Consider the following 144,179-nt stretch of genomic DNA (forward strand, 5'->3'; position numbering starts at 1 on the left):
ATCTTTGCTGCTTCTGTTCATCTGTTTTTCAGGTTCATGCATAGAAGATCTGTTTCAGATCATAGAATACGCCATAAGGGAACAGGAAAATAGCAGAAAATGGTATTCCCACAAACAACACACACAGCTATGAAGTGACTGATTTGGTCATGTAATAAAGTTTACGATCATTCTTTGAGAGGATGTATCAATAAAGTTAACGATCATTCTTTGAGAGGATGTATCAATAAAGTTAACGATCATTCTTTGAGAGGATGTATCAAAATAATGACATGGATTTTGTTAGATTATTGCTATGAGAACTACTTTAGAAATGAAATGGAATACCCATACGGTCAGGCACTTTAGTGTTAGTGCTGTTAGTAAATGTTGTTCGTAAATGTTCTGTTGAACACCAGAAACTCAAACTGATAGATGTATAAATATATATGTTAACGTTATTATTTGTCGCGGCTTTATAACGTTTTCATAGAATATTGATTCTAATTTGAAAATGCACTGTGGGAGTAGAAGAGTACCAAAGCCATATGCATTAATTTTGATTAAAGTAATCGTATAACTCGGAAGTTATATTTTATTTCAGAATGGTATGAAGTAAATTGAATAGTCATGTTTTTGTTAGTGTTCTGTGTAGTGAAGGAAATAGTTTATTAGCCTTGGTTAATGGTACGCCACTTTGAAAAGCTGTCGACAACCGACCATGTTTTTATATTTGTTCGAGGAAAATGTCATGAGTCTTACCAGTGTTAGCAGAAACCTTGTCATAGTTTATCGGCGTGTAAGTCTCAATTGTAGGTCTGCACCTGTGTTTTAATGAATGCGTAGTACAGTCTCTCGGCTGAAATTGGCTAGAAGCCACTAAATAATTCGGCCGAGGACTGAGGGCCAAGGCATTGTAGAATACTGTTTAAAAATGAGTTCATTATAACTAATTAAAACCAAAAAGGCATTCCAGCATAGTCAGGTCTGCTGTCTAAGTCACTGTGTCATTACCTGACGTCGAATGTGGATCTCAAGTTGTGTTATTACATGACGTCATAGGTTGAAGGCAGAAGGATTAGGTAGTCTGGAGACTCGACGTGATCAGTTTTCAGTTACTTTGCTCAATGGCTGGCCTGCTATCGACATTTGGGTCGCATGCTTTGCTCGCCCCCCCCCCCCCCCTCACCCACACGATACGTGAAATTTTCATTTGACTGTACATGCCTTCATTTCACAGTGCAGACCTATCTTCGGGACCTTAATTAGGTGCATAAATGGTCAGTGACATGAGTAACGTTTTTCTTCATATACGGGACATTTAATTATGATGAACACCGTTATTTCAAATTAATTCATAACACTTTTATATAAAGTGTATATATAATGCACTTACATGTACTTTCGTGTTCTTCTGCTCCCACAGGTTTGTGAAGTTAGGCATGGCAATCATACGAAATTGTACACAGAAAAATGATAGTCGTAGAGTATTGATATATATTTTAGCATGCTTGAATTCGTTCCGTTTTTCAGTATTTCGAGGAATAGTCTGAGCATTTCAATGTGTTATACATTGGCTACGGAAACACGTTTCCTCCTGTCCTAGTTAAAATCGGGGAGGGGGTTTTTCGTAGGCGGCTCGTATTCCGTTTGAGAAATATACAATCGAATTTGTTCAACGTAAAAAAAAATATAGCGGCTTTAATTGTATTAATTGATATACAGATTCGATTGTGGCATGCATATCAATTGATATGATGGCATCTTGTATAGCATTTGTACATATTTTAATAACAGTTACATTTTGATGCCGTATGTTTGTTTTTCTATTATATGAATGTAAAATTATTGATTACTGTTTTCTGTTAGAAGAAAGATACTTATGTTCTCTATTAACTTCTATGTACAGTTAGTATTTTCCCCCTTTTGCAGCCATCGCTGGGGATGATTGTTCTTTCGATTGGTTCAAATTTTATCTTATTTATTCAATGTATTTTGTTTGTACCTTTGCAGTGTCGCTGGGGCAAATGAAATTAGGTTATTTTCAATATACATCTTTAGCTGTTTGTATAGTATGTGCATTTTAAACATTATCTCACCTTGCCAGTTGCCATGAGAAACCTTTAAATAAAGTCGCGGCCTTTTCCCACTAAACTGTGCTGTAGTTTTCATTTATACTGATATTTTAGTTGTAGTGGGTGTGACAGACGTATGTGGTCGGACGCTAACTCATCTGCCAACAAAATGATGATATTATCAGTCATTAATAATTGTTTTCTTGTTTTCTTTTAAAATGGCTGATGATTTTGCGTCTTGCTAATGGCTGCTGTCATTCCCTGTTATATACGGTCCAGTGATAAAATAAATGTTAGTTAATTAAAAAATTACTAAATAGTTGAATATGGGTAATGAGATATTGTAGTTATGAATGTCGACATAAATTGATATTTCTACTGGTGCCTAATCTGTCTTGAAAAGAGGTGTCAGTATCTCGCATACACTATATCTAGACAGACCAAATTCGTTTTCTTATATATACTTCAGTTGCATTTCAATTCCTATGAAACCTATTTGTCCAAACCGCAGATTTTATTCCTGACTGTACTGGGATGCGAAGCGCTTTTCCAAGCAACTACGAGTGATATGCAACTGTAAAAGTGTATAGAATATTTGAGCCGCGCCATGAGAACACCAACATAGTACGTTTGCGACCAGCATGGATACAGACCAGCCTACGCATCCGCGCAGTCTGATCAGGATCCATGCTGTTCGCTAACGGTTTCTCTAATTGCAATAGGCTTTCAAAGCGAACAGGATGCGCAGGCTAGTCTGGATCCATGCTGGTCGCAAACGCACTATGTTGGTTTTCTCATGGCGCGGCTCATTTAACAATAGCCATAACGCTACAGTTTGATCGAACTGCATCAGGATTTAACTGATAAATTTGATGAATAACATATTGGAGATAACGGATGCAGCCTAGTGAAAAATGACAATATTTTTATTCACCTTGTACGCTCATTAACACAAATAGAATTTCCTCCTGCGGTCGGGGGTTCTAATTTCATTAATTATGAATCAAATTAACACATGATCTGGCTTTTTCTGCTGTCGACCTTAATTCCATAAATTATGCAAAAAATTAACAAAGTTTTGCTATCACTGTCAACAAAATCACCCTGAAACTTTCTTCAAGTAGTTAAGCAAAAAAAAAACAACAACAACAAAAAAGAAACAGAGGAAATATAGAGAAAAAAACATGATTAAAAACATACGAATAAGAAGATCTGAAGTATAGGTGGACGGATAGCTCAGTGGTTTGCACACTGGCCTTCCAATCCTGAGGTCGGGGGTTCGATCCCCGGCAGCTACTCGGGAATTTTCAGAAACGCTTTTCAGTGTTTCCCACCTAACTAGAGGTGTACTGGTCAGGAACCCAGGCAATCCTTGCGTGTATCAGTGCTATACACTGGGCACGTTAAAGAACCAGGCTGTCTATTCGCAACGAGCTAGGCTAAGTTAGCCGGACAAGCCTGTATCTGATTTCTGATCTCTCTGTCGTGGGGGCTTTGTCTCACTCTGTCCCTCTGGTCAGATCGCTCTGTGTCTGTACTAGTAGAGGATGAATTATGCGCCCTGTGTGGCTGCATTTGAACTATGTAAAGCGCCTTTGAACGTGAAATTGATCATGAAAAGGGCGCTATATAAATCTGGTATAATAATAATAATAATAATAATAATAATAAGTATGAATGAAGTTACATACTTGTTTAGATTATGACTGTATTGGGAGATGATGAGAAATGAAGCACCTTTCATGTTACCATAGAGGCTATTTCAGAATCTTTTTGTTGAAGTCCATTGTCTTGATTCATCAGAATCAGAAATAATAAAAATACTGAGTCCAGACAAGGCGGGATATTTCAACTATTTCAACAGAACCAACTGCCTGTAGCAAATATACATGAAACTAACTTCACCATTGTACCAGTTAACCTAAAATTTAATCATAACTATGTATGTGTAATTATTTTGGAAAGCTTTGAAATCTATTTATCTAACCTGTGCATGCAATTAAGATGCATCAATATAATGATAAAAAATAAATAAAGAAACTCCAGAACATGTTCTTTTATATAACAACAAAACCAAATTTAATATCAAGACAATCTTTGAAAACAACCATTACGAATGCACTCATTTCGTAACAATACAAGTAAACAAAATAGTCAGATATTGCAAATCCTTGTGATTGATTGATCAGCGAAAAGAGCAATAAGATTTTGCAAGAAAAACAAATTCTGACCGCAAATGAACTCTTACAGCAAATACACAAGAAAAGAAAAAGAAAACACGGTATAAGAAAGTACGGAACAAACCACGCTGTCAACAATACAAGAAAATGAACTGCAAAGGTAACCGCGTACAGTGTTGTTATAAAGTAACTTAATGAAAATGCCAGAATCGAACTGCAAACAAATATGTAAATGTTAGGACGTCTTGTATAATGAAACTGCTGTTCTTCATATTTTTATGACAATTATTTTTATATTCAGCGGTATTATGTTGCTCTTCTTGTAAATATCAAATGTTAATTAGTTAATGAAATGAAATATGATTTTGTGAATTGCAAAATGCTAGATAATATTAGAAAGTTAACTCAAAACAAGTTAGTGGGGTTTCAGCTAGTAAATACACGAAATAAATGTCTTGATATCGAAGAGAATGATATTCACATATCTGTCATTCAATAACGAAAATGTATTTCAGGGTAGATTTTTAAACATGCATTATATCAATTGATACATTAACAAGTCATAACGAATTCAAAAGGGCACAGTTGATAAATAAACTATTTAACTGCATCACTAACTTAAGGCGATCTGGTTCTGGCTTCTTAAAGATAAAGTTTCTATATACATATAATACTCATTTCTGTCTTTAAGAATACTTTGTACAATGATGCTATTTATTTCTCAATTCCACTTAAACTCATTAAGGACAAACTCATTTCAATATTCGTGTTCGTATCATTTATTATATGATCTCAAATTATGATAGTTAGGTCAAGTTAGATTACACAATTCTTCTTTAGGTGTTCTCAGCAGTTTGACTTGTTATTGTTGACGCCAAGTTACCAAGTGTTTATGATCAACAGGACCTTGACGAGTAATGTTTCCTAGCAATTCCTTAACAGTGACTGTGACTATTGTTAAGATTTCGGTATATATAAAAATATTTTAATTAAGGTAGTGGACCCGCAATGACAATCGGATTACGTATTTTCATTTTTAGCTCATCTGATTTTTTGAAAAAAAATGATGAGTTATTGTCATCACTTGAGCGGTTGTCGGCGTCGGCGTCGGCGTCGGTGTCGGCGTCGGCGTCTGCGTCGGCGTTGCCTGGTTAAGTTTTATGTTTAGGTCAGCTTTTCTCCTAAACTATCAAAGCTATTGCTTTGAAACTTGGAATACTTGTTCACCATCATAAGCTGACCCTGTATAGCAAGAAACATAACTCCATCTTGCTTTTTGCAAGATTTATGGCCCCTTTTGTACTTAGAAAATATCAGATTTCTTGGTTAAGTTTTATGTTTAGGTCAACTTTTCTCCTAAACTATCAAAGCTATTGCTTTGAAACTTGGAATACTTGTTCACCATCATAAGCAGACCCTGTACGTCAAGAATCATAACTCCATCTTGCTTTTTGCAAGATTTATTGCCCCTTTTGGACTTAGAAAATCAGTTTTCTTGGTTAAGTTTTATGTTTAGGTCAGCTTTTATCCTAAACTATCAAAGCTATTGCTTTAAAACTTGCAACACTTGTTTACCATCATAAGTTGACCCTGTATAGCAAGAAACATAACTCCGTCCTGCTTTTTGCAAGATTTATGGCCCCTTTTTGACTTAGAAAATAACAGATTTCTTGGTTAAGTTTTATGTTTAGGTCAACTTTTTCTCTTAAACTATCAAAGCTATTGCTTTGAAACTTGCAACACTTGTTCACCATCATAAGCTGACCCTGTACAGCAAGAACATAACTCCATCCTGCTTTTTGCAATAATTATTGCCCCTTTTGGACTTAGAAAATCATTTTCTTGGTTGAGTATTATGTTTAAGTCAACTTTTCTCATAAACTATTAAAGCTATTGCTTTAAAACTTGCAACAGTTTTTCACCATCATAAGTGGACACTGTACATCAAGAAACATAACTCTGTCCTGCTTTTTGCAAGAATGATGGCCCTTTTTAGACTTAGAAAATCATGGGTAGGACAATATTTCTATTACACAAAAAAAATCAGATGAGCGTCAGCACCCGCAAGGCGGTGCTCTTGTCTATTCGGCATCCTTTGGCCATAAAAGAAAATTGCTGGATAATACGTATTCGATTAGACACGTCGATTGTTTAGGTAGTAATGAAAACCGTCATGAGATCTAAACATAATTAACACCCCCTTATTATTTGTATACTCAAGTTATAATTGAACTTATGCTAATTGACTGGATATTTTAGCTCACCTGTGCCAAAGGTTCATGATGAGTTTTTGTGACCGTTCGATGTCCGTCGTCAGTCGTCCGTCGTCCGTCGTGCGTCCGTCAACAATTTCTAAAAAAAAATCTTCTTCTTCAAAAGCACTGGACAGATTTACACCAAACTTCACAGGAATGTTTCTTGCATGGTCCCCTTTCAAAATTATTCAAAGAATTGAATTCCACTCAGACCTGTGGTTGCCATGGCAACGAAAAGGAAAAACTTAAAACATCTTCTTGTCCAAAACCGCTTATTTTCCCTATATGACAATATTGTAAATTTCAAAAAATCTTCACTGAAACCTGAAAACCTAGAGCTTAGATATTTGGTATGTTTCATTGTCTAGTGGACTTTTACCAAGTTTGTTCAAATTATGATCCCAGAGTCAATATTGGTCCCGCTCTGTGGTCCCTTGAATTTACATAGAGTTCTATAGGAAAACATAAAAAAATGTTATAGGCACAGAGCTTAGATATTTTACATGAGGCATTGTCTAGTAGTCCTTTACTAACATTGTTTAAATCATGACACAGGGTCCATTTAAAACCCCTCCCGATGTCACTTAGTTTTTATATGAGTTATATAGGAAATGTACTTTAAAAATAATCTGATCATATTTCTTGTTTAATTATAATTACCTGATGACCCCAAGTAATTAGGGGTCACTTGACTGTGACCTTGACCTACTGGCCTATTTTTTTGTTTTTTAAAATACAGCCTTGAAATTTGGATGACATGCAGTTTTGTACACCGACCTTAAAACTGACTCAGTGACCATGAATGCGACCTACCGGTCTACGTTCTAAATACTTTAGCATCAGTTTGACATTTGAAACATGTAGTTCATGTAACTAAGGTGAGAGATCCAGGGGCATCATGACCATATTGTTTAATTATGTGAGCTATTTTCATTTCCATAGACTATGTTTTGTTGTATGATATTACATTTATTCAAATTTTGAGAAATGTTGTACGCATGGTGATGATATCGAAACTCATTATTTTGGTTGAAATAATTTAAAATGATGTGGGTAGAAAGTAATATTAGTATGTTTGCATTTGTTCGGAAATTTCCTTTGAATAAGATTATTATTATTCAAACTAAAAGAATGAAGGAGAAGGAAATAAGTAAATTGAAGGAACAGAAAACAATATAAACACGTTGAAACTTTCACAACGAATACTGTTTAAAGAAACAGGAATATTTACTAATTTATTAATATATTACAATGACATGTTATTGACCAGTTACTTGTGCAACTTCATTGTTTACAACCATTTGATTGTATCAAATAGCAACCTAAATTGATACACTTTCGTCGAAACCGAGAAAGAATGATGTTAAATACATTTGTGTAGATGTACTATTCATTAATATCGTTGCATGTATAATAAAAAGTAAAAAAGTAGAATCTTAGGTACAAGAAACCCTCCTGTTGTTCCTGTGTTCAGCAGAGCTCACAGTAAAATATAATTCCTTACCTTTCACTTTCAGTTAAGAAGAAAAATCTAGGTAAATTGGTGATTTTTCTCCTTTTTATATTGAAAAATGACAATAGCATTAGAATTAGAAAATGTGTAAGTTGATTTTATTTACAAATTTCTTATAGTATCAAATGCAGTTTTATCTTGCATATAATCAACTGAAATTATTCTTTAAAAAAATCTGTATTAAATTGTTTGAGAAAAGTAAACAAGAGTCTCGCTATTTCTGGACACTTTGAAATATTCGAGTCTACGTTTGTCCGAAATATTCTATAGTTTCTGATACGTATTTGTTAATTTTTGGTAAAATGATTCTTGTTTGTTTTGCAGATACTTTAATTTAAAAGCTGAATTTCGATGTAAGCACTAAACTGTCTCGTATCAATCAAGTGTCTGTAATCCGATTTATTTCCCGACAATTACAGGCCTCAAATCTCCGTAGACTATCCCACATAGACATGCTAGAATGGCGACCTACACTATTACGTCCATTTCTGAACAGGTATTTTACATTTAACTAAACACCACCATGAAACCGCCAACAAAACCTTACAACCTAAAAATATATTACTTACTTTAGGAGTTGCTGTTTGGAAAATGAGTATGTACAATAATGCTTATATTTTGACCGCAGTCATTACTGATATCTTTAGATGCGATATGACATTGTTTACTTAAGCATGAATATCAGAAAATATATCATATAGAGGAATGGAAGCGTCATGGAGAAAATGGTTAATCCCTGGATACTTTTGGCTTACATCAAACTTCTTTCATGCAACAGAAGTAATTGATATTTCGGGTTTTGTTACATGTGAAATGTTTGAGAAGAGTTTATTTTGGCTGTATATTTAGATGTTTTTGTAAATTTTGAAGTTTTTAGGTAATATGTAGACTTTAAATTCATTTTTATACAATTGCTTACTAGTATATTTGAACTCATGAGACGAAAAGTGTTATTTACGAGGGTCAGCCAATAAAAAGCGATCATTTATTTATAACTTCCTTGTTTATCGACCAAGTGTATTCATAACTAAATTTTACTGTACGTAGCAAATTAGCAAATAAAAAGAGGCCGACGTCACGTGAAAATAAGCTGACATCATTCATCATAACGTCACGTTGCGGACAGTCATTAAGTCATGGTAACGTTCCAATAGTTGAGAAGCGCGCTTACATAAAGAATATTTCAAAGGGACATCTAGTGCATATATATTTAAAACGCTTCAGAATTTTTGTGGAAAAGATGCACTTTCAGAAGGTGCAGTGTATACTATATAAGACGGGTTGCGTTTTAATACGATTGGCGAAACGCCGTACAAACAAAGCACAAACCGGGGCGGCCAGTGAAGGAAATGTTAGGAAATGAAAGACATTTTGGACTCTAATAGACGATTAACATGCAAGGAAATATCACATGATATTGAAATCAGCCATATGTTCGTACATCCTATTGTTACGAGTAAATTAGGCATGAGAAGGATGCCACTATATGGGAACCCCTCACTACAAAACGTATAATAAAAAATAAGGCCGCGCATCACAGTTGTAAAATTCTTGCAAGTGAAAATGAGAACGTTTTAAATCACATAGCTGAATTGATGAAACATGTGTAAGGTGTTATGAGCTACATATGAAACGCTAGTCATCGGAATGACATATGCCAACTTACCAAATGACTGTCAACTTTAGAAGAACTCAAGGTCAGTTGAAAATGGTGATGATTTTCGCGTATGATTTCTTTGGGGTGTTAGTAACACATAGAGTTAAATTAGGGCAAACAGTTAACCAAGAGTGTTATCGTGAGTTTCTTAAGCATAGATTATGCACAGAATCTTACTTAATACGTCACCGCTACTCCTCTCGATGATAAAGTTGCAGGCCATAAAGCGACGGGAATGGCGTGACTTATTTCATTGTATCAGTGGGAAGTTTTGCCACATCCTATTCTATCCTATGACTTCTTTCCCAAACTTAAACCGCTTCATGGAGTTAGATACTACGACCTACATGTTTTTATTCAGACCTGCTGTTCATTTTCGTCATATTTTTTTGTATGCTATTTGAGAATTGCATGTTGAAATTGATTAAACACTTTTAAATATAAATCTAAGTAAACGTATCTCCAAAAGAGATTGAAAGTTGGTCCGGAGTCCAATTTAACTCCAAACTGAAATACCCATAAGAGCTATTCTCGCCTCTTAGTGTCTCCTTTTCCTAGTTAAGCATTACAACTTATTATCAAAACTAAATTTGCTGTAAGCAGCTGGAGCAAACTATACTTAAACACAATTTTGAAACAGTTGATGAAATGTCTGAATAATTGCCTGCTGAATCAGTAAATGTGCACTAACATTGTCTGAAAGTGTTTTATAACTGGGCAACAAATGAAAATATATGTAAATAAAATATGTTCATTGCAATCCCATATGGATGAGGATTTTGCTTTTTTTTCTATCTAATAACGGCGACAGTGTTTACTTGTAGCTGTTAGCACACAAGGCAGTTTTATAATGTTTCCTCCCCAAATATAACATCGTAGTCACACATTGTTTGATACCACCACTGTTATATTAAACAAGTCGTAAAACTATCATTTATACGACTGGCACCAATGGCGAAGCCATTGGTACACGTTTTATAACTAAACTTGTATTTGGTCTGCGGCCGCCAGATTCTGTTCTGAGTGGTTTCACTATATTAACTACATTATGGAAGTCATTTGACATAATTATTCTGATAATTGGTATTATCTTAAGGCACAGAGAGGCAATTCATATTTCAAATCCACTTATTCGTCTTTTTTGTAAAGCATTTCGCTGCAAAGAACCCGCTTCCAGAAGAGACGCCTAGTATAAATAAACATCGTCTTTTTTCCGTTTATTTTGGGAGAACATTTTCATTTATTCATTATTTTACAGGCAGTCCTAAATTTGTAACAAAGGTATATATCTTAACACATAGTATTTTGCATTCTAGGAATATATTAAAAAATGAAAAACAAAAATGATGATAAAAGTAAGATGTCCCCATTATCAAGAGGAACTCACCTGCAACCAAAGCAGGGTACCAATAACATATAAGAAGTCTATCCTTGCAGTGGGTTTATTTGAATATAACACAAAACATCATAACTGTCATAACAATAAATGAGTGTTAGAAGACATTTAACAATATGTTATATTAATGAAAGTTATTTGGTAACACAAGTTTCATACCATCATAAAATATTTGTGCAATATTTTCATTAACATTACAAATAATAACAGAAACAAAAATAATTAACTATATCACAATTGGAATAAAAGGAGGATCCATCAAAATGTACATTCTAACACTACGAACATTATTTTCTATTAAGGTATTAGGTCACTAATAGTAATGTTTAGAAAATGGCCTTTGCTTGGTATATTCTGAAAGGTGACCGTGTTTTGCACTATTTTGCAAATTTTAAACAACTTTTACCGTGCCGTTTTTTATAAATTTTGAATAACTTATGGTATCTCCTCAAGCTGAAGTAGAGACAAATTTCAAAGTGATAGCCACTATCCAAAACGTTTGCAGAGAACTCATTTTACCATTAATTTCAATAGAAGAAACATCAAGCTATTGGTAAACAATTATAAAACACAAAATAAAAATGTCGATATCATTTTTTCTATGGTGCCTCAAGTAAACGGATTTAATGAGACAGTATTCATACTTCAACATTGAAAAAATAAGGTCGAATGATGTGTTTCTGTTTTGGATTTCGCTTACTCCATTTAAAAATAACCTTAGGGAAGATGTAAAACCTACCTTAATTTCTTCCAATATATATAATCTAAGAGTGAAAGCAAAATAGAGAACTTTCACCGTGTGTAACTCAATATTTTTAAAGATGTGTAACTCTATCCCTTCTGTTTAAGTAGTAAATTCACTTTGAACACCAAGAAATCGCTTATAAGATTCATCTTTTTCCATTTTTGTACAAAAAATCAATAATAAGTCATGAAAGAAGTAAAAACTTACTATTAAAAAAGGAAAATAAGGAAAAAAAATTTGGTCCCAGTAGGGCTTGAACCTACGCACCCATAAGAACTGCAGTAAAAGTAGGTTTATGGTAGGAATTGAATACTATTCAAAAAGGAGGTTCTCTATTAGTGATCTAATACCTTAAATGAAAAGTGTGATGATATTATGCAATAAAATCAATGTGTGTACGTCATAATAAGTACGTCATAATAATTGCGTCATTGGATCAAACATCATAGCGGTACGCTAAGAATGATTACGATATGAAACAGACACATTTAGGGGAAGCTGTGTAAGGATCGAAACCCTATATCCAAGGCAGTGTTTTGTCCTTTTGAGTATATAATCGGTACCTGACCCAGCTCTCTTTAAAATTATTTAATTAGTGACCTATATCCTTAAAATAAATAGCAACGCCCATAATATCCAAACTCATAAAGAAATAACTATCACATATACTAATGGCTAATTGCCAAATTCCGTCAATTTTCAGTCAAATGTTGACTACATAACTATTTTATAGAAAGGAGGGAAATGGGCGATACATTGTAATGACTGGTGTTTTAATGAGTTTTCTTTCAAACCATATGATATAGATACCAAGAATGTTTCATGAATAAATTGTGCTTATAATGCACTGAAAGCTTTTCCATTTTTATTTCAATAAAGACAACTTCTGAATTTCGAAATTATATGAATATATAAGCGCATCCCTTTACAGAAGAAAAACCAACTGATCCGAAAAATGCGAAATTGGTGCTTTAATTTGCAAGATTCGGATCATTCCGTATCATTCTATATTTTGATACTTTTAATAATATCAATTTTTATGGCAAAAATATATTTGACCCTATGTAAAATCGAAATTGTACAAATGCTCTTTACACTAAATCGTTGCTTTTTTGATAACTAAGATGGCCTGAATGATGACCTGAACAATTTAGATCAGAGCTAAATTGCTAAATCATTCTTTTATCCGTGATGGCTGAAATTTAAATCTTAAAATTTAAATCTTAAAATACTGTATTAAGATATTTTGAAAAACAAATAACACATTTCCAGCCATGCACATCTTAATAGTAATGTATAATATGCATAGCAATATTTCATATCCAAAAATGTAGGTACATGTTCACATATATACCAGAGAACACAACTAGAAAGAACCTTTTACCGTAACATGATGCAAATGCCAGGTTTTTTTTTAAATTTCTGTGAAAGTAAAAAAAAACAAGTTCTAATATTCATAACAGCATGCTAACAAATTAACATTTACAAACCGAATAAATCAAAGTCATTTTTATTGAATCACTGAGTAAACAATAAGTAGTTGTTGTGCTGACCTGAAACAATTAGAAACATCTGATCACATTTTGTTACTCTGGACACAATAAATTGTTTGTCATATACTAGTATAGTCTTATCTCATACGTAAATATAATACTAAAACTCATTAGAAGAAGAGAAAAAAACTGTCACTGATAAATTGAAATATATATGAAATAGATGAAATTGTCCATTGCAATTTTTGCATTAATCGTTCCTTAGACTAAACAGCGTTTAAGAACTAATAACTTTTGAGTAAATTTGTACTAGCAATAAGATTGAAACGTATCTGACATATGTCGCAAAACATGAGTTATTAAATAATAGTTTGTAAATTGCAGCTGTGGAACAGTACTTTGTTCTAAAACTTAAAAGCAGATTTCTAGGGTGACCAAACGATGTGACATTTTGGTATCGTATACATATACACGGAAAAATAGCTCGATTCAAGTAATATTTTTTGCTTATATTTTCATAATTTCTTCATTGATTTTATTAACTGAGATCAAAAGCGCCGAAGACGGTTAATCGGGTGCTTTTCTAGGCAAAAAGTGTCAGCCATACTTTCTCCATACTTTCTTCGAACACTTCTTCCAAATTCCAGCGTGCATGCTACCTACACATTTGGACCATGAAAAAGTGTTTGAGAAAAGTACTTAAAACGTCTCGCCGACGTTTTGCGTTGAGACAAGCACTCGTTTTCCCGTCTTCGGCGCTTTTTATTTCACTAAAATCAGTCAAGTTATAAGGAAATATTGAGTGAAAATGTTAACATCACCGTGTGTACGATACCGAAATGTCGCGTGGGTTGCCCATCCTGATTTCTATATCGGTTTAAATCATTTAATTAAGGAAGTTGTAGCTTTCGATAAATTGAGAACCTATAAAATCCTAAACCTAAGCAGTTGTGTAATGGTACAAAATCTAAAAAACTAAGTCTGTATGTAATCAAATATATGTTAAACTCTGCATGACATCTTCTGTCATTCTTACATCTACACACACTTAAGTCTGTAATATTAATCGAGTCATTAGGAAATTCAAAACAGTTGCTGACTTTTATTATTACATGTGAGGTGAAGAACATATTCATCGGAAAACACACACGCACGCACATACATACATACATACATACATACATGGGCATGAGAAACTGATATGCCAGAACCAAAATGGAAATGTTTTTAATCTGTTTGAGACATTTTAGTGTCATAATGAGCGTAACACTGGAAAATGGAATGTACAAATTTTAAGGAACGGTGTCCATTGAAGGTATCGGGAAAGGGGTATCTAACATTCAATACAAAATATTACTGACTCACAATCAAGTGGTATAAACCCGTCTTATCACGGGAATACATTTAATGACATGAAATAGTTCTATATTACCTGACGTGTTCTTGTGAAATAAACAAATCAAACGCCATTTTGCATATGATACCATAAAAAACCAGCACACTAAAATCCAAAACTGGTTATCTTTCTCCCACTTAATACATTCTTATGAGATAAATGTTATGTAAAATGTTGGTAATATATTTGTTTATTTTACCTTTACCAGTAAAGTCAAACTATCATTTGTGTGCACTGACATTGGTGACGTTATTAAAACTGCCGAGTAGTTTCAATATTTTAAGGCCACGTGGCACACATACTTACACCATGACTTGGAAATCGAACTCTGTATGCTGTTTTAATACAAAAATGTCAAGTTGTTAAAGAACTTTCTAAAATTTGTAACTTACGATTTAGGTGAATAAGTTTTAACACAATGTTAATACCTGGTGTAAGAAGAAAGACAACCAGCTGGATTTTTTTGCGTGTGTTTACATTGTGTTATATATGCACAATACATCTTTATAAAACATATTTTGAAATAATTTCTCACAATTATTATCATCTAAGGAACAAATGTTTGTCAAATTTCTTCAAATCGTTTTGTTAAAGGTACACTTCTCTAAAAGAACATCAGTTTTTAACACAGATAGCAACATCAGTAAAATATAATAAAAAAAACTCAATAAGAAATACTTCACTTCTTATGAGCAACATATATTATCTGCATCTAAATTTCTGCACTTTCTATCACATGTTTACTCTGTGATAAACATAGTTATTACGTTTTCTAGATTATAAAACCGATTTCAAGGATGTCTATTCAGGATAAATACTGTAGAAACTCTCTGGATTACTAAATGTTTAATTCGGACTTTTCAATTAAAAGTGCACTACAGAGTATAAAAATGCTCTAAGTGTGGCAAATAAGACACAATTCTGAATACATCTCTCTTTAAAAAGATTTTCAAGATAAAGAGAAAACACATGTTTATAATACGAAATAAACTTAAATCATCCAGTACAGTGAGCTAAACAAATTACGGACCATAACCTTGTAACCAACCTTTTCACAAGTATATTATTGAAATCGTCGTCTTTAACAGCTATTATGTAAAAGTACTATCACCGTAAGTTTAAAGTTCAAAAATTAAAGTATCATTAGGAACAATTAAAAAAGTATGTTATATATTATATATCTACCTTGGTTATTTTGTAACATTTTTTTTAACAGTGGAGCTCAAACAATCAAACAGCTACAAGGAGTTTGCAATTCAAGGCTCTGGACTCAAATGAGCAGCCCCATGAAAAGACAAACATAGTGCATTTGCGACCGGCATGGATTAAGACCAGCCCCGCATCTGCGCAGTTTGATCAGGATCCAAAACATATGGAAATTAGAGACACTGTTAGCGAACAGAATTGATCGTGAATGCGCAGGCTGGTCTGGATCCAAGCTGGTCGCAATGCACTATGTTGGTTTTCTCATGGCATGGCTCAAATGATATTCAGCAAGGTACTTATTCTCCTTAAGCAATTTCGACATCATTTTCTTTGTACTGAAAATCTTCATCGGCAATATTTGCGTCCAAGGAATATCGAACGAACTGCATAGGAAGAATTCGCATTCACACGGAAATTGCCGAGCGTCATTACGGGCCAACATAAGAAGAATTCGCATTCACACGGAAATTGCCGAGCAGCATTATGCATTCACTCGGAAATTGCCGAGCGTCATTACGCATTCACACGGAAACTGCCGAGCGTCATTACGGGCCAACTACCTTTAAGTTGCGTACGCATCATCTTATTGTATTCGCAGTCTAAACATATTTTCAAAGAGTGATATCATTTGCTATCAAATAGTATGTTCAGTTTTCCGAATTTAGATGTATCTGCCTGATCTGATGTATGTTTAGGCATGGAGTTGAATTATGCAGAATTTCTAATATTAATTTAAAGAGTTCTGTATTTTCTCGATGATATTTTATTCCTATTGAATACTGAACTAAAATAAAAAATTCTTACACTGGTAATAAATGCTTCCTATGAGAAAACTATATATTAGTATCTGACGAAGTTAAAAAACTTAAAGGTTTACACTCAATTCAAATATTGAAAACAGTTATCTTTTATTGCATAGAAAACATTACTTGAAACTCAGCTTGGAACAGCCTGCTAATAGTTTCAAAACTTCACCTCCATCGCGTAAAATCACAATGGATCTTTATACCTTTGTGTATTCATTCGGACGGACCTTCCGACCACTTTTTGTACCAAACGTGTTATCGAACGCCCGTAAGTCTTTCATTCTTGGCCTGGACATACTTTATTTTTCTATTTATATATCAAGTGCAGTAGTTGTAGTAATAATAGTAATTTGCACTAACTTTTAGATTCTTCAGATGACAACACCACTGAGGTCCTGGGCGAACTCAAAGGCGTTGTGAACTTACTCGACGACGCTTGTGCACTTTTTGTCATTATTGATTTCAATTCTCTTAACTGTTCGCTCATAGAACACATTAGATCTTCCATACCTGTAATACGAGATTTTAATGTATCCTGGTCGTCCCTTACAGTTTCAACCATATCATATATCTCGTTCACATTTTTATTTATCTCCACTGGTCCTGTTAGTGATTCACCTACTTGCATACGCAAGTATCTAGCCTGGTTCATAGCTCTGACAGCGTGTATTAGACGACGTTTGTGTATCACATATCTGTCGTCTGCTGAATCTATATTCCTTCTCCGGAGGCGACAAATGGTCAAAAACTGGGTCACTACTTTCGCGGCCGCATTTTTATACTTTTTGTCCATTTTGATTTGTTCGACAAAGGTGTGCACATATTTTTCTCCTCTCGTTTGCTCAAGCTTTCTTGTTAAAACAGCGACACAGAGTGCCATTAGTCCAACTCCCATCATACCTGTGAAGATTGCTAGCACGCGCCCACACGTGGTTCTCGGAACAACGTCGCCATAACCAAGAGTCAAAAACGTGACACATGTCATCCACAGTGCTTGCATAAAGAAAGTTTCTGCATTATCTTCTAAAGTGTAGTGTTCACACATGCGGACAGAATAACTATTCACTAAAAGAACTATGCACATTATCGACACTAAACAGGTACCAGGGTACATGCTCATTAAAGCCTTAAATACAAACTGGGCGTTGATATTTACATTACTCATAGCGCCTAAACTTTGTACAGTCGTATCACAAAATAACGCGCTATGTACTACTAGAAATCTCATCAGCAAGTAAACCCTCATGAACATTAAAATGGTGAAAATAGAATTTAAGGGGAGCATCTCAACAGTGAAAGCATGTAAGTTCGTCTACACTAGATACGTACATCGGCAGCGCAGCAGCAGTAGTAAATGGCATAGGATGGATGACACAAACAGTCAGCTCTGTTATGAGTTTCACCAAGTCTTTCCAGTCAGTAACAAGTTTCCAGTTGTTCAATCCCTGACTAACAAGCCTGAGTTTTATACCAATCACGTGGTACATAACTATAGTAACAAGAAGCCCTATAGTGGTTATAGTCGTTATCACCCGGAGATAAACCGAAATTGGTTTGAATGAATTGTATGCTTGTGCAAACTGACACTCTGTGTCTATAATAGTTATAATTATCCCCAATATGGCCAATACAAACGCCATATCCGATACTCTTGTCCGTCGTCCGATCAGCTCTTTGCGCATGCGCAGGCGATAACCAAGGTTCTTTGTGTCCAAGACGCTTTCTCGTTTTCCCCCAGGCATGATGAGGTTTTGTGTGCTCACGTTGTCAGTGCTAACGTATGAAGGGTACTGCCAATGTCCGTTTACTAGAGGTAGATCCGGGGATTCCATAGTCGGTGCTGAACACACGGGTAAATTCTGAAAATAGATAATTGACTTACATTTCATTTTACATTCTCAAAGACAACTCACATCTTGTACACCAAGCGTTTTCTATTATTGTAAGAGGAAAAGCGTACATAATTAATTTTAGTTTCTTTACTGCAAAATAACGGAAACGGCTGACTACATGTTTTATGTTTTTAAATTCAGTAGTGTAGTGTATCTATTACTGTAAATATTCTAGCTTTTGAACCCTTGCCTTGTGACCATACAGTGTATTATTTCATTATCAAAAAATTATCAGAAAAAAGTGTTTCAGAATGTATGATATCTTGACAAATGAGTGTTCACACAAGCCAAAACAAATACTCTTGGTAACTGGAATAACCCAAACAAGTCGGCGGATGAAAGCTATTACACGCTCCATGTATTTGTCTGTCTTCTAATTATCCAATATATTATTTGTTGATACTCAACAGCAAACACAACTCGGAGGCTGTCAAACAATACTATTGTTTGGTCTACCTTTTCCGTTAAAGGCTCTTCCTTGTTTTCTTCTTAAATATATGGACGTACTTTTTGTCATTTTAAAATACAATGTACTCTAAAGGTGGCAATTCATAGGACCATTTATAAAATGTTTCAATTTAACACCAAAACGACTTTGATGTGTATAGTTTGCATAGAAACAATAAAAACTCAACTTTGACTTGATCTGAGTACCGATTGTTATATAAACTAGTCAGTATCATGCATCCTTTCCATAAAAAATTGTAAACATTCGAAAACTGTTTAATAATTTCTGAACTTCTGGTTGTGCCCTATTTTTAAAAACTCACATTATTAAAAAGATATTTTTCAACAAATCAAAACGGTCGTATTACGGCTATCGGAGACATTTAGAATGATGCACCTTGCAAAATAAAGTCACAATTCAAGGGAAACCATGTTGTAGATTAGATAGATGAAACTATAGATGTCTTCTGATAATTAGTAAATACTTGTAAGTCAAGAAAGAAGAAAAATAACAGGACTGTCTAAAGAGTCTTTATACATTTTCTTCCAGCGGAATTAGAAACATTACGAAATGCAATGATATTTTTTGCTTAAAAACTGGTTTTGAAAAAAATAAGTCATGTCTTGGCTATGAACTGGTGTTTAAATCAGTAAGGATAATGAGATGAAATGATTATTAAACTTTCGCAGTCTTTCTGACTTTCATATTCTACACACTTATTTCCTATTTAACTTCAACCGAAAAAAACACGATCTCATGATGTCTTATATGTTGTATAAGAGAAGTCTAAAATTTGACAGACGCTTCTGCGATGAATGCTTACATTATTATCTTAAGTGTCAACAGGTAATGGGACACTGAGAGTGCTGAAAATGCAATTAGCATTTATTTGTTAGACTGGCTTGGGCTTATTTTGTTGCTATGTCTTCTACACAAAGGCATCAAGCATATGCTTATATAGTTCCTTTGGATATATTGCATTATTGTCAACACAAACGTTTTGTGTCTTACATATCGTGTCTTTTGTTACTATAGCGTGTTAGGAATTCACATGCCGGGGCAACTGTTATTTATGTTGTCCTGTGATCTTTGCACATGTTGAGGTTTAAGAGTGAAGTGATGAGAGTACATCATAAACCGGTTTAAAACTCCTCGTGGGGTTTGTGACGCTGACCATTCCAAGGCTGTGTCCCACAGTGTTCCCGTCTTATTCTTTATTTTGCATATGTATTTTTGTAAATGTTATACATCTATACACACATACTGCTGTATGGCTTTGTTTCGGGAAGGCTGTGTTCTTTAAACGTGGCTTATCTTACTGGATCTTTATCCATGTTTTTGCGAAAATATTTTAACAGATTTTTATTCTAGTACTGGAAGTGTTTAGAAATGTGGTCAATACCTTTCAGAGACTATTATTTACATTTGTGATTATGAGCAAGGATATATATTATTTACAGCGATGTCAAAATTATTTAATATGCAATAAAGTTGTGAAAGATAAAAGGTAAGGGTATATTTCCCGGAAGCACAGAACACCCCAAACACCCCAAACATAGCTACGGAGTCATGCATCGCAAAGGAGGCCCGCAAAAAAAAGAATTGTTACAGAAAAATATAGCAGACGAGTTGCTTAAAAAATCCAAGTCTTAAAGTACTTCGGTCACAGGGTCTGGCTTGCCCCACGGCAGTACAGAATCTTGACCCGCTTTCTATATGTATTCATTGGCCCTTATTTAATAAATCTAATCATGTGATGTATAATTCGAAAATCTATTGGTTAACTTAGTTTTAAGGAAGGATTGTGAACGGAAATTAAGTTTTTGGATCACCAGCCCAAAAATAATGTTCTATAAGTTACATGTTTTAATACAATAGATTTTACCGAAGGAGAATTTATTTACTGTTATAATTAATTGCTATATTTGTGAATTATGAGTTCTTTCATATCTGGAAACCTGATGAAATGAAAATGTGTTCTTATCAATATATAAAAAATAACACAAAACTTAATTTGTGCAAGAAATCCTCCGCACAATATTTGTTTTGTTTTGTGTAAATTTCTCTTTAATTGTAAAGTATATGAAAGAGGAAGATTTCAGAATTGATTTTACAATAATATGTTCTTCTAGTTGTTGTTGTTTTTGTACTATTTACTTAAAGTAACATTTAGTTATATCTTCTATTCGTCATAATTATTTTACTCAAGTCATTTGAGTTCTATCCTACTACAAATAAAATGATGTTATATTTAACACCATATCATTTTACACTTGCAAAAAATGTGCTATACAATCTTCATAACCTATATTGCTGATAAAAATCAATTACTAAGGAAAAGAAAATGAGCAAAATATATTTGTACTGTATTTGCAATGTACAAAACAGTAACGAAAATATCTCTGCATTCAAGTTTTCACGTTAACTTCACATTTGTATTTTTACATTACTGTTGATCTCAAATATATCGGAAGTAATTGTTTTGTGTAAAAAAGCAGCTCTAAACCCGCTTGGATACGTAATTTTCAAATAAGAAATATACCTTATATCAAAATATCTTTATCATCCTTCATGCTGATCCTTGATTGAAAGGATTTAGCAAGGATATGCCACTTATCTCTATACTGACAGGTAAGAATGAGAATGGTCAAAACTATGTGCAACTGATAATCTTATGATTATTGTAGTAAGCTATAGCTATATCAGGGGTACTAAACTGTGCCTGCGGTACCATCTGTGCCGACGAGGAATGAAGGTACTTCGCTTGCGGTACCGCAGGTACTTCGCCAATGTTTACAAAATAAGCGAGAGCATACATTTTTGTCATTTTGTTACTGCATGGAGCTTTTTTTTTTCAAAGACCGGAGAATGTAGCGGGACGTAGTTATATCTTATGTACATATCCGTGCTAAATTTAGTGGCAAATGATCACTTTCCTAGAAATGCAAGGACAAATAAGTTGGGAATGAAACGAGAATTTTTTTCACATCAGCGACTGTTTAGACTCATTTCTTTTCGCTGACCCTAACCGTATTGTCAGTGCCGACAAATTATATCTATAGATGACATGTGATCTGCCAAAACATAAAATGTGTCCTGAAAATTCAGAATTTGAAAGTTATGCCAATTTTGGAAAAGTGCCGATGCCACAGCCCCTTCGAGGTTCCGCAGGTACTCCTTAAAGTATCGGGGCATAAATTTGGCCCAAAACTAACGAAATCTCCAGTAACTCGCTATTGTACGATCACGCCAAAATGATGTTATTTTCGTCAGATGTAGCGCTTCTATTTCAAGAAAACGAAATAAGAATATTTTTAGTTTTTGTCCATCACCCGCTTTTTGAGATTTTGCAACAGCACAAAAAATCAAAATATTTTTGTAACAACTTCGTTGTCGTTTTTTTAACAGATTATGTTCTAAAATCATTATCAAAGGATATAGTTACCTCCCCTACATGTTATACAGTGAAAGTTAGAGCTACACTGGCACTTGAAGTACGAAAAATGAAATTATTTGTGTGAAATCTGCCTTATGAAAAATTACTGAGCAGAAGAATCTCCTGTTTTGATGAGCCAAAATTTGCATTTTCTACACTAAAAGGGCGAGTTATTGGAGATTTGGTTAGTTTTGGGCCAAATTTATGCCCCAATACTTTTAAGAAGTACCTGCGGAATCTCGAAAGGGGCTGCGGCATCGTCGAAGTGCCAGCGGCACTTTACCAAAATTGGCATAACTTTCAAATTCTGAATTTTCTGGACACATTTTATGTTTTTGCAGATCACATGTCATCTACAGATATAATTTGTCGGCACTGACGATACGGTTTGGGTCAGCGAAAAGAAATGAGTCTAAACAGTCGCTGATGTGAAAATAAATCACGTTTCATTCCCAAATTATTTGTCCTTGCATTTCTAGGAAAGTGATCATTTGCCGCTAAATTTAGCATGGATATGTACATAAGATACATCTACGTCCCGCTACATTACCCGATTTTTGAAAAAATGCTCAACGCAGTAAGAAAATGAAGAAAATTGAAAACCTCGCTTGTTTTGTAAACATTGGCGAAGTACCTGCGGTACCGGAAGCGAAGTACCTTCATTCCTCGTTGGCACAAGCCGTACCGCAGGCACAGTGCATTAAAATCAACGTAATGGTTGTCTGCCACCTTGAAACCAATTATTTCTTAATTTATTGGGAGATACTAGTTTACTTATATCTTATTTTATCTGACTTATGCCATAGTGCAAAAATAAATTCCTTTCATTTGCTTAGTTGTGTTGATGCATTGCAGCAGCAAGAAAGAAGTTAAGTCAAACCAATGGCGTATATAAACAAATGAAATTCCGAAATAAGTTTAAAGGATGTTAAGTTTCACAAACCAGATGTCGTCATCATTAAAACGGACAAAAGGACAGAATATAAGTATGTGAGATTGCAGCTTTGATTGACATATCTATTTAAATCTTTTGTCACATTGACACAATTCAGGTCATTTGGAGTCTCTTAAGTTTTAACAACGAAGGAAGGCCCTAGCTTCCATGTATATAATTTCACGTACTGTTCGAAATAAAAGTTCACACCGTCCAAACTTTACTATTGTTTTAATTCTCTTTTCCTCGTCATACTAGTAAGTGTGCAAACACTTGTAGTTATATACTGGATTAACACTATATCCAACTATTTTTACTTAACGGAACTGTGGAAAAATCGATTGTCTTGTTGTTTAGATCAATTTAGTACAATTTCGAAATAAATCGGGGCCATAAATCATACACAGTGTCAGTATATAATTTGCAATTGTAGATTATGAAGCTGTTTACTAACTGACTGATTGCTTCCTTTGATTATGTTTCAGCCAAATTAAGACTACATCAATATATGAAATTCAGGAAAAATACATGAACAAAAAAAAAACAAACAAGTAAAGCAAGGACTTTTCATACAAAGACATTCAATATTAATTGATACTCTGTCAATAACTGAAGCAAATATGTTGCAGTGGATTGGCAAAATGAAGGTCCTAAAACGTCCAGTTTCTCCGATTTTCGTGATTTGCGCAATATATTAACAAAAATGAACCTAAATTTTGTCCAGAATTAGACCTTTACTACTTGACCTCAATATGGGAAACAAGGGTGGTAACTTCCAAAGTTAAATTGGTAATTGAAAGCATAAACTTACACCATTTTGAATTAAATTATCATTTAGAGGAAAGATTTAAACTAATTTTTTGCCACCAAAGCAAAGTCGACATCTTAAACTGGAAAGTTTAAAAGACATACAAGTAAGTCGAATTTATACTTCTTTATATAATGCGTGAAAATATCGAACGGAATATTTCACGATAATGTTTATTATATAAGCTGTATGCGACATTACGGATAATATTATCATGAGCCTGTTATTGAAAGTTGTTTTTCGGCGATGTGCGTAATTTTTTTTGAATAGGGTTTGACATTTCAAACCTTCGAACCCTACTCAAAATAAAACACTACAAAAAATTACACTTGTAATAAGAAAATTTAAAGTGTTGTTCGAAGTGTATTTCCTTTCATATCGATTTAAGGAATACAATGTTTAATGCATATCCACCATGATGTATAAACTACTAAAGCTAGATCGAATTCTTAAAATTCGTAAATCTATACAGAGAAATCATAAACTTTACAAAGGATGTGGATATTTACATAAATAATATTGAGATTTAAAATAAACATAAATACTCGCTGTTTATCATGACAACATTGACATCCAACATTCATCTTAAACAGAAATTGTATATAATACAATCAATCAATCAACCATTCTGCTTTATAGACACCAATTGTATGACGTCTAACAGTTAGAGGAGTCTAAAATCACGTAACACGCAGTTCAAATAAGGGTTATGTATTTTTCCACATATCACGTCAGTTTTAATTGAAGACTTCTGACAAGCGAAAGGCCAAAACAAGTGGAGAACATAATTAAAGAAGTGATTCTTTAAATGTCCTAACAGGATAGCAGACACAATGCCTGAACACTTTACAGCCAAATTAATCATAATGAAACGAACATTCGCTAGTTTACACTAAATGAAGCGTTAGTTTCCAAGATTCTCAATGCACATCTTTTATTACAATTAAAGTATGAATAGAATTCTGAAATTTAAACTGAAAAGATTTAGAGCTAAAGTACAGGAGAACATTGCAACTGTACTTTTGCTTTAAACATGGTCATGATGTAGAAGTCATTTATGATGCTCTAAGGCATTACCCTTCTTTGTATAATTTTTACACAAAATAATTTCCGAAAGTCTCGCTTTTTAAAAAATATTAAAAAAAAAATTCTGATACTTCTACTTCATTTTTTTTAGGCATGTTACCGAAACAAATAATTTTTTTTGGCTTATCTTTTTTCATAGCTAGGCTTATAATTTGACGCTGCCATCGGTTGAAACAAACCTCTTCCAGAGTCATATAAGATCCTTATATCGGTAGGAAACACTTTTATCTGTCTGGGACACAGTATATTGAGGTCAAAATTTAATGTCACATTATGACGTCATCGTATGATTTCGTGTAAAGAAATTCTATTATCAATGTTATTTTTGTCTCTTATGTACCATAAATATAAACCAGTAAGCCTTATAATTTGGAAAAGAACGCGTTGAGAATAACATAATTATTCACACTGAAATAGGATAAAAATGTATTGTCAGTGATTCGGCATTAGGACTATACATATGTTGGTTATATGGTTATGTTTGTTATATCAAAACGACAGTTTCCCGACGTCTAGCTCAAACACATGATTTTACTATTGTACATATTAATAACCGTCTAGCACTGATGCAACATTGATGTCTATCATTTCGGTAAAGACTTTTAATTGAAAAATATTCATCGTTGAGCTTTCATGTCTTTGGTGAGTCGCTTGCAAATTTTTTTTCTTGACTTACGCAGTTATTATAAAACCCAGACAAGTGACATAAGAATCTATGTTAAGAATCTGTAACATGAAAAAATGTGTTTGAATAAGTAAAGGATGTTACAACACCAAGTATGTTTTATAGTTTTATTATACTTTTATATGACAAATCAGTCATTTACTGATAAATATTATTTTTTTCTGCTGTATATCACATCATATTTATATTACACTGGTGATAACTCCATTAAAGTGTAGCATGGTAGTATATAATGTTAACAGTCCTGTTGCAATTTCCTACAACACTTGTCATTTATAATAACCAAACAATTATATATAGTGCTGAGAACGCATATTATTTGACTCGAACGTGTAATTATCGGCATTAATTAAACACGACTACGTATTGAACCTTTGACATAGTGTTTATCATAATCAATATTCATGTCAAGTTATCTCATTCTGTACAGGTGTACACATAACATGTATTTAAATTGTAACTTTGCATACTATGCCACCCATACTATGCTTCTCGTTTTATTTTAATATTTAACAGTAACTTTTATGGACATAGATTTCTCGGTTTTATAAACATCATTATTTCTGTAATAATTGAGTCTAGATTTTCACTGCTAGAAAAATAATGTTGTGTGATAATTATGTGATATGTTATTGATACTGATTATATGTAATGTGATGGAATTCTCTGTGATATTGGATAGAATAGATAATTTTATGATAATTAGGTCATTCTTAATCTTATTTTCATAACTCAGTATTTTATTCATTTAAATGCAATGGACTTTTAATACTTGATGATCTCTTATAATATTTTAGTCTGTTTGTATTGATGCATGTTATATAATGTATGTCTTGCATAATACTTTACAATGTCAGTTATTTATTGTGTGCTATGTTAAGTCGGTTTCAAAAGCTCATTAGAGCTTATGTTATTTTTTACATTTGCACCGACTTTGTTAACAAATTTACTTGACTTGACTTGATTCTTTACAGAGACATATGTGATAGTTTACAATATCTTCTCTTGCCCTAATGCCATGAGAAGTTCCGATGCGCAAATCAAGTCGATGTTACTCACCTACTAGAAAAGTATTTGCAACGAATTTTAAGCATTTAATAGAAAAACCAAAGGTTCTTTGACCAAAGTTTCAAAATCAGTAAAAGCTTTCTGGAAAATTAAAATAAAATCGAAAATGTTACAACCTTAACAGCCAAATTAATCAACAAACCGACCTTAGTGACACTTTGTTACATATGTCCAAACCAAATTTTTTTTTTTCGAAGTACTTCTTTTAGAAACTCGGTCTACGTCTGTAGAAATAAAGGAATCCAAACGACCCAACACATGTTTTGAAATGTTAAAGTTTTACCGGAATATATTAAATTGGTAAAATAACAACGTCTCTAACAAGAGAAACAGAAAATATACAATTGTAGTTAAACTGCTTCTTTAATCAACTGATATGTAACACATGTAAAAATGGCTATTCGTGTCAAACTAAAAGGGAAATTCGGCATTTCATTTTGCCATTATTTTAACAGGATCAATTGTGAAATCATTACCTTGTGTAATCCCCCATTAAATATTAAACTATTCTCCAGGTATAAAATTGTAAACCATAAACGTATAAACTGAAACGCTGCAAAGCTAAAACAATGTATGCTAGTCTTTGAAACTAACAAATATTGAATATCAGATTGTATTTCAATGACAATGCAGTTAAGATTCATTAAGCTATTTAACCAGGTTTCATGTTTTAAAGGAAATTACGTTCGAAGAAACAAGGTTCAATTTACCAAACACTTCTTTAAATGATAAAGCTCCATGACAAAGCTTTTCTATCATCATAATCATTTCTTTGCCCAGCAATCAGATTCCTAAGGTGTATAACTTTAATGAAAGTGCTCAAATCGGAGATAATTAATATTACATCGGTTTCTTACTACTTATAAGTTGCTGTAATTTTACAGTGAATCATCACAATCTTCACAACTACTATGATTTTTTTTTAAATCTAAGGCATATCAATTCTATTTTGTATTCCAAAATTATCGAGTATTAGTGGTGTTACACATATGTATGTTTTAAATATGATTTCAGCTTAATAACATGACACTAAATTTTAATTCTTAATTGCCACTATTATCATAGCTGTTGGCCTGATGAAGAACCTAATATCGCAGAGAAAAGGAATTTTATTCTTATCCTTTGTCACATATAAAACTATTTAGCGAATCTCAACTTAATTAGCATTTAATTGCTTTTACCACATTCGATTCAAAAGTCATTCTAGTATTTATTATTTTATCTGTCTAAGAATAACCAAAAATTTAAAATAAATGTATAACACATAATACAATCTAACATTCTGTTTCATTCATTTCAATTACCTTACTTACCTTACTAGGCAAGAATGGATATCTTACTTACCGGTTAGATGCAAAAATACATAAGTTAAGGTTTAATCTTGAGACAGATACGGTCATCCTTTCATTTGAGGCTGTTCACACATTGTCTGCAAATAGACAAAATATTTTCATTAGAGGCTTTCATTCATGATTGTATAATATTTTCAGTATAAAATAAACAGTGCTTTGTCACAAATAATCCGTGAATAGCAAGAAATCGCTAGCACGCATCGTCTGCTTATAGAAAGTATATACTGAGGTATTTTATGCCTTGCTTGCAAATAGAAGGCTTTTCACAGTCTCAGCATAGAATCAGCAATTGTGGAATACAAAGCTGCTACACGCTAATAGAAAGTATATACAGAGGCATTTTATTCCTTGCCTGCAAACAGAAGTTGTTTTTTTTCTGCAGCTTTTTCACAGTGTCAACATATTGTAGAATACACATCTGTTGCACATCGTCTGCAGTAAGACAGTCTTTTCAGTTCTTTGAGGATATTCGCTTGTTGTTTTATCAGCAAAATGAAGATTAGATGAATATGCGATATATAAGAAAAATACATGATCAGTTCTATAAGCATTCTCTAAACGAAAAAAGCAAATGTATTGCAAAGGCATTTCTAAGTAAAAATGACAAATATTGCAGATACTCTTTAAATTGAAAAGGCTAATAAAAATACTGCGACTGAATGACAAATTTCTCAAATATATAACACAACTGCATGATTTCTAGTCAGTTTATAAAAGTAGCAAAAATATATGTTAAATTTATCTGCATTTTTTCTGATTAAAATCATCTCAAATTAACGCTACGCATTGGATCTGAAGACAGGCTATAGAGGGTTACATTCAGACCACCTTTCCGCTAGCCAATCAGAGCTTTGCTTTCAACATTTTGAAACTGAAAGTAGAAGTTTAAAAAGCTATATTTCCAGTTTTATCACGGGATAATGATTCTTATGGCTGCGCCCAACGTGCTTTTTCTTTGTGGGGGAATAAAACAATAACGCTTATGGAAACACATGCGAGTTAGTTGTTGTTCTAACATTTTTGCATTCAAAACTGAAAAGCGTTTGCAACGGGATACCGGAGGTAATCTGCCTTAATTATAAAGCTTCATATCACACCATCGTAAGTACGTGTTCCTCTTTGCTGTATTGGTCAAGAACACGGAAATGTTTTCCCGACTCGTGCGTATTTTTTCTTGATTTCGCACTTTTTGCCTTTTTTACATTTACCATTTTCCTTTTAACGGCACGTTAACTGTATATAAATAAGTCCATAGGTTATAAAGATCTTAAGGCCTTGCTATGGTTAATGATTAGCCGTGTTATTGATCATAATATGAAATCATGCTGAGAAAAATAATTTGTAAACTTTTAAGATCTTTATAACCTATGGCCTTATTTATATACTGTTAAAACGTGCCGTTGAAAGGGAAATGGTAAATGTAAAAAATCAAAAAGTGCGAAATCAAGACCGTCTGCTATCAGCCATTAAATAAGCGTTTCACAGTTTTATTACTGTGTAACATGGCATTAAAATACATTTTCATATTTTTATATTTTAGCCCGGCAAACTTTAGTGATGAACTTTAGACCGGTCAGTAGTACAAATGATAAGAAACATTTAAAAATTAAGGTTCTAGAATATTTTTGTACATGTTTGCCTTATCGTATATTGTTCTGGAAACACTATTTTTCAGTTTTTGAAACAACAAATTACTTTGCTATGTTCTACCTTTCATATCTTTCAACATGTTGCAGTATATATTGGATACACTACACGCAGTATGCCTACGATTTCAATTAATAACTTACATAACATTATCCGGATGGTCTTTCTAATATAATAGGAATATTGGATATCATAATGCTGTCTAATGATATATAAAATGTATATATTTCTTTTTCTATAAGACTGTTCACTGCCAAATATGTTTAAAAGTGGACAGTCACATTAGAGCAACATTTTATTTTTATTTTTCACATTTCGTATATTCTGACAATCATTTAATGAACAAACAAAAGCACTCATCACACAGTTAGATATCTTTCATTGATCTTTAGTAATTTTGCAATTACCCCATCCTCCCCCTTCTCATTCTTTAATATGGAAGTTTTTATTAGACTGAGTATATTTTCTAGTTTTACATTTCCATTTTGCAGATATCGAGATAATTCTACAATCTGCAAGTTATAATCTGCACCAAAAGGAGTTTAAAACTGCGTGTGGCTTCTGAATTCATGCATTTTTACCTTAACCTATCTTGGCTGCGCGTCTAAAAGGGAAGAGGGGTAATTATAATTTCACAAACTTGCTTTCTGTAGAATTTCAGCTAAATACATAATTGTTAATGCAAATCTTTAACAAGTATAATACAATAAGTCCTGTATTAATATCCTTCCCTAGGCAAATTATGTTTATCAAATTTATAGCTATGCTTAAATAACTCTTTTATTTGGCAGCCAGGGCAGGATAGTGCCAATTAAAACTTAACTTCCATTAACCGCTTCATGAACAAAAGAAATTGTGAAAGCAGATGTAAAAGTTTCAAATAAATCCTTTGCGTGACAATATTCTGTTTAACAACCTGTAATGTCTTTTCGAACATTGACATCATGGAGTAAGTTCAATATTTATTCGTAATCGAGTTCCGATTGAAAATTTTCTTGAGTCGATTTCTAGGATTCCAAAGGACCTTCGTATGGAATTATTTGCTAGGGCGAGTGAGGGGTGTTGCATTTTCATTAACTCTCATAAAACAGATACAGTACAACCAAATCTTCTATTATTTCTCTTGGTTATATTCTATGCTGCAAAAGACTCTTATCATAAATGTTATTATTTATTACATGGGTCAGTACTTATGGACTAAGCTGAAAGGTTCGCTGAAGTTGTTCCTTTAATTAGAATTAAATAGTCCAAGTGTTTGCCATGTTCTAGTATTATAAAGACCCTAGTGTTTTGTTGTGTCTGTGTGTGTGTTGTTTTTTTCTTCTTTTTTTGCTTTTTTGTTGTTGTTGTTGTTATTTTTTTCAAAAGTATAATTTCCTTTGCACATTTCGGTGAATCAGTTGCGTTTCGTTGAAAGAAGGAAAATATACGCATTTACAAATATTTAGGTTTGAAAGAACCAAAATGGACGGACAATTTATTAATATATAAATATTCTGCAAATGTCCTGGTAACTTTATTTTGAAAAGAATGATATTACAATGGTAAATATGATTGCTATTCATATCTCAATAAATTCCCTTCGGAGAATGAATGTCATGAAAACAATTCCATAATCCAAAATATGTACGCTGTATTTTCTGCCTCATGGCCTTGCCAAGGATATAATACACTAGAAATAGCTACATTACAATACCACAATCGATGTCCGCAACATTAGAATAGAAAATTATGAATAAATGTCCAAATACCAGAAACCGTTATTTTGCAGAAAACAAAGAGCTTTTGCACATGCTGCACATAGTCCTTACCTTATATTTTCTGTGTAAAGTTCAGATAGTGAAGAAACAGCGTGATTTACTTTTCACAAATGATCGACGAACAAGACAATTTTCCCCTTACATTAGCAGCTCAAGAATCATGAATTCATGTATCTGCTGGGAAGGAATACAAAACTTCGAAGTTTGGCGGAAACAGGTTTTGATGCCAAGTATTAGCCTGGCTCCCTGCCTGCATGGTTATCTTTTATATTAATACTGGAAACATTTTATAAGAAACTTTGAAACCTTTAAAATAGCACAGTTTTATCTGATGGCTGAACCTATGTTCGGAGTCAGGGGCAATAAAAAGGTCAATGTAGAAACAACCTTCTGGAGTTACTTCCCTCTTAATGAAGAAAACTGATATACGTAAATAAGAACAAACATAGGGACGGGAGCCAGTCTAGCCAAGTATATACAGCACTGAATCTATTTCACAGAACAGGCTAAGGATTCACTTAATACCTGGAAGCGGTCGGAAATACTGTGGGAGGTATTTAAGTTACTGCCCAGAAATGTTTACCTATCCTGTTTGCGTATATTGTTTAACTGATATATATTATATGGGTGTTGAGTTTATATGTTGTCATCGGATGTCCAAGGGTGTTTCATCATATATAGCATCATTTGTTGACCAGACAAATGAGGCAAATGTCTGATATAAGTTACCAGCCTCCAGCCATTCTATTCAGAACGAAGACATTATTAATTAACTATAAATTGCCCTAACAATTAATATCATCTAACTTAAATGTCCTTTAACCACTATATTTCTTCTAAACAGCTCGTTCTTTGAGTAATTAACAAGGTTATTAATTTACATGCCTGTAGAGAATACATTCGAATGCAAGTTCTATATATGTTTGATATTCGTCAGCATATGTCTACAAAGCCACCACTATATCAAAGCCACCACATTCATACGTTAGTAGGAATAGATAACATACATTTGACAGTACTATGAAATGCATGAGTAGCTTAGAAAATGAGAAGAAGAAAACGGAAGACAATAATGGTGTGATTTGGCTATGATAATTAATAACGTAGAATTTACGCTACAAAGACCTGTATAACTTCATTTATTATATTTTTGATTTTATGGTTAAGTGTTATAGATATAGTGGAATACAGATGTAACTCTGGTGTTCAACGTTGACGCCACTGAATAAATATCAGCACAGATGTAAAATAGAAAAAGCTGTAAGAACACTGGACTAGTAATTCAAGTCGTCTGAGAAGTTTCATAAATGGTTTTGTAAGTGTTTGAAAATCATTCATTAAATATATTCATTCATTGTGTCTTCCACGAATGCCAGTGCTTAATGTTATTCATAATGCCGTATGCATTTGAACAGCTTACGAAACTGAACATTGCTATAACATTGCTATAGGTGATTACAGCAGAACTGGTGGCAGTATTTATGTACACGTGAACTGGTGGCAGTATTCATGAACACGTACCTGCACTGGTATATTTCTAAAATATAGTAAGTGTCTGAATGTATAGACAATAGTAATTGGCTATTTACATTTACATAATATAGAAAAGGTTTTAGACGTCAATGTGATGAATGTGCTTCCGTGGTGCAGTCGAAAGAAGTCCATAGTAAATAGATTCTAATTTCCCATTTGTAGCGCAATTCGTGTAGAATGAGTGCTTTAATCCCACTTTTTCACTGCTAGAATACATTCTGCATGAAATGAGACGGTGTTCATGTTTATATACACCCGACAAATGAAAGTTTTGCAGATCGGAACCGAAAGTAGGGATTTATTGTGAAGACAAGAGCAAATATGCACCATTTTATAGTAGAAGACCACAAATGACTGCCTTTTCACTAGGAACTATTCAACCCCCTATTTTCTTTTCATTTTTTTCCCGTTAATTTATGATAGAACTTTCATGAAAAATAGGTGTAGGAAAAAGTGATATTATATAAAGATACCCAAAGACTACCTGAAGTTGTCGTTTTTTATATGGAACAAAGAAGGATTTGAATTACTGACCTTCAACCTTGTACATAGTTAATACTTTTCTATAACGTTTTAATACGTATTGAGTATGCTTGAATACGTTTCACAATGTTTTATTAGGTATATGATACGTATATCAAAACACTAAAACTTGTTTTGAACAGTCAAAAACAGACGTCAATGGAGAAATCATCGTTACGTTTTACTTCTTTATGCCCCCGAAGGGAGGCATTTAGTTTTTGAATCGTCTGTCTGTCGGTCTGTCAGTCTGTCGGTCTGTCCGCAAATTTCGTGTCCGGTCCATATCTTTGTCATCGATGGATGGATTTTCAAATAACTTGGCACGAATGTGTACCACAGTAAGACGACGTGTCGCGCGCAAGACCCAGGTCCGTAGCTCAAAGGTCAAGGTCACACTTAGACGTTAAAGGATAGTGCATTGATGGGTGTGTCCGGTCCATATCTTTGTCATCCACGGATGGATTTTCAAATAACTTGGCATGAATGTGTACCACAGTAAGACGACGTGTCGCACGCAAGACCCAGGTCCGTAGCTCAAAGGTCAAGGTCACACTTAGACGTTAAAAGATAGTGCATTGATGGGCGTGACCGGTCCATATCTTTGTTATCCATGGATGGATTTTCAAATAACTTGGCATGAATATGCACCACAGTAAGACGACGTGTCGTGCGCAAGACCCAGGTCCGTAGCTCAAAGGTCAAGGTCACACTTAGACGTTAAAGGATAGTGCATTGATGGGCATATCCGGTCCATATCTTTGTCATCCATGAATGGATTTTCAAGTAACTACGCATAAATGTGTGGCACAGTAAGACGACGTGTCGTGCGCAAGACCCAGGTCTGTAGCTCAAAGGTCAAGGCCACACTTAGACGTTAAAGGTCATATTTCATGATAGTGCATTGATTGGCGTGTCCGGTCCATATCTTTGTCATTCATGCATGGATTTTAAAATAACTACGCATGAATGTGTGGCACAGTAAGAAGACGTGTCGCGCGCAAGACCCAGCTCCGTAGGTCAAAGGTCCTAAACTCTAACATCGGCCATAACTATTCATTCATAGTGCCATCGGGGGCATGTGTCATCATATGGAGACAGCTCTTGTTAAATATGTCTGACAATCTGACTTGGGCTCCACAAACGTTTGCAATGACTATCTGACAATCTGACTTGGGCTCAACAAACATTTGCAATGACAATCTGACTTGGGCTCAACAAACGTTTGCAGACTATCTGACAATCTGACTTGGGCTCAACAAACGTTTGAAATGACTATCTGTTATTAATCGTTTGAAATCATAACTAATGATCATGTCAGAATGTGTATCATTATTTAACAACACCGGTCGACCTTTAACCTCAGATCCTTTGGTAAAACGTTTGTAAACTACAGAGAACATGAGCTATAGTGTTACAAAAATGACTGTTAAACAGAGTGTTAACTAGTTATAAGTTAATTAAGTTTTCAAGAAATAACCATTGACTCAATATATGCAATATCCACAACCGCAACATTTTACCTGACAATAAAATTATGAAAAAAAAATATGTCACGTAGCAATTCATTTCAATCAAGATGACCATAGCTTAAATGACTTCGGCTTTATGTCTACTGATGTTATCCATGAGATATGAAGAGGTTTCTTAAAGAAATTTACTGGATTCATACACTAGACACCATTTCGTCCAAAGGGATGAATTCAAAAATAATGTATAATTTTTCTTAAGTCTCTTCATTTCACAGTGTATTTTTGTAATGTTACACCATACTGTGGTTTTCTTAATGTCAATAAGTACAGTTATTACTAGTATTTTCTATTTTGCCTATAACACAATTGATCCAGTGATTTTGTATCTTTGTGATCCTGTACTTATTGTTATTATTATTATTATTAACATTATTATTTTTATTAATATTTAAAATCTTATTATGTATTAATTAAAACCATTAGTAATGTTTTGTCATGATATACTTCATTACTTTAGATATATACATTATGTAGCTTACTGTACATTGTAATTTTTACGCCAAAACGTTTTAACGTAACGTCATCTTTTATGACGTCAGATATTCATGACGTTGTTTATTTAGAGGTTAATACACGATAGAGCCGGTCCGGGAGGTGATAATCGGCCCGGAAAATGAATAATGGCCCGAGGGCTTTAGCCTGAGGGACATTATGAATTCTGGGCCGATTATCAACTCCCGGCCTGGCTCTGGCGTGTTTTAATGTCTTTAATACATATGTTTGGTTGCACTAGGGGAGTAATTACAATTCCTGACGTTTATACTTTCTTGACGGTAAGGAGTGAAATGTACATAAATTCGTATTTATGTATCTATCAAGCTCATTAAATGGTTCGCATCTCTAATAATTCAATAAAACCATATGTGTCCTTTTCCGACACGCTTATAGCAGCATTCAAGTTTTACAAACGGTTTGCTAACGACCCAAACGTCCGCTCGCCCGTCATGTTGAAAGCGCACAGACCATTATGACGTTATTTGTGGCCTTTGGTTTCACGCGCATGTGTTCACCGGGCCAATTATGATTATGAGTTTTCGGCCGCGACCGCTAAGTGAAAATCAGTGTGTGAAAGAAATAATCTGCTAAAACGCATTCATTTTTGTTACTAAAATTGTCGAAACGCTGAAAAAAATTTTGCATTGTAGTTCTCCCATTCTTTAAAATTATGAAAGTAATACTATTTTTCTACAAAGCACACCACAGCCTGTTGTCAACAACCCTTCTTTTTAAGGTTCAGCACTTACATCTACACGACTTAATTGTGTTATGTTCAAAGTTAGGCGATAACCATTCCATTTCAATAATTCTTTCGAATGGAAACCTCACCATAACTGTGCATTAACTGGAAAAATGGTTTATTAGGCAAACACGTTTTTTTTTTTTTTTTTGTTGGGTTTAACGACACACCAACACATCAAATGACGACGTCCTGTTTTTTAACGGTGGAAGAAGACCCAAGGTGCTCCTCCGTGCATTATTTTATCATGGGCGAGCAACTTGGTTGCACCACAGGCCTTCCATTAGCCAGCTGTATGGCTTCCTCAAACAAAGAATTCAATGGTCTGAGTGAGTCTCGAACCCACATCGTTGAACGGCAAATGATTCAAAATCGACCTAAACCACTCGGCCACGGAGACCCACGCAGACGTGGTTTACAAACTTCATTGATCGAATCATTTACAATGTCAATTTATGTACAATCCTGAGCAGTTACATATTCATAAGAGCTGTGCGTTTTAACAATTTTTTAAAATTTATCAAAATATTCATTCAAAAGAAAGTAAATTAAAGCAACAAGGTAATTCAATGATTCAAATTAAGTACAACAAAAGAGAACTGTATCAGTGCCAAATCTGATAAAAGAAGAAGAAACAAGTTAAAGCGCCTACACCTGACATCACAATTGACTTATCTGCCTCGAGCTGTTTAATCTAATGAACCATATGTCGGAAATAACATATTCACCTTTGCAAAATCTATCTATTTGCTACTGAAACTTGCATGAAATTACCGCAAATGACCGACCCTGTCTTCCTGTGTTATTAATTATTAAATTTAACAAACTCTCTTATTTCATTATGTAATGAGATAAAGTGATTGCCCTATCAAAGTGGTGTTTTGTCAAAAAATCTAAATTCAGTGTTTCTCAATCTTGACTCAAATGATTTGGAAGAACTTCTTATAATAATGCAATATCACTATTGTATCTGTCATATACCAAAATGAAACATATATAGAAAATAACGTACATAATTGTTCACGTTTTTGCAACGCACAAGATATTTAAAAAATCCAAAAATTGTATATTGGTAAGTTCAATATCTATGTTTTAACGTCTAAACTGTGTTTTAAACAATAAACACATATATATTTTAAGAGATTATTAAGTTTTGAAATTTTCTTTGTTTCCATATTGGTTGGTCCATCTGTTACTACTTATGTCAGCGAAGTAAAAGTGTAATTTGAATTGGCCAATCAACTGAAGGTAAACAAAACATAAAAATCAAATGTCATGCCAGCAACAGCATGCTAAATGATACACTTTCACAAAGTAATTACAAAGTAATTAATCATTTCCGTATGTATATTTGATTAAAAGATGACGTAAGATAACAGTGTTGTAAAATCAATCAACGATCAAACCATACAAACCCAGTTGGCGTAGTCTTTTGAATAAATATTGACAGAACATAACACATGTTTAAGACACCACTTACTACAATTTAAAATTGCAGAAATATCAGCTAACCACATAAAACATACCTTGAATCTAGAAAATCACTGTAATGATAAAACAAACTAGTTACAAATACAACAAGAAACAGCGAGGAAAGGTTTCTCGATATTCAAATAACATTTTAAGCCTTCAAGACATTGCATTTATAGTACCTACAGTTATGCATGCAAAACTATTAGATATACACATTCATACCATTAACAATTGAAATAAATAAGTAAAGATGTAGTTAATATCTAAACTGATAAAAACACGGATAAAGATGCAAAGTAATAGGCACTTTCAAAGAACGCAGCCTCCCTAAAATAATATCCCTCGTTATCAAAATACGAAAGTACTAAATGTATTCAAACAACAATAAATTATAAAATTATATATGTAAATACAACAAGAAATTAAATCACAGTGACAATGATATTATACTAGATTATAAAGCACCCTTTTTGTAATAAACACGTTCAAAGATGCTTTACATAGAAAGACAGCCACACATAACGCTGAATTCATCCTCTTTCTTTCTGTACAGACACAGAGCGAGCTGACCAGTGGAACAGAGAGAGAAAAAACATCAGAACACAGAGACAGACAGTTTTAGATGCAGGCATGCCCATCTAATCTACCCCAGCTTTTTGCAAACATGCAGTCTGTTTCTTTATCTCGCATGGTGTATAGCAACTTTACTCGCGAAGCCCTTTACCTGGAAAGAACGAGTGTTGGTCTTCTCGTTTTGTTAGAAACAACCAATAGCATATCAGAGATTCGAACCTAAGACCTCTGTATTGACAGTCAAACGGGTCAAAATGAAACCTTTACAAGTAAATAGCGCAAACGGAAAGAGTAGTATGACATTTTGAGAAGAACTGTCCAGTCGGATTCTGAACTTTATCGCTAAAAACAACAGAACAATTAGACGAGTTAAACACTGCCAAAACAAATGAATCTAAAGCAACAGTAGCAAATATATAATATGCGAATACAAATACACGAACTTTGAAAGATAAAGAAACAATGTCAATAGCAACACTATTTCACACTGCAAAAACTACCTGAACCTGTACAGATACTTACAATAGAAGTAGTAAACTAACGATACAACTCTAGACACTCTAGAACATCTACAAAATACCTAAGTTCTCGCTTTTCCCTAATGAATTCATTTAGTAACAACAATAAAGATAAATTGATACTGGAAATTAATCTTTGTGATTGTATAGTGATCTAAAAGAGCATAAATAAAGTATGCACTCGAACGAACTCTCGTAGTTAATATATCGGACAAAAGGGAAAAAAAACATTGCATGGAAAACTAGAGGACAATAATTACCCTAGATCGCGTAGATCTACTTGAATTTCATAGCTATACGGTTAATCCAAGAAACATTTCTGCCAAATTACTTTAAAAGCAGGACTACAGAGGAGGAGACTTTCAAAGTTTTTCACAGTGACATGCTGGGGAAGCTAGTTCCATCCCTAGTAGTCATGTTTTGGCTTTTTACATCAGTAGAGAGGTTCTAACAATGAACTTTCCTACGAAATTATTTGAAAAATCAATAAGATATTAAGGAGGAAAAAGAATTTCAAAAGCTGTGTGCAAAAAGTCTGGCGAGCAGTCTCAAGAAGAGTTTCCAAAGGCTACTCTAAAATGATATGGAATAATGACTATTCTTTTTGCCGGCTATTCTTCTCAAGAATCAACATAATTTAAGCAACCTTGGTAGTGGGTCACCCATAAACGTTTGCAATTTCAGATAAGAAGAAGTTTTAAGATTCTACAGTAACACTATACATATAGAGATCAGTGACCATCCCCTCTGGCAGCCATGTCTTTGCCAAATCAGAGTAATTTGAACATCCTTGGTAGAATGACAGCCAAAACAGTTAGATGGAATTATTTGAAATTTGGACTAATCGTGTAGAAAGAAGATTGTTGCTTGAAGGTATTTCTATTTTTAGCTCTTGTGTCCTTTATGTGCATTCAAGTCGACTGGAAACAGGACTTTGGAAGAATAATTCATGCCAAGTTTTATCAACTTCGGTCACGTGAGTAAAGAGAATAGTTCACTGCCGGACGGATGACGGACGGTGAGTGATCACAGTAGCTGACCAAAGGCATTTTAAATAACTGGAGGTAAAGCAAGATTTGGTGCTTAATCTTTCCCATATTGTTTCATGATATCGTCTCATAATTTCACTGCGTATGAATTAGTATTCAAGACATGAATTTATACTTACACTGTACCCTAATTTCTTTGTATAATTTCCATCGAACAAGCTAATGTCAGATTTTTTGGATAACAAATGTACCTTGTTTGATAGATATGATAATTTGAATGTACAGCTGAAATGTTCTTCAAGGCGTAACTTCATTTAAATAGCCTAGGTACTGTTTAAAATCCAAATCCGATCCTTACTTTGTAAGTGAATCAGCTGTGCTTTGTGTTTATGAAAATCCAATTGCCTATTTTAAGCCAGTCTTAATAACTATTGCACTTGTATCTGAAATTCCAGTAAATCTAGATAAGAGCAATATTATTGTATCCGAAAATTTAAATTCGCACAAACATTTCTGAAAATATAACAGTATTACTAAACATTAATGAATATAATGAATAAGCACACTTCAAATCAACAAAAAAACAATATGTCTATGAACTTAACTATTCCCCGCATATCCATAAAATACGGACAATGCGTTAAAACATGTGACATATTGTAAGAAATTTATATATATATATCGATATACTAGTACATAAATATGGGCTTACCACTAAAAAACATGGCAACAGTTGGCAGTTGTTTGCAAGCTTATTAGACTGCGCGCTACATGCATTCTTGTTGTAATAATGTATGGTTCATTACATATTTTATCATATATTTGACGACGTGGGAGAGAAATTATAATATTCAGTATGAAAAGGCACTTCTTTATATGTAATAGTCTGTTCCTTTGTGATAGCTAAATGTATACATAAAACTGTTTGCATGAATAAATAGGAGAAAATCTTGCCTAGATAATCAAATAAGAAGTCTATGTACGCCTGTGAATTATACATTTGAAACTGTGATAGAATGGTGTTTTTGTTGGTGACGCCAATGTTTTTGTTGCGACAAAGAAAGAGCGCTACTATATTTTATCTACTGTTTTAGATTAAGGGCATATTAGAATCGAAATAATGTATAGTAAAATCGTGTTTTACCTAAATTAATACACTCAAAATCGGTTATACGTCGCCAGAATATTCCACGGACGTATAACCTCTTTCCGTGTATTAATAACGTTAAAACACTGTTTTTTCTATATTTTAAACTGATCACTTCTGATACATTGAAAACATTTTGTATGCTAATTTACGTACATTTTATATTTTGACATAAAATGTTTGTCTAATCATTTTAAAGAACTGAATTGAATATACGTAAAACTTTTTTTACATGGTGTAATATTATTCATTTGTTCCGAAGACACACATGGAAAGATATCATATCTGTATTTCGAAATTAAGTATATATTTTAGTTTGATTGAATCTAGATGGAGTACCAGTCTTGAAATATACACATACATACTCCTTCACTTCAAATCATATTGGATTAAAATGTATATTTGAACTTTATTCAGACCGTGTAAGTTGTTTCTGTTTCGGCTCACAATGTTTTGTTAATAAAGAACAATTGTATTTCATGCAAAATGATCATCACTGTGAAGATAAATCAAATATTTAACAAACCAGTACGACAGATCTTTAGCAACAGGTAAACGGAAATAGGCTGACGATATTTCTGTAATCTGAAGTGGTTTCCCTGCTCTAATTACTTATATATTGTAACGAATATCGCCTGCATCTTTCGGCAGCTTATTCCGAATCTTGTCAAGAATATCACCTGCATCTATTGGTAGTGTGTTGCTATTCTGTTAATTTATTGATAAAGTTTCTAAATTTCTGTGAGGCTAGTTTGCGACAAGTTTTCATTTTCACATTTTGTCCTAACAGATGTCCTTATGGGACAAATAACAAGCCATATAACCGTCATTTGACATCTCGTACCACAGTCTGTGGATAAGCAATAAAACACGGAAAAATTAAACAGCTATTAAATGTAACGGCTAAAACTAAATTCTGAGAGGAAAACAAAAATTCTGTACACATACACATATCTTTAAAGAAAGATTTAGATAAAAATAGTAAGCGAAAAATGAAATTCATCTATTTGTTAGAAACGTTCTTTTTCAGATTTCTATAACAAACATAACTTAGATAAATACCTTATCTCAACGTTGTAATTACGCTAACCTGACATATGCTATATTATTACATACTCGTTTCTATTCCCAGTTTAGTTACAGTAGAACCGGAAACGTCAATATTTTTCCATACACTGACGCCTGCATTTCATATCGGGTGCGTGACGTTATTTGATGTGTGTCGGTGCATTAATTCTTTTAATTAGTTCAATATTGTCAATCTTATTCAGGATATTGAACAAAATCGTAATACGATTTACATTACATTTATACGTGTAGATACGTATGTAATAAAAAGGTTATTATCTTTGCATCGGGAAATATGCACTCGTTCTTTAGCGAAAGAATATTGCGCTCCTAAAGTCGCGCAATATTTCAACTGCAGAACTCGTGCATATTTACCGATACGATGCTAATAACCTATAGTTATGATATTATATAACATTTTACTTGTTTGAAAACTTTTGTTTTTATCACCGACGTAGTGAAGTTTGCCACTTGTTTTCGGACTACTTCTGTTTTCAGACGGAAGATTAAAAGAACATTTTCTTTCTATAAAGTGGCTTCTTTTTTTAAAAAAAAGACGGACACATAAGATAATAATATACCTGGATAATTCTTCAATTGCTTAAGATACATCATGAAAATGATTAAACCATTAATTAAAAGAGTAGCATAATTAGATAGTCTATACAAAGTAAGTTTATAAGCATTCAACATCTGTGTTCTCACTCACTATATACCAGATGAAAATAAAAACAATTAAAAACACATTTATTACTTAGAGAAGACTACATTGCCTTAGTATATTCCCATGCTAATTCACTGTCATACATGTATGCCATGTCCCGAGAAAATAATTAATTGTGAAATGAAAATGACTGTTATTTTTCCTCAACTTTTGAACTTGATCTAGATATATGACTACAAGGCCACTGGATTTAAAAAAAAAGTATAATAAATAACTTTATTTTTAGCCTTGTTGGAGCATTCTTTCAATTTCATCTGTGAATCATTGTCTTAGAAAACAAATTGTGAAAGATCCCGTACTTACAAACAGGTACAATGAATGAGGTTTAATAAATAAAATGTGCAAATGAAACAGGTCTCAGCATATACGTTACTCATAAAGAAATCAAAGTAGAAGTTTATGTAAGACATTCAAAATTCGTATTTTTCATACGTTTTGTGAGGAGTAGCTCGTTTATTTCGGATTTCCTTTTTTGCAAAGATCTTGCTAATTCAATACTCCAAATGACGTTTGACCTATAACATTTCTTTCAACTACCTGAGAGAGTTAAATGAAGATGTTTGGAGCGCTGGTCGATACTAAAGTACATTAAAAGACAAGAAATTGCTTTTAGTAATAAAGGAGAAGTAATTATGCCTATCTGATCCTGAAAGATGTGACTGGCCTTGAACTCGAGGTAACCTTAATACATATTGTGTTTTTGTCTTCTCACAATTTTTTTCTGTACCAAATATACTTATGATTTCTCTTAAAGTCTTAAGAAAGCATAAATTGCAGAACTGTACCCGTACCAATGAACTGACAAACCTTTTAGATATTTAAAACGCAAAGTTAATTATCTCTCAATATAGCTGTAAAATAATTTTCAGATATTTAACTTGTATTGTATTGACACAGTTGATATTACACAACACATAAACTAGCTGATTCTGGTAGACTTAAGGTCTGCAGAATGCTCCCATATGGGTTATCCGTTGTGACTTAAATGGCCAGGCGTTGCGGTGAACTGAATTAGGAAACCCTTACAATCCAAATGTGATTCATTTTTGCAAAAGGTTAAATTACGTTTATCAAAGAGACGAAATATTTTTCAGGTCATATTTACTGTTTTGTCTCACAAACAGAAGTAAATACAATTAATCATACGAGTTGTTTTTGATGTGCCAAAGGCTAAACTAGTGAGCAAATGTATTAATGGACATAACATTGGCATTACAAAATTATGACTTTATTGTTTGACACTGAATAGGAAATGCTTTTTCAGTATGAAAGATACATGAAAACCCCATTATATTAGAGACCACAGATATGTCAATTAATAATATATTTAACTGCTTTGAAGCATAACATTATCGTATTGCTAGTTCAAAACGAGAGAAAAATATTGATTAAACAGCAATAAATCAATGGAAAGATTTTCTGTTGATCAATTACTATTAATCATTTATTGAGTACTAACTCTGTTCGAGCAATTATATTTTTCTCTTTAGAATTAGACTTCTGGAAAGGTTCATATATCAAGTTAAGTTCATTTTGTTTTTTTCCTATGAACTCATTTATATTGACAATTTATACACACATCGAAGATAAACTTGAGTTTTATTATCAATACAAGGTACTGACTCCCAACATTATATACCGGTATTGATGCAAACGATAGTAACTATAGTTTAAGCGAACTGATTTCAAATATTTCATACATATGCTATATGGAATATCTAAAAAAAAATAACACAGCGATAAAGTCCAAGCCCGTGCATTATAGCCCTAATATTGTCTAAAATCGCCTATAACTAAATGATTTCTTATCACTTTCTCTCAAAATAGGTCATTTAAGGCATAACCTATGGCAAATTTGTAAAAGTTTAATTTGTAAACGATGAAGCGTGAATAATGTTTTACTTAAATCTTCTTCGGAAGTATTATATTCTTTAAATTTCCTGCAGAGATCTGTTATTTTAATGTGTTGCACTCTCATAAAAATCTATTTAATTTCAATGATTAATTTTGCATTATTCATTGTATGATCACAATTTTTAATGCAGAGGACAAGTTAGATTGTATCATTCTACAAAGGGTTTCCTCAGAAGTTCGAGATATAGCTTGTTTGAAGTTCCCAAATGATTATTCGTGACCTATAAGACCACGGTTGTTAGAATTACTTAACATTTTCTTAACAGTCACTGTGACTATTGCTTCGGTGCAGTTCTTCTTTAATAGAGCCTGTAATAATTTTCATGTTCGTAAGTATTGAATATGACGCATGCATATGTTTACTTCATTATATATACAAAACATAGACTATGGAAATGAAAATAGCACACTCAACTACAAATGTCTAGTCAATTATTTTAAGTACCTTTGTGTATACAAACAATGCGTGGGAAAAGTATGACTATAAGTCATGAACTTGAAGAGCTCATGCAGTTCACATTATCTCTTGATGCACCAATTTCACTTGTTTACTAGATTCTAATATTAAGGGAAATGCTTAACTTCGTGTCAGTCATACAAATATTAAATTGGAAATAATGTGACATTAAGTTTGAGCTCTTTCCGACAATTTCTATATTATAAAATCACATTGACTCATCCCAAACGAAAGAATAAAGTATAATACAATGGTACATACAATGTCCTAAGTATATTAGGTTATTTAAAAAAGCAATGCATTTAAGCATCGACCCTCATAACGAATATTGTTATAGAAAGGATCTAGGGATCAAATATTAGAAATTAATTAAGAGTAGATTATCTGGAAACACAAGCCACAGTCCCGTATTGCAGAATCGGCCATCTACATATAGAAACTCTAGTGGAAAGATATACAACACTGTTTGCTTCCAATATCCCTCAACAAGTACAATTAAATATATACTGACACAAAGTAAGTCGAAATAGGGTTACCGCCTTTGAATGAAAACTAATTAACTGATGAAAGTAACAATCGATGAAACAATTCTCGCCTAAATATCATCTCCTACGAAAGAATCTAATTTGTACGTTTTAACTTTTTACTTGATCTAAATTTAGCTTCTCAGATGACGTTAATCCAAATGTAGTATTCCACAGGCAATAAATTAAACTAAAAACTTTTTAATATACTTCAAGACTTAATTAAGTCTATCGCACGAGAAAGAATTTCTGTTCCCAATATGGAAAACATTAACAGACAAATTATTACAACCCACCACTGTGCAATCGTTTATTTTAGATATTTTATGATCATAATTATTTTGATTTACTTGAATTTAATTCAGACAGAAAGTAAGTTTAAACTGGAAATATGGAAATAGTGGTTAATTCTTAATGTTTAGATAACATGCTCTTGTACAAATTTATATTATATAATGATGTCGTCTTTGTAGCCTTATAATTCAAACGGTATCAGAAACACGAGTATTTTACGTATTTTATCTGTGTGTTTAATAAGGATAATATCATAAACATATAAACACAATGTTTCTGTTTCACATAATTTAACTTCAACTGTATTTTACAATCTGCTAACGGCTAAAAGATGATCTTGCTTCCATAGCAAAACAAACGTCAAACGGATCAGAAAAAAACACTATCTGACACAATCATATGTAAATAAATTGTTCTACCACACCAACAACGCCCTAACAATGAGGCTTATAAAGTCTCGTCCAGTCATGCTCACAGCTTCACATCCACAGGTTATGAAGATGACTATAGATGTAATTATATATTAGAATGTTGTGAGATCGAACATTCCAATGACTTACTTTTCTTCATCATTGCGATTTTTTCTTCGTTGGTTAAAGGTTAACGCAATTTTCTCATCTGTTGTAAATATTTAATAGCAAAAGCTACAAAACACTGAAGCGTCATTGAACAGAATATCTACTTTCCAAGGACATTATATTAAGTTCACCTTTGTTGTCAAACATTATGTTGGAAAGGTTGAGAATAGGCGGTTCTGTGAGATCTGCTGACAAGGCGTTGTGCTAATTGATAGCCATTTTGCATTTAAAACGCATAACAAATTTCTGATAGTCATTTCGATCAAATTATACGAACCATGATAGCTTTCTTGCAGTACAGAATTGTCTACTTTTTTCTCTGTGCTACAGCTGGTTTTAAATTTCAAAAAAAAAAAGAGAGCAACATTATGATCCCAGTGAACAATATATCTTAATAACTTTTAATACTCTCATTACAGTCATAGTGTTTTTGTTTATTCACGCAAACAACCAAATGTGCAAAGGGTTTTAGTAAGCCCTTCTGTATCTTTTCCAAAATGTATGTTTATTTCTTTATATAGAATTTTAAATAACGGGAATACAAGTTGCGTACAAGATATCAATTAAATTATCTTATAACTAATAATGCAAGAGAGACATGTGAATTTCTAAACGTACAGAACACATCGCTGTTACTAAATAACGAACCTACTAGAAGTACTCTACTGATTTTTTGATAATTTAAAACTTTCTGAGCTATTTATAAGAAACGTTTTACGCATTGATGATGAATCAAATACAAGGTTATTATTCATTTTAGTCAAGTAAACTGCCGATGGGATGTTAATTTTGGACTTAACTTCCCTACTAGTTCCATATTAAAAATAATCTTGGAGAAGACCTGGCATTATTTTATTTTTGATAAAAACACTAAAGAATAATGAAGTATTTAAATTAGAAACATAGATGCACGCGCCAACTCCTAAATACTGTATTAAAATGAGGACATGATTTGATCTCTAGGTGTTAGTAACTAGGTATGTGATGAAAGTAACGACTAATTAAACAATTATCTTTTAAATATCATCTCCTACAAAACCATCATCTAAAAAAGCTTACGATCCAGTAATGGTATTTAACAGTTTCATACTGGTATTCCGTAATCCAATAGTGGTTTTCTACAGGCGACAGAGTAAACTTAAGCAAATGTTAACGCCTACACTTCATTGATTTAATTCAATAATTGTCTAAAATGTGTGCATGAGAAAGACGCTTCGTAACTAAAACTTGAAAAGCTATTAGCAGTAACTTACATTGTCATGTACACATTAACGGTTTACCTGTAACTTTATTCCCTATCTAAGGATACATATGAGCCGTGCCATGAGATAACCAACATAGTGGGCTCTGCGACCAGCATGGATCCAGACCAACCTGCGCATCCGCGCAGTCTGGTCAGGCTCCATGCTGTTCGCTTTTAAAGCCTATTGGAATTGGAGAAACTATTAGCGAACAGCATGGATCCTGACCAGACTGCGCGGATGCGCAGGCTGGTCTGGATCCATGCTGGTCGCATACCCACTATGTTGGTTTTCCCATGGCACGGCTCATATATCAGTCTATCATTATAATGCTAATGTAACCGATCTTTTATCAAATCATGTGTACTGTATAACCTTTTTAATCACTATACATTTAAACAATCGGATAGTATTTCACTTAAATGGAAATATTTAGGTTATTTTTCTCCGCCACTTTCACAGTTAAGCACACTCAACCTTGAGTTAAATGAATAAGGACATTAATGTAACTTTATAAAAACACAATCAGAAATATGATTTTTGTATCTGTCTTCAAAGAATATGACGTCCTCAAACATAATGTTTTCAAAACTTTTTAAACATATGAAGAATTATTATATTACTGTACATTTTTCCTCATTGCATTATATCAGTAAACGTCTGCTTTCTGCGGGCAACTTACTAAATAATACATATGCAGTATATATCCCCATGTTTATACCTTTCGAAGAAAATGTAGAGGTCAGTGGTTACCGAAAAACGCATAAACAGACACTTCCCTTTCATGAATATAGTAATGGGTAATATCGCTTCTTTAGATGCCCGGATATTTCATAACTTTGCAGCAATAGACATTTCAAGCTGCCTTTTTGTCATAGCTAGTGAAATGACGAGGTAGAAGCCAATCGTCTTTGAATATTGTATGCCAAAAAAGAGGAAAACCAATTCAACCATTCGACATATTTTCTGATAAAGCCGAAGCCTTGTCAGTAATAGGATGTAAATTAAATTGTGAATACTAGTGATATGATACCTTATGAAGGTTATTTTCTTTGTTTTGTTTTTGAAATTCAACTTGTTGAAAGCTGAATATGTACTTTTCTTCAATAGAAAGAATAAATGCTAACCGAATCTTGAAAAGAAGACAAAAATAATTGGCACTGTTATAAAAATGTTATTTACCTCATATAAAACGTGCCTGCCATAACAAAAGATGTAAATATAATCTAAAGACATACTTATTACACTACGATGTTTCTACACTATTGTCCAGTCTTCTGAAATAGGATTATTCTTTATAATCTGAACTATAAGTTTTCGAAACAAATAGCGAGTGATAACACCATTCCAAGCTAATAGTTTAATTTTGTTCATTAAAGTCTTTGATCATTGCGTTTATTTTTGCTTGAGTGGAGTTAGTCTCAAGTTTCTCATCTGACGTAAATAATTTATGGTAAAACGCTAGTAGACCTAGGTAGCTCAAAGTACTGAATATTTACCGTTTAAAGTCAATAATTCATGCTATTTAGTCTTCTTTGCCAGTAAGGAAAAATCATAGAAGTCGTGAAAGAGCAGTTCTGTGGTCCGCTGATAAGGAAAGGTCGTGAAATAGCGGTTCTGTGGTCCGCTGATAAGGAAAGATCGTGAAAGAGCGGTTCTGTGTTCCGCTGATAAGGAAAGATCGTGAAGGTCCGCTGATAAGAAAAGGTCATGAAAGAGCGGTTCTGTGGTCCGCTGTAAAGGAAAGATCGTGAAGATCCGCTGATAAGAAAATATCGTGAAAGAGCGGTTCTGTGGTCCGCTATTAAGGAAAGATCGTGAAAGAGCAGTTCTGAGGTCCGCTAATAAGGAAAGATTGTGAAGAGCGGTTCTGTGGTCCGCTGATAAGGAAAGATCGTGACGAACGGTTCTGTGGACCGCTGATAAGGCAAGATCATGAAGGTCCGCTGATAAGGAAAGATCGTGAAGGTCCGCTGATAAGGAAAGATCGTGAAAGAGCAGTTCTGTGGTTCGCTAATAAGGAAAGATCGTGAAGAGCGGTTATGTGGTCCGCTGATAAGGTCGGATCAAGAATCTCGAAAGGACAATTCTCTGGTCGATTGATAATGAACTATCTTGAAAGAGCAGTTCTGTGATCCACTGATAAAGGATGATCCAGGAATGGCGGTTTTGTGGTCTACTGATAAGACGCTGGATTAAATGATCGCGATTTCGAGCAACACATCTACTTTAGATAATATGTTACATGCAATTTACATGTTTTATACCTATCAGATAAAGGTACCCATAGAAGACTCTGGGTTGTGCGTTTGTTCAATGAACTATTCTACTTAACACGAAACACTCTAGATATTTTTCCAGGGAAACTGCACATTATTAATCAATCCAGGAATAAACACACACGAGTTATGATAGTGTATACATATAGTCCTATCAAACGACATGTCTTTAGTTGTCTATAAAGACAACATAATAGGTAAACTTATTGAGGAAAAATACGAACGTAATATTTTGAGCCTGAATCTATCACATGAAAGAAAACATAAATACTTGCATTTAGTAAAGGTAAAGGCAGTCTAGTTAAGCTTCCATACACTTTCATTCCATTGTTTTAGATTTTGTATGTTCCTTCTGTGACGATGCACTATTCATTAAAACTCCCCCGAACACAATTAGTTAAGATCGTGGCTATTCGGTACGCACTTATCATATATGTATGTATAGAATAGTCAAATTAATAGTATTTTTTTCACTCAAAATTCTCAGTAACCCACACCCGGGCTCACAACTAGGATATCATTAAGCTAATATACATTTTGCTTACGTACAAATTATAGATTCTGTAACAAGATTCCTTAGCAAATACGTTAGATGAAAAACAAAGTCTGAGTTATATTTAGTCTATCACTACCGTGAGTATTTTATGTAATATTTATGAAATCATTTTACTTGGCGAAAATGTTTGCCAAACTAAACCTGTTATGAATTAGGAAGTGATAACGACAATATAAATATTTGGACTATATATATGTGTATATGGAACATGAGCTATAAACTATGACAGAACAAGAAATATCTTTAAAAATGATGGTCGGCGAATTGTGATAAGGAAAGAAGTTTATGAATTTTTCATCTAACATTCATCTCTCATCTAACATTTTTCAAATTGCAAAACTAAACACCGCACTTTCACAATTTAAATGGTTCTCTTTTAATTTTTCGCAAAGGTTTCGTAGGGTTGCAATTTTGTTTCGTTTATCCTTAGACGAATAATTACAGCAGTAGTTTGATGAAGATTCATGAAGCGGTTCATGAGAAGAGGTCATTAAACGTGTTTATATTTTTAGCTAAATTGGTCCCTATCCCCATTTGTAACAAAATAGCAGGAGACCTTACGATATTGTTACACATCGAATTTGATAAAATTCCATTATATTTTAGTGGTTAATGCGAAGAAAGGCATATCTACTTTTAGCTATAGTGGTCCCTAATAGGGCCCAAGTTCCTATATAAATAAATTTGGAAGAGGACCTTATAATGATGCTCCAGACCAAGTATGACAAAGATCCACCAAGCTGTTCATGAGACGCTGTACAAAGGCATTTCTAGTTTTAGTTCTAGCAGCCCCTAAAAGGGGTTAAATGTCCCAGCTGAACAAAGTCGGCTGTGGGCCTAATAAAGATGCTACAAATCAAGTTTGATTAGAATACATGAAAAAAAAATCAATTAAAGGATTTTTTTATTTATTATTTTTATTTATTTCTAAAATAGGCCAACTGATCCCGCTTTAACAAATGCATATTCGCTATTCATGAATCTTTGGACAATGACGTCACACCTATAAAAAAGTGATGGTCAAGCAGAACATACAATTGTAATTACTTCAATATTTCTGTTTCATAAGCAAAGTTTGACCGTAGTCATATCACATAGATAAACTGTATGCAGCGTACCTTCATTTCAGTGTAATGAGATTCAGTCATTATATAGCATATATATAGTAAAACAGATTTCAACTGAGTTCAATATTTGCATATCATACTAATAAAGAAAAATATTCGGATATAATAAATCAGTTAAATAATTTATAACAAATATATCAAAGCAAACAAGTATTCATTTTAATATGCAATCTGAATAAGTCACAAAAGCAAGAAACCTTTTCATATACAGACGACAATTGTAACAAGAAAATCTTTTAAAAAGCACTTCTCTACATAAAAGACTCTTATCACACCCTTATTCATGTGATACGCAGACCGTATTCAGCTCTTTCTTTAATTTGATATATGTTGGTATTTGAACAGGTTTTTATCGTATTTATTAAACTTACTTATCATTTTGAGATATATCAATATTCTTGCTAAATATACTGAGCCAAAGTTAGCTTTAAAACTGTGAACAGCGTCGTTTAGGATAAACGCTTTGTCTACATTTCACTCAGCGTAGCACAATCAACAGAGTGAAAGAAATTGAAACTCTCGTCCAATCAGGCAGAGTGTTGCATAAATCTTCCATTTTGATAAATTATCTATAATGCGTTATCAAGTAGTTTGATTTGCAAACTGAAGTCACGTGGCATAGGTAACGAAAACGAATTTAGACAGCGTCGCCGAAAAAAAGCACAGTTACTCTCACGGAATCTACTGTGATTTATTCAAACCGATATTTCAATAATAATCAAAGAACAGCTGTCAATCACAATATGCCAATGGAGTTTCCCTAAATCTTATTGGATAAAGGAAACATTCCTTGTAATGAATACTGCTGGCTTTACAAGTCATTCAATATATGTGATGAAATAAATACGGTTAAATTAGCAAATTTATTATAAAAAGTCATGGGATAAAGCAATCCAAACCTACTTGACATGACCTGGTTATGTTTTAAATATCATAATATTGCATTAAAAAGACAAAACTAAAATAGCAAGACCGCTATATTTTCAAGACGCCTGAAATAAAACCGAAATTATACATACGAATAAGTTAAATTCTCAAATATTCCTTGTAGCACTTATAATCATCTGTAATAATTCTTCGACTTGATTTGGTTAATAATGAACGTTTTAATGACATAAATAGCTAATATTTGGACAACTTTACAATTTATGTCTTACTGCTGACGGACATTTTAAAAATGGCGGCCATTTTAATGGGGAGAAATATTTTTGGGCCCACCTCACTTTTGAAATACTTTCTGGAAGTTTAATGCTTGTATCACCATTTGCACAAGTTTCTTTACTTATGTCCCACTAACAATAAGTAGTGTTTTTTAAGTTTGGTTATAATTTCAACTCAAGTATTAAATTAATCTCGAAAAATATCGTTTGCTTCCAGGATCTTTTGAACTGCACTTTATTGTCTATTAAAATGGCTTAAAGGGTATTGTTACGAAACTTCAATCTTGAAGGAATTCCTAAATCAAATCAAGAAGAGTAGGCGTTTGAAAACTTCTTAAACTTAAATTTTCGCCTTCGGAGTACCACTTCTAGACAATCGCTACATTAGATTATGTAGAAGGTTTTAAATCACAAATTAGCTTTATTTACAGGCGATAATTTAAGCGAGAAATGTCCCACCGATCGTTACTTCCATCAGGTAATTTGTATCTAATCCCTAAGGATCAAAATACATGTCTGTATTTCTTGAACGGTATTCATAGTGAAAAGTGGAGGCCATGTAAATGAATTGCATTCTATATCCAATTTACTTTACTTCTTGCAATACCGATTTCATTCGATTAAAGCAGTCAGAAACAGTTCAAGCATAACAGTTGAAATCAACGTATGGATTTATATATTATTTCTCTCTTTTTATATTATATTCAAAAACATTTGAGTAAAATATAGGAAAGAGTATAAGAGATGTAAGTGCAACAATTTATAATATAAACTACACAATATTTGTAAGTTCATTATATTCAATCTTCAAATTACACACCTAAAAGGCTGTTTAAATGCAATGCATATAGCTTTAAAAAGGAAATATTCCCTTTTATTGACAATTTATTGATCTATTAGTTCGAAAGTATACCACATCCTGAATGCCATTCGGTTTGATAACTAGGCGTCATTATGTCAGACAGTGGAAATATAACGACAAACTTTTTACACTGGCATTGTTTGGTAGCTGAAATATGTACCCTAAGAAAATATGTACGAGCTGTTCTAGCAGGAGTACACTAGGGCTTATTATCTGAACTAAAGTCTTGGTGTTGTTAAAGCCAATATAGTGTAGTAAAATTTGGAATTATTCATGTTTTGTTCATGTTAGGGTCGCATCGGCACAGTTTAGGTCAAATGGCGTATGCAAAAAGAGAAATTGGGTAAAATCAAATTGCAATTACTACCTGATAAATGCGATATCTTGGCATGACTTATTGTGTCCTTGAAAATGCCTCAAAACCTCGAAAACTGACCTAAACAACTCGACCTAAAACAAAACAATGTTTGTTTGTTTGTTTGTTTCTTTCAAACAGAATTAACACACTCATAGAATACTCGTTTAATAGGTATACAGATACTGAAGTAATGTAGCGAAAACAAATTAGGCTACAGATAGTTCTACGGTGTGTTTGGCTTTTAACAACATGCTCTTCCAATAACGTGCTAAAATCATATGGCAGGTGTATGCTTGCCATTTTGATAGCCTTTCATTTTGACATATTAAAGTAAAGAATTGACATGGAAAAATAGGTTACTTTATATGATAATACATGTACTACAATTCAGTGTCATTATTGAATTAATTTAAGTGTATCTGCCTGTTTGACTGCGAGTATTTGTTTTTGTATGAGACACATCACCCTCTTTTATATAAATATTTTTTCAAGTCAACGGAGGAGACAGGCGATTTGAAAAGGGTCAACGTCTGAAACTGCTGGCTAACCATAGTTTGTTAAACAGAACAAAGATGCCAGCTATTTAGTGTGTTGATGCCTAAAGTTACATTGAAAATATATGAGAAACAAAATGCATAAATTGAATGAACAATCAAATGGCTGATTTAAAATGACAAACTTTTTTTACACAGAATAATTGGACTTCCTTCCTTCATTCCTGTCCAGTAGTGACGCATGTTCAGGATTTTGTTTTGCTACAAATTAAATATCATATACACATTACGGTCCGGTATATTTTTGTACTCTATTGAATTCTTCTTTAATAAAACATTCAAAATTGGAGATGCACAGATTTTTTCAATGTTTCTCTTTGTTCATCTGATATGAAACATGTATACAGCATAAACACGTGTGTTTTATTCATTACATACGCCAAAGCATAGACTATGAGAATGTAAATAGCGCACACAGTTATAATAGATCTAGTCTATTATCGTACAAAGTATTCGTGTGCAAAACACAATAAAGCGGGGGAGATTTACAAATCTTTTGACATGACTACTTGATGCACTTAAGCCTCGTGGATCTGCTTCCATGTCAATGAGAACTGTTCGCAAGAAATAGGAGGAATTAAACACAGCATGTTTGCTTCAGGTTATTTCTTGCTGTTGAATTTTTTGTAGCGACTGCAGTTTTAGTGGAGTTCTTTTTTTAACTGTTTACGTACAATGTACATATTCATGGCAATATATATAATAATAATATACAGATAACAATGAACAAATATGCATGTTAAATAAAGCCATGTCATATACATTACAACACAAAGAATGACACAAAAAAAGAGATAGAAATCATCTCTTATTTCCATTGTGGTCCTTAAAGGATTGTGCTACAGTATCATATGCCTTTGCACATTTACAGAGAAACTTAAACACCTGCTTTTTGCAGTTAAGTACATGGTATAATACATAGTGTAGTATATTTTCGAGTGTTTAACCTTATCGCAGAAAATGCAGACACATAATAGTTAAGAGTTTTCTTAATGTAAAAACAGAAACATTTTATGCGGCACAACTTTGTGATTTTTGAGTTGAACTACTTCTGCAAAAGGGTTTAATTACACATCAGGAAATATTTTGTTTATTTTTTATTCCAGAACGTGTTTCCACTACACAAGACTTCAGACTGAAGAAAGAAAAAGTTTTTAGTACATCGAATAAATGCAGTATGATGTCAATTTGTGAAATTATGTAAAATAAAACTTCACTACAAGTTTTCTACGAAAAGCGGCATCAAATTACATGATCTCTTCTAGGGGATAGTCGCTAATTCGCGAAAAACATATAACATAAACATTATATCTTTACAAAAGAACCTACATTTTATAATCGTAATGTAATAAAGTGTTCCAGTCAAGAACATTTATATGTTTACAAGTCAGTTTGTAGGTCTTGCCACGTGGTTATGAACTACATCGGGTCATTAATGTGGGCTATAGACAATCTGGCGCGTACGGACGAACGGGCAAGCGGACGAAATGTTAAATCGCTATTTGCTCGGGGGCATAAAACATTTCGACATATATGTGTATATATATATATATATATATTAGAATCATCTATTTCCTGTATTTATACAACACATGTGGATTGCGCTGTTGCCTTTGCACATTTACAGAGAAACTTAAACACCTGCTTTTTGCAGGCAGGTTCATTGTATAATACAGTGTAGTATATGTTCGAGTGTTTAACCTTATCGCAGAAAATGCAGACTATTTTGTCAGTGCTCATCAACAACACTCCTATCTAACTAACTTATACTCTTGATGTAGTCATGTTTTTGGTAATTTCTCAATAGAAACTGAAATTTATTTGGAAAATACAAACAATAAACAGTTTTTTCTTAAATTACAGATATAAAAATTCAGCTGTGAATTTGTAATTCTTATAGGAAGTATTTACGTTTCATCTATATGTTCCTGTTAAATGCAAAGTATACCTTCTTCGAAGCCAGTCGTATGTCTAAATATAAATATCTTTGATTTACCCGAAACCATACTGTATTGAAATGTACTGCTTGTGGGCTTAGAAATACACTTTGTCAATGCAATAAACTTTTAAACATTAGAAACATAAAAATTGTACTTTACCTCATCTGCCCACCATACCAACATGTACAATGACGAGAAGAAATATTATTTCACCTGCAGAATTTTAGAGTGCAGTCTTGTAAGCAACTTTATGTCAACTGATTTCCTAAATATCAATGTCTGTTGTGATAGCTTGTTGATTTTGCATATCAAAATATTAAAGGTCCGTTTACGTTTCCGAATAATATACTTCCTGTATAGGTGAGTGATTAAGTAACTTTTAGAAACATTTAATAACATTTTTACTCTTTTATATTCTGTTATGGATCTAACAAAAATGACCTATGTATGTTACAAAATTTGTAATTACACCTCGCCACTTCTAGGTTTTTTAAAACGCGGAGTACTGTATACATTAAATATCATTTCTAGTTCTTCATTTTACATTTGGTAGATCTTGGAAAGTTCAACAACCTTAACCAAGAGGCAAGTTTAGCCTCCGAATTTATTTATTTCCATTATGCAACGTGAGGTAAAAATGCAATAATGCTTTTACAAATTAGCATTTAATATATAAATTTCAACTTAATTTTCATTTTCAAATGCAAATATATGACAAGTACAAAACAACAATTAATGTATTCAATTTTTTCACTTGCGCCAAGATTACTTTTTTTTTTTGGTTAGGAAATTATTACAAATACCTCTGGGAATATGTGACATATCTAATATTCAACGAACAAATATATGTGTAAATGATTACTTTTAATTTTCTAACAAGTCAATCACGCTTGAGCGGTACTAGGTGCATCGCTGACTGTGTGCGGATGCACAATTCATATCCTCTAAGGGACAGAGTCTGCAATTATTTTGCTCGGTTACATTTTATACTCAAAGAGGTCATCTCATAGGTATATTTACTCAACCCCTCAATCCCTTAAATGCTAACACTCGTCTGAATGTGTCGCATATATTGGTAAAACTGGTGTACTTAAACATTGTGAGACACCAATATGCTTGTACAGGGTGATTTCAAAGCGAATATATTGCAGCATATTACTGTATATCAAATGCGATGTGTAATTCTTATTAAACAGAATGTCTCATTTGACAGCTTCTTGTATTAGGCTTAAAATGGATATATCATACTGATATATAATTTATTCGCTGACTCTTACTGTATATCAGAAGCGGTGGGTTACCCTTATTAAAACAGAAAGTCACATCTGGCAGCTTGTTACATTACTCTTAACATTGATATTTTGCATTGATATAGGATATATTCGCTAAATCTTACTATGGTTTGTTCTTATTAAAACAGAATGTCTTATTTGGGGCCGTATTGCATCACACTTAACATGGATATTTTACCCTGATATAGTATATACCCGCTAAAATCTTACTGTATATCACAAGTCATGGGTTGGTCATATAAACAGAATGTCTCATTTGGCAGCTTATATCATTACACTTAACAGATATATCGCCTTGATACAGGCATTACAACAGTTATATTTCTGCACACGTTATTTACGATGGTGTAAACATGTATTTCCCATTAGTAATAAAGAAGATATAAAATGAACCTATATAAGAAACAATATGCTATTTTCTCCTGTTAGCAAAGGCGTAATCAAACAAGTTAAAGCCCCAGCTAATCATTCCCAGTCGGAATAAAGGTATACAAAGCCAATCGATCTGAGTGCTAAAATATTCATGAACTCTTTCTTACTCCCAAACACGTTCATCATACTCATCATTTTGATTTTTTTTAAATCTGCCAGTATTTTTCAAGCTGACAATTGAATTGAAAAGTAAATGCTATAAATAAAGAAAAAAAGAAGTGAAAGATAAATGTGAATTTTGTAGTACAGTCGAACACTTTTAACATTTTTGTGATTATGATAGAGTATTCTGTTATTGTGCTACAAATGTTTTTATTTACTAAACTATTGACTTAAAAGCTTGTATTAACAGTACAAGTTTCAGGAAAAAAATACACGTTACGTGTGCACATAAAACAAATTCTGTGATAAACGATCATTTAATAGAAAGGATATGTAGCAAATATCGTTATTTATTCTGTTTAATCCAACAGGCCGATGACAATCTAAGTACGTGTGTCTATCACACAGTCACTGGATCAGAAGTCTGACATAAATCATGTGATAAAACAAGTAATTCTAAACTTACCTAATTAGAATAAAGGAAATATTCCCTTTAACTGATAATTACTTGAACTATTAGTTCCAAAGCACATCACATATTGAACACCCTTTGCTCTAGATTTACATCTCTGCTAATTACAAAGCATCATGCTGTCAGAAAGAAGAAAAAATATCGACAACCGACGTATATCCAGAATTGTGAAAGACATTTTGGCACTGTGAACAGTAAGTAATAAGTAAGGATGTATATCGGTACATGTACGCGCTGTTCTTACGGCAGTGATATAGCGGAATGTATTGTAGAAACATAGAATCTTGCAGAGTTAATGCTGTTAAGAGCTGTGATGATTTCTACCTGTGATAACAAGTTAAACACCAGCTGATCTTTCTCTTTGAGCTTAAGTTCGTCATTTACATAGCAGTATGACAAGATGTTGAGCATTAGTTCGCATTATTTAAATACATACACAGTTTCTCAATATCTCTTTTGTAAAAGGTAACATAGAGTTAGATCCCTATTAGAAGTGTAGGATTTATTTGATACATTAACATTTGTAATCATCCGCCACTGTTACAAAAATATTTTAAAAAACTTATTTCTAATGATTTCAATAACATTTTCATTATATAAATACTGATATATTGCCACAATCTAATCCAAGAGGCAAGATATTAAACTGATTGTAGCTTCAGAATTCAATAATTTCCAATTTTTCTTTGTCTCTCATGTGCAAATGAGATAGGCAAAGGGAAGAAGAAAAATAATTTTACAAATTTGCACCACTAAACGCACATCTTTAACAAATATTACATCTGTTGCAATCAATGTGATACATGTGTTAGAGCACATCTGAAATAGAGAACTAGTGAATTTCCGTAAAAGTTCCTAGCAGGAAGTAAAGAATTATTCAGTAGCTCTGCGTATTGTTATAACGTGCAACACGTAATCGCATTATTTTGTCAATGCAACCGCATGACAACCTTGCATGTTCCCTAATGTCAACCTGCGTAAATTTCAATCGTAACGAATGCCATAAAAAGATTGTAGAGACCAAAGTTACATCATCTGGAAATTGGTATTAATGATATTACCACGTATATCATGAATATTTTATGAGTGCTGAAACATGAAATATATCTGATTAAAAGGAAACAAAACAACACAATGTAAGATGTAACGTTATATCTATCATAAAGCTGAGTGTGTTCAACAGGAGAAAATGCCGAAGGCTATGGTTGCATTACTCTGTCAGGAGGGGAAATGCACGGAGGTGTTGCTTGTCAGTTTTGACAGGTATAACTAGAAGGATCCCTATTATACTTTTTTTTTCAAATTAACATTGAAGATTAAGAAGCAATCTCTCAGACAGAAAACTGCGGCCACAAACGCAGGTTAAATTTTATCATGATTCATACTTTATGTAAGTAATTGTTACATATACTCTCTTACAAGGTATTCACCAATTCAGATATACAATGAACTGTTTTGCACAACGAACAAAGCAAATATTTGACAATAAAATTATTTCTTTACATTCTGAACCTGTGTACCTATGAGACAAGACTAGATGATACAGGTAATTTTGCTCTAATTGATATATTTATAAATGACTTAATAATCAAAATTTAATGCTTTTATGTAGAAGATATACCATTGTTTTTAGACTGGTATGATAATGAACATAAATAAATTCTTAAACCTGATACCATCGTAATTATGAAATGGTTTTCACCAACAAAAGGCTTGCCAATTTTGGTTAAAGTCTGCTTAACAGTATCAACCAGATACATAAATGTTCATTTTATTTTATATTATCTTTTGCTTACATACTTACTGGCATAATTGATGATTTTATCTATGTATTAAAGATATATAACTACAAACACTCTACTCTATTTTTGACATTATTTCTTACACCGCAAGTGTTCTTCTTCAGGATTGCATTTACTGAAGTAATTTTATTTCTAAAAACAGTCATTTAAAAACCAGTTTTTGTTTTTCTAAGGCCCTTTATTGTCATACAGTCACTCTGTGTAAAAAAGTTCCTCTTAACCTGTTGCGAGGAGGTGTGAGAGGTAATACATAAATCATTATCTCTCATATCAGACTCAGTCAAAAAGAAGGTAATATTAATTTTCTAATCAATATGCTTTCAATGGATCAAAACATGATAAACAGATAAATTTAAGTGATAAACTGTTAAGTGTTGATGACCTGTAAAGTGAAGGCATTCTGTATATTGCAACAGCAGTAAACATGGATGCGTCGTATAAAAAAAACTTCTAATTCGGTGCATGGTTATGTTGGAATATCATTGTTCTATTCGTTTTATAGATATATTTTATCAATATATCAAGTGAATAATTTACATTATACTATTTTTGTGTACGTATACACTGACAAATAAAACAAAAAAAGCTAGAGACAATATTCTGGGGGTGAGGGTTATATCAGTAACTGAAAAAGACAAACTGATCATCAAATAATGTTTCACTGTTGCGTCATTACCAGCCCACGTGTATCATTGTGCCAATCATGAAAATAATGCTCACCAAGGAATAACTGTAATAAGGAAAGCGCACATTGGGCAACGATCATAAAGGAACATTGATATAAGACATGGCCAAATCTAAAGAATGAACATGGTTAAGTCATAACACAGGAGGAAATGAGAGTTTAAGAAATTGCACCAGGTATACTGGCAAACGTTCAGAAAGGCATGGAATAAACTGGCTCACTTAGTGCACTTGCGGGGGTGTAGCAATGCTACGCATAAACTACTGTACAATACGTCTACATTTGACAGTAGAGCTATGTAGTACAAAACTGTGTATTGTGTAAATGCATATTAAAAATAATCGGCTGATTAACGGTGACATTTAATATAATTATCAGAGGGATGAGTTACTAGCTGTTCTCTTTCTCAGTCGCCCTTTTCAGTAATATTACCAGATTACATCCTCAAATGCTACATAATGTCAAACTGCTTGAATTTCGATCGTAACAAATGTCATTAGTAGACAGAAGAAACCAAGGTTACATAATCTGGAAATTGTTATTAATCACATTACCATGTATGTCATGAATAATTTATGTATACGAGAACATTAGCTCTATCTGATTAAAACGGAACAAAACAATACAATATAAAATGTAACGCAAATTCTATCATAACATTGGGGAAATGCTTGCAACTCTGATAAAGACCGTCAAGTAATTTTGTCAAATAGGAGAAACACCTTACGGTCATGAAAGTTAGTTAAGGCATGTATAATTAAAACATGCCCGTTTTATATATTCTATTATTTTAATTCGATGTCTGTTTAAATACGTTTTTAATTATTCAATGTACACTTCTCTTTTCGTTTTTGTTTTTGTACCATTGTATGAATATCAATTTTCTGTTTATTCAAATCTATATTATATAGGAGAGCTCCTATCCATTTTTAGTAAACTGTCTACTAATTAAGACCGTCGAAACTAAGTCTTTCTGTGACAAATCGCACAACATACATCAGATGTCATCATATGTTATATTTTATGGTGCATGTACGTACTTCATCTCTGATTCATCCTTGATAATAGTCTATGAAACCACTATAGCAGCGCAGAACGCAGCCAAACAAAATAATAGCAGACTCTGTTTGATTGAGTCTGTTCATGAGAGTTAACGAAATGTATACCCTCTCGTCCCACTAGCTCCGGCTACTGTACCTCATCATCCCAAAGGACCAGAAAGTATACAAACACCGGGTCTTAGTACGATGAGTCTTTTAACAACCGCCACACGGGTCAGTTAAGTCTTTCCATAAAGAAGTGTGGGACGCAGATCGACGTCAACGACAGTTAGTCAATTCATTTAGCCAAGCACTAAGTCAATACAAGCTTGCATATGGAAATGCTGCAATTTACAAAGAAATTTTAAATCTACTTTCTAATTGCAGGTATAGCAAGTTTCCATAAAAAACATTCGATAACTAAAAAAACCAATTCAAATATTACAATATTGAAATAACATCAAAGTCCATCCGCCCATAGTATTATGATTCATGTAGGCATAGATAGTTCAAAAACATGATCGAAGATAAATGACAACAAAGAGAATTACAAATAAAATCAATGTAAGTATTGGTAGAAAAATTATCTACAGAAAGGGCCAACACACACGCTCCAACAGCTTACACTTTCGGTGACCTTAAACGAAGATCTAAGTCATTTTGGAAGTTTTTTTTTTTCTCAATGGTAATTTATCTTTCATAAAGCATTGATGTTTTTATGGGCTGGTACTTTCAAATGTAGTGATACATGTAGTGAAGACCGCTTAAAACTAACGTATTTGTTTTTAAATTGCGGTATTTAGTTTCCTGGAAATACATGTGACCACAAATTATGTCTGCTTTATTTTTACAATTAAGCACTGATGTAAGTATTGGAAATTTCTCAAGGACTCAAACAAAATCATCACAAAAATAAAATAACTATGTTGTCATATATTGCAAAGAATTCTTTGCTTTAGTTTTGTATTTGGCGAGATATCAGTTAAGATTTAATATATACACATCTGTATCTTAATAAATGACACTTGCTTCTTGAGTCAATCGCTCATATTATCTCTAAAGTTTGTTCATCGACACAAAGACAGCTGCCAATCAAGTTAGGAATTTCTCTCAAATCATTTAACCGTAATTAGGGAGCAAGCTCTGGAAAAATGCAAGGTTCATCAGCATAGAACATCAAACAATGGGCAAGTTCCTTTGCAATGTATAAGAAAATTTACAATCGGTTATGGGAAAGCTTTATTATTTATGTTGAGGATAAATTCTGCTTCGGTAAAACATACAGGCATATGCGCGTTTGAGCTGTATCAGAGCAGGTGACAGGAGTTACTGCTTGCACTGGAGTATCGTTGTAAATGATGAAATGGAAAGGAGAAAGTAAAAATAAATGTATGTACAGATGTATTCCATATTTCCACTAATAAAAGAAGTACATTATTATTTCTTAAAAGGCGTACGCTAGAATTCGAAGAAATTCTTGTATTGGGAAAATTTAGCCCATCTCATATACAGGGAATTCTAGCGTATGCCTTTAAAATGAAAAAGGTTTTATTCATGAACTTGAATTCCTGAGGTAGATTTATAATCCTTTTACAAATAACAATTTGATCTACAGTATTAACCGTACCAATAGCATTTACATAAGTGTCTTGCTATGGTTGATATTGTTTGAACCAAAAGCCACATCTATTAAATAATGAACCACTTATCAGCGTATTGAAGAAAGCATTTGCTTTTCAAATAACTCTCTTTGCAAATTCATTATTTGAACAGTATTCATTCATCCAGAAATGCAAACCAAAAATAGTTGACAACTGAATTATTCACGTATAGAGATATGTTGCGATGTCTGAATATTTCCTCTCTCTTTTGAAACATATATAAGCTTTAGCATTCTGTTGGCATATGCCCATTATTTTATAACATTTCATTAGGCAATGGAACATTGCCGACAGAATACTTTATCATAACGTAACTATTACTTACTCATCTAACAGAATAATATATTATTTACTAGACCGTTTCCTGGTTTCGCAGTTAACCTCTAGTCTGCCGGTGGCTAACGATTCTGCCTTTGCGACCAGAGAAGATCATGATCAGTCTGCACATCCGTGCAGTCTGATCATGATCTGTACTGTTCGCCATTCAGTCAGTATATGTTGGTAAGCGCCCCTTTTAGCAGTTAATTGTATTATCCAAATTGAAAGATGGACAAGTTCATTATAGAAATTTAGCAGGGTAAGGGTTAAGTCGTATTTAGTATGTCAGTCTGTGAGACATCATTGACAACACAGATAATGGAAAGAATAAGTGTTCATCGAAATTTGAAATATTGTTAACTCGATAAAGTACCAAAAGACTAGTATTTCTATGACAACAGATTCAAACTTTTCTTTGGTATATACTTAAATCATTTTACCCCAGTAAATAAGAAAGTTTTAAAATAAACTGAGTTAGTCTACTGTCCTCTTTTACTAGAACAACCATTACTTATGTCGTTATAACACGGCTACTAAACGCTAGCGCCACCAACAAATTGTGGTGATAAGGAAATGAGCTATCGACATTTCCGTGGTGCAGCTATCACCCGATTCTATTTGTTAACACGTGAGTAAAATTTATATTTTATCTTATGTTTTTATTGATAGAACTTTTTTCGAAAATCGGAGAATGTAGTTCCGTGTAACAACACTTTTACTACAGGTTGGCTGTTATTTCATTAAAATATTATGCAAATTGTGGTGTCAGGAGCTTTTCTCCCGAATCTGACTGTGGCACATTTTCATATCGGCCAGTATTCGAACACCATTCCGATGAATAGAAACACTGTAAGAACATACCTGCGCATGCAAATGGTGCAGAAATGATAAATAATCATATACGCACACACCATGAATAATAGAATCTCGGGTTAGAAGAAATATACCAGGATTTTTAAAAGTGGTGGCGCTATAACTCTAGTGATGGCGCTATACAGTAGTGGTGGCGCTGTTACGACATTCAATAATACGAACTGCTGACGCGTCCGGAACAAAACAAAAACAATATTTTTTCTAACTGATAGTTTTCCTGCAAATAATTATGTTATTAAAGAAAGAAAAACACGATCATAGTTTATTTACCTTTATGAAACATTCTCTATCCAAGAAAAAAATGAACAAAATACTCACAGACCCTTTGGACTCGTGTAGTCAAAGTAAATATTTTCCTTTGTTTAAAATGTTAATGTAGAATTATTTCTAACCTTTAAATATTGTACTTAAATACAAACGTAAGTGTACTTTAAATTCGGGTAAAGAAAAATAGTAGCAATACCTTTATTTCAAACGAAGATTTGTGTCCAGGCAATAATTCGAGGATAGTGTAGAATTTATTTTTATCTTAATATTCTGAAAGTTACTTCCCTTTGTTTTTATACGTCTTTTGCATGTCAAAAAGACCTTACTTTCACAATTTTTTTCTGAAAAGTGAATACAGTACATTTTCAATTCCAATCGGTTAAATATGATTATCAATAGAGCTTAGTTGTACAATCTGAATCCATATATATGTAGATTATTTTATGTATGTATTTTGTTGAGTAACGTAATTTTATTATAGTGTGGGATAGGTTGATATCATCGATTATTGTAGAAATTTCCGTGGATTGCAGACAGACATTTTCATATATTAAAATTGAATATATTAGCCACTAATCATATACAACAGCGCCACCACTACAGTATAGCGCCACCACTTGAGTGATAACGCCACCACTTTCGAAAATAGTCGTGTTTTAACTTTTTACTGTGTTTTTCATAATTCTTTGATGTATGGGAATACGTGTAATTCATTTCTACACCATTTGCATGCGCAGGTATGTTCTTACAGTGTGTCTAGTCATCGGAATGGTGTTCGAAGACTGACCGATATGAAAAAATGCCACTGTCAGATTCAGGAGAAAAGCTCCTGGCACCACAATTTGCATAATATTTTAATGAAATAACAGCCAACTTGTAGTAAAAGTGTTGTTACACGGAACTACATTCTCCGATTTTCGAAAAAAGTTCTATCAATAAAAATATAAGATAAAATATAAATTTTACTCACGTGTTTACAAATAGAAACGGGCGATAGCTGCACCACGGAAATGTCGATAGCTCATTTCCTTATCACCACAATTTGGTGGTGGCGCTAGCGTTTAGTAGCCGTGTATAAGTGGAATTGGTGGGACACAAGGTGTCTGAAATCGCAGCGTTGCGCTTAGCTCCCTATAGTCTATCCAAAAGAACCCCGATTGAAAGTTACCAAGCCATACCTGAACGGCATCTGTCTTTACGACGGTTCTCGAATGCGAGCAATGTTATTTTATTGCATTTTATCCCAAATTATGATGAATATTTGGTAAACAGCTTAACGAAATATTATATCTAAGCTCATTTACAACTTTCTCATGTCTCTACATAAATAAGAGAAAAAATGGAAACCACATGTCGCCCTACACGACATAACTGAAAACGTTGCAGGATCGGTTTGATTGAGCCTGTTCATGAACGGTAGCGGATGCAAGATTTCCTTCATAGTCTTTAGCCCCAGGTTAAGCAGAACTCAACATGTACACATGTTACAAGTATCAAAATGTAATTTAAAGACACCGGCAGATGTGCCCATACGCCATGTATATTGAAACTTCAGTGGTAAACAGAGTGCAGCTCCCTAAAAAGCGACGTTTGATAAAATGATGGATTTGTCCTTTTAAGGGAAAACATGGAAAAGCTAAATACACTGACTTTTAGAGTGGGGATCTCAGGTTATGGAGCATTCAAAACCTGAAGCATTATGCATCTTTTTTTTCACATGTACAACCTTTTCGAAACAAGGTACCTGTATCTCTGGGATATTGTAATTAATTCAGTTCTAATAAAATCTATGAGAAGATCCGGTCTCCAAAGGACCAGAAACATAACAACATTAAATCTAAGTAAAGCCGGCATGCGGTACTTAAACATTGCTATTGTGATAGCTGATAAAATATATAAGAATATCTTACGAATGCATCGGCTCGATTGAGTCTGTTTATGACAGGTAATGAAATGTTTGACACCTTTCGCACGTCGTAGCACCGGCTTAAGTGGAATTTTATTAAAGAGATATTATAGGGACTCCAAGATCTCAAAGACCTCAATAACACTGATCCAAGCACGTAGAGGCTCTTACGTCTGCCGCATGGCACAAAAGACTGCTGCTGCGATTGGTTATAAACAATAGTTATAAAGCTATATATTTAGTAATATTAAAACTGTCATGAATTGAATATTTTTGTCTAAGTGTGACGCAATAACAATGCGTTTTTGTAAAACTTGTCTGGTGAATGATTGATGATCAACCATTTTTGTGATGAAAATGTGTTTTAAGCATATTAACGATTCTCATACTTTGGTCTCTTGTGCACTTATGTCAAATCATCAAGTTTCAAGCACAGGTTTCACAAAAGCTAGACATATTATCAATCAGCTCTCTACTTGTCCATATATAAGTTGTTATCAAATAGCATTATCCATCGTAGGAGGTTAGAACATATACCTTTTATATCTAAGCAGGAATCAATAATGGCAGGAAGAACACAATAGGACAGAGCAGAAGTGTAGCGTGCAGACAAGATAATTTCAATAGTGACGCTACCATTTAGTAGCCAGTTCTAGCTTACCAAAAACTATTGCAGAGAGAAATCTAAATTCTGCATTCATTTAAGTTAAAAATATTATTTTAGAAGTAGTTAAATTGAAGAAAATGTTTGGACAGTCTTCGAAAACGGCTGAAGTTTTTGTGTTGATAATAAAAAAATTTGTTTTAACAGTGTTAATAACACAGTACATAATCAAAAACATGTCTTCACAATCTTTATGAAAATAGTTAATTGAAGCAGGAAAAGAGACATCTGTGAGCGTAAAAATATGCTACATCAATTTGTTTAAACGTATAGTGTTGTTTCCTTCTGTAAGATCGAAAATTCTTTCTGATGAAGCACAAGATCTTGTTAGACTTTGTGTTTACATGACAACAGTGGCTTTAAAGGTGTTTACGGATAGCTACCGTAAGCCTAAAACAGGGAGTGTAAATAAAATAATTTCTCACTTAAATATGTTCCTATCCTAATTATATAACACCCGGCTGTATAAACAAAACATACAGATAGATTCAGTCCGAGGTATTATGAAACCAGATTTCATAAATGGCAAACTTCTATGGGAACGACTAGGCAAAACGTATGACAAATATCAACTCCCAGCGTTTTTGCAACTTCGCGAAAATTCTTCATTGAGTCGAACATTTGCGTAAGCATCGTTCCATATAGTTATTTAGAAAGTTGTAGAGGGGCCAGTCACCAAACATATCCTCTGCTTTTCAATGTTTGAATTCTATCATCTTTTTACATTTAACTTTTTTTACATTAAATGTGTACTATAGTATATCATTTTCATCTCATACATTTTCCGGACTGATATTCTAAGTTAATACTGCATAAGACAACATGTAACGTCTGGTGCAGACATTTTATAGATTTCGTAGCCGCAACCTTGGAATTTTAGTATCACAATTATACTATTGCGATGCAGTTTTTATGTTTGAAAAATTATAGTTCTACAAGATTAACTGGCTTTTGACATGATGCGCATTGGTACAGTTCATTCAGTATACCTGTAAAATATAGTTCTGTTCAAGCCGATGCTAGATCACTGGCACTAAACTAGAAAGAAAAAGCCACTTTACATGTTATACACTATCCCTTGGTAAACTATAAGAACCATGGTCATAATGGGAAAATGCACTAGCCTATTGCAATTGCACATTTCTCACCTAAAACGCACAGTTCAGTAAATGGACACATTGGATATTAAAGAAGACTTAGTGTTAAATTATCCTCCATCGTGCACCGGTCATATTTATTAAGTATGTTTTCCCGTTCATGACCATGGTTCTTATAGTATACCTAGGGGTAGGGTATTACATGCAAAGTGGCATTTGCTTTCTAGTCTGGTGCCAGTGTGCTAGATTAAGGATGAGAGGGTGTGTACTTTAGAGGTGTTGCACATTTCGTAACCTTTCACATGCAGATTCAATCAAACCGCTATTATTTAGCTTGGGTGCGTTCCTTTCTTGGCTTGAACATCTTATAATAGATTCGATTTATATATAAACAAATTGATATCCAGAAATGTACTACGATGTCGCGTCACATCGAAGCAGCTACTTATGAGTATTTATTGCAGCAATAAGTTAATAGTACTTAATTGGCGAGGACGTTAAAGTTTAAAGACAGAATTTTTATTAAGTGTATCGAGCAACAATAAACTACCTACAGATTAAGAATCATTAAGAACTACCTACAGATTATTTATCGTCAAATAAAAAAAACAGAATACTCTTTAAAATTTTAGAATTCGTTCAGGTGTACGCAAAATGCATGACATGAGCGATAAAAGACTCCTCCCACTGACGCGATAGTACACACTGTATCAATAGATAAACACACATTACGATATTGTACAATACGTGATTATTTGCCAGTACATCTTTATTGTATAAACGATAAGCCGGTAAATATGAAAACAGTGAGTTTTTATGCTTGTCTCCTTAAAGGGGGTTGGGGGAGGAGTTAAAAAAGTTAGTAGCTTTGCTCTTGACTGACATGCCGTGCTAAATCGCATAAATCGTTAATGTCATCAAGTGATATTCTCAAATGCTACCTAATGACAACCTGCTAAATGTCGATCGTAACAAATGCCGTTAGTAGGCAGTAGAGACCAAGGTTACATAGCCTAGCAATCGTTATTAATCATATTACCCTGTGTATCATGAATAATTTATATATACGAGGATATGAAATATATCTGATAAAAAAGGAAAACAAAACATCACAATGCAAGATGTATAGCAATATGTATCAATAAAAGTGACTGTGTTCCTGTGGGAAAAGTGCAGGCGACTCTGCTGCATTCTATTACGTAAGTTTGTCCATTTGGAAAAAATGTATCAGAATATCAATTTTGGGAAGATAAATTAGAGAAACATGAACAAAATGTATTTGTTGGTTTTATATTCTACCGTTTTTATTTAATTTGTTTCAACCATTTGCAAGTTTTTAATTTTCGTATTTGATTTTTTTTCTTTTTTGATCGCCCGAAGGTATTCAAAATTATATCTGATTATATAAGCGCTCGAAAATAAGGATGGGTACACAAGTTCAAAGAAATATATAAGAAAAATAAATATATAAAACCGAAAGAAGCTTTGGAATTGCCAATAGTTAATTGTCCGCTGGAGAGTTTAAACGAGTTTCGACTGTGCATTCCAGTCTTGATCCAATACGTTTTCTAAAGTTACGGGACAGTGTAAATAAAAGATTCTTTCCCCGCCAGGCAAACCCCTAGCGACTTGACTGGAAATAACAGAAATGTAGTGTAAACGTCAAAAATATCAAAATATTATCTATATACACTAACCGCATGTAAACGTAAATTAAATTTAGTAATTTAGTGTACTTTAAAAATCACACTTAATGCGTTTAGATCTTTCATATTTTCATATTTTGGCACAGAAGGTCCAGAAATAAAGATTTTAAAGCATTATTTCGCGTATGAAATGAGGCTCTCTCTTACATGTATAAAATAAATGAGTTAGGATGGAATTTGTAACAAGTAAATTTGAAATAGAGTATAAATTGTATGTTCTAAAAGTCGATTAACTTTATCTAAATGACGAAGTTTCAGTATAATATTATTTGGAAACATCTTACAAGTACACTGTTCAAATGCTGTACTCGCGGATGGACGGTACGATAACATCTGACAAGTACACTGTTCAAATGCTGTACTCGCGGATGGACGGTACGATAACATCTGACAAGTACACTGTTCAAATGCTGTACTCGCGGATGGACGGTACGATAACATCTTACAAGTACACTGTTCAAATGCTGTACTCGCGGATGGACGGTACGATAACATCTTACAAATATACTGTTCAAATGCCGATGAATGGTTTCATTGCATATATAACTGACAGTATTTGCTTACAAAACTGTTAGATATTACCTTTACAGACAAAAAGTACCGTATTTGAAAGCCACGTCGAGAGCTTCTTAATGTATGACAAACTTTTCAAATCTTTGTTCCAATCTAAGGCAGTCCGAGTTGTGCTGATTAAGACAATATTCCATGGTGCTTGGTTTAGTAGTTTCTAGGTCCAGATTTCACATTGCAAAATGATGTATTTTAATTGCAATATCGTCCTTGCCTCTGTACACGGGGGAAAGAGTATTAATAATCATGAATCATGAAATAAGTACCGGTATTTAAATGGTATGAAACTCCACGAATGATTTAGATTTTATTATCTGAAATATACATTTATGCTTTGCCTATATGGCTCATATAAAATTATGCAATTAATTTTGTTTTGTTTTTGTTGGGTTTAACATCGCACCGACACGAGTATAGGTCATATGGCGACTTTCTAGCTGTGAGGATTGAAGAAGACCCCAGTTGCCCCTCCGTGCATTATTTCATCAAGGGCGGGGACCTCGGTAGAAATACCAATCTTCCGTATGTCAGCTGGATGGCCTCTTCACATGAAGAATTCAACACTGGAACCAACATCGGTGAGGGACAAGTGATTCAAAGTCAGCGACCTTAACCACTCGGCCACGGAGGCCCTAAATACAACTGAATATGTATGGTCTAATGGTATATAGTATTTTATTTTAATCAACGTTGCAATTTCATGGAACATGTCGCTAGCAGAAATTTCAGGAAGACTTTACGCGCTAAGCATCGTGGTACAAACATTTACACTCTACAGTTGATGTAATTTACCAAAGTAATGTAAAATCGCAGGTTGATCAAACACCACATGCTATTACAATACTAAATGAAATAAACATAAAATTATTGTTAATATGCGGAATGCATATCTATTTTAAGAGACGCATTTTTTCGAACATTATAATAATAATGAACACAGGTAAATATTATGTACATAACAGGTGGAAAATCAAATTCTCCTATCAAAAGGGCCACATGTAGTAGTTTGTAACACACAATACAATGCATCAATTGATAGAAAATATGTAAACAAAAATTAGCTGAAAACTTAACAATCTAGTATAGAGAAATATTCAGATTTTGAAATTCTTTTTTTATTACATATTTTTCGAAAAATATGTTAAATTAAATACGTTGTAATACACGCCAACCATTACTCTTTGACAATTTATTATGTTAATTAAAATTGTCGACATACTCTTTACTTATTTAAGTAACATCTCTGGCAAATTTCTTAAAAATAATATGCCATCTACCAGTCCTCTTCAGGGGCTGACGTCTTCAAATAGTGTTTAGCATGTCAGGCTGTGGCATGGACCGTTGTATTAACAGAGCCACTAATCATATTTATCTATCACGGAGAGCAGTGTATATGAATGCGATCACGGAAAGCCGTGTGTATGAATGCGATAGCGGAAAGTAGTGTATATGAATGTCATTATCGAGGACTGTGTGTATGAATGCGATCACGGAGAGCATTGTGTATGAATGCGATAGCGGAAAGTAGTGTATATGAATGTCATTACCGAGGACTGTGTGTATGAATACGATCACGGAGAGCAATTGTGTATGAATGCGATCATGGAGAGCAGTGTTCATGAATGCAATCACAGAGAGAATTGTGTAATGATAAATTATATTACTAAAGTAAGTAAAGTCACTCTTTTGACCGAGGTAATTGATTAATCAAAAATGTATTGAAATGTTCTGTTCAGTTTTAAATAAGTGAATTCAAGCTTTAATTTGATGTAATTAAATATTCAGATATGTAATTAAATATTTTGTTCTGTTTTAGTTAAGTAAACTCATTCTATTATTCAGATATATAACTAAATGATCTGTTTTGTTTTTAGTTTTGTTAATTCACTCTTTAATCTGAGGTAATCAATTAATTAGACATGTAATAAAAATGTTATGTTCTGTTTCAGCTAAGTAAATTCATTCTTTTATCTGGGATTATCAATTATTCATACATGTAATTAAATGTTCTTCTCTGTTTTACGAACAAAGTGATTAACTCACTTAACTGATTTGATCACAGTCTGAACATGAGCACCTGGGAGTTCTGACAATATTGTACAGGTATTTTTTTTTGGTATGATTACTAAACTTAACTGAATTATTGTTAACGGACTAAGAAAGCAATTTTGTAATATTTCTTCCGTTAAGAGCTATGTATGACATTGACTTTAGCATAGTTAAATATATTCAGACAAAGACTAAACGATTGAAAAAAACAGTGGATCTAAGAAACATTTTGAATCAATATATTAGTGTTCCATTGTTTTACTTTAGACTTAAATACAATTACTATCATGACGTGATTACATAGTAACAAAGATATAAAATAGATTACTCACATACACAATAGACAAATTGCTATAGAAACGGTAAGTGTTCTAATATGAACTCTTTTTATAATGATATGTGGTGATATCTACAAAATTTTAATTGCATTATCTAAAATAATTTATGTTAAAATTTCTCAACACAGCCACTTATAATTCCTAACTTTAAACTTCTTGGCCTCTCTACAAAAGATGTTTTTGCCGATATTAAACTGATCAAAATTAAATCCGTTAAAATGCAATTATCCTTTACAAGAAAAATGGACGGACGAATTCCTAAATGGTACCGAATTTCATATTCTGTCATACTTAAACTATCGGAGATAGGACGTTGAAATTACAGTTTCATTTTTGCAAACATTTCTATTTTAATATAACAAAGACAATATTGAAGGTCGTCAATTGATGATCACAGGTATTTTTGTAACGGATTAATGTTGTGAGCTCATTACTGATTACTCAGACTTTGTTTTGTCGTGCATTTTATGTCAAACCATCAAGTTTCAAGCACGGGATTCGCATAAGCTATACATGTTATCAATCAACTCTCTACTTGTCCATGAATGAGCGCCATCAAATTCCACTCTTCGTCGTGGGAGGTTAGGACTCTCACTGTTTTTTGATTTAAGTATGAATCAATAATGTTAGGAAAAACATAATAGAACAGAAACTTTGCAACCTGCAACTTGCGTGCAGACAAGAAAAATTGCAAAATTGGCACCTTTGCAGCAGTCAAGCCTAACAAACCACATATAACTGCGGGTAGGAGGACTTTTTGTAGTGTTCCATTATCAGTGTTGAGCCAGTTTATTTGTTCTTTAATTTCTCTCATAAGTTGTTAATAAAATGTTCTTATTGACTGATTATTGTTATTGTATTTATAGTTATTTCTGTTTTTTTCTTCAAATTTCCCATTTTGTTTCGTACACCATCGTGTTAATAAATTTATCAGCCTATCTGTCATCATAATATCCGAGAAATGCAGCAAAAAAGCAGAATCACTGATTTGATATATTTAAAAAATTCGTTCAAATTCCTATTTAATGGAGTCCAAATTCTTTTTCAAAGCAAACTGTCCCATACCAAGTGAACAAAGCTCTTTATTTTTGCATAGAACACAAACAGGTGGGTGGGGGAGCTCTTTAAACCTTTGAACAAGAACAGAAAAACAGGAAAAATCACATTCAAAGAACGCTTTTGATTTGACAAGAAAACACAAATATTGCTTATAAAGCTAAGATATTGTACCAAGTAGGAAATATTTAAACTACCTTTTTTAAAAAGTCTTTACATTTACTAACATTTTGTCTTTGAAATATACAAAATATTTCATATTCATACTCTTTTATACTATTCATTTATCTCATCAAATTATACGTATGAGATATTTTTGTTTCAGTTTAAGATCGAACCAGCAGCCGATTGAACACCAGATACAATATTATGCAAAATCTTGTATTCCACAGTGGGCTAAGGAGTTAAATTTGTTCGTGGTTAGGCAACCTCCCAATTACCGTAAAAATCAAATTTGTTAGACAACACAACTCCCCATCGTGTTAAGGTCGTATACTGCGCAACACATTGTATAAAGAATAACTCATATCGAGGTATGATGTGTCAAATTTTGTCAAATTCAGTAAGAATGTTTGATGATATATATTGCTGTATTATTTTTTATTCTATACCTATTTTATCTATCCAATCGCGAACGTTCATTTGCAACACGTGACCGTACAATATATTACGGTATTTGGATGCACGCGCGTACAAAAATCCTGTTTTTTCTGTATTTGAAAGCACGCGCGTACAAAAAATTCTGTATGTTCTGTATTTGGACGGTTCAACAGTCCCATGTTAAACATACGATAAAGCCCGAAACGCGTGAAAATGTTCCGAATGTAAAGCGGATGAAGTAGGCGTTCTTTGTACAGAGTTTGATTATGCGTCTTGACATCTGGATTTAATTTGAGTTTTTTTGTTTACAACACACAAAAACGATTCAAGGGATAACAATGCTATCTGATTTAGATATTAAAACGTTCGTTAATAATCAAAAACTTAAAAATACAGTAGAAAGGATCATCAGATGTTGAAATATTTGAAAAGTCGCTTAAAGAAGCCGTTCCGGACGAAACCTAGAAATTGATATCAGCCCTGACTGACTGAACAGCTATCTCAGCAGTTTTTATTTAACGATTAGGAAACAAAATGGAGAAGATTATGAATGGCAACGGACGGGCGGTCAGCATCCAAAACATGTCTGCTCTATAATTCAGTTTTCGTCGGATCTTCACCAAACTTGCTGACAATGTTTGTGGGCATTACATCTCCGCCAATTTCGATAACCAGCCAAATTGTACCAGGCACTCTTTGATTATAGTCCTTGAATTGCTCGAAAAACGGGGAATTTAGCCTTGTCCGTTCTTTTAAGTCGAACAGTTTTTCATCCGATCTTCAGCAAACTTGCTGACAATGTTTGTGGGCATAATATCTCAGCCAAGTATTATTACCACCCAAATCGCCAAATGGCTGTTGTAGGGAGGTTGCACCATATACTTTTTTAATGATGATACGCAGAAAAAACAACATTCAATGAATAACGTATATTATGTATGAAGTGAAATAAATATAGAATAAAAAGGTTATTTAAGGTCTAACATTGCTCTGTATAATATATATTTGCACTCATACCAAGCTGGGAAAAACTAGAAAAGGCAGAAATACAATATTCAGTGAAACATTTTTAATTTAAACTATTATTATAGTAAGATAAAATAGATATAGAATAAAAAGGTTATTTAACATTGTACTGTACAATACGAGATATATTTGGACGAGTACCCAGCTGAGAAAACCATATTGAACTCGCCTAGCGGCTCGTCCAATATGGTAGCGGCTCGTCCAATATGGTTTTCTCAGCTGGGTACTCGTCCAAATATACCTCCGTATTGTACAGAACAATGTTAAGGCGAGTTCAATATGGTTTTCTCAGCTGGGTACTCGTCCAAATATATCTCCGTATTGTACAGTACAATGTTGAATAACCTAATAATATTGCACAATTCAATATTTTAATTCTAGAATGACATAATATGATACTATACTGAACAGCAAAAGAAACTATCCAGATGTATAACTGGTGTATTTTGAAATAAAAAATAATTTTTCAAATTTGAATTGTTTCTTCATACCAAAATTACATTCGATAATCTTCACGTGATAATTTTTTAAAAATTAATCAACCGTGAAGTCAGTAGTCCCACAATAGCCGTTTGAAAGGCTATATCTTCTGCTCGTCAGTTGCATTGTAACATCCCAACTGGGCGCTCGTGCTTAATTTGATTCAGTCTTGCGGTGCAACCAACAATATTTTTTTAAAAGTTTTTGCTGTTTTTCGAATTAGTCAATGATCAGTATTTCCAAAGGCAATAAAATTTTTAATTACAGGCGCACGTGAATTTCGTGCAAAACGGCTATTGTGGGACTACTGACTTCACGGTTGATTGATTTTTTAAAATTTTACAAGTGAAGTTCTTCAAGAGTAATGTGATATGAAAAACACAAGTGACTTATAAATTAAAGTTTTTTTAACAAAAAATACCCCAGTTATAAAACTGGATAGTTTCTTTTGCTGTTCAGTATATATTAAGAGGGTACTATAGGGCCGATGCGTCTTAAGCCGATAATGGTATACTTAAAGAGGTACTGGCCAATTTTTTGTAATGGTCAGTGTTTATTGAGTATTTTTGTATAAAAATAATAGCAGTGTTTTCTGTTTAATGTGTTGTCGCGGATGTATTTATTTACATTCTGCGTTTCATTTCGTATAAGTTATACTCTTATAAACTATAATGCAATATCCAAAAGGACAATAATGAAAGTTCATTCTTGATTGATATTTTAATGAATATTCAGTAAAATATATTTAACACACATTTTCTTACTAAATATGAAATAAAACAGCTGTATATTGATAAATACATACGTGTAGTATGTTTTACACTATTATTGTTGTTTATGTATGTTTAAAATAATATCATGGACTAGCTCTTAAACATTTAATATTAGCAATTATAAATTGCCATTTATCTCCATGTAAATTGCTTTTACACTTTAAAATCATTTCTCATTTCTTTTGTGTTCAGTAGATTTGTTTCTCTATATATTATATTTTTATACAATTTCTTTATGATGTGAATTGTATGCTTCTCATCTTATGGTGGAATAAAAGATATATCTATCTATCTACTATATTTAGTAACATATGCAATGATGAAAAATAATTGTATGATAACGATGTTAATGCACAATTATATGGATGCGGTATTCACTGAGGCCGATATAATATTTACCGCTATCGTCATAAAGCAAATACTGTATTTTATGACAACACTACATTAAATCTGCAGATATATTATAATTCGATGTAAGATGCTCCAAGCGAAATAAAGAATTATACAGATCAAAATGTTGTAGTAATTATACTTCAAAACATAATCAATTCTAACATGAATACCTTGAAATCATAAGGAATAAGTAGAGGTTGCGATTTCTATAAATTGCTACAGGTATACAAACGAACATACAAAAGAAAAAAAATGATTTACACTTCTCGCAGTTGCGCAGGTGTAACAATGATTGAACGCACTATATTAGATACTTAAAAAAAAAACAGCTTATGAAATTACGTCATTTATTTATTGTAAAAATTCATTTTTTAAATAATCAGGTGATAAAGTAGTTACTAATGACATGGATATGACATGGATTTTTGCTGATTTAGATATGTTTTACTAAAAGTGTTTTCCTCTAATTACTTACATATTTCACATTGTAAACAGTTTTAAAATATTTTAAGCAGATGCAGAAATATACAAATGGACTATTTGTTGCTCAAAAAAAATTTTCACGCCACTCATGAACGTATTATTTCTGGTGTTCTCTAGGTGAAAATTTGTTCGATCTTTCACTTAAATAATGCAATGTGGAGACGAAATAAGAGCTTTTTAATTATATCGTCGCCTTACGCTACTGTGTCATCAATACATACACGGATAGATTCGTCTTAGAAAGAGCTATCACCCGGTATATTTTATATTCCGATTATAAGCCCTATTAAAACGTTTTTACCTGGCACATTGCTCTATCTGCTCTTTCTTGGTATTAGAATGCTCTGACTCCTCTTCAGCCAATTATACTCTTCAGTTTTTTCATATGATGTGTCCACGTATTTTTACTATTAAAATGAGCTGCTTGCAGCAAAAAAAGTGATGAGCCATTTAACACATGGTATATCTATTATAGCTAACGAGACCTTTAAAAATGGTTTCGATTTAGGTAGAAGGTAATAAGAAAAGATAGTAAAATAATACCACACAGCTTTTACACATTCATCCTGGAACAGGACATTTTGATAGTCAAAAACGTTTGGATCAAATTGGAGATATGATATAGAAATGTTTTAATTAATCCAAAAATATTCTGTCATTTAGAATGGTACACGTATGCACGTATACAAAGCTTCTACTGATCTAATAATTTCTAAAATGGACAAAATATAACTAAGGTATTTGATTTTGAAATCGTTTTCTTGAAAAGCCTGGAGTGAATATAGATTACTATTAGAGTAAAACGACGATACATCCATCTAAAGCATACTCTCCGTGAGATTAACATTTTTACTAATTTGATAAATACCAAACTGTAAGCCTACGTCCATAAAGTATTTTTCTAAGCACAGCAAACTACATCGCATTCCAGTAAAATAATGATAGAAGTCACGCTGAGCCCACTTCCCACAACGTGTCTTTTCATAAACACGGAAATATCAGACAAAATAATATCTTTCTTCTGCAGATGCAATTTTTAGAAGGAAAAGTGGTATATTAAACATTCTCCTTAACTAACGTTACGAAAGATTTCTAATGGAATGATCATAATTAACACACGTGGCATTAATATATGATCGTATTTTTCTGTCATAAATAAAGTTTCCTTAAGCAACATACTTCTTTAAACGGGAATGTCACAAGATGTGCACAACAATCTCAATATGAATAAATATCATTTTATGAACTTTATATTTATCTGTGTTCAATTTAAGAATGTAACTTTTAATGCGTTGTAACATAATGTCTATTTTCAAACTGCGCTGTCTGGAGAGTAAAAGAACTGCGTATTTTGAAAGAAGTCTAAAGGTTCGTCACTTTATTAATTCAAAAGACACACATCCCAGTATCACATAAAATTCATAAACAATTTATTAAAAAATTTATAGGGAAATATTTCAATTCTCGTAATGAAGTTCCGTAGAAAAACTGAGTTGAAATGCTTTGTCTTTAAATTCTCTTTGTTAAAAAGGAAAAGTTCCATTGAATATTGATAATTTTATACAACAAAATAAAATGAAAGTAGATACCTCAGGTCATCCATAATCCCTAGAAAAACGAGCAAAGAAACTAGACTTAACATCTTGTTTTCTTTCTTGTGGTCTCCTTTTTAACAAGACATCTAACAAATACCTTCTTGTCACGCAAATGTAATCACCAAGGACTTGCACAAGATAACGAGATCAGTGTGAATTCTAACGTCAAACAGTTCATAAATCTTACGCTTATGACTGTCTGAAGATATGAACACGTCTCCAGTGGACTCTACGGCGATAGTGATATGATTGGTAAGATAATTGGGAATCAAGTTCACATATTGACGCCATTAGTTATACGGAAAATGTCAAGAGTACAAGAAATGTCTAGATAGATTCTAATTTTTGATTCAGTGACAGAACAATATAAAGCATGTAGATACAGAGTGTAGTTATTACATGTAGTTGTTAATAATAAAGAATACAAAGTGCCCAGATTCGAACCTGACATAGTCTTCTAATTATAGGAACCACACAACCGCAGAATGAAATTACAGTAGTATGATTTGTTTAAGAATAGGACCGGCATAGCGAGAGCGCATGCGCAGAACAAAGTCGCTCAAAAAGCCATGTAAATAACACCGACATACAAAGAAATATTACTTTTTACTTACATGTACATGTAAAATACTAGTATGTGTAACGTTAATAAAAGAAGCATAGTTCTAGTCTCGAAAGTTTTTTTCCTCCTCTTCTTGAGAAGATACATTTTCATGTGTAATTCTTTTCGTATATGAAGTTTCTAGCAAATGAAGATATGTACTGTTTCAGAAATAAATTTCTTTGTCCATGAATAAAAGTATTGTCATAACAACGATACCAGAAAGGGCATGAACGCCGTTGAAGAATGACAATTGCTCATATTGACAACCTTACGATATAAGTCAACTAAAAACTGTACTTTCAAAGCGGTAACCATCTGTGTATCGATAACGTCAAACAAGTTACGACTCCTGTGTATTTGGATAATAACTATACTATTTTTACTATGCCGCATTGTAAACGACAAATTTATTTCTAATTGACTTTTACATTTTTATTGTCTCGCGGTCTTTCTGGAATCATGCCACCACTCAAGGGAATAGGAACGCCTCCACTTTTGTCAAAAATAGCTGTCAATAATGTAGCTGAACATGCTGTATATGCAAGAAATATCTTCTGATTACTCTTTAATAATTCTTTTTTTTTAACTTAACTTAATTCATTTCGCCAGATGTAAAGACGTAAAAGATGACTATATAGCGAAATGTTTCAAGAAGTACCAGCAAACACATCAAATAAACTTTAGATTTACTGTTCGAGACATAATTCTGTCAAATGATAATATATCAATATTATTCGGTGATATATGTCCCTGCATTTTTGGGGATTATACCACAATTATTAGTAAACTTTTCATTTATATAATATACATGGTCAAAATGATTGTGTGAAAACCATATCACCATATCAGTGTAAGACCTACATGTATTGTCAAGGACACGATACTTTATCAAACAATGTGTTAGACATATTTCACATTTACGCAGTGGTAAGAGGCTCACGAAAGCAGATGGTAAATAATAATGATAAATGACATACTTTTAGCACTTGTTGGATATATTCTAAAGTGGTGTATAAATCAGAGAAAACTACTTAAGTTGCGGTAATTACGACTTGTTAAAACAGCACGAGATTCTCGAGAAAAGAATGTAACAAATATCCATCAGTATCTATAGCATTGTATTTCTATGACAGTTTAATCACATGGTTGTTTTAATGGTAAACATGTTTATCCGGAAGACCAGCAACCCAATAGAGCAAATGATGCATTAGATGTATCTTACTCGTTTAAACAAGAAGGAAACTAACATCAAAGTTAGACCGATTTTATTAGTTGACAAGATATAAACCGTTTTGGACCTGAGGTCTCCTTGTCTTACCGTTTATATCTATGGTCAACTACTACGTTCTTGCGTCACGTGTTCGGGGTGTCCCTTCTAATAATGTATTTTGTGATGCATTTTCTTTCAGAAGTACATTGTTTATTGAATTTCGGGTAAAGTGTCTATTATAATATTTCTTTGAGAAAAATCGGATGTTGGTTTTCTTGTTCTGTTATCAAGGAGGTTTGTTTTGCATTGGTTTTCTTCAATGGTTTTATTGAAATATACTCTTTCAAACATAACGTTATATGATAGAGTTTCTTTCAAAATGGAAGTACAGTGGACTTTCGTACTATTTTCCTTAAAAATGAGGTTCCGGGGGAGTAAGTAGCTTTGTTCTCCACTTTATCGAATTATTCCTTAATGACACCCTAAAATGGTACCTAATGTCAAACTGCTTAAATTTCTATCGTAACAAATGCCATTATTAGGCAGTAGAGACCAAGGTTACACGGACTGAAAATCGTTATTAATAATATTACCATGTATTTCATGAATATTTTATGTATGCTGGAACATGAAATATATCTGATACAAACTAAAAAGAGTACAACACAATGCAAGCTATAACAGAATATCTATCATAAATCCGAGTGTGTTCCCGACGGTTCTGTCGCACTCGCACTCGTACTACATAATTTTGTCCGCTAGGAGTAACAGAGCAGTAGAAGTTATAAAGATGATACTTGTAAATTTAAAGGTTACTCCGGTAAACAGAAAGGTAAAGCGCCATTGCGATAGAAACTCTTTTTAAAGTTTTTTTTCATCGGGTACTGAAGCTCTTCCTTTAATGTAGTGCATAATTTCAATTATAAAAAGTGTTGCTCTGATAGCCATTTTTGTTGATAGTGTTTCTAAATGTGGAAACTTTTATTCACCAAAAATATAGAAATATGACACTCGTTATGAGCCGTGATAAACTGCTGTTTGTGGAATGTGAAGTAGTTGCTTTTCCTAACACTACTAGTGTATACTATTTTACTCCGTGTGTTGAAAATCTTCAAAAAACACAATTCTTTAAAAAGTTCTACTAGGTCATTTCAGTCAAGATTCTTATAAAAAAATGTTATTTGCTAGTCACCTTCCCGGTGTCTCGTCGTTAAATCGTACAAGCATGTCAGTCTGTGACATATCATCAATGACAACGGCCTTGGTGGTAACAAGATATTTATTCCTGATATTGTAGAGTATTTTAGACTGGCATCAGTCGTTAGAGTCCTTCAAAACAAATACGTCTACCATAAATTCCTCTTTAATAGAATTTTCTTAAAACTTTTAGAATATAATTTATCTCTGACTCTAGCCTAGACAGAAAAAAGTTTTCTGAGAAAATATCAGTTTCAGTATGAAGAAAGAGATTACTAGTAACATTTTTACAGGTTATTTGATCTCAACAGACTTTGTAAGTCTAAGAGTCTGTCTATGTCAACAGTTTTATACTGCTTTTGGTACAATAGGTACTTTTTATAATTCTAAATTATTTAAGCTCTTCAGAGTTCTTAAATCCGAGTCAGAATATTCTTAGTTCAAAAGTTTCAAAACGAATTTAAGAGATACGATTGTGACCAAGGTGTTCGAACTGACTCTGTCGGCTGAGCGCCCTACACTATATCCATATGAATGCCACTTTGATAAGGTTAAAATACAGTTTTATCACGTGATACGTAAAATACGTAACTGAATGTTTAAATTTCCGTAGATTTTAGTAACGTTAATACAGTAGTGTTTGCTTACGTGTTTAGACTTTATTGTATTGCATTGTGTGCTAGCAGTTACCTTGCTGTATTAACATTTTTATCACATGTTTGACGTCGTGGGTGTAAAATAAAGCCATTACATAAATTTGGTATTACACTAGTGTAATAAAGCGTTGACGTTGCCGTCGTTTTAAGTATAGGAAACGTTGGTCGAATTTACTTGGTCTATAAAAGGTAAAGGAAAAAGAAATTTTGATGTTTTAGCACGAAAAGCTTGCACGTGGTAAAAAGAATATTACATTTGTGTCTTTCCACAGTCAATTTCTGTATGAAAAGACACTCATGTAATATCCTCTATGTAATAAAGAGATATCTAGCGTTAAAATTAAATTCTTTAATGTTTTGGAAAAAGATAAATAGTAGTTCAAAGGTGGTCAATCACATGTTAGTAATTTTTTACACTTTTGTATACGTTAGATCCCTATTTAGAAATGAAATGTGTTATTGTTAAAGTAAAGAAACATAGGGAATAAAAAATTTCAAGTAAACATTGTGTCAAGTCAAAATGGTATCGTTTGATTAAGCACGAATTGAGCGCTCTAGTATCTGCTACAGGTATGTATCTATAATACACTTTGCACAGCTGCAAGGGTGTAACAATAAATGTTATACAATTTGTCAAAATTTGACAGCCTATGAAATTGTTTTATAAGCTTTGAATTATCAGATGATAAATAGATAATTACACGATAAATCTTCGTCTGGTATGTTTCTACCTTTACTTGTATCAACCACAAATTTCCAAACGATAATTTATATCACGAAAATACATTATTTGCCGTTAATCTTAGCTATCTCGCAAGACATGCGCTCATCAGCGTACGCCGGACAAACCCGAGCAGTGCAGTTATCCAACGAATGCCTAGCTGGTTGCCAGCATGCTGCAAATGCAAACAAACTGGCCCAGTGATTTACTGCGTCCACTCTTGGCAATTACACAGTTAGCCGCAAATGAATACGTTTTCACTTGTATACATAAAAGACAAAATATAAAAAGTTCAGAAATAAATCAGTATAATGCATGCTACATAATTCCAATTAGAGAAGGGAAGATACATAAAACACACAACATAAGATAAATTTTAATTAATACTACCTACATCAAAAACATTATCGTATCTTTTCTCAGATGTTAAACATAATACTGATAGCAAAAAAAAAAAAAACATAAATCATAATCATTTCGGGTTATATTTCATGAGTAAATTATTACCAGTTTTCAAATATGTTCTAGTGAATATGAAACTTTACTGCGTTTCGAACTCACAGAATCCTTTTTTCCTTTTTATTGCTTTTATTTAAGTATCATTACTGAATAAAAACGTGTATACTTGGCCCCTCTGCAGTTGAGAGGAATATCACAACTTTATTTAAACCAGTATACAGTAATATTTCCGAGAAAACGTTTCGAATCCAAAGAAAAAAAATATACTAAATTTAGTGTTTTATTTTGTATTAAACTTTCGTGTTTGACAAAACAGGTACAATTTCTACCTAAATATTTTAGCAACAAAAACTGTCATTTGAAAATAAAACGAAACTATATAAATACCTCCGGTCATCCGCAATCCCTAGAAAGAAATGTTCAAAGATAACAAGACATGAGAGAAATTGTTCTTTCGAGAGTCTCACTTTTTAACAAGAAGTCTAACAAATATTTTCTTGTCACGTAAATCTAATCACAAAGGACTTGAAGAAGATAATGAGATCAGTGTGACTTCTAGCAATAAGGTTCATAAATCTTGTGGTTATAATTGTCTCAAGATATGAGCCGTGCCATGAGAAAACCAACATAGTGGGTTTGCGACCAGCATGGATCCAGACCAGCCTGCGCATCCGCGCAGTCTGGTCAGGATCCATGCTGTTCGCTATTAGTTTCTCTAATTCCATTAGGCTTTGCGCAGGCTGGTCTGGATCCATGCTGGTCGCAAACCCACTATGTTGGTTTTCTCATGGCACGGCTCAATTATGAACTCGTCTCCAGTGGACACTAAGGCGCTAGAGCTATAATAGGCAAGATAACTGGAAAATCAAGTTCACATATTGACGCCATTTGTCATATAGAAAAGGTCAAGGGTATGATAAATGTCTGAACAGATTCGAAATCTCCAATACGTGACTGTTAAACTACATGCACTTATATATAGTGTTCAGTTACGTAGGCTACATAATGTAGATTACAGAATAATTAATGCAGATCCTGTATCCAAACCCACAGTGATAGGGTTGTATTACCTTCCTAAAGTATGTTAACCAAAAAGTGTTTAATTTCGATTAACACAGAATAGTTTGTTTCGTTTCGGAATAGTATATCTAAACTCAACGAGAGTGCCTAGAAAGAAAAATGCCAATCTTTTCTTTGAGACACAATACACTAACAGAGAGGACAGTTCATTTTGATTTATTTCATATTACCATTTGAAAATATAATGAGAGACATAGAAAGAAAACAATGGACGGTTCCAGTTTTGTCCATAAATTTCATCTAACTCCTCCCTCTATTGTTATTCTATCCATACCAAGGTCAAATGCTCACAAGCATTATCATAAACAAAACGCACATGGTCTATTGTGTAAACTAGGCCAATCGTATTTGACAGTCCTGAATGGACAGTCTGTTTTATGTTAACATTAATGATTGACAGTTTTGGGTCCGTCCATGTTTTAAATAGATTGTACGAATGTCGCGGTTTTGGTGTGAAGTGCATGATTTTTTTTCAAGTATGTGACGATGCTTTTACTTTTGATACAAACAAATGTTTCATACAAAAATGTTAACTACAAAAAAATCTATAAGAAGATCTTTCGGAAGGGTAGAATGCAACCAAGCGAAACAATAGCCCATTGGGTTTGCCTGAGTCTGTCTGCGATGTGTAGTGAAATGTACAACACACCCAAACCCCCAAGCAAAACATAAAAGGTACTCTGTTAAACATTTAAATAGACTTACAAAGTCTGTTGAGATCAAGTTATCTGTAATAGTTTATTCTTTCTTCATACTGACACTGATATTTTCTAAGAACACCATTTTCTCTCTAGGCTCATCTCAACAGTTAGAGTCAGAGGTTAGAGATATTGTAATTTTTTTTCAGAAAGTGCTATCAAAGAGGATTGATTTTATGGCCAAGTGCTTTATATTTATGACTCTAACGACTGATGCCAGTCTAACATTTAAACTGAATGGACATATCATACAACACATCGGCTGAGCATAACACATATCACACAGAACATCAGTAGAGCATTATGTATATCGCAAAGCACATCGATTGGGCATGAGACGTATCACACAGCACATCGGTAAAGCATCATGCACATCGCATAGTACATCGGTTGAGTATTAAACACATCGCACAGCACATTGGTTTGGCTTTACACATGTCACAAAACACATCGGTTGAGCATCGGTCACATCGCACGTATGTTCTGATGAAAGTCTGGCGAAGACAGACATAAAAGCATAATGATAAATGACTTACTTTTAGAACTTGTTAGATGTATCTTAATGTGGTTCTATGGTGCTAATGTAGAACATAAATCAGAAAAAAATGCTCAAGTTATTGCACTTCCGACCAGTTGAGAACATCAAGAGAAGAATGTATTAATTATCTATTTGCATATATATTTGTTTCTCTGACAGTTTTATCGAACGTCGGCTTAATGTCAGTTTTATGCCAAACGATGTTGATCCTGAAAAATTGCGCAACTCAATGAAGTGAATACCTTAGATATATAAGCATCTTTATCAAGTTCTCAATGCTAAGATGATTATATAATATACGATAAACAATACGATTTTGAAGTTTGATATAATCAATTACTCGAGATAAGACTGAGCTGATGAGTTGTGTTGTTACCGAGTTCTGCTTAAGTCGGTACTAGGAGGCATGAGGGTTGTTGTACATTTTATTACCTCTCATGTACAGACTCGTTCATTCCGATGTTGTTATCATTTCACTTTGTTGCATCTAGATCTGTCTCCACTTCCTAAGGATGTTCTGGTAGGTGTAAGTGGTCTGCCTTTAACATTTCTGAACCCAGACCCCTGTATATTACTGTTTAGGCACTATTTTCAGCCTCGAACGTTCTTACATCTGGGTGGGTTGATGCAATAATGTTGCATTTTTTGGCGGTTTTTATTGACCCACCTTTGCTTTCAATTAATTTGTATTAGAAAGACATCATTTAACTGTGAAAATTTGAATAACAGCTTCTTTTGTTGTCTGATATTATTGCACGTCATTTTAAGAAATTAAAAATGACAGTTATCACTCGTATTGTGTTACTCTGTTTTACTGCATCCAAAAAGCAAATGAACATACTCCTTGCAGTCATTGTTAGTAATTGCCTATTGTTTTTGTTGAGAATATGTTAAACATCTTAGTAATGCCCTGTCCAACTGGCTCAATTCAAAAGGATTTGCTGTTCGGCAACTGACATTTCACATTTTATTTATGTAAAAGGGGGATAATTTGAAGAAAAAAATGCATTTCATATTGCTCAAACTAAATTTTATAGCGATGTTGAAGTAAAACTGTTTGCTTGTGTTTTTTCAATTTGGTATCTGATTTTCTATTTATCTGAAAGGAAACTGTAATACTACACAACAGGTATGTAATTTTACGGCCGTTTTAACATTTTAATAAAATAGTCAATATCTCTTACAACTGGAACGATGTCTGTCTGTCAGTGTCATTTTGCGTTGTGTTGATGCAAAAAAAATGAAGTATTTGGTATGAAATAATATATCAATATTTAAACATTTAGTTTTATAATCTGCTTGAAGACGAATTGCAAATTACACGATCTTATGAATTTATGCGAACACGACTTTCACGTGATAGAGTAATCAAAGGTTACAAAATATCTATGAAAACGTACAGACACTAAAAACGAAGTGATCCGTAGGAAGTTTTATTATCTAATTTGTATTACAGCCTCAGTAATGTAACATAGCCGTGCAAAATATATAAAAAATAAATAAAATAAAACTATTAAACATAGTGCATTGCCATTCCTAAACTGCGTTGTAAGAGCGAAACATAATTATACATGAAAATCTAAAAGACAAAATGTCCTTGCTAATACGATTATCAAAAACTGCCATAAAATATAAAGTGTAACTTGAACTAGGCACGATAGTTGAAAATAGCAATATGAAAACTATGTACCCCCTAATCACACCAGGAAGAATTTGATTATCATAACTATTCCAGTACATGTTTGAACACAACCTGAACTTAACATGCGTTTTACGACTTGCACAAAGAGAATTAAGGAAAATATTCAACATTGGCCATGTAAAACACGCCGATGCTATAATCTCATATTAAGTATATAGTGGGAGGTATGATAATCAAATATATTTGAGCCGCGCCATGAGAAAACCAACATAGTGGGTTTGCGACCAGCATGGATCCAGACCAGCCTGCGCATCCGCGCAGTCTGGTCAGGCTCCATGCTGTTCGCTTTTAAAGCCTACTGGAATTGGAGAAACTGTTAGCGAACAGCATGGATCCTGACCAGACTGCGCGGATGCGCAGGCTGGTCTGGATCCATGCTGGCCGCAAAGCCACTATGTTGGTTTTCCCATGGCACGGCTCATTTATGGATCTACTGTAAAAGCTCGCAGCATCTGTGTATAATTACGCTAATAAAGCAAATACTGTTATATAGTGGTAAAGTGGCAAAGACTTACCGATTACCGACCAATACGTAAAGTGACGTAAAATGTAGTAATTTCAGTGACGTAAGTTACAGAAAGTATAAAGCGAGAGTAGAAATAAGATATTTCCTGACAAACTTCAATGTCAGTTGAATTTCAAATATTCAAAAGTCAGTGAAGGTGAAAATCGGTTATTTATTTACAGCGCGCAGGAATGGAATTTAGTTCTAAGCTGTGCGGATTTGCATAAGAAAGCATTTTATATTCAATAAACTGAAAATTGTTGCGGAAGCTAAACTCTATGTATTACAACATCTATTGTACCACGAAGTAATATTAGTTGATTTTCTAAATAAATGCGAACCTTTTTAACTCTATATATATGACATCCTTTCCAGCACAATCAATATTACACGAGTGTCTATGGAACGCCACAACTGTCTATGTACCTTATGTATCTTCATGTTCGTTCAAGGAAATATGTTATTACGATCTCTTACTGTCTTCTAAAATGAAATATGCTTGCTAGAAAGGATATGAAAATGATGTCAAATACACAAGTGTATCCTCTTTAGGTGACACAATGTTTGCTCATGAAATCATGTTCTCAATGTTATATATCGATATCTCCCTTAGACAATATACAGTCTTCTAAATTATAAAGGTATTGTCATATTAATTAACACTTTTATTTGTTTACTTTAAATGATAAAATATCAAACTGATGTACAATTTTGTTAGCTGATATTTGATCTTGTGTACGTACATGTGCTATAAAATATTCTTAATTTCAATGGTATTGTATTATATTCAAGTGTTATCCTGCCACAAAACTTAAAACGTAACTTTTACATTCAGAACTGTGTAGCCAGTCACGCGATTTATTAATCGCACATTCTTTTCCTTTTTTTGTCATATTATGTAGTGATAACTACATGTATGCGTACGTGTAATGAATTCCCAATGACAGATGAAAAAATACGATAAATGTCAAACCAGTAAATATGTACAGTTTTATCTGATGCTGACGGTATTCAGCAATGTTGCATGATAAATGTCTAGAATGATGTCGCTGGTAAATATCTACAACTTTTATGAAGCTAACGGTATTGAGCAATGTTTCGCAATAAATGTATTGTTTGTATACATGTTGTAGGTGAAGAGGCCAACAAGTTATTAGCATAATAACATCACGCTGATAGTGTTTAGTAATAGAAACAAATAACGTTGCGTAAATTATCTAGGCGATAATCAGCACGTATTTATACTTACCGGTAAATATATAGATCTAGTAAGCAACATATTTACATAACTGAATACTTCTTTCTTAGAAATATCTAACCTAGGGGTAATAGTGTATGTTTCATGCCAAATTGTTCGGCAAAGTTCTGTATATTTTCATATACATTTGTTTATGCGGTTACATTCTGTTTTGTAGTACGTGAGTTTGCTAACATTCAATCACATTCGAGAAAACCTGTTAAACATTTTTCGAAGAAATTTTCTACAGCTTTTAAATTAAGTTTTATAAAGTAACTAAATACAAAACTAAAAGCTGAAACGGATTGAGTACATTCGCTGAGAAGAGAAACCCCAACCTTTGTGGAGCGCTGGAATATAATATATAACATTTTTAACGACGTAATTAACTCAAAACACCTGCTTATTAACCAACACTAGTTACAACTGATGGATTGATGGATACGAAAACAACTTGCTTATGATATGGTTTGCCATAACTGAGACGACATATTATATAATACAGAAAGATGTACAGGAGAACTCAGTGTTGTCTCAACTACCAGAGGCCCGGCAAAATCTGCGATACAGTCCCATAATAAATAAATGGAATCGCGTCGGACTTCTTGTGTACTTGTTTGATCAAAATGCATATTGTCTATTAACCGAACTGCTGCGAAATTATGAAAGAGAAATACGTATGGTGTACTGTTCAGTTATGTTATTAAATACCTTAAATTTTCATGTACGGACTCAATGTTTATCTTCTGTCAAAAGATCCGAGAAAACATTTATAATGAATATATTCATTTAGAGAATTCCGCTATTCCCGTTACCAGCACTGCTGAACATTTTAAAAATAAACAACAAAGTATACAAAATGTTAGCAAACCTCTTCTAGGAATTTATCGATAAACTGCAATAAAATATATTTGTTGAATTGAAACGTGAAAAATCATGTGAAAGTTTTTTTAATAGCAGTTACATTATGCGAGCTTTAATGATACTTTGAAAAGTTTTCTTCATTTTAACAACAATCTTTGATACGTTGTGTAAACTTTCAACTTTCGGAAGTATTGAAAATTTTGGTGTTATCAGCAAATGTATTTCATACGAATGATAAAAAAACTTGCATAAATAATGCTGATCAACAATGATAACAGCCCTTCTGCTGTCCGATGATCACATTCTGTTCTAGCACATATACTTCCATGAAAAACACTCTTAAACGAAGACGTTGCGTGGTATTTAACGGGTTTTCGTCAAAGTAATTACAACCAGAAAACCAGACGATATGCATTTTTCTTTTTTATATGACTTTGTATATAAGGATACATTAAAATAATCCTACCGAATATCTGCATCTCATATTATTTCTTCCATTTAAAAAAGACTGAAGAAATATATGTTAATCTCTTACACTTAAACATCAGGATAGTTTACACTTTCTTTAACATAACATTTAGAGAAAATAGATAAAGTCAAACAATAACCATTGCACTGGTGAAAATTGAAATAAATGTTTCTAATAAATGAGTTAAACGCATAAAAGTGTATTACCACTCGAATTGTTTAATACATACCCTACTGAGTGCGCGATGCTTTAATGAAGAATTATAATAAACTTCAATATTTCAACTGTATGTAGTATGGGTGTTGCTCACAGTTATTTATAGAACATACAAGGGTGTATAAAAACGACTTACCATGAAAAAATATTCTTATCCAAAAGCATGTCTTCTCCCCCGCAAAACCAGTTTCACAAACCAGGCTATTTTTTCTCCATTAATGCATATTTCCGTATTACCAATTTCTTTGGTGTCGTCTAATTATATATTAAGTAACAGGTACTTCACAAATGAACTTATTTCCTTAGACTCTAGTAACTATCATCTAAAAAGCGCATCATTAACATCACAACACCGTCTATAATAGAATAAATGATAAATGACTCAGCCCTAATCAATTAAAGGCCTAATCCGCGCGGGGATGCCTTTTATTGCAGGAACACAAATAATAAGAGATGTTCAGTTTATGTTACACGTCGGAGCATAAATCCATCAACACTTCAACTTTAACCATTATTTCGGACCCGTAAGAGACCGACAACTACTTAAATGTATCCATTTTGTATCCTTACATTTATAACGTAAATGTAGATGTCGAACATTTATCACTCATCCACCTCAGCTTTACATATTGCAAATATTACATTTATTATTTACTATTAGCCAGGCAACATATCGTCTCGTACAATATGATGGACGATCGGCAAAAGCAAATAGTCGGATCACCACTGATGTTACTGATACATTCGTATATTACCCGCATTATCGCAAATGGTTTGTGACAGACATACCTTTGGGATGCATTCCGCCTTCTACTCTCGCACTAAAGATAGAAATATTATACAGAGCAACATTTAGCCGGATATTCGCATTCTTGCGGGATATGAAACATGTATTTGATGAAATATTCGAATAACAGTCGCAATAGATACCAATTTAAGATAGAATACATGCATTTGGTCAATATTCAAATAACAATCATTATGACCTAAGAATGTAAGCATTAATAATGTTTAAATAATATTCGGCAATTACCAATAACCCGACACTCAAATATCTGAAACAATTCCGAATGTTGCGTTCACCAGTGTCAGATTGATAAATATAGTCATTTGTATTTACCTTATAGTAATGCTAAGAATGATAATAAAACTATACAACTTGTTTATTCGAAAACCAGCGATCTACAGTTTCTGACATTTTGTCTGTACAATACCAGTTTAGATAAATTGTAATGCGGCTATTTACTTTAAGGACAACAGCGACGACGCGAACTCAGTTAAATAAGTCGAGATATCTTAGAAAACCATATTTAAAATATCCTGACCCAACGGTTATAAAGCAAATACATAATGCTGGGAGACAAAAATTTACAAAATGGGAGGTATTATTGTTCGGGAATCCGACCTATATACTCTCAAAATATAATATTAAACAAAATTACTTCCAAGAAATAAACGTTGCCTACCGGAAGAGGCAGTGGTCATATTTGCTGCCATAGAAACAACATATTTTATATTGAAACTTAGTTGAAGAACCTGTATATTATCTTTAAACCTACCTTCTACGGTCTACCTTCTATTAGGCAGGTTTCTTTGAAAGTTAATGAAGGACTATCTTTTTTGACTGACGAACGGATAGAGGGACAAAATTAAATTTCTAAATATGTCTTAGGTTTCATGAAAAAAGATCTGATACTTTAAAGATAATGCTAGAATCCAGCATTTTTTGACTGCCAGAAGAACAAATTAATTAACGAACGAACGGACAAACGAAGAAAATGAAATAACTTACAGAGTCCCACATTGTCTTCTACGTGTTTCATTATATTTTTTACGTTATCGCAAGATCCAACAAATTGCCACTTTTTGTCATATTTTGGACATTTTTTGTTTGTTACCATAGCAACTGCATTTGTGCCATTTCAATGAAATAAATGGACTAGCTTATTCTCTATATTGCAACCTATTTATGAACCAAGTTCATAAAAAAATGCTTGTATTTTTAAAGTTTTCGCAGTTGTGTAAATAACAGGATTACTGACGGACGGGAGCAAATACGGTGAAACACGGTAGGGGACACTGATTATTGTACATGCACGAAAAAATATGTTTACATTTTCGAGATAATATATATAAACTTTCAAAGAACAGATTTTAATATATATGCCAGTAAGTGTCTTACTTCCATTAACTTTGTGTCTATACTACATACTTCATTTTCTCAGTTACCATTGTTATGAAATAAATAGATAATACCAGTGCCAAAGAAAAGAATGTTAAACAGACACTTGTTCTAGCCCTATCGAACGAACACACTAACTAGCAGATATGGTGGATTCAGACAGTTTTGTTTGCTTCCATGATAATGTGATTGACATGCCGGCAGTTACGCCACAGCCACACTGTAAGGTCACGCACATGAGCTTAGTTCATGGTATGTCTGCAATTTTCTAGTCTAGTATCAGACGTTGTCATTAGCTCTATTACAGACTTCAGTTAAGATACAGCTGTAAATTACAGCCCTTTGAAGAATGTTAATTCTTTATAGAATAAAGAATCCAGTCCATATTTAGTGTGCTGAACAACGTTACATAAAGTGCTACACTTGTAACATAGTTTCCAAAGGATATTGACACTAAATCTAGCTTTTGTATGATAAAAATATGTTCTTATTCAAATACTTATTGCAACACTCAAATGTCCTTACCATGTAAACACTATCACTTACAAAAACTGTACTCAAAGTTGAACATAGTGAATTCATTTTATTAATTATATTTACCATAAATTCTAATATGCCTGTTTCTGTTAAAACACGCTTACGCTAAAATGACGTAACGTTAACCTGCGATGATGCCAATGTTCTTGTTGCTTCTTGTTGCGACCAAGAAAGAGCGCTACTATATTTTATCTGCTGTTTCAGATTAATGGCATATTAGAATCGAAATAATGTATAGCAAAATCGTGTTTTACCTAAATTAATACACTCAGAATCGGTTATACGTCGCCAGAATAATTCAAATTATTCCGCGGATGTATAACCTCTTTCCGTGTATTAATAACGTTAAAACACGGTTGTTCTATACATTATTTCTTAAATACAGGTTTTACTACCCCATCAGATAAGCTTAAATCCTGTTGTATAAAAGTAGCCTCTGGTTTCAGAAAGGTACTAATGATTGCCAGAATTTAGTATAAAATGTATCAAGTTTTCTGTTTAATATGTACATTCAACACGTTTTATGCTGATTCAGCCCAACCGCTCAAAACATGTAGAAAGAATCTGTTTGTAACAAGCAATAAATAATGATTACCTTAACTCATAATAATCATAAAAAAACGTAGGTTATTATTGTATTCATAAATAAGATATTCCAGTTACACATAAAACTGTTATTTCACTCATTTCTACCTACTCATTCCTATATTTATGTAAGTATATATTTCTGTCTTATCAACGCTCAACATACATGTATATTACATATAATTACACGACTCCTTACACAAAATCCCCGGTCCATAGGTTATGCTATATGATCAGTCTTCATTTAACACATGTTTAAAGTGCTAAAAAGTAAAACAAATCACATAAAATTGATCTGTGAAAATCAAATTATGATGTCATGTAATAAAACACTTATTGAATGGCTTGCAGGTCAATAGTCAAAACTACTGGCATCAGTCTTTCAGACCTTGGGCAACAATTTTGATCATTAACCTATTTAATATGCATCATATTATATCTATCACTGATATTATCTGGAAGCACCATGCGCTCCGTGCAGATGTCAATATTGCATGCATGATATGGCGCCTTAATTAAAATGGCATGCCATCAGATTTTTTTTTCTATATTTAGAAAACATTCAGATTTGATATTAGTTGTTAATGAAATGTACTTGATATTTAAGAAATAATAAATCTGTTCCTATATTTTATCAGTTAATAAAATATGGGCAGGAGTTTGGATGCGTAATAATTAAATCACGAGTGCGTAGCACGAGTGATTTAATTATTCGCATCCAAACGACTGCCCATGTTTTACTAATTGATAAAATTATTGGAACATATTTATTATTTCGATTCTAACAACGCAAATAATTCGCATTTTACAGTACTACATTTTCAGCGTAATACGTCATTCGGGTCATATGCTGTTACAATTTACCCCCATGGTTAGAAAGTGTTGCATAGCCAATGGAACGTATAGATATTTGTTTCTTTTTTATCAGAATTTTGAGAAGTATTTATAAATTAGTAATCTAACAACTCGCAAACTAATTATGAACAAAATCATCAAATTAGGCGAGTTGACCCTGTGTTACGAGTTACGAGCTTAACTTTTATATGACGTCACATCAATATGACGTCATACTTTATTTCATACATTTATGACGTCACCGCTGAATCATAATTGAGCTAATTGAATTCGCTCGTAGAGATCAAAACGTGTTTTACGGTTCTAACATAAGTCAGTATGACTTTTTATCATATTTATGTCTTCTGAAATGCTGTTTACAACCGCTTGGCCCTGAAATAATTCGTATGTAATGGAACTGAAGTTGATTCTCTTATGTCACAATCATAGGGGAGTGAAATGTAACAGCCATCCATATTTTATCGTAGATTCATGTATAGGCGATTTCGCTATATGTTTATATAGCAATTGCTGCGGATCGTGTTAGAATAGTTGTTAATGAAATGTAGAAATTGGTGTCTAGGCTTAGACAGTATTCATCTACTCGTGAAGACTATAAGATATGTAGAATATCTGCTCCTAAATGATTTTAACTTTACATAATACTCATAAGTGATTGTTTCAAATGTAACGCTTTTACATCATTTTTCATATTTTATAAATTAAGAATGAGACATGTTCCTTCAAAGTGCAGTTGTTATTATCTTATTTGGAAAACAGGCAATAATTCTGTTACTGGCAACAATGACATCCATTCGTGTTCTATGGTCAACCTAAACTTCAAAATCTCTTTGGCTGACAGATGACCATGCATAATCTTCTCAGGAATAACATTTGCAACGAATGATGATGTAATTTGACCAATTTTGAGATTCAAAGCTACAAAGCTTTCAAAATGTTGTTGCCAAAATAATTCAGGATATGTCAACAAGAAAACCAACAAACATGTGTAATATTATATTAGGAAGGCAACTAGTTATCATTCAAAAGCATACTACAACCTTATGAACATAAGTGGCAGATGTGAGTGGATTTGTCTGAGTCAATGTTATGCCAAAGCCTAATAAGGAGAATAATGTAGTTCGATAGACTTATGTAGGCAAACTCCCAAATGTGTGGCAAAGCTGACGTGTGGGATAGGTTCAACACAAATCTTTAATTCTTGATTGCAGTAAAAATGTCCCTTCCTGATATATGTGATTCTTATATGCTCTCTGTATTGATATACTCCAGTAATTCGTCTTTTATGTTACTTAAGTAATTGTCTGTATAAGTTTTAAAAGTCTTTATGAAAGTCATGACATTGTAAGTGTGTACAGTTTTTCACAGAATAATCTAAATGTTTCTTTGACTTCACTTACAATGGTTTACTATATTCCTGCAAGTTTTGTTTTCCTTTAGGCTATTGCCTAACTAGTTAGTGTGATCTTGTATATTGCCAACGTTCAATACCTGTAGAAAATATTTAATACAATGTTGTGTTTTGTTTTCAATGTATGTATCTGATGTATTTTATAATATTGTTACATGTCACTCTTTTGTCATTACATAGTTACATTGTATATTTGTTTAGATCTCAGTAAACGTGGAAATAAAGATTGTATACCTTGTATACGGCGATTATATCTAAACGTTATGAGCTAATGTAGATACCTGTGCCCATTTTGCCTATATTGCCCGTAATTGAATATGCCTACACTCTTTGTCGGTAAAAAAAGTGTTTGATTTTTGCCTTTATTTTCCATTTAAGTCTGATAGCAAATGGCACTGAAGCCGTTTGAAAACTTAATATTACTTAAACTTGCTTTAAACAGGGATTGGATGCGTAACCCTGAAGACACAGACCCTTCGACTTATAAAGCTTATTCATACATTAAAATAACTTTCAACTTTGCACACTTCTTTTGATTAAACAAACATTGAAATGGTCTGAACGTATTAATAATATATCTTCAGTACCTTTTACCTTAAACCTTGCATATATTTTACCTTAAACCTTGCATAAAGGCACAGAGACGAGCTATAACAAATATTGAACAACACGACACAATTATAGTTTATATGGCGACTTTCCAGTCATTAAAAGCGGAAGACCCAGATGTCCCCCGAGCATTAGATAGGAACAGATAACAAGATCTGATACCCTGTAATGAACAGCGTTTTTGTATGCATTTTACAGATAAAATCTCACTTCCAGTGTTTCAGGTCTGTATTTGAGTTGATCTTTTTATGCCAATATGCAGTTGAAAGACTAATTAGATTACAAGACATCAAGCTATGAGTTTAATGTCTAATTTGGGACCCTAGTCAATCTTATCAAGCATTTTTCAAACATATTCTAATCATTGCGTCTACCGGTTTGTTTTGAAGTGTCATCGATGCATGTACTATATCAAGAGACAGTTTTCCGTTTTGAAAATTTTTGAAATATCGTATTCAAAATGTTTGTTTTACAAAAACAGCCGTAATGTATTCAACTGCGAAGCTTTGCAAGTTCTAAACAATTTACAAAAGTGTTATAATTTTATATTCACGGCTGAAATCTAATCTACAACCTACCTTTGCAGCTTTTCTAAAGTCCATGTTGTTAATACAGCACTGACTACTCACATAAAACACTGCGACAACCCTGAATGATAAATACTAGGTACTGTGTCCAATGTCCATTAGACGTTCATGTAAGTAGCAATTTAAGTGTTTCAGGACGAATCAATAACAAACTTAACGACACTGGAGCGATCATTAACTCTTAGGAGATGAAAAGCGAGATCGCGAAAAACATTTTTCATTAAGATAAGTATCTCGCACTTTCTAATATTGTACGTGTTTCTTGGTTCATTAATATTTCATGTTTTTTCTACAAGCGGTAGAGATTTGAAAGGACAACAAATTAAAAAGACTTACAATATCGTAAAATGTTATATTCAATTTCTTGGCTTCGAAGATCTTTTAAAATTATCAATCGATTTTCACTAAGGCAGGAAGTATCAACATTTATCCATATAGGATGTTGCCTTATATATTTTTTGAAAATTTCACTTTACCTAATTTTAGCTACTGTTAAGTCATTAATATTCGCAGGGACTAATTTGCGCGGATTTCGTTGTTTGGATCAATCCACGAAATAAAATCCAAACACACAGTTCCTATACATTTTCTCTTTTAAAGATGAAATCCACGAATTTAAATCCACACAAAAAGAAACTAATTTTGCCCTCGAAATTAAATGTTTTTACAATAGTTTTACATTACTTACAGCTGATAGATACTCATGGAAAGTTTCGAATTTTTTGATTATTAAGAAAAATAAACCCGTTGCCAATATAATCAAACCTACAGCTTTAGTATCAAATTCATTTGCACGATCTAGTATCGAAGTCACAGCGAATTAAAATGTTCGTAATTATACAGATAATTTAGTTAAAACATGTACATGATATGAGAAGATACACGGTTACGTAAACAACTTATTTTTCAAAAACATTTTTGCTAAAATGTGCCCTGGGGTGTACGACTGACTGTGTCCTTTCGTATGACAAACTTTAAATTGTATGATACTGGGTTTATTAGACTTTTTTTTCGTATACACACTAATGATATTTCCGAGCAGTTTTTATAAAAGGACAGGTTGGAAAAATAGGATATTTCCCTTGAAGTCAATCTAAATGATCACTCTTGAGAAATGCCATTTGCTTGAAGGATTTTGTGAAACCTGTTGACGGTTGTGCTAATTTGTCTGCTAATGATTTCTTTGTCTAGTTACGAAACTTCTTTCTCATGTGACAGGCTTAATCAGATCGTGAAAAGTAGGCGTTAGAAAGTTCTCAAATTTACTTGATCGCCTGCGGACTTCCATTTTTGGATTTTGACGTCATCTGAGACGTCGTGTCGTATTAGGTTATTCAAAAGTTTCAAATACATAGTATTTTTTTATCGAAGATGATGTTTAAGCAAGAATTATTTCATCGATTCATAATTTCATCTTCTAATTAGTTACAAATCTCTCGAGATCACTCGGATATTTTCATCTCTTTATTAGTATTCGCTGTGAAGATGAACGCCTCAATGTCTAATTTCTGTCTCATTTACATAGGGCCCAACGTCAATTTTTGATTTATTTCAATAGGATGGTATATTCTGTGGGAACAGCTGGGAAAAGTACAGACTAACCTAACAGCGTTTGCAGAAGCATATCGTCAGCAATATTCTAGTATACTTTTGCATATCAATTATATTTGCAGCAATGCTATAGTCACACATTTTTCTATTAATGTCAGTGCCGGAAGCATGAATGCAGTATGTTTTAAACATTCAACCATACTACATATAAACAGAAAACCTCTTGTTTACCAGCATTTCTACAGCATGTTTATATAAAGAAATATTCTAACACGGCCAGCTAATAATTTAACCTACATACTTATAGAGCAAAATCTATCAGGAAACCGACCTTGAACGATGCTTCGCGCGCACCGCCAAAGGCTGCGGCGTAGCACGCAGTTGTAATTTACGTTTGATGAAAATACTCTTTAACTTTATTTGAAGTGAGTCGTGTTAGAATCGAAATAATAAGTAGAACCGGCGTTTGCCGTTCTTATGCGTAGAAATATATCACTCTGGCCTTCGGCCGTCGTGATATATTCATACGCATAAGAACTCCAGACTAGGGTTATTCTACGAGAAAACTAATTTTGATACTTAATATTTCTTGAATAAATACATTCTATATTTCTACATTTGAAAAACTGCATGTATTTATAAACAGTCACTGATAAACTTATTGGATTCAAATATTTCGCACTTTACAGCACTACATTTTAGCTCGATACGTCATTCGCGCAATATTCTGTTGTAATTAACTCCCATAGTCGGAAGGAGAAATTTTTCCGATTTTACATTTTAATTAAAGTATTATTATTATACAAGATTTATATAGCGTCCTTTTCATGATAAACACGTTCAAATGCGCAAAAGCAGCCACACAGGGAGTGAAATTCATCCTCTACAGTACAGACACAGAGCGATCTGACCAGAGTGAGACAAAGCCCCCAGAACACAGAGAGAGAAATCTCTTTTAGATACAGGCTTGTCCGGCTAACTTAGCCTAGCTCTTTGCGAATAGACAGACTGGTTCTTTAAGATGATCGGTGTAAAGCACCGATACACGCGAAGCCATCTTTCCTGGGAAGAACGAGTACTGACCTCTTAGTATAAAGCAGTAATCACTTCAAAAATATTATTCTTAGGTCTGATGTAACAAAATAAAAAGTAAATACTTTTATTCAAAGTTTCTGAAATATATGCAGTATCTAAAATTGTATACGTGACCTGTCATGACACTCAAAAATAATACACACCAGGACATTTCGGTTGAACTGTTGACAATTGGAACATGGATTATAATGTATCTAATGCCGTAGCATTTGATATTTATGGTGTCTGCATTAGCAGGCCCGTGTCCAGGATTATTTTGCTGCGGGGTGGGGGGGGGGGGGGCAACCTGCTGTGGGTTCGGGAGGGGTATCCTCTCCCGATGTCGAAAAAAATTTAATATGGCACATGAAAAGATGCATTTTCCTGCTACCTGAAACACCTTTAAGGATGCATGAATGTATTATATATTTAAGGAAAAGTCTATTTTTAGCTCATCTGATTTTTTTTTTGAAAAAAAAGATGAGTTATTGTCATCACTTGATCGTTGTCGGCGTCGGCGTCGGCGTTGCCTGGTTAAGTTTTATGTTTAGGTAAACTTTTCTGCTAAACTATCAAAGCTATTGCTTTGAAACTTGCAACACTTGTTCACCATCAATAGCTGACCCTGTACAGCAAGAAACATAACTCCATCCTGCTTTCTGCAAGAATTATGGCCCCTTTTGGACTTAGAAAATATCAGATTTCTTGGTTAAGTTTTATGTTTAGGTCATCCAATCTAAGTGCACCGGAGCAATTGCAAAATTTATGGCCAGATGTTTAAATGTTAACTTATGAGTACCGTAAACCGGCTTAACATTTTCCCTTAATTGCAAATAGATATCAGGTCGTTTGTCTCAGAAAATATGATGTATTTTGTATTACCACTTAGCACTGGAAATGGGTACATTAACGGCATCCGCTGTAGAAGCTGAGGTAAAATGTTTTATGTTACAACCATAGGATAAAATGTAACTGCCAAGCATATCTTATCGTAGTTTCATATACAAGTTGTTTGCTATATGTTTAAATTCAAAATGCTGCCGATCGTGTTAGAATTGTATCTATGATAATTACATTATTGGATCTGGTCTTGGGTAATACAACATGAACATCCATACATGTACTGACCATTGATACGGGCGCTTAACTTGCAAATTGTTACATTTATATTCAATTATAGCTCGACAATCAGAATGTTACTAATATTGTACTACTACATTGCAGATATGCTGCAAATGCAGTTCATACTGCAGACTTTTTTTCTAGTATTTGTATAAATATGCACTGGAGCATACGTACGAGACAAGCTTCCAATATAAAAAATAATTTGTTTGTGTGTTTGTTTGTTTTGGGTTTAACGCCGTTTTTCAACAGTATTTCAGTCATGTAACGGCGGGCAGTTAACCTAACCAGTGTTCCTGGATTCTGTACCAGTACAAACCTGTTCTCCACAAGTAACTGCCAACTTCCCCACATGAATTATCAGAGGTGGAGGACTAATGATTTCAGACACAATGTCGTTTATCAAATAGTCACGGAGAACATGCGCCCCGCCCGAGGATCGAACTCGCGACCCCGCGATCCGTAGACCAACGCTCTTAAAAAATAATGTTGCGAATATGCTGCATGCATGCTGACAAAAATGATTGCATGTAAACATATATTCTAAGCAGATTAGATTGCTTCAAAGTTGTAGATGATAGAGATTACGAACATGCGGATATCCACCAAGACCCGCTGCCTTAGGCTGGCTTCAATAATGTTCGGCTCTTAACAATAATAACTACTACTGTTAAAAGAATCATCAATACACATTACGTACCAGCTCTCACACCGCGGGGAAAGTCTACCAAAAAATTAATTAATTTAACTTGGCCATAGTATTATAAATTGCGATCGTATTGTACATACCGAATTGAATATTAAAATCAACTGGACCGTAATGCACCTAAATAGTTTCAAAGAAAATGCAAGTATAGCATGTACTGAAGGAATTTAACTTTTAGAGAATGATGCAGGTTGGTCAGGTACCGCTATTTATAAACATGGCAATACATATTTGTTTACAAAGATTACATTTGACGGCTTTTACAAATAAACTGCTTAAATTGTTACGTATTGCTCATGTTGAACTTTTACTTGATATCAAGAACTTTTCAACGTCTGAAAAATATTTTCGATGTTCATAGCAATAAATTTTCTGTAACCATTTATATTAAATTCTGGGTAGCTATAAAGACTTCAATAGATGTTTCAAAAGTTATTTTTGTTGATTATAACTGCACTATCACGTTATAGAATAAAACAAAAATAATTCTGAATATAAATAAAACGGATTTTTTTCACAAATAAATGTTGGATACTATTAACGCAGCGAAAATGTTTGAACCAATTTCGGATGAAAAACCATAAATATCACGTCCTTAACAACAAAAATGGACCTTGCTACAACTGTTGCGAAAACGGAAGTGGATTAAATCCCAAAGAAACCGTCGTGCGCTGTCTTTGGCATCACGTCAGCCCTTATGGTTGATTAAATGATTCGCTTTACGTTTGATAATGAATAGCCCACAAATGATTCAGTAAAATACGAGGTTACAACAACTGTTACTCAATTTAGCTTATTTCCTATTTAATCAGAATGAAATTCTCTTGAGAAAAAAATAAATAAATGATTTCAATCATCGACAAAGATAATCTTATCATTGCTATTACATTTCATAATGAATTATCCATGTCCATTTAGTATAATGCGATGTCAAACAAGAGTTCTTTTTTTTGTCATCAAAAATAAACTCTCTGGAGAAAAATTAAATTAGTGGTTGTAATTGATCGATAGAAAATCGCTTTATCGATGCATTTATACAATATTAATATTTTTCTCCTGGTGTGCTGCCATAGTGATGTTTTACCAAGCTGCAGAGCGGTTAATTAAAATTTTAGTTAGTACATAGACATATTTAGATATTTTAATCTATTCTGTTTTTAAGTCCAGAGCTACACAACTGCTTTCATTTTTATTGGGATGCCTTCTTAGTATGCCACAGAGATTCGAGCTTATGATTAACTGTTTATATTTTTCATTTTAAGGGGGTTTTATATCTAAGGTGTAGCTTAAATGGACATGTGTCTGAGATTTCCCTCACATACATTATTTTAGGGATAGGCAAAACAGTCGATTCTCCTGACGTGGTGGATTCGTCGTAAATTGAACAAATTAAGAACAAGCGTGACTCGAACTTATAGTTAAGAAGGCAAAGTAATTCCATGTCAGTCACATTTACCATTCGGGCACGTGTCTCTATGTACATATTTGCTTCGGATGTGCCTGCATAAAGCCTCCCACCGCCGCGGAACGCACACTTCTTTGTACTAAATATTCATTAATGCGTATATGCAAGAGTCACTATTCAAGAAGGAATAGAAAAGTACATGCTTCGAAAGGATAATTGTGTGCTTCATTCAAGAGAAAAAGAAATTAATATTTATGATTTTCCTACAGTCCGTTCCGTATAAACTACCCATAAATAGGTCATCTCTACACCTTTCAAGACACATTTATGAAAGTTGATAGCGGCAGACTCACTTTTCAATAAAATAATATAAGTAAAGAGCGCAAATCGTTAAACTGAATGTTAAGATCTGACTGTCCAACTCCAATATTGAGTTCCATGTTTGGTTTTCTCCTTATATATAGTCTAAAATTAAGCTAATGCGCGCAAGAGTAAGTTTTGTTGGAAAATTGACCCAAGCAAACATTTGTATAATTCAGTGACTATTTGGACCAGATCTGAAAAATCATAAAGGTTCCCTGATAAAAACGACTTGCGGATTAGTGTACTTAGAAATTCATCCTTAACTTTATTGCTGTCACATCTGATTCTCCCAAAGACAATTCAGACGGAAAGTCACGTAATACTATATAGAAGTAGTGCGATTTGGATAAACTTCACAGGCACCTTGTGAAAAGACACTAGAGTAGAGCAAAATATTTAAGTCTTCAAGAATTTTCACATTTCTTTGGACTGGTGTACGCCGTGGCGATGAATAATGACGAAATCCAATAATATAATATTGGCAGCAAATTTAAACACGTAACGTATAAAACTAGCCTAACTTTCTTTACTACACATACAAGAAATAGGTTTCATCAGCATAGTATAGGTTTCGACTTCAGCCGTTTAGTGTCACTAACCGATGCTTATACCTCTAAATGCTCATTATATTTTTTTTTCTGGATAGCTTTAACTTTACTCTGTTGTTAATAAAATCTTTAGGAGTATCCTTTGGAAGAGAAACACAGAACGCAACCAATCAAAATAAAAGCAGACCAAGTTTAAGTTTGTCCAAAAGAAGTAATGAAATTAACAACATTCCTCGCACCCACTAGCACTGGTTTAAGCGGGATTGTTTTATACAGAAACATTGAATAAAGACCATGATACCAAAGGATCAGAAAATATAACAACACTGGGTCCAGCCATCAGTCATTCCATCTTACCTGCTAGAGAAATGTATAAACACAATTAAGGCAATCTAACAGCTTAAAATGCAACTTTAGGCTCAATATATTTATATCAAGTAGTTAAATATCATTTTGGCGGGAATATTACCTAGTAAAAGAGAACAGGAGAATTACAAGGCTAACTCCATTAATGTTGTTAATTCCTAGTAAAAGAGAGAAATATATAAGGACTAGTGATGTTCCAGCGTAATTGTACTGGACAATTTTCACTTAAACTACTTTTGAAACACTTGCTCCAAATGTTTGAAATCGAACGCTTACCAAATGGTGGGAAACGTTTCCGAAAACTCTAGTCGATTAATCAGTATGTAACTGACTAACGATCGATTGAAAATCGTCTAAATTATAAATATTTTCAAATATACCTGAAACCTCACTTTTTCTTTGTTATTGCTTATGGCTTCTGATGTATAAAATGTTTGAATTAATACTGCAAGACGAAATTATTCATAAATAATCTCCCACACGCAAATTAATCGCTTGATAGATAAAACGTCTATATAATTACATTGTAATACATAGTAGTTAGGGCCACTTTCGTCAGTGATTCGTTGACGAACTTGTTAATTGGCTAATCACTGACATTATTATACAGATCAGAATTTCGCTGTCCCCAGAAATTAAACCAGTATTACTTATCTTATTACACGTTAGTATATGAGTTCTTTTATAATTGGACGCTCTTTCACACCCGGCTGAACCATAGCACTTACTCGTTCGGAAAGTAGTTAATACTTTGTTTGTTGGATTTTATGCCACTTCCACCACAAAATATAGTATATTGCTTTTTCTGTGAGTCAAAGCTATTACTAGGGTACAATGTAGGCATATGTCAATAAACTCTTGTATTTATACGTTCTCTGTGAACTTCGTTGTTTGCGTGATTTGTACTCAATATCCTCTATTTCTAAGATTATCACACCTCATGTATAGATTGCCCATCTATATATAGAGATAATACAAAAGCTTTACACTTTAAGCAACTACAGGATCAACCAGATTTAATTTGTTTATTTCCTCATGTTAGTATTATGGTGGCTGATTTCTGCAATTTCGTTCTGGCGTGTTTGAGCGCTTGAAGAGCGTCAACCTGCCAACACGCAAAGACGACAAACTGACTCGTCAAACTGACAAATTAGTGCGGCGGTACGACAAATACATTGTTTGTTTTAGTTTAGTTTATTGTTCACTATTCACAAAATACATGTGATTAAAGGTACATATAATAATCAAGTATGTTAATACACATACAAAAATGTTAACCAGGCTGTAAGGTCAATATCTACATGTTTTATAAGAACAAAGCTAAACTATATTGCAGTATAAGGGAATATTTGTGATACAAAAGTCTTAAGTAGTGCTACTAAACAAATACAGATCTATCAATAGACTATAGTCAGCATTTATTTTCGAAATGAATATACATATATATATCTTTTAAGATTTTAAGGTTAAAAGTTGTCAGGTGGATTTTTAACAGTTTTCAAAACAGTTGATACGAATCGACTCAAATAAGTCAGTTTTTAACATCATTCTCAGTCATGATATTCTTTCTTGAGATTATATTAACAGACACTCTTCTTATAAAAGGTTAAAACCGTGAACTATCATCACGAAAATAAGTACATTTATATATGTAATGTCGTATCGGCGTGCTAGTTTGTCGTTTTGGCGTGTTGGTGTGTTGGCGCTCTATAAACGCACAGACACACCAGAACGAAATGAGAGAAATCAGCAAACATAGTACATTCTATGAATGCTGCTATAGTTGCTTTCAATGACAGTAAACATGCGTTAACAAGCAGAATATGTGCTGTTAAATTTGGAAGGTTTATCCACCAGAACATAATTATTGCTTAACGACATTATTAATAAATTCAAGTTTTACAAGTGACATCTATAATTATCTAAATAACATTCTTAATTACATTCTTCATGTGACATGTCACTCTAAATGCAATATTATGTTCTTAATCTGATGTAAAAAAATAATTTAACATTACCTTCAAAATAACATCCTAAAGTGACATGACATTCTTAATGTGACATTATATTCTAAATTACATTCTTAATTTAGCATTGTACGCGCTTTATGCTAGAGTGACATTAACGCATGAATGTTTCCTGTTATATCATCTACAAATTCTATACCAATCCGTCGGGATTCTGTAGATATTATAACACAACAATTATTGTGCTGTCTCTAATATATATTAAGGTTTCTTTGAGTTCTAGGACAGAGTATGATACACTTGAGATAAGTGGTGTTTAGATAGATGTTTATCGGACAGTTCTACAAACATCTGGATCTAATTTCTCTTCTACCTTTCTTCGACACTTCAGAGAAGAGTATTCAATCACACGTCATTAGGGGCTTTAGCAGGATATTTGGACGAATGATTAACGAGTTATTCATCACATAACATATGAAAATGGGTTCGGAAAATCTCTCAGTTTTAGATTCTATAACTGTAATTATAACAGGAATAACATTAGCACTATGTCTGTCTATAATATATTTGTTCATTGTACTACTTGAAGCTCAATGGTCATTGATATTCACTGCATAAAACCAGTCTATACAAAGTACAAGATGTTTCTTTTTTATTTAAGGCTTTATATATCTTCAAGTACATTGTGTTGGGTAATAATAAGGCCAGACATTCAGGATATGATTAACTGAAAGTCTGCAAACACAAATTTTATATAATTATGATGTTATAATTTCTTTCAAACTTTTTCACTGAACGGACAAACATAGTTTTGGATGTTCTTTATTTCTCGAATTCTTTATCTCTTCTATAGTTAATTGTTCAACATTTCTATATTAATGTTTAAGCATTTTATTGGACATTCAGATATATTACAAGGAATATATATATAAGAAGTCACTTTTTCGAACTAAATCTCGCTTAAAATCGCTATCTGAAAAAATGTGAACTCAAAAGAAACATGTCAGAAAGTTTAATAAAAAATTCTAAATACGCTATACTAAGTTAACCGACAAAGCAACACTATTTTTAAAAAAGAAACGTAAGAGTAATATTTCATAGCAATGTTCTTGAAAAGAACCTAATGGAATTTAATAGTTTAATTGTTGTCCACTGTTTTATCTCATTCCCTATTTAACAAGTTTAGTTGTAAGATTTCGAAGATGTGTTTACAATATTCATTTCTTTCATAATTAAGTTCAAGGCCTAAGACAAAGTTCAATGGTTACAAGCTGTTACCCAGAAGCTATATTTATGAGCTTTCAGATGGTGATATATATCGTAATTTATCGGAGATTTCAAATGGTGATAAAGAGTGTAATTTAACCTGTAAGAGCAGATGTTGTAAAAGTATATGAAAATATGTTCTGGTGTCGTACAAGGTTCATAATGACAAACGTGTTTGAATATAGTACACAGTACGCAATCTATGTACAGACTTCAAATTTAGATTACCCCTTCAACGTATTCGCCCTTGACTTCCACGCACTTACACCCGTGGTATTGTCTTAAGTAACTGAAATATACCACTTCCGTGTGCTTTATTCGATAAAGTCCAGCCCAACCAGCATCTTTTTCAGTCAACGTCACAAGGTCTTAGATCTGGTGAATAAGCGGGATGATTGTTTTGTACCACTTTTTCACTCTCAGAACTTTTTGAACTATGGCCTTTTGTGAGCCGTAACGTTGTCATGGGTCAACTGGAGTCCGCGAGGACAAGTCCTTGGACGCATTTTTTAAAGTTTTTTTCGTTTAATGGCTTTCAGTGCTTTGTAGTAACAGACTTTCCTGATGGTGTTGAAATTTGTACAACAGCTCCCTTTGAGTTAAAAAAGTTGAAATACAAAATATTTTTGTCATTTTAGTCCTTTTTTTCAATAACTGGTCTGCCGTATTCGTTTCGCAGCCAGCCACTGTCTGTTGTCAACGCGACGCTGTGGCCCATTAAAGTATATATAGGTATCATCTCCTGTTAGGAGCTGTGACATTGTGCGATCATTTAAATTTAAGAAAACTTTTTCAGCGTTTCTTCAACACATTTGACACTATTTTGCCTTTGCTCCTCGGTTAATATGTGAGGCACCCATTAGGCACAAACCTTTCTTAAACATACATGCTTAGTAAGAATCTCATGAGATCCCCCCGTTGACATGCTAAGAAAAGACGCTAACTCGGACACCGTGTATCTGGCGTTTTCATCAATCAGACGTCTTTCAGCAACAATGTTCTTTGGCATCACTGCTGTGTTGGGCCTACCAGGACGACCCTATCTTTAAGGACTGCCTGGCCATTTTTAGATTTACGTACCCATCTGTAAACAGTTTTCTCTGATACTGCAGACTTCCAATATAAATCATGCAGTTCACTGAGTATCTGCCTTGCAGGTATTTCTAAACAACAATGTACTTTAATTTACGCTCTAATTTCAGATGTTTGTTCCATTTTCATAGTTACATGAATTTTGCTAAATGTATATGACTACACCTAATACAAAACTATCTCCGAAACAGTACGATATAGTCTTCAATAAAACTTCGCAGGAGTCATTCATGTATCATCCATGTAAAACACGAGTTTCTTGCGTGTCAAACTTCTACGAAAACGCGCGGTTGTCATTATATTTAGAATGGCCGTCGTATAAAAACCAAAGGAAGTTTGGATTCGTTTGCATTTTATTCAAGAAACTAAATAGCGTAAGAATATTGAAGGCTTCATTTGTGAATGTATTTCTAATGTCACTCGGGATGTGCTGTCTTTGCCACTTTCGTAAATATTTATAATGGAAAACTTTTGCTCTCAGTAATCCTATAAATATGTTGCGAATGGCAAATTCCCAAGGAAAAAGCACCGACAGTCAAACTGGCTGATGAGTATGAAAACCGTTATGTGCACTTTTATGTGTTGGACATTATTCCAACTTCTTGAAAATAATTTGTTCTTAATTCCTTTGAGTTTGGTGAGGTTTTTAATGTATTTATCATGTTTAACTTTCCGGAAGTGAAATCCTTTTATTAGTCCCTAATCCAGAATACAAAGGATACTGCAAGTAGGTATCACTTTTTATAACTTATATACACATGCTTTATGTGTTATGTAATGTTTGCGTAAAATAACGCTTTTTATTATTTGGTGATGTTCGTTTTCTTCTAAGATTAAACACCCATCAGAAATATCTTTTGTCGATCTTTTGTGTGTTTGGGATTCACTTTACGGGGATAATATACACTGTCTTCTAACTTTGGAGCAAGGTTGCAGTTAAGAGTGAGGTTCTGTGCAAATTTATTCGGTTTAACTATACCTAGTGGAGTTTTTGCCATTAACCAATCAAACGCTGTGCCAGCAATGTTCCTTTATGTGTTTAAAATGTAATGTTACGTATGACGTTTTCTTATGATTGGAGGTTGTAAAAACAATATCAGATTTATAAAAAAACATGCAGAACAGTTGTAACGAACTTGTCTTAGTAATACGTACCAACTGGGGAACTTTATTAAATGGCCGAACAGGTAAAAATATCGTTGTTGTTCATTATGCCTAAAAATTACAGTCACTAGGTTTTAAAACAGTGGTATACCAGAATCTCCAAGTAAATATTATTGAAATATTCGTAAAAGAAATTAGGGAAATATAATTCAGAGTGCAAAATATATAGTCGGTCTATTTATGTATTTATGTGTACCAGTTGGTTAACGTCTGTGAGACTGGTTCGTTAAATAGTTATTTAACTTAAAGGGTAATCTTTGCATTATTAGTTTGCGTAGGATATCAGAGTTGATTTTCAACTTTATCAATTGATCGTCATATTTTTAATAAAATGTTATACATATACCAGATTTATCTATCGACTTTTCATAATTAGCACATCCAAATGCGCTTTACATATACAGGCAGCCACTCAGAGCGCCAAGTTCATCCTCTTCATTAGTACAGACACAGCGCGACAGAGCGAGAGAAAGTTCTCAGAACAGAAAGAAAGAGAAGTTCATAGCTACAGGCAGGCCTGTCTGGCTTATTTAGCCTAGTCCTTTGTGAATAGCTCGTCTGGATCTATAACATATCCAGTGTATAGCACCGACAAACGCGAAGCCTTAACCAGTACTGGCCTTTTAGTTAGGTGAGAGATACTCAAGATCATCTCAGAAATTTCAAGTGCCTGAACCTTAGATTTGAACCCCCGGACCTCTGGATTTACAGTCAAGAAGCGTGTAACCACGTGACCATACTACTTTAAGTTTAGTTATGCGTTTATTTCAACAGTGATGATTCATCTTGCATCATCCAATAATTGTTTTTTGTCTTTTCAAAATATAAGAATATAATATTCCCTTCTCGAAACATTATGAACAACTTTACACTCTGAACAATTCTTGCATATATTCAATAACAATTTCAATAAAGTTAGTGAAAATGATACTGAATTAGTTATGTACATAGACTTTGTATGTCAAATTGTTTTCATTTATAGGTAGATTTATCATATCATACAATAAGAATGTGTAATGTGCACATTCTAATCAGTTTGCCGTGTATATTAGTGGTAAACCAATATTTATGTACTATATATCTTACAATATGTCACATGTTTTGGCACATAGTCTATATTTTATGGCTATGTGGGACTAGTAATGTTTGTCGATATATATTATTTTGTTGACTCAAGTCGTTTATTCGTTAATATCTAGCAAAACTGATAATATTTATGACTTACTTGTATACAGCTGAATTTTCAATTTCAGGAATTGTGGTAAAACTTATACATGTTTATTTTTAAAACATGTGCAAGGATTATAACTGAATATTTAGACAACTAAATCAAATCTGATTCACCAAAAATAGGAATTTGTTTTCAATAATTACAATATAATAATAACGCAGCTGGCGTTAATGACGTTTTTCCTTAGAGAACATTTCTTAGCTACATTACAAACCTTTAAAATGTATATTAACATTGCCAAGCATATTCTTAAAATGAAAATTATTTGAATGCTATTAACATGGGCTTGTAAATACAACATATTAATCACCAATGTGTAAAATGAAGGCAACAGCTTGGTCGGTTGATGTACCACAAAGGAATTTGAGTACAAAGTACGTATTAATTATTCACCTCTTTCCCACTCAAAATCTATTGCCAATTACAAGCTTATTTATACTAAACTTGATAATAGTTTACGTGGTAATGATATTAATTATAGTCTTTATACTGCAGTTGTTTGATTAGCTTCATCATTTAATGCATACGCACGGGAATTATGACACGATATGCACGAATCAATACGCAAAGGTGATGCAACATATGTTTGGAAACCGAGCTGTGTCTCAGTTGATTTCCAAGTTACAACAGTACTTACTATAGGAATACTAACCTTTTTTATTATTAATCAATTCTGAGTATTAAACTTTAGCTTGCTGGCGGCAAGTGATTCTGCCTTTGCGAGTCCAAGATCAGCCTGCACATCCGATCATGGTCTGCACTGTTCGCTATTCAGTCAGTAATTTTTCATTGAACACCCCCTTTGAATAATAAATGGTATTGCCAAAATTGAATGACGGACAAGTCCATTTTAGAAATTTAGCAAGCTAAGGGTTAAACAAACGAAATTTCTACAGCCGACTTGGCTGACTTTGAATCACTTGCTTCTCACCGTTGTTGGTCGCAACCTCGCTTGGGTGTATAATTCTGCATGTGAGGAAGTAATTCAATTGACTTACGGAAGGCCCACTGTGCCTGCAACAATGCACGGAGGAGTACCTAGTCTTCTTCCCCCGTTACAAAGGGAAGTATATACCAGGTTTGTTAAATTTTTAGAATTTTAGAAATGGCTTTAAAAATCACAGTTTAAAGTTGTAAATTGAGCAACTAAACAAATACGTGTCATTCACAGAACTCGAATGTGACCAAACATTTGCTTAGTATCATCAACAAATTCTGTTATGACTGTTTACGCAGATTTCGTAACAAAGCAATTCTTTCAATGATTAGCAATGAAACAGATTTTAATATAATTATGCTGTGAATGTATTTCTTTTTTTTTTTTTTTTTTTTTTTTTTTTTGTTCGGAATACATTTAAAGTTAATATGGCAACTTTCCAGCTTAGCAACAGAGAAATAAACGACACTGTTTAATTACTTTTCAACGAGTCACCAGAGGTTGTATTAAAGATATGATTAAATACATGTGTTACATAAAATTGTTACAGTTTGTCACAAAAAGGGAAATTTAAAAATGTAAATATACCATGTTTATGCGCCTGTAAAGCGGATCGCTTATGAGCCGGGATCCCGAGACCTCGACCCTAAAATCAATACATCAGGGACAAAGATCCAATAATAATGCATGTAGCTACGCTCAACGAACGCTGCCTACCCGAAATGAAATACTAGGGTGGTATATGTGTGGACATTTAAATGATTGACATTTACATAAATATATAAACACAGTAAAACATCCAGACAACAAGCCTTATGTCAAAACATTTCAATAACTGAACAGAAATCTATGGGATCACTACATCACTTCTCTTAATCTTTAATTGTTCTGGTATTGCTATCGACAATGTTAAGATTCTTCAAACATTTTTCTTTAAATGTTATATTGCTCTTGATATCGATATTACTTGTGCACTTTTTTTTTTTCGTTTCTTAACATTTTCCTTGCGTTTCCCATTGCATTGACACTTGTATATACAACTGATATTTTCATTTCTCAAAATACAATTGTCAAGATTTGCTGTTTTGTTCTAACATTTCCTGCAATTGACCCTACCGTTGATATTACATTGATATTATCAATCTTTTAATATATGTAGACATGTTGCAGCTTAGTGATGTATTACAGCTTTATTTACTTTGAATAATATAACATACAACCTGTTTATTTATATTAAAATCTGCTTGAATTTATGTATATATTGAGCATTACCTATGTCTCAGTGGAAATGTTTGAACTGTACCGTAATCACCTTATCATATACAATGTATATAATATCTACCAATATAAATTCTTTAAGATTTAAACCCCGAATCAAAATTATGAATAATGCGGGTTTGTTATTATTCATTTGATATTAATAAGGTTCACAATATTCTTGAAATTCATAATGCAATGCCTAATTGCTTTTTATATATGTATACCTATTCAGGAAACTGCTTATGTATTTGTTACTGTTTTTGTTATTATACTTATCCGTTTAGGTTAGACTTTTTGTTTCTGCCATTGAATGGAGACAAAAGCAAGTGGTGTCTGAAACATATGTAATTAAGTTCTATCAACATCTTTTTTACACATTCAAAAAGACTGCACTAATTCATTTTGCATCACGTTATCGTTGATTGCTTTTACAAGATTGCTTTATATCGTTCAGTCAGATATTTATATACAGAAATGATTAATTTCTGTTTTTACCGTGTTTTTATATTAAAAACGTTTTTCGTAGCATGCTGTTACTTGAAATGACATTAGTTTTTATGCCTTTTGATATATATACCTTACAATAGTTTGGAAAAATTATACCATGTATTAATACAGCACACTACTCTATAAGTTGACAAAAGTGTAATCAATCAATTTTGAAACATTCAAAGATAAACTGCCTACTGTTACTTAAAACTCACTTTTTAGAAAAAGTATCTATTGACATTATACATATAAACTAAATAATTACAGCAAGCCTAGTATTGTGTAGTATAGTTAAAAACGGGAGGTGTTTCTGCGCATGCTCGTGATGGAACGTACTTTAGTTGCTATTATAGTAGAGCGTACTGCTCAACTGCTCTCTGTTTCTTGCGAACTGCTCCATATATTACTGGAGGCGAAGAAGAAGTTACCAAATATGGCCTTCACTTTCTTGTTTAAAAAGAATGCTTTAACATCTAGTCACACTTCTCAACGGTCCGTGGGTTCCAGTCATCTTTTGAAAGCAAATAATAAGAAATAGAAAACGATGAGAATACTGTAATTCATTGCTAAACTTAACACAATGTAATTGCTTGGAACATTCTTGATAGAGAATCAACAAATTTCTTTCCCAGTTACCTCCTTCAAAGAAATTATTTTTTGTCTGCTGTTTGAAATACCACCAGTACCGTTGTGGATGTTGCAAAGATTATCTTGCTTCAGTTAGCTATTCTTGTGAAGTAATAATTTCACTACACGCTATGGCAACATTCGTTTTTTTATAAATGCGAGTATAGATTATGAAAACGCTGTTGAATGCAAAAGATATACGACGAAACATCACACCATGAAGAGGCAGAAATCTGTTAATTTGTTAAATAATTAATGAAATAAGTGTATACAGCCTGAACTACAATATCACTTGTTACACTTTGTTACATAATTAATGAAATTAGGACATTGTGCAGGAAATGCCATAAAACTTGCGATAACGAGCGTCGAAGGTGCATCAATAATTTGATAGTTTTCGTGGGGTTTGATCTGATATCTTTGATCTAAATCATTAAATTAATTAGTTTAATGCAGATCAATTCGATCAATCTGCAGCATTTGATCAAATGTCGCCTTGTCTATGACTTTCCTATCATATTATATTAAGGATATATCTACAATGTTTTCTTTTTTGAACAACCTATATTCAAGTGAAACTTAAAAACACTTCAGCAAATAATTTCTTTCTACAATGTATTATGAAATTATTAGCGAATTTTATAAGGACTACAGGAAGGGCATCCTTCAGTAAAATTACATTATCTTTTGTATCTTACTTCTTAGCAATTATAGAATGATATCAAGGTATCCTAACCACACCAATCTCGCGCATAATTTAGTATTACAGAAAGTTCGCCAGTTTAATTAAGACATTTATAAGCAAACACAATATTATAATATTTCATTTATTCAGGGTTTTACTTTTTAAGTGGGGGTTGGGTGTCTTTTTTTATTGTTGTTGTTGTTTTCTTATTTTGTTGTTGTTGTTGATGATGTTGTTATTGTTGTTGTTCTTTTGATTTGACAACCAGATAATAAAAACTGTATTATGGAATTACTGTGACGTTATTTGTCACATAATGTACATGTAAATATGCAATTTAAAGGTATTCTGCGTGATTGTACTTTCATTAGCCTATGTTTCTAAGTAATAATTAATTATAAAACTAAAATTGTTGTTAGTCGTGCCCTTAAGTTAGGCTCTCAGACAAGTTGTTGAGTAGATTGGTGTAATTATACTTTAGATTGACCTTATCAATATTTTTCACTTTATATAATTTGGTATGTTGTCACTGGTGTAAGAGCCTTTCTCAACGGGGATTCTTTTTACACTGTCCTGTCTAACTTGATGAAAATAGGGCAAGTGCGATGTTGCATGCCCTAAACGCGTCCACCCCATCCCCACCTCCACGCGCAGTTTCCTTTAATTTAAAGGTTACTGTCCGTTCCAAGGCGGTGCCTCGATTTTCAACTTTCTTTTTATCCGTTTCGTATTTTATTTTACGTGTATTGTCTTGTTTGTTGTTGATGATTCTTTATTCCTCAAATCGCTCCGTTGCATTTACGGCCCCTTTCCTTTTACTAAGAATGGCTAGGTGCCCAGCAGTGTTGTTTTTTTCCTGCTTGTCTTGTTTGTTTGTTTTGTGTGTGTCTGTGTCGTGCTATGCACTGCTGTGGTTTGCGTTGTAGGGCAACTGGAGAGTGGCTTCCCTGTTGAATCTTCAGCCTTGCTTTTTTCCACTTCCCCCAATACCCCCACCACTTTATCTATCCCTTACACATTTTTATATCTTGCATATAAAAATGAACTAATTGTTAGATCTTTAAGCAAACCGTCTACTATATCTTTCTTTTGTCGTGGGTCTTCTTTATGATGCATGGCTGTCTGGGTGTGTTTTGGGTTCTCTGTGCTTCCAGGAAATCTGCCCTTACCTTTTTCATAAGGCATACCGTAAAAGTTTATATTATTTTGGAGAATTATTTGCGCCGATGGAAATGTAGTGAGTATAGTGATAACCGCTCGAAAGGTCTTCTGTTGTGATTAGTTAAACTATTGATAAAACATGTGTCTGAGTTTATTTTGTTGCAACATTTTACATGTGTATGCCTCCAGAGTAATGTCAATGTCTTCGAACTAAACAAATTATTCTCTTTTTTTGTCTTTTTTTTAACAAAGTTTCAAGTAAAACAACAAAATTCACATTTGAAACTATGAACAATTACTGTACTTCATAGCATTTATGTAAACATGAATTTATATATTTGCGAGTACACGCATAAACAGGTTGAATCTTTTAAAATTATCGATGAAAACAGGGGATAAGAAGGAACAAGTTCTTCGCCAACTATAAAACATTTCTAAAACTAAACTTATAATTGTTACGTTACTTGCACCTTCCTTTATGCTAAGGGATTCTTTAAAAAAGAAAACCCGTAATCTTGTGGCTCTAGGAAATTTACTATATGTAACCAAAGTAATAATTATGTTTACATGGTTCATGCTTAACCATTCCTATTTCGACATGACCATTGTTTGAAAACTAGTGTTAAATGCTACCAGTTTGAAAACTGAATGCTTTATTTAGTCACCAAAATATGGCCTATAATCTGTATATGCTAGAAATACTTATAACGTTGAAGACATTCACAATTATGCGTAGGAATACATACTAGACATCACTCAAAATAATGGTTTATGTCCAGTACACGTTCTCGTAAAAAGCTCATTTTTTAGATATGAATTCCAAGTGACAATCAAACAAAAATAGAATTTTGCAAATTTCTAGAAACATTGTGTAATGATATTAAAACACCACTCAAATGCGACCTTTACAGTAACACTTATGTTGAGATGTAATATGCTTTCATACATTTTGTGAATGATGCATTTTCGATTATTTTTCAAATTAGCGTTTGATTATTATCGAAAGTAAAGTTGTATATCGTAGCCAAGTGATAATAAAATATATGTTTAATTCCTTTAAGTTCATGATGTTTATTAGTGTAAATTCCGATATTAATCAAGGTAGTCAAATGTTAATGCGAACATTCCACATGGTATATTGTGAAATTCGTACGTCTTTGGTATGCGAATGTCTGCGATGAACAGACTTGCTAATTTGGATAATATGGACACTACATGGTGGAATTTAGATAAATTTTTATTACTGCAATACGTAAATGTACGTGTTTTTGTGATTCTTGCCTACCTAGCGGGAAAAGTATACCTTTTTCCGATCACTTGCCAAAAAAGGAGAGATATTCCTGTCTTTCCCTGGGGATATTCTTGTGAAGTGACGTCTCATTGTACAAGCACTATTATGAAGTCATAAACTATATACATAATGCAAGGAAATACCCAAATTCGTCATTGCGATCTATTTTTGAATGTGACTGGGAAGAAAAATGATTTTATATCAGCCTTGAATGACAGGTGTTTTCCCAATCACTGGGACAGCATGGATGAAAAGCCGTGTTAATGCTCGGTTGTTTATTATTCCACACTGTCCCACGGGATGGCATAACCTTGTCTGAAACAGACAGTTGTATAAGATGCTTGCAGATATATCCCATGTGCATATAAATAATCTTCATCAAATGAATCTAATTTGACTAGACATATAAACAAATTGTGTTTGTAGGGTTACAATCACTATTAAATGTCATATATAACCTCCATTTGTGGGGCCTCCGTGGCCGAGTGGTTAAGGTCGCTGACTTCAAATCACTTGCCCCTCATCGATGTGGGTTCGAGCCTCACTCGGGGCGTTGAATTCGTCATGTGAGGAAGTCGTCCAGCTGGCTTACGGAAGGTCGGTGGTTCTATCCAGGTGTCTGCTCGTGATAAAATAATGCACGGAGGGGCACCTGGGGTCTTCCTCCACCATTAAAGCTGGAAAGTCGCCATATGACCTATCATGTGTCGGTGCGACGTTAAATCCAACAAAAAATAAAACAAAAAAAACCCTCCATTTGTTGGTTTTTAGTGCCATTACACCTTTATTCTGTGCTTGAGCTAAATATGTATTATGCATGGACAATTTAAAACCTAAAACACAGTACTGTTTATAGACACAAGCAAGTTAATTTTTATGTTTACATGGGTATTTTAAAGTGATTGTTCATATTTTCAAATATGAATTTGGGTATAATATATCTTAAATATCAATAAGAAATAAGGTAGACTGTACTCTCCTACACGTATGTGAAAACATTTCAAGTGGCCTAAGAAATGAATCAGAATTATTCTCAGAGCAAAAGTGGTGGACTATAGTGTATTTAAAATACGCATTTATTACTTCTGAATGTACTGATAATGTAACTTATATTCTAATGTTTCACATGAAATGGTGCTGGGTTATTTCAATCTTGTTTTAATAACACACATCATGCACTTAACCAAAGTAAATTCATAAAGCAAAAGTGATCAAATGTGGTGAAATCAGTTTTATCAAATTGTATCGATGGACAAAAAATAATGTAATATCAGCAACATTTAAAACAAGTAAAACTTTCCAGAGATATATTTCGTTTACAACTACAACGGCTCATTTCTATGCAATTATATTCTGTTATCAAACAGATAGCACAACGTCTTTTTCAATGTATATAGAGTATATAATCATAGACAGCAAAGTTGCATTCTCTTCTGTGTTACTATGACACGATATGTAAGCATATGCAAACACTGTATACTAATGTTACTGGACATTAACAAATACTCATCAACATTACATGTCAGTAATAGAAAATAAGTTCTAAGCCATGTTGCAACATCAAGAAGGCATGCTCATAAAAGCCACTATACTCTTTTCTTGGTATAGTTATAGGTCTTACAGATCTCCTAACTCACTGGTATGTAAGAATGACTAAAATTCAAATACCAATCTTGAATGTTGATTTCGTCATTAAGGTAATTCTGTACGTTCAGTTTTGTTTTAGTCCAATTCAAATGAGACTTGGTATGAATTATCATCACGAAAATGACGTGCATATACTGTCATTTTTCCTTTGATCTATTGTAATGCCATATGCATCATTATCTTAATTTACTGGGTCTGAATATCAAATAATACCATCGCAAGCTTATTGTTTGTAGACTGTCGCACATATCTGGCGACTTTGGCTGTGACTTGTTGACATGCAACATATTAAATTGCTTTTTTCTGACACTAGCTCTAGACTTCACTTGAAGTCCGGCTGTTCACCTATTTGTAAAAATACTCTACAACTGACATCTGAGTGGTTGGTGAATAAATGTACGACTTGATATTTTATAGCTGAGATACTGTGATAATAGAATTTCTAGTAACGCCTAAACTACATAAGTATATCTTTATTGAAGACGCCAATATTGATTTCTGTAAAAAAAGTTTGTTAATGTACATTTAAATGTATTTATTTATTTATTTATTTGGATTTTTAGGACGCACCAACACAGTATAGGTTATATGGCGCCAAAAGGACTACAAATTTTGGTTCCACATCTCATTTACATCGGAATAAAAACATGAGGTATGGAATCAAAATTTGCATACCTGCTGGAATCACAGAGTAACTGCAAAACCAAGTGTTAAGACCCTATTAGTCGCCTCTTACGATAATGCAATGGTAAGGCAGTGGTTCCAATTCTTTTCATACACAGATCGTCCCAGAACCACTTGGGGCATTTAAATTTATAACTACCAAAGTCACAGGTCTTCTTACTGCTGATCGCTTTAGATATTCATCCTTGGATTTTTTCTACTTTCCTCAACACCCTCACCCTTTTATCTACCCCTTACCATTTTTGTATTTTGCATATAATCAAAATGTACTTTTTTGTTGCCGGCCTATTGCGATGCATGGATCTGTGGCTGTGTTTGGCTCCTTGCTTCTAGGAAATCTACCCTGACCTTCTATTTTATTTTTAGAAATTAAAGCCGTCATTCAGCTGACGTTTGATCACAAATGAATACCTAGACTGAATGCCTGGTCGTTTCGTTAGAATGATACTTGATTTTTTAAAATGCAAAATTTTCTGATTCAATAAGTTATGCATTATTTCCGTTTACTTGTCTCGTTTACTCTTTGAATTTTCAAACTCCTGGATGATTAGAAAATTATATTTTTGTTTCTAGGAGACATAAAATGAAGACTATGGTGCGTCGTTTACTCCTAGCAGTTTTTTTTTTTTTTTTTTTTTTTTTTTTTTTTTTTTTTTTTTTCGTACTAATATAATCTAGTTTAAAAAGTAAACTTTCACTGATTAATATCATTTTTAGGCTGTCATAAAGAATGAACATGAACAGTAAATGGGCGGATAGTTTTTCTGAAGTACAGGCCGGCAATATAAGATTGTGTTAGTGAGTTATCTTATCTAAACTATCTGAATTGCAAGTATTTTCCTTGCAGTAATATTTATGTTTTGGCGGCCTCCGTATAATGAATGAGTTTGTTAAATTCTAAACCCCGTCTTAAGTGTATACATATATTTTCAGAGGAAGCTGTCAAACTTGTTTGTTGAAGGTTCCATCCAATATTTAATATTTAATTATGTTTCTGAAATATTTTCTGTGTCAAAATACACATTGTGAAGTAGGAAATACGTGTAAGAAGTTTTTCTCCATCACTTCGTCGTAAAATTTGTTCTATATTTTTTACTCATAATTAGCCCATTATGCACTGCCTATACACTTCTTACAGGTTTTGATATTGACAGTATTGCAGAAAAACATTTCTGTCGGCATGTGGTGCAATCTGTCCACCAGTTCAGTTTAAACCTTTGTTGTCGCTGAAAGCAATGTCAAGTATCGTAAGTCGTATACCAAATTATTAATGGCAAGTGTTTACATATTAAGAAGACATGTAAAAAATAATCTTCTAAAATAAAATGTGATTGAAAATATTATCTTCTTAATGACTCATTTTGAGCCATAGAAACTTCTCAAAAGGTTTTTGTTATAATTTGTTTTTTAAATTATGTGATTATTTCTGTAATTCAAGTATGTACCATAGTAATACATATGTCCTCATGTGTCAACAATCGAAGGCTCAGAACCTACCCCAGTTATATAACCAGACTTTGTATAACGTCTCGCAAGTTTTATTAGAAATTTGTCGTAACCCAGATACTACAATACCGCCTTAAGTCAATCTATTTTCATTTTCTAAGTTATTCATGCATTGCATAGTTCTGTCAAATGTTTATCTGTTTCAATAATCACTCATACTTATCATGACAGTTATGTGCACTCGAACTCATGCCACATGTGAAACTGACAATACCTTTTAATCAAATGCATACACACTTGTTGTAATTCATAAACATGTTAATTAGTAAATGAATGTGTCTGCCGAGAAACCTCCAGGCAAAAATCGTTCTATAAATATGTTTAGTTTATATGATTTTGAGCACGACCATAAATATTATTTTGTATTAATCTGATGATAACGCCTTAGAAAAGACCGTGTTTGTATTAGTCATGCAACTGACTGAGGTTATCAAATTTTAATTTACAGTAATTGTATTTTATCGATTGTAGTTATTATTACAGATTAAAATGTAGCAATTGTAAAATAAAATCTGTGAAAAGATCCCTTGGAAGCAAAGAATGCAACCGAGAAGAATAATAGCAGATTCGGTTTGATTGAGTCTTTTCATGAGAGGTAATGAAATGTGCAACACCTCTCACATCCCCTAGCACCTGCTTAAGCGGAACTCTATTACACATATGTTGAATGGACTCCATGATCCCAAAAGCCCAGAACACTGAATCCAAATACGGGGAGACTTCTTACAGCCGCCCAACGGCACTTGATTGCTGTTGTGATAGCTAATAAAATCTGTAAAACGATATAAAACATATTTGTTATAATTATTTTATTTTGCGTTGCACCATTCCGTAAATAGTATACAACATAACACACACTGGCACGAACAGGATCATTAGCTCGAGAATTAAAAAAATATGTTATTGGGATCACTCATGCGTCTGCGTCGGCGTCCCGATTTGGTTAAGTTTTATATGTAAACTGGTATCTCAGTAACCACTTGTGGGAATGGATTGAAACTGACTTACATTGCACAAGTTCAATTAATTCTATTTTGCCTTTGTACAAAATCATTCCCCCTTTTCGACTTAGGTTTTTGTATTTAAGCTGGTATCTCAGTACCCACTAAAGAGAATGGATTGAAACTTCACAAACTTGTTCACTGTCATGATCTGACATGCAATATACAAGTTCCATAACTCTGCTTGGCATTTTTACAAACTTACGCCCCTTTTTCTACATAGACATTTTAAGTAAAGTTTTTGTATGTAATGTGGTATCTCAGTAACCATTTATGGGAATAGATTGAAACTTCACACACTTGTCCACTGTCATGATCTGACATGCATAGCACAGGTTCCATAACTCTATTTTGGCACTTTTACAGAATTATGCCCCTTTTTTGACTTAGTAGTTTTAAGTTAAGTTTTTGTATGTGAGCTGGTATCGTCCACTGTGATGAGCTGACATGTACATGTTCTACAGGTTCCCTAACTCTGCATTGCATTTTTACGAAATTGTGTTCCTTTTTCAACCTTTGTATTAATTCATTGATAAAGCTGTTGAAAAGTCGAGCGATGCTGTCCTCCGACACCTCTTGTTTATTTTTACCAGTGCTATGTACAAACAAGTATCATTATAAAATTGTACGTTTTTTTTTTTTGTTTTTTTTTTTGTTTTTTTTTTTGTTTTTTTGTTTTTTTGCTGTAAAAGGATTTATATTCGTAAATTTCATAAAAAAAAGAAGATAAACTAGAAAAATTCCCATTCTTTTTGTATTTGATAAACAAGAAATATCTTTTAAAAAGTTGGTCGGCGAATTGTAATAAGACAAGAAATTTATGAGGTTTTCATATCATTTGTGTTATTCTATCATCTATCTAACATTTTTCAAATAGCAAAACTAAACCCCGCACTTTAACAATTTAAATGGTTCTCTTTTAATTTTTCGCAAAGGTTTCGAGGGGTTCAGACACTTCCTTAATCGATTGGCTAATCACACATTATTAATATGATACGCAGACCGTATTCAGCCTTTTCTGTAAACTGATATATGTTGGTATTTGAACAGGTTTTATTATATTTATTGAATTTACTTACCATTTCAGATATATCAATATTCTTCTAAAATATACGGAGCGAAAAGTAGCTTTAAAACTATAAACAGCGTCTTTAAGGACAAACGCTTAGTCTGCCATTTCACTCAGTGATGCACGCAATAGGCGTGAAACAAAATTACACCCTCGTCCAGTCAGGTAGAATGTTGCATAAATTTATATCATTTTGATAAATTATCTATAATACGTTATCAAGTAGTCTGATTTGCAAACTTCAGTCACGTGGCATGGGTCAGTCAAGGTCATGAATTCGTTCTTAGACGGCATTCGCCGAAAAAATCATATTTACACGAAATAGTCGTTTAAGTTAAAACAACAGAAAATCGTGCCCGCGAAATTGAAAGATTGTCTTTTAAAAAAACCTTAGTAGTCTGTTTTCAGGAAGCTGACTCCAGAGTGATTCAAATAAGCTTCAAGCTTGAGGTATTGAAGCGCAGTAGAACTAATATAAATAATTATAAACTAAATACGTATCAACAAGACTGATCCTTTGGAATCACTAAATGCAACCGAGCAACATAATAGCAGACTCGAGAGAAGTGGTAGTGGTAAAAACAGGAGTAGTTTCGTACTGAGCTTGGACGTAAACTGCGAGAGGGAAGTAACACCACAATCATAGAAGACAACATACATTTCGTATATGATCCATGTAGCTCTATGAAATTATTTATTCGTGAACAATTATTGTAAGAAAGAAATTTTCTTGCTTGTTGCTTAATATTTGAAAGGAAAGAGTACTCTTTCTCTATTTCTGCTCTATCTTTATGTTTAAACAGTTTTCTATTACCGTTGAGAATATTTTCAATCAGATTCTGTGACTCATATGCAAAAACTATTTGTTGTCTGCGTTTGGACATTTATTTATATCTTCAGTTATGGATTGTAAAGTAGTTCGTATCCTAAACAAATCAGTGAGGGTGGAACATTAAAATTCTTCTTGAATATAGAATGAAACCAAGCTAATAAATGGCAGACCCGGTTTATCATATCTATTCCTGGGAGGTAATGTACAGTACAACACACAAAGCCCTAAGCACCGGCTTAAGAGATTAACATTGTGCTAACTCCAATATCCAAAAGGAAATGTAATAAAAACGAGACAGAGTTTAGCACAGACAATTTTTTGTACAACACTGCCTGTTTCAGAAGAAATTTAGCAATTGCTGTAATTAGCATTATTATACAAACCAGACATATCGCGCGATATTTACCTTTTTACGTCATTAGAGAGTATTATATTACCCAGTACTCTCTATTATATTTTAAAGGTCATCCCGATGATGGTACATCAAATATTAATTGAAAATGTGCACCCACCACATACAGTGCGTCAAATATATTGATATCATGGCAGCTGCAGCAACATGTTGAGGCTTTCATGAAAACGGTGTAAAACTAAGTAAATAGTAACGTAAATCGTTGTTTCTGAACAGGTTGATAAAACCTGGAAAACAATATCATACAGTAAAACTCTGACATGGGTATTCACAAGAATCACATTACCATGGTGATTCCATTGAAAAAAATTGGTGGGGTAATTATGTCAGCATGTAAAAAGGTAAAGAGATTTATTTGTCAAATTGATGCTTACATAATACTGACATCACTATGTATGCATAGTAACGAGTAAGATTTGAAATCCCAATAACATCAAGTGGTTTATTATATGTTTTATAAAGTTAACTGAAGATGTGCATTGGATATCTTTAAAGGCTTTCAGTAAAACATTTAAGGTTATAGTATTTAGATCTGTCACTTTATTTCTCTGAATAAATAGATACACTTAATACTTACGCTTTTATATGCCTTTCTAAATAAGATTCTTTGTCACGAAGCATCGTAATGTGATGATGTCTTTGGTAAACTGAATCTTATTTCAGAATCTTTAAACGTAATTTCCCTTCTAACCTGAAACTCGATTTTATTGCATAGAGAAACCGCATAATTGTTAATAATGAACAAGCATTAGATATTTGATTGTTTCAAAGAAAAACGTTAGCACTGATCTAAATTTGCAATACCTCATTTGTACATTTCTGTTTAGATTTTAATATACTAGAAAATTTACTTTAAAATGAGAATAAATCTTTAATGTGTGATTAAGTAAAGTAAGATTTGTTTTTAAAAGTCGTGCTATAACTACTGGCGAAAGCATTAACAAATGATGTGAACTGGCGTGAGAGCGAACTCAAAGTTGAGGGTAGAGCAATGGGAGCTGGTCAGCTAAACCTAATCAGATTTTCCCTTAAACTTTCCAGACAACCATAAAGAAGACGTTCTTCTCAATAATGATAACACATCAAGTCCTTATCAGTATTTTATTTTGATATTATGGAATGGAAAATGAATAAGACCGTACATATTTATTTCACCTTTAAAGCTTAATAGATGTTACATAGTCTCGTTATAGTGTATGTTTGTACTAGGTTATGTAGATATCCTCCACGCATAAATTTTTTTAGACCAGTGTAGTAAAGTAAACTTACATATAAATATTAACTGCTATCTTGGCCTTTGAACTATTATTTGACACATCGTATTATTATGTTGAAATGAGTTGTGCTTATTTTTTTAAATATACATCTTTGTGTACAAAAATGCAATACTAGTAGTTATCGCGCAGACATGAAAAAGGGTAAAATCTTTGACCTCTAAGTGTGACCTTGGTCTTTGAGCTAAGAGTTTAGGTCTTACATTTAGCTCATCAGATGTGCATTTTTACCTTGCCAAATGAACATAGAAAACACAAAGAAACATAAATTAAAAGTTCAGAATTGTATCAGCTGTCTCTCAAATTACTCTTTTCTTCTAACGTAACATTATTCCGTTTTCTTGACTTTTTTAAATCATTTTCTTTAATTACTTTTCACACGAGTTCACCTTTCCTTACCATGCAATCTGACATGACGGATGAAAAACATTAAAGTGATCTTTCTTTATTTGAGAATAGCGTGTATAGACGGATTTAGAACTTCTGTCTACGCTGTTTACGATAAGCAATGACTTCCTGTACATTTAGATTTGTTGCATTAAGGAAAAGTGGGATGAAAATGTAAGTTGGAATATACATGTGTAGATGTCACAGATTATATTTCTGAGCTTAAAGAATTGAGGTTTCATCTAATGCTTTCATGTCGATCAGGCGAGTATCTTATTTATCTTTTTTTTAGATCTAAGTATTCTAATTATGTAAATAACAATCTTCTGTTAGCCTTATGGAGTTATTGGTGTCTTTGTACAGGTATATTTATATTGGGACATGTGATATAATTTGAACAGCAGTTTATGTTCTAGTTTAATTACGTGTTACATGTTTTAGGTTCTGTTAATCTTTTCAAACTCTTCTTCAAAGAAACATATCATAAATACATTCATGAAATAAATTCACGTTGTATCAGCTGTTCTAAATTAATTCAAACATACATATTATAAGATGATAATGTAAAATAAAGTGGTAAAAAACTGCTACAAATGGTGTTAGAATAATGAGAAAAAATCATACGGAATTATAAAAAATAGAACAATTGGACATGTGTGATTTTTAATATTTCTAAAAATACACAAAACATTATTTGTATTAACAAGTGTCAATTCAGTGTCAATATGGTATTTTATAACTGAAACACAGCACAGAATCACTAACATGTAGTATTGTTTGACTTTTCTAGTTATTTTGTGCGTTATAACAGTGTTGCGTGGCGGGAGACTTAAATCACGATTGTGTGGATTCATTTATTAACATTTGCGTTACCTAATAATCTTTCTCTACCCGCGTTTCTTAACTGCTTTTTGGAAGTCTGTCATTTGGCTTAAGTGTCTGTTCACCATTTTCTTGAAATAGTTCGCAGAGCAGCTGGGAGTCTTCCTTCATCGTAAAAGTTATAATACTTAAGCTGTGTCAGTTTGACTAAAAAAACTAATTAAAAGGTTTAAATAGATATTTCAATCAAAGTAGCTATCTTACGTATCTCCGTCCTGTCCTATTATCCGATTAAATAATGTCAACATATGTTTTGTGAGAGATCACATAGCACTTATCCTTTAAAGTGTAACATAACGCTTTATAAATATTTCTTCGCTAAATCCTTTAGGTTTTCTTAATATTCATTAATAACTCTTTCAGTAGGAAAACTGAAGGTGTTGTAACAGACTTCTGGCATCTGTTGAAATTAATTACCTTACAGTATAAGATATTCTAACAAGATCTAAGCAATTACCTCTCTATAGTGAATTACTAGTTCACACAAATTCGTCATAGACCTGCCCGTTTATTTGTCCTTTTCGTATAAGTACATATTTTACGGCCGCAGGCCGGTATTGATTTCACCTTTACTTCCCTTAAATATCTAGGGTGAAGGTCATTTAACAGCCGATTAAAACTGTACGTTTTGATTGGTCGGTGAAAAATTCCACAGGTATTCGAATGGAATAGGTAATATTTTCTTAAGGGGTGTGCTCTGAGCTGTATTGTTAAACAGTATAATCCGTTGCAAGACTTCTGTTGAAATAGCTTACGTCATAAACCTGAATCCCCTCTGTAATCTGCGACAGAGTTCGACTACATTTTGATTGGTGGATAAAAAATTCCACAGGTATTCGAATGGAATAGATAATATTTTCTTAAGGGGTGTGCAGGTGCTCTGAGCTGTCTTTTTAGACAGTATAATCCGTTGCAAGACGTCTGTGGAAATAGTTTACGTCATAAACCTTTGTAATGAAACTGCGGCAGAGTTCGACTACAAACCTGCCAACTCTGCCACTCTGATACTGAGTGATATCCCGTAAACGACTTACAGTCAACTTGTCCCCTAGTCAACTCTTCCCCTAGACCCCATTTTGGTCATTTCGTATCCCTTGACCATTTCAAAAATGGTCATTTCATCCCCTACTTTTCGGCCCCTCCTTTTTAGTCTTATTTTTTTGTCAAAGTTTCATAGATTATGATTAATATAATTATGATGTAAAATATATGTTCTGTAAAATATGTTCTACATAAAAACATAAACATTTTACTTTAAAAACTACATTTTGTTTTGCTTTATAAATACCGATCGTATGTAAAAGCACGTTTCGTAGCTTAAAGTGTGCATTGACTAATGCGGCCGTGTATCTTCTTGTTTCAATTTTATTTCAAATAATGTATCAGGCATGCATTCATATTGGTTGCTTATTTGCATTTATCCATTAATCATCTAAACACTGTTTATGTACAAGTCTGTTTATTAGACGATAATTGAATTTAGGGTTACTGCAAGTAATTTGGGTTCCCGTAGAACATTACATTTTGGTTCAGTTAATCAAGATATTCTGCATTGAAGACCCATGTCTAAACAAATCCATTAAAGATATTTTTCTTTGCTCCTCTACTTGTCGCATTAGTGTAAACATGATGGATGAAACTCGAAAGGAAAAGGAAAGGTATTAATTTTGAGTATGTTTCTGAGAACAGCAAATTTTGAAGCTTAAATTAAAAGTGGTGAAAGCATAGTGTACATTTGAAATAGCAGCTATGTAGGCAATTGATACTATTGTATATATTTTTTTGATCAGGGAACAAATGTTTTAATATCTTGAAGGCTAACGTTTAGTCGTTCTATTATCTTCATTTTCGGTAATGAATTGAAAACCTAAAAACATTAATTTTCCTTCAGAAATTAATAATTTAGTATCTTTTGGAATAATTGAATTTCTATTGTCAGTTTAAAGAGAAAAAATATTCATATTTTGCAATGTTTCTAATTGCAACAGAAAATGTGGTTGAACTATTTTCATACTTTTATGTTATTTTTTCTTGATTTCTTTTTTTTTTGCACAAAATGTATGCTTATTACATCTGAAATTAATTATCAGAAGGTATTTAGTATTTTTGACAGCATACTGTAATGTGTGTACCTTTTTAGGTCAGCAGTATACAATAATGTGTAATAAGGCACTGCAAAAATCGGGAATTGATCTGCCTTCAACTCATCCGAAATGAAATTGAAAACGCGCGTTTATGAACAATGTCTTTTCATTTCATGTTCTTCTAGAAAGTGTGTAACCTATTTATGAAAGATACTATTTGTATTACGACGCACATTTCCCTTTATTTTAGTCGCTACAACGTGATTTTCCACTCCTGATGGACCCAGCCAGTATACCCCTTAACTTCAAAAGCGCTGAGTGTTCGTGATTCTGACATATACTGCAGTAAACGATTGCTCCACGAGATTTTTTTTCAAACGCCGGTAAAGGTAAATCACGTTCGTTTACATTTGAAAGTAATCACGCACGCTTAAGGAAATGTCAAGAAGTTACATCCTGTATATTTCTATTCAAGTACTTCTGCAAAGTTTAATCTGTAATAGATTAGACGTCCTAATCAATCAAAACAGTTGTCAGATTGCCTTCCATAATAAGTATAACTGCACGGCCGCTAAATACCTTAATATATTATGTTCGCTATCTACATGATCCTCTCTCATGTTTTCCACTTTACTCGTTTGATTTCATTCAGTTGGTGCGGTTAACCTTCCAACACTATTCAGCTACCCGTAACAGATGCAAATTTAAGATTTAAAGATATAGAATTCCTTCTATTTAGTATCGCATAAAAGCAACCAACCGATCTTAACTGTGTTTCCAATGTACAAACAGTGCGGTTCGACAAGTTGGATAGACATTTATTGACAAAAGAGAAAAATTATCTTCTTCCAAAAATAATGCTCTATAGATGTGCCGGAAGGACACATTTTTTTATTTGATTATAAAGGTTTATGTGTATCTCCCACGTTACCGTAAAGTAATCGACAGAAGTTCATCAAAATAAACCTTACTAAGCTCAGACCGCCTGTTTCACCTCTCGACACACCTGACTTGTCTGATCCATGGCAGTGTGACATGTCCAGTGTTTGTTTCAACACTGCTATTCCACAGATACAATCAGGTGTTCCAAACAAAATTCATATATATTTTCTGTGACGCTGTCTCTGTTTTTGATTATGAAATGATATACATGTACTCTATACTTGCAATGTATTAATCCAGAATTTTGTATACTTACAACACTAATGAAAATTCCTTTTGGAACACAGGAGGGGACTATAGAAATGCCCTCCGTCCGTCCGTCTGTTCATCAGCAAATCTGGATCCTGCAATTACTCAAAAAGCTAGGTTCATAAAACTTGGTATGTGAATAGAGGGTAATAATATAGAAGTTATGCACGTACATGACTTATGCCTGTAGGCCATAGGTCAAGGCCACTATTGAAGGTCTAGTAAAAATTGTTTCCGCTCCATAACTTTTATATGCATTCATGGATTATCTTAGTGCTACACACAAACGTTTTACGTGATTTGTTTAAGGTCACTTGACCCATGGTTGTCGGTCAACGGTCAAGGTCACTATTGAAGGTCAAGTAAAATTGTTTCCGTTCCATAACTTTTATGTGAATTGATGAATTATCTTAGTACTGCACAAAAATGTTCTCCATGATGAGACAATGTGCCGCGTACATGATCTCTACTTGTAGGTCAATTTCACTATCAAAATTCAAGTAAAACTAGTTTTTGTTTCTTCCTAAATGCCTTAAAGCATCTGTAGTCCTAACACTGTTGCCAACAACCACAAGGGACGAACACTAACAAAGTTTTCCACCGGTATGGGACCTCTGTATTGCCACTGCAATACTCGGTCACTTGTTGAAAATAATGACTTTGCTTAATGGGGAAAAATTGTACAAAGAATGTCATTTTTTCATGACAATAAGAAATGTAGTATATATACAATAAGTTCTGAAATTACAAAAATGTCAATGATCATTTTGCTGAAGCTGTATAAAACCTTGTTTGTTTAGTTACACACTAACAGCATCGGCCAACAAAACAAAAGCACAGAAATTGGCGACAAAATCTCCGAGATTCCCATCTGGGAAATGTCATTATTTCAGGGCGAGTGGGGTTGTTCAGTACAAGCAGTACATAATTATTGTCATTGATTCTTTCTAATATTGACAAGAATGAAAACTGTATTCAAATTAAAAATGAAATAATCGTCAATAAGGTCAGAGTACGTGTAAATTACTTACCTTTTCTTGTCATATTATTGCTTATAAAATACGCTTAAACTAATAACAGACTCATAAAATGTCTGGTTGAAAGTGAACCGGCCATTGAACCGAAATAGGTAACGTTGACCAATCGATTAACTCCTGATATTTTCTTCCTTGATTTTGTGTTTTGTGTACCGGCTTCTCCTATTACACTAAACTACATTCAGGGCGCACAATAACTTTATACAATATAATGGCTTGGAGCAATAGCTCAGTGTGAGGGAAACATGACTGGGCTTTCATCGAATGTAATTCAAGCAAATTATATATTTTCAGATATTACCATTGTGTTCAGCACCGACTATGGAATCCCCGGATCTACCTCTAGTAAACGGACACTGGCAGTACCCTTCATACGTTAGCACAGACAACGTGAGCACACAAAACCTCATCATGCCTGTAAAAGAACAAAAAAGAGTCTTTGATACAAAAAACCTTGGTTATCGTCTGCGAATGCGGAAAGAGCTAATCGAGCGACGGACAAGAGTATCGGATATAGCGTTTGTATTGGCTATACTCGGAATAATAATAACTATTATAGACACAGAGTGTCAGTTTGCACAAGCATACAATTCATTCAAACCAGTTTCGGTTTATCTCCGGGTGATAACGACTATAACCACTATAGGGCTGCTTGTTACTATAATTATGTACCACGTGATTGGTATAAAACTCAGGCTTGTTAGTCAGGGATTGAACAACTGGAAACTTGTTACTGAGTGGAAAGACTTGGTGAAGCTCATAACAGAGCTGACTGTTTGTGCCTGTTGGATATTCTTCCTTGTTTTTTTTTTTATTATTATTATGGATGCCTAAAAGAGGCATCACAGACACGGTTTAATATTATTAAACCCTGTAGTATTCAAATTAATCATTTGAAGGGGTATGAGTTTTCCATCTACAAGCAGTCTCTGAGAAGCAGGTCTATAATATGCCTATTTCTCACTAAAGAACACCAATGAGTCGGTAAGTGGATTTCGGGTCCCAGTCATGTGTCCAAATATGTGAAACTGTGTCCTAGGAGTAATGCTTCACAAACGAAATCAATTTTCATCAATCCATTCTGCTTTGAATGTATGAAATACACAAATTTCAAATACGATTATGAAGGCTGACTTACTGAGAAATCTACGATGATTCTTGTTTGATAATTAACAAAACAATTTAACATCGTTGGTGTTTCACAGCTTTGAAATAATTGAATATAAACGCGCATCTTTAGCTTGACCCATCCTACCAATGGGGTAATTAAGATATTCGTTTCATTTCAGCTAATTAAATTCAAACATTTTGCCTGCCTCAAAGCCTTACAAAAATTCAGTATATCACTTAAACTAGAAATGTGTCCATAGGACACTCACTACATGTATGTGATTTTAGGAGATAGCAGTGTGTCGTGTGAGAAATGGCACTTTGACAATAGAACATGTATAAATATAAACACAACAGTGGATATTTGAGATCGTTACATCGTAGTTACAGTTCAAATTTTCCACATTACAATCGGTTCACCATATGTACGTATAGATGAATATTAAAAATCAATACTTGTATTTGAAATGGCTAGGAAATACAATGTTATAAACGGATCACTAACATGTCAATAATATCCACAAGCATTCGTGGTGAAGATGAACAAGTCAATGTTTTTCTTTTTATTCCTCTGCCTTACTTACTGAATTATGTTTTATTTATTCATTTTAAATAAAACATAAGATATTTTCATGGAAATGGCCAGAAAAGGTTCAAGCATCATTATCAATTATTTCCAAACGAAAATAAACGTTTCTTGCCACATCTTATAATTATGTTTCAACATCATTCTCTACAATGCGTAAAGTGTTTCTTTTAAGTAATTAGAAATATATAGGGAAAGAACCAAAATCAAACAGAAAAAAAGTTTTTAAAAAGATATGTACGTTCATAATTTGCACTTATCTACCGCAGATTTTGTTTTGTATGTTCAAGAGTACTTATATTGATTGACAAGTTTCTGAGATTGTTGATGTTATTTTCACTCCCATAGTTTATGTTTTTGTATACATAATTATGCGTTGATACAACACAGTTCTCATGAAAGAAAAAAATAGAGCCTCTATGCCAGAAAGACGATATTTCAACTATTTATCCGTTTGGCTTTTGACGTAAATAAACGGTCTTAAAATAACCACAATGCTTTATTATGAGAGTATTAGAAAGCACTAAAATCATTGTCCTGTGCGTTCATAGATCAGCATTGGAAATGTTTGTCAATAGAGCTCGAAAAGTGAAGAATTGATTAATATAACATTGCCAGGGAGCTTAGAGCATGGTAGGACCACATTCGTAACAGATCACATTTGTAACAGATTTCGTACGTATGCGATCGCATTCGTAACAGGTAAAATGTGTTACGAATGTTTTTGTCCAACATGGGGGTTGACATGAGAAGCACATATGTATCATGTTGAGTTTTATACTGCAAATGTTCAATCAGTCGGTTGCCATCGCAACATCATTAAATGACTGCCATAAGCACCATCACAAGTTCGTCGTCATCGACGTCATAAATTATTTGAGCCGCATCATGAGAAAATGGGCCTTCGGGAATCTTCGAGGCTTTGCAACGATTGTGGGCCCAAATCAGGCCCAGATCAGCCTGCACATCCACGCAGTCTGATCACGGGAACACACCGTTCGCTGTTATTTCAAAGAAGGCTTATTCTGCCTGAATATGGAATTTTCTGACCCTAATTCAGATGCATAAATGCACAGGTCAGCCTGAATATAGACTTTCCGGAAATTCACGAAAATGTCCGAATGCCAATTTTCCCGTGACGTGGCTCAATTCTTATTATCATTTCTGCATCCACTGCAACTACCACTATAATATGTTTACAACTTCAGCTACTTCTACTGTTACCTCGACTAGCTTAAATGTAGACCTACAGGCTCAGGTCATTGGTTCGAACCCGGTGGCGTCAACATGTGTAGCTATCTTTCGTTATCCAGAGCTGTTTCAAGTTGGGTGACAAACAGGAAGTTGCTATGTCGTGGGACAAATTATATATAACTTGTCATGGACGGAGTCGTTAGCCTTAAGTCTAGGGGCCGATCTTGTGCTGCGGACTAATGTCTATGAGATTTTAAGAAATTACACTTGATTTTTTTTACCCTCACCCCACTGAGCCCGCTTCAGAGGTAATAGGCATTCTTTTATTATAATCCCGCCGTGAAATAGATTTGTTTTGTTATTTTGTTGTAATATATACGTTTGTGTCCAGATCATAACTCGCTTTAGTCAGATTTCCAAATACCTTGGTACAAATAACCACCATTTAGTGACAATCTGTAGTGATCATATTACACTTATTACTGCAAACGTCTCAAAGTTTGGCACCCTGTAGAATGTTTTTGATGAATATTATGTTTGTTTGTTGGATTCAGAGCACCTGTTTTCAACAGTATTTAGGTAATACAGTTTAGGGCAGTTATAATCTTACCATTGATCCTACAACGGACCAGTCCAAGATGATGACGATGATTATGAAGATGATGATGATGATAATGATAATAGAAATGTCAATAATATTAAAATCAGTACAACAGTATCTTTGTTAGTAACAGGCAACTTCCCAGCTTGAAACAGCACCGATAGGCGAAAATCGCAACAGATACGAGTTGCTTTCACCCGGTCTCGAACGTTCGTCCCTTGACACTCTAGCCGATGGTTAGTTCTTCCCATTAATTTTAATTGAAATTATACCCTGGCTCATATACGAGTTTACACTCGTACGTTCGTTTACGGGTCTGGTAAAACGCACCGATACACGTAAAGTCTTAACTGGGTGGATGAGAAACACAATATCTCTGGAAATTCCGGCCCGAATGCAGACACCAGGCCTGGCAAGAAAACTCTCTTATTAAATATAATCTAACAGAGTTCACGTCAGGGTTTTAAATGGGACATATTTCATTTGATGTATCAATTGTCGTCAGTTTAAGTTTTTTTTTTTGGGGGGGGGGGGGGGGGGTTTTGTTTAAAGCAATGCGAATTGACAAAGATAAACAAAACGAAAACGAAAAACCTATCTTGCAGCGAACCCGCGGACGCCGACGACATCAGGATCAGAACAATAGCCATGAGCTGTCTAAGAATAGTCAAGCTAGTCACTATTTTAAAGTATACATAAATGTATATATACCCGGTGTTCTACGGAAACAAGCTTTTACAAGACTTCTATGTTATCTGAGAATGCATTGATCTTGATTTTAGTGCATTTTATTTGTTGTTGAAGCGATACAACCAGCGATTTACCGATTATAAAAGTTGAACAGGGATTGCATGTGGTGTGCATCTTCCCCTTTAATCATACATATTCATATGCATTTGGTAAAAATGAAATCTTACAAACCAAAACCGATATGGGAAATTTATAAGTGATATGTACATGTAGTACCATGGTACTATGAACAGACCAGTCATGATAACTGTATTCTTGCCAAGTTTTGCCAGATAACAAACCTGTACCAAGATATTAACCTGACCGGAAATATCCCTCTAATCAACAAGAGGGTCGTCATTACCCACTATCGCTCACATGAGTAATATTACATTATACATGTTATTAAATCTGCGATATTTGTCATTTCAGGGGCCCTAACTCTAAGACAAATAGTATGATGTGGCTACTCTTCGAGGAAAAAAAGCAAGATTTTAATGATATAATATTTCAATGCAAGTTTGTTCAAAATCAAATAACAAATGTGATCTCTGTCATGTTTACAATGCTAAAGTCAGCAGATTTTGTCATTTTAAGGGCCATAACTCCAGGACAAATGGTGCTATATAGCTGGTTTTCGCAAGGAACCGAGATGTTATAGATATATAACTTCTATACAAGTTTGGTCAAAATGAAATAATAAATATGGTCTCTCTCTATTGTCTTCACAAGACTAAACTAAGCAAATTTTGCCATTTCAGCCATAACTCCGAGACGAATGGCGCGATATGGCCATTATTAAAGGAAGTGAGATCGTTCATAAGTTTAATAAAAATTAAATTACAAATGTAGTCTCCATTGTGTTGACAAGGATAAAAGCAGTATTGTTTTACCAATTCAGGGGCCGTATTTCCAAGTCAAATGATGCAATGCGGTTGTTCTTGAAAGGAACCGAGATCTTACAGATATATAAGTTGTGTGCAAGTTTAGTCAAAATAAACAAAAAATATGGTCTCTATCGCGTTCACAAGGCTAAAATCAGTAATTATTGCCATCTCTGGGACTATAAGTCTAAGACGAATAAGGTGATATGGTTGGTTTTTGAAAGGGGCCGAGATATCATAGGTATATATAAGTTTGTGCAAGTTTTGTCAAAATCAAATAATAAATGTTGTCTATCGTGTTCACAAGAAAAATGTGAACGGACGGACGGTCGGACGACGGACGACGTACAAAAGATAATCACAACAGCTTACTTTGTCACTTCGTACAAGTGAGCTAAAACATGTTACAAATGTGTTTCAGATGTAAAAATGCACTTTTTTGTTCATTTTGCCGATTGAAAATGACATGTGACAAATGTGATCAGATGTCACATCAAAAATCGGCATCGATCACATTCGTCTCAAAAACTGTTACATACGTGCTTGATTTCTGTTACATATGCGATCGCATTTGTAGCACCTGTTACAAATGCGATCTGTTACGAATGTGGTCCTACAAAGCATATTTAAATAAACATTGAAATTTGAAGACCATTATGTTATCACAGTCAGTTAATGAAAATACTAAATGACATTAGTAAATCAAATATAAAGTGCAAGCTATTTATAAAAAAGTAAAAATCAAGTATAACATGTATTGAAGCTTCATCCTTGAAAAAGGAAAATGATTTTGATAGATATCTTCAACTCCTAGTGTTGACTAAATGTTCTGCTGAATTGACCATGTATTTTAATGTATAATGCGAGGTCAAAAACAAGAGTTAATCAATTTTATTTGCTTCCTCTTTCCATAAGAATTTAAATATCTGGAGAAAATTAAATAAATGAGTGTAATTGATCGGCCGAAAATAGGTTTATTGATGTATTGTAAATAAAGAATATCTTTTCTTCTGGCCTGTTGCCATCCTAATGTTTAATCAAGCTTCGATTTGGTTATTTAGTATTTTATTTAGATTATTAGAATCTATTAATTCGAACTAAGTTCATGTTATAAAGAGAAAATTATAGATGCATTTTATGTTCTGTATTTTAGATATTTAAAAACATAGATTTCTATCCGTTTATTATGTTTATCCTACTATTTTGTCCTTTGTTTTATCATCCAGATGAAACTACGACGAAACAATCCAGGAATGTCAGGGATAAAAGTGAAGCTCTGGTTTGCTATGATGATCTGTGAATGATGGCTAGAAAATAAAAAGTAGAAAATATAATTTATGATGTAATAGTTTCTTCTTGAACAGTTCACAGACATATATATATATATTATATTTAAATTATTAGTTCAAACCAGCAGCTAAGATAACCTTCCCTCTCGGAGGCTTCATCATACGACAGGCGAGGCTCAAGACTTTAGTTGCAGTGGCAAGTGATTCCTGTATTATTAGATGCTATAATGTACGTGTCTGGAGTTCAAGCACTCTGCTCTTGTACTTTCAATAGTCCCTAATGTGTAAGTATATGTATGAAATATTTGATCTCCTATCTTACAGTCCAACGTTTTGCCGTCTGCAATTTTTCATCTGCTTGAGTGTCAATAAAAAAAACTCACTTTATCATCAGTATTTTTTAAAATTGACAATATTAATCCGTTCAAGAGTCAATCCAGGAACTCCGAAAACAAAATGAAGTAAGCTGAATATAACTTTATGACATTTTTCATTGGACTCCAATTCTTTAGAGAAAACATTGCTTTGGTTCTAATGAATTTGTATTAAACCAATAATTAATTTGTAATTGATTGGCAGGAAATCGTTTTATCAGCTCATTGTGTTATTATTAATCTTTTTCTACCATGTTGAGCTAGTGATATGATGTTCAATTATGCTTCAAAGCGGATAAATTTAGTTTGAATTGGTATAACTCTATAGACATTGTCCGTTTTTCTGATATCATGGGTTTTAGTATTTTCCGTATTTAGCCCTTTTTTGTTATGCCAGGAAAAGGTTGGAATAAAACTTTTCGCTTCTAGTGTAGGGCTTAATATATCAACAGGAAAATTTAAGGCTCCACAAAGAAGGCAAAATCAACCAAAGTAGTCGGCTATCATAAAGTTTTATTTCTTATATATCAACAGAAAATTTTCAGGCTCCGCAAAAAAGACAAAATCAACCAAAGCAGTCGGCTATCATAAAGTTTCATTTCATTATATATCAACAGGAAATTTTCAGGCTTCGCAAAAATGACAAAATCAACCATAGTAGTAGGCTATCATTAACTTTCATCTCATAATATACTAGTTCTGCAAGACAAAGTGAAGTAAACCGTGGAAATGCTCCGCCTTTGAGATGTTCAGCCGATGTTCGCCGACGAAAACGCTTTTGGACTGTATATTTTCTTATAAAATTGTGGTCCTTTACAAAGTTTGTTCAAATGTGAATGACTTTCCAAAGTAACGATAGAATTCCGCCGTGCTTAAAAGTAAATTAATTTTCTGACTTATTCTAAGTCTGTGTTCGAGTTGTTTGCGCTCTTTTCATACACCCGTATGGACCTTAATACACGCTTATTCAGCAAGAAGTTAATTCTGTATGTTTGTTAGATTTTATGCCGTCCTTGCCGTAAAAAAGCAATATTCTAATTCTATTGTTTTTCCAGTCAGTGGTATAACTGATATAAGTTGGCATACATCAATTAACATACGTACAATTGTACTCTGTGCTCTATTTACAGCATAATCAGGCATAATGAGGCCACCGCCCTCGTATATACAGATGGAAAATGAATGAAGCTTTGTATTTTTAAGTAGTAACAGGATACTAGTAATCATAACCTGGGTTGACTAGTGTGAACTTGTTTATTCATTCGACAACACCAACACATGTAACACCATCAAAAAGCTTATCAATTCATTCACAGTTGTTAATACTTGTTAAATTTCCAGGCCTTTCCATTGTACAATTCTTGAAAATTATTCGTTATAATTGAACTTTAAGAGAAGCTAAATTTCTGTACATAAACCAACTTTAAACTCAATACTAGTCTTACCTTTCAGCAGCTCTGATTCACTTATGTTATTAGATGTATTGTCGGAAAAACAGTAGGGAGATGTACTTTTAATGTACTTTAGCACCGGGCAGTTCTACAGAAATCTGGATATAATTCTCTACTAATTATCTTCGACACTTCAGAGAAAACTAATCGGTCAAACGTCAATAGAGGCTTTAGCAGGATCTTTGAAAGAATTAGGATAGTCAAAATTAACGAGTTATTCATCGCATTACATATGAAATGTGTAAAGGAAAGAATTCTGGCAATATCTCAGTTTTAGATTCTTTAATTGTAATTATTGAATGAATAACAAAAATGCTGGTATCTGTTTCACATGTCTATAAATGTCAGCTGTCAAGCGTTTTTGTCAAATGTCAAGCGTTTTTGTGTTGAGCTACATAAAAATCGGTGTAAAGAAAGGACAAGACGGTTTTATTATTCTTCAGATGCATTGCTTTGGATAGTATTTAAGCCAGATGTAAAGTAATACGCTGAAAGCCTGCGACACGACTTTTACATTGATGTTTTCATTGCGAGATAAGTGTTTAAAAACGGTATCCGGTCTGATATTCTGGTAATAACTTTTTTTACTTCATTATATCTAATTGTTCAAACGTTTCAATAGTATCGTTTATGCAGTCTATTGGATATTCAGGTTTCTATCATGTAATATATCCATGCTGTATACTGAAAGAAATAATTTTGTTGAACTCAATCTCGCTCTAAAAATCGCATTCTGAAATCGAACAAACACATGACAGTTTAATGAAATATTCAGAAAATAAAAGCTTTATTATATCTTGCTTATTTGACGGGGAAAGCAATCACGAGCTATTAACTTTCATATCAATAATCAGGTGATATCCTAGCAAAATTAGGTCAAGTAAACAGAATCATGAAAGCGATGCATACACGAAATTACAGTTTATTATTTAAAGAAAACTTTTTTTATTACTAGTAATCTAATAAACTTCGTGATTCCGGGCCATGTCAGTCTGCGGGATTAATCTTTCTTTTTTTCAGCCAACCTTAAAGTCTTGCTGGCATCCGAAAAAAAATCTGCAAGTGTGCATTAGTAGATTATCAGACTTATATCGAGAAATATGCACGAGTGCTGCACGTCATTAGCGAAAAAACGGGTGCATATTTTTCGATGCAAGTCTAATCAACTTTTTGTTTTGTTGGATATTAATTGATACGTACTTTGTCCGTTTGGTTGCGTAAATATGAAACTTATCGACGTTAATATAGATTTAACGCCACGTCATTCATAAATGTAGTGCCATCAGTGGCATCACATACCTGATATTGGCGTATGTTCCATTTCAACCAAATGGGAGTTGAAAAGCCAGTATATAATAACTTGAATTTCATCATTTCTATGCATTCAAAGTGTACTGCTGTCATTTGGGATTGAGCGATTACATTGTTTTCTATTTATGAGTTGCTTTATTGTGTAGCCGTTAAGGCTAAATGAGTTCACTTTCGATTGTTATCACACTTACGTTTGATGAAAATAATCGTTAAACAGTGTGTTCATTTTTCATTCAAATGTGTCAAAATGTGGCAGAGATAAAAACAAACAACAGTTTGTGGAGATGGAAAAGTTTTTAAGTATATTTGCACGAGTATCACTGTTGTTTGCATTATGATAACGTAGTACCGTAACTGCAGATTTAAGCTTTTTTTCTGCATTCGCATGAAAGTTATGACCCGATATGCACAAAAGGAGACGCCAAAGGCGAAGAAACGTATGTTTGAAAAACCGAGGTTAGTCTTCAATTATTTCCACCTGTCTACAATTCTGAGTGAAAGTGTGTATTTATTATAATACCGACTAAATAACTTGCATTTTGCATTTCGGAAAAAAAAACGTTAAAGCTCCATACAAAAACGTTACTGCAGCCTTTCAAGGCAATTAAAATCTATAACATATTTAGTTTTACAAGAAGTTTTATTAATGTAACTCTCTTTACAACACGTTAAAGCATAGCAAAGTTCCTTCTAGGATACATCTATATAAATACATAATGATCATCTTGTAAAATTTTGGTTGCAATGTCTGTTTTAAATATTG

General features: G+C 33.3%; 1 pseudogene; it reads right to left on the minus strand.

The window, feature by feature from the left end:
- Positions 1–16,839: 16,839 nt before the first annotated feature.
- On the minus strand, positions 16,840–93,552 carry LOC123549058 (small conductance calcium-activated potassium channel protein-like; annotated as a pseudogene).
- Between the last annotated feature and the right edge of the window lie 50,627 nt (positions 93,553–144,179).

This window comes from Mercenaria mercenaria, chromosome 6, assembly GCF_021730395.1.
Source record: "Mercenaria mercenaria strain notata chromosome 6, MADL_Memer_1, whole genome shotgun sequence".
In the NCBI taxonomy this organism is placed as follows: Eukaryota; Metazoa; Mollusca; class Bivalvia; order Venerida; family Veneridae; genus Mercenaria; species Mercenaria mercenaria.